The sequence below is a fragment of the Tursiops truncatus genome, chromosome 14, assembly GCF_011762595.2.
Source record: "Tursiops truncatus isolate mTurTru1 chromosome 14, mTurTru1.mat.Y, whole genome shotgun sequence".
NCBI classification, from domain to species: domain Eukaryota; kingdom Metazoa; phylum Chordata; class Mammalia; order Artiodactyla; family Delphinidae; genus Tursiops; species Tursiops truncatus.
Window position 1 is genome coordinate 3,987,330 of NC_047047.1, and position 121,896 is coordinate 4,109,225.

The 121,896-nt window shown below is 41.1% G+C and overlaps 1 protein-coding gene across 2 annotated transcripts; it reads right to left on the reverse strand.

Annotated features, from left to right (window-relative positions):
* Window positions 1-68,009: 68,009 nt before the first annotated feature.
* On the reverse strand, window positions 68,010-118,614 carry TMEM182 (transmembrane protein 182). Of its 2 annotated transcripts, XM_004314269.4 has the most exons (5): window positions 117,626-118,608; window positions 117,289-117,388; window positions 115,536-115,634; window positions 86,765-86,902; window positions 68,010-70,374 (listed from the first exon to the last, which is right to left on the reverse strand). In XM_004314269.4, exons 1-5 carry the CDS (start codon window positions 117,755-117,757, stop codon window positions 70,154-70,156), a joined length of 690 nt encoding a protein of 229 aa, XP_004314317.1. In that variant the 5' UTR covers window positions 117,758-118,608; the 3' UTR covers window positions 68,010-70,153. The 2 variants fall into 2 exon arrangements, with proteins under 2 accessions (XP_004314317.1, XP_073647063.1); XM_073790962.1 differs by lacking the exon at window positions 86,765-86,902 and having other exon boundaries at window positions 117,626-118,614.
* Between the last annotated feature and the right edge of the window lie 3,282 nt (window positions 118,615-121,896).

Genomic DNA, 121,896 nt, shown 5'->3' on the forward strand with positions numbered 1-121,896 from the left:
GGTGAAACAGTGATGACCAGGAAAGAAGGAATCCCACGTAAAGCACCTAGCCTGGTGCCAGGCATGTAGTAAATAAATGTTAGCTTTTATTATTGCGATGGTTTTATTATTATTGCTATTTTTTATTTGTATTTAATAATTATCCCTAAGGTGTTTTAAAGAGAAAGCAGGGGATGGAAGGTGTGGAGAAGAGATACACTTTGCCCTTAGCCAGCGTAGAGTCATTCTCAGGACCCTGGAAAACTGCTGGTAGTATCTGGTGTGCACTTTCCAGACGTTCTGTTCATTTTTCCTTTTATAGATGAGGACACTAAGTCTGAGGGAGGTGAGGACTCTTGGCTAAGTCAACAAAAGTCTTGAATGGGGAGCAAGAATCTGAATCCCTGCCTCCAAAATCCCCACCTCTTTTCCATTACAAAGAGTTTCCAAACTTTTACTAAAGAAACACAAGAAAGCATTGTCCAATCTGTTTTGAGATTTTTTGAAAGTTTGCTTTGTTGTATAGGCAGCATGTTCATGGTTGTAAATTGAAAGGAAAGACAAAGAAAAGGAATAACATGAAATAGCAGGTTTTTATTGCCTATGTCCTATGATGGCACATAAAATTAGGGAACAATATGAAAAAAACGTATATCGCCATAAAAATAATAAGTACACCACTGATGTTTATCATTGTGCCAAAAGATAAAATTAAGGAATATTCCTTCAGAATTCTGAAACTAAACATTTTTAATAATCATTTTTAAATTCTCACTAACATTCAGTCTGTTTATAGCTTTTCATTAGAAAATGGAACTCTGCGTTCCCTGCAATCCTCTTTTAGTATTGCCTGTTGCATGAAAATGGCTAATTTAAACTAACTATTCTTTTTCTAGCCTGTTCATCAATGTGCAATGTCCCAAAAGGGTAAAATAAAAATGACAAATTTATTTACACACAACAGCAGTGGCATCCAAAGTAAAAAGAACAATGCCCAAAGAATGAGAATAAAAATAAACAATGAATTTCAAACGAGCAACCGTAAATCCCAAACAAGAACTTCCGTGAGGAGTCATCAGTATCAGAGTGAAGCATTCTCCCTTCACTTCTCACTGCTGACCAGGGGTGTTTTGCTACAGAGTTTCAAGGCTGCCCATGCATCTGCTGCTCCAATCATCTCTTTCCCCTGCTCTTAGCTAAATATCCTACAGGCACAAGGAACACCTGTAAAATACGAGAATTGTGATGGTCCCATCGCTTTGCACTAAATACCAAAGTGGTGAAATATTTTCAAGCCATCTCTTCTTTATCTGAAAAACAGAGAATGGCAATTGAATTTGGTCTTGGGTGGACTGATAGCAGAGGGAAAAATAACCCTTTATGACATATTCACTTCTTTGTAAGAATTCCCTGATAATATGCACCTCTTTGTTACTACAATATAAAGACCTGTGGCAAGGGAAGGTTTTGGTTTCGGTTGCTGTTTGTTAAAGAGTTTCAAGGGATCAAAGTCCTCCAGTTGAGGGAAAGGAATTTCAGCAGTTGTTCACCTACACAACGTGCTTCTAGAAGCAGGGAGCCCGAGGGCAGAGCTGAAGACAGCTCTCTACGCCTGATTGTAAGTTTTTATTGCTGAGACCACTGAGACTGGACTAAGTTTACTCTAATAATGCTTTCACTTGCCCTTTCTGGTGACCTAAATTTTGTCACCTGAAAAATCATATACTGAGGTCCTTATCTCATAACCTCATAATAAATACAGAATGTGACAGTATTTGGAAACAGTGCCTTTAAACATGTAATTAAGTCTTTGGGGTTGAGCCCTAAATCATTATGACAGGTGTCCTTATAAGAAGAGATTAGGACACAGATGCTCACAGAGTAAGACCACGTGAAGACGCAGCAAGAAGAGGTCTATCCACAAGCCAAGGAGAGAGGTCTCAGAAGAAACCAACCCTGCTGACACCTTGATCTTGGACTTCTGACTTCCAGAACGATGAGAAAATACATTTCGGTTGTTTAAGCCCCCCAGTCTGTGGTACTTTGTTACGGCAGCCCTAGCAATTAATATATCCATCTTTAACAATTCTAATGAAAGAATATTTTCTTAACCAAAATTCCTAAGGCTAACGTTTATCGAGTGCTTACTGTGTGATAAGAGCATCACACTGGTATCTCTATACCTGAGTGTTTGTATCTGTAAAACGGGATATTAATCATAACTGCCAAGCTGTAGTGAGGATTGAATTAAATAAGCTATTTTAACTGCTGGGTTATCATTACCATCCTTACCCCCTCACAGTAGTCCTGCAAGGTATTTGTATCCCCATTTTACAGATGACCACCAAGGGCCAGATCCTACTAATCCAACCAATGGGCAAACTGAAACTCATACTCTCCCAAGTATTTAAATAATTAAGCAACAACTTGGTTAAAGAGGAGAATACTGAGGCCCAGAGGCAGCCAGGGGATTGGGACATGAAGAGGTGAATGACCTGCTCAGGGTCACACATAGCCCAGTAGATGGCTGATGGGTGTTAGATGGAGGGTCTGACTCCAGACCTCACATGTTAACTATTGCAACTCACTGTTCCTTCCTTGCCTGTGCGTGGAATTGTCAACCATGGTGAACCTCAGCCATCAGGAATCAGTGGTGGAATGAAGGACACAACAGTTTACAACATGATGTTTAAAACTTGAACCTGGATTTCTACTCACCTTAATTTAAGCCATTCATATTTTTTAGTAGTGTGCTCATTCTCCACTTTGTACCTATTCACGTATTTATCTGTCGAATGAATAAGTTTGGACTTCTCACTTTAGCTTTATGTATTTCAAAAGTTGTTATCACTGTCGCTAGCTACTCCCATTCAACAGGTGAGTTTTTACACAATGGAATTAGATCACGAGATACACCTTTGCCCCAGGAAAGCCCATCATATTTCCATCTGTGTGAAACTGGAGGAGACTCCTCCTTGATATGCACAGAAAATTTACTGTCTTGTCTCTAACATTCAGTCCCTGCCCCATTCAGAAGTTGAGCCCACCCAGAGAGCTGACCCAAAGAACCTCAAGCAGGGTGCAGGACCCCAGGCTCTGGGTGCTCTGCAAGGCTGTGTACATAGGACCACTCACTGCCACCTGTTCTCACCTCAGGTATCAGCTGAGCCTACAAGCTGCACCCCAGTTCCTGTACTTCCAGCCTATGTCCTGCTGGTTTCTGCCCTTCTGGGATGTGGGAGTATATCTAGAAATACCAGTCTCCTCACTGGTGTATATATATGTATATATTTCATTTTCCAGAACATGTTACTTTAAAATATTGTTCGATTTGGAAGCAGAACTAAAGAACATGCCTCTGATCCTTTTATTACCCAGTCTGAACACTTCCAGGCTTCCTGAGGCAAAGCCACTGGCAGAGAGTAAAGGAAGAGGGATTTGTCAACGTGTCAGGAACTGGCCTGAAGCTTGGTTGGCTCACTAGTGCCCGGAACGATGACACCAAGGCAAAGACTTCATGACAGCAGCCTGGTTTCTCTGGAAGGTCAGACTGACACAAGCGCCAACCCCTCACCTCACACTTGGTTCATGTAAGATGCAAACAACAGAAATGACAAAGGCAGGTGTTAATCTGTTGGGATAAGTGTTCTAAAGATGAAGTGAACTGAGAATCACCATGGTAAGTGGAAAAATTTAAGTATCTATCTGAGTACATCAGGTTACAAATAATTTTTCCATATTCCCCCCTTGAAATTAAAACCAAGTGAACTTGGGTCATGAATCTTTTAGCTAATGAAGTATTTTGCTAGCAGGAGGTTTAGCCAGAAAGGGACAGAAACGTTTTTAAGTTTTTGAAGTAATTCTCTCACCACAAAAGGAAAACACCTTCCCTCTTAAGAAAAATGTTCTAATTGTACCTGTGATCAAATTATAACTGGTTTGCTCTAAATTCAATACAACCTTGGCTGTGTATCAAGTAGTGTAACAGCTTTTCTCCAGGTTTTTTTAACCTCCATAAAATATTAATTTTTTCTTTCCCTTTTAAACATCGTTCCAATCAGCTTGGTTAATGTGATGAGGCGTGTGTGGTCGGGTAACGAGAGCTGTGTTATTACCACCAAATGCTCCGCACGATACAGCACAGTCTTTCAGAAGCAAAAGGCACATTGAAATAAAATCAGACTAAAAGTGTTCTTCTATGTTTACGTCTCACAATAGCAATCACCACCACCATGCAGGGGCGTTTCTTAGCAAGGTCTTACTGGCTGAGGTTAACTGCCCAGAGTACAGCTGAAGGCCACCAATTCTTCCCAGCCACTCATTAATCCCCAGGAAATCTCCTGAACCTTGAGGGTCATTGTTCAGTCCTTTAGAGGTGATTTTCCAAGTATTTTGAGTACTTGTTCTTTCCTGAACACATACAGCCATCCAGATCGTGTTTGCATAAAGAAAGATTCTTTTTTCTTAGAAGTGGATTGAATTCAGCCTCCCCATAAGGGCACCTTAAAGGCCAGTGGCTCAGAGAAAGCCGCTTTAATTGCATTTTGTCTTCTCCCTTTCTCTAAGGGACCAAGAGAATGGAGAAGCTGAGGGAAAGTAGGGGAGGGAAGGAGACTAGGAGAAGGCGGAGGATCCCAGACACCAAATTCCTCCTTGTCCCAGGAATCACCCTGTAAAGGACATAAGAGCCGCGGAGCTTCTGGGGAGTAAGGAGAGGCCTGCCCAGGACACAAGGAGGTCAGCACGAAGGAAGCGGAGAGCCTCGGTCAGAGCCACAGGTTCCCTCCTGCCAGCCACACAGCCAGGGCCGGGGCAGCAAGGGGCACGGGCCAACTAGAGACCAAGGCTCAACTCAACAGGTGGAAGGCAACCTCACCAATTTCCTTCAGCAAATCCGAGGGATTTCTGTCAACCGAGTCCCAAGCATGCATGATTTAATATTGTACACATGTGAATAGTAAAAACTAATTTGTCTATTTATGTCAATAAATAAAATTAGAGGCCAAGGTTCAACTCAGCAGACAACCCTACTGATTTCCTTCTGCAAAACCAAGGGATTTCTATCAACAGAGTCCCATGCACACATGTTTTAATATTGCAAAATTTGAATAGTAAAGGCTAATTTGTCAATTTATGGCAATAAAGAAAATTAAAATTTTTGTCCGCTTTGCCAAGAAAGATTTTATAGTTCACCTCAACATTTAATATCTTCTAGATCAGGTGTCTGATATTAAGAAGTTATATAAGTAACAGAGATTATTTTAAAACCACAAATTAGTTACAATGTTAACTTACTGAGGTGTTCTAAGTACCATGTATGTTTTAAGTATCGTGTGTGTATGTGTGACAAAGAGAGAAGAGGGGAGGACAAAAGAAAGAAAGAGGAAGAGGAGAGGAAAGAATCTTCTTCTGAGTCAAAGTGGCATCGTATATTCTATGTGTGAGTATCCCTTCTTTCAAATCATTTCTCTATCGCTTATTAGTGCCCCATAAGAAAAAAGTGTCAAATGAAAATAAGGATCTTCTGAACAGATATTGTTAAAAATAAGTATATCCCTATTATGACTTAAAACTATTAGGTTCTCTTCTTAGTCATTTAAAATCAGACAAAAGACTGGATCCATAGAAAAGACAGATATTTTGTTTATAAGTTTAAAAAAAAAGTGAAGCCTGTCTCAAAGGACCAATGGCTTTCTAAAGTCATATCGCAGAAAAATCACTACAGATTCTTCCTTTGGATGAGAGAAGAGAGGAAAACTATTTTCATAATCAGACACATACCAAATTGCCCTACATCGACATTCAGGAGATCCCTAGCTCCCTTACAATCTAGTGATGGGTTTCCCACATAAATTTATTTTAAATCAGTCCAGTGCAAGCCAGCAAGCAGTGAAGGGGCATCTGGTCGGCGAAGAGTCCAGCCCCTGTATTTTTACTAGGAGTGTAAAATGAATTGTGACACCCTAACTGCAAAGGGAATGACGGGAGTTGCCTATTCAACCAGAGTAGATCCAAGGGAAATTTCTATTAAATGTTTCCTAATTTGACAACGTCTACACAAGCAGAATTATAGTCTTGGGTAAAGCACATTCCATTATTTCTATATCTTGGGCGTTGACATAAATACATAGGCAAGTCAGTAATTCAGTCAAACAAAAGTAGTGTTGGGTTCAGTCTTTATAAAGATTTGGTAACTGGCATGAATTTAATCATAAAATACCTCAAACCAAGCCTGGAGCCAAGAACGCAGGTTGAAGGAGGTGTTCCTGCACCGTCTGACTCTAGGACTTCTAATTCAGAAAGAAGCAAACAGATTAGCTCAATTGCACTTCCTTGGCCCAAAAAGACTCCGAATCCCCAAGTGTGAGAAGGAGAAATGCCTTCCGTGGCTGACTTCAGTCTCGCTCACAGCCGCCCTGTCCCTGAAGGCTACCCGGTGACTAAATGCAGCAGGGTCTGTTGAAACCTGCAAAGTTGTGATTAAAAACAGTTGGACCAGGACTTCCACAATAACTGTTTGGGTGGGTAGGTACAGTTAATTATTATGTTTTTCTTCACCCTTTCAGAATTCATAAACTCTGCCTCAAGGTCAAGGCATGATTTTTCTGTACTTTTAACAGGTCATTTATTCTTAAAATGTTTTGGGATTTTTTTTTTTAGAGAGAGAGTGAAATAGCTATGTAACTCTAGGGAAAAACCAACAACTCAATTTGAAGCGATGGTAAATGGGGAAAAAAATGTTTGTTTTTCTTAAATATTTCATTCATTTTTCACCCTGGGATTTTTTTAAAGCTGCATGCTTGGGATTATTATTATATGCCAGGTATCTTGCTAAGAACTTTCAAACATTATCTTTAGTTGTCACAATAACCATATGAAGAAGATATTTCATTACCATTCTCATTTTACATACTGGAAGTTAGAAAATTTCAAAACCTCTGCAGGAGTCATGCAACTAGCTAGACACAGAGCTGACATGTGAATTCAGGTCTGTCTTGACTCCAGATCTCTTAATCCTAATTACTGTGTAATTTTGCAACTGAATCATGTTTCTGAGGTAGATTGACTCAGATAACAAAATGAGATTTGCGTTGCCTTCCCTGCTATCATGTTCAAAGGATGATATTTTAAATCAACACTAAATTAGATATTTATTTTCTTGTCATTTTCTTTGCTTTTGCTAAGAGCCTCATGAAATAAAAAGTTTCTTTTCAAAAGACAATGACGATTTCTTTCCCAATTCTATTTCACCTTAAGGGAATCTTGTATAATTAAGGAAGACATTGGTTACCCCCCATTTTCACCCAAGAAAAGCTTTTCTAAACCACTAGAGCTTAGTAGTGACAAGTTGATATTATGATGGCTGTCTATCAACCCTAGTGTAGTACTAACACTTTTAACCAGAAAATTCACATTATCAATGTAGAAACGCCATATTATAAATTCAACCCTTTTGGTCCCCTTGGAAATGTCCAACTGTTTACATCTTTGTAAATGGATCGTTCACATTGTACCAATAGCATCACCTTCCTGCTTCCAGCTCACACACACACACACCCTGATCTCATTCTTAGAGGGAGAAATAATGAATAGGGTATTTGAATAAGCAGCTAATTAAATGCACTTAGCCTACATTGCTATCAGCTTTCTATTCAGCTTAATGTATATTCCTTTACCTATGTAATCAAGGACTATACCCCACGTTGTCAACACCTCAGCCCAAATGATCAAAGCAGCTCCTGGATAATAAAGAAACAATATGCAAACAAAGTGTATCTGTATCCTTATGAATTTATGCATGGCTCGAATTTCTTAGATATTCTTTCTATGAATTTCTGATTCAGTCATCATTCTACCTCCACCCAAAAAAGAGTGAAACATCCTTGAATAGTTTCTTATGCCAGTTTATGCTATTTACTCACAATCTAAACATTTATTTAATAAGCGTTTCATGTAATTTTTAAAAGAATCTTCATGAGAAAAGGTAACAAAGCAGCATACATAGAAGAAAGAAAATGTGTTCTATTTTAAAAGAGTATATTTTGAAAGTTCAAATTTATCCATTAAAATGCCCTTTTCAGCCATCTGAATGTTTCTTTCACAGGGAAACAGAAGAAAATCCCAACTTGTTTTACAAATATATTTCACATTAATTACCAGATCACTATCAGTCTGGAAAGAATTGTTGTTTTACCAAGTTTCAATAAGTATGAAATGATCCTTGAGGAATGAATGTACAATAAAAATCAAATCGGAGTTGCCTTGTTTCCCAAACGCAAACTTGTTAATCTGTGGCCCGTTTATATACCACAATTCTGAAGGGGAGAATCAGGTCATGAATGGATGTGGCTGAGAAACGGAGGTTGAAGAAAAGGGATATGACATTTCTCAACCAAGCTCAAAGTATTATGAAAATACATAATGCAATGTGACGCCCTTCCTCATAAAACAGTGACCAGTACAATTTTAATAAATATACCAGTGTCAGCGGTTAAAGGCCAGGAAAGATAGTCACGGGGAAATTATTTTCTTGGGTAAGTAACACATTGCAGATTTATATTTATGTATTTTCACTAGAGTTGATAATGGGTGAAGGTCTATGTACATTGCAAACATTCAGGGTATAAAATCTTTTTAACCAGATGCACTGTGTGCCAAGGAAATAGAACAGTGAAAATAAAAATCAGGAAAAGGTGCTGATTTTGAAAAAGTTTAAAAATGTGTTAGATTTCTTTTATTTTATACCAGTGTACTAACATGCTAACTAAAAATTGAAACTATCAATGTAAAAATGCTATAGTATAACAAAATCACCCCTTGCCATTTTAATGTGATCCAATATCTCTCTTGGCAACACAGCCTTTAAAAAGTGCCAAGATTTATTGCTTTGGGAAAATATAATAGACTATAAATCAAGTTACGATAACAACTATGAAAACTTCTCTTACTATTTTCCACCTCTGGGCTCACCTCTGCCCAAGGAAACCCTGGAAACCTTTCTATTCAATAGACTGTGTTTCCAAATAGTTATTTATCACACCTTGTGATAAGGTGGCTTAACCATTGCAGTGAAGTGTCTTGATTGGTCTTCACTTATAGTTATGAGGACAAAGGAAACTTTGATTCACTTGGTTGGGATGAAATGTATCACAGCAATATTAGGACCTTTTAATCGTCTCTCCATAAGAAAAGATTAAAATGCCTTAGTTATGCGAGATTAAATGCTCATTCAGTAATTGCAACAGACAGTATGCTTTCAGAGTGGGAGAATTAAATTAAAAGAAAGACAACTCTGGAAAATGTACTAGTGGTAGAATTAGAGAATGTTTCATCAGATCCTGATGTCTCTACAGTAATGAATCTGCCAAAAGATAATAATATTTTAGTGAAAGGTATGATTGGATGTCACATTATTTATTAACTGCTACCCTAAAATATCGCTTTTGTCTTATTATTAAGAATGGTTAGAGGGCAGCCAGGATGCCTGACACAAGGCATTAAAATTGGATTGTGTCCATCACAGACCCTGGAGGCGTGAGCTCCACGCTCCGTGGTGGAACTCACTAGCACGGCCCACAGACTGGAAAGGTCTCAGTCAAGTCCCCAAGCTCAGCCAGTCATTCACCTGGTCCTTTCCAATGGCCTAAACAAGAGCTGGTCTTTAATTTCTAAACTTGCTTTTCAAAAATTTTCAAATAGATGCACATGCTGGAGAAGACTGTTGGAGACCAGGAAGATTAAGGTTATAAAAGTTGGTGGGAAAATGTCTCCAAAGCCATCTCTGGAGGTTACTGGCATTCTCCTGGGAAGCAAACTTTCACGGACAGCTTCATTTAACTCCTGAAATTCTCAAAGAGTGTGTGTCATAAAGACCATGATGGTGAAACAGACACCACTAAAGAGCAAAAGAATATAGACTACTTCAAGCAAAGCAGGCCTGGGGGCTAAGGAAGCAACAGGCAATCGGTAGCTACCTTGAATTTCCAAGGGCCTGCAATTAACCCCCTGAACGGGAATATTAATCTAAAGCCTAAACAGTGCTGACAAACTGACAGGCATTTATCTGGTTATCCAAGAAAGAAGAATAAGGAGCAGGGTGGGATGTGGGGAGGAGCGAAAGGAGGAAAGAAAGGAAAAACAGAGAACAGAAAGACAACTAACCACCCCAGGATTCCCTTTCATGAAATACAGGGTAGGTGAAAAACCCGAGGGGACTGCCTTAAAGTGTGATGCCTCTTCCTCCAAGTCTCAGGCAAGGACCATGTTAGTATGTTAGTACAAGGGAGAGAGGTCCTTATGTCCTGGGAAAATGACACAGAGTCTCAGCACATTTCTGTTTGTAGTCTTTATGGATCATAGAATCGTAGAATAAAAGGGATATTAAGGAACCCCAGGCTTGTTGGGGCTTACAATTAAGGAAGGGACCTTACTTGTAATTCTCAAGGTTGGTCCATCCGGAGGCAGAACCAGAGCTACGGTTATTGGTCATCTGCGTCCAGCAGACACAGACCTGTACCAGCACAGTCCTAGCCCCGCCATGCACAGCACGACCCTGGGCACTGGTCTGCGTGTTCCTTTATGCAAGTGTTCACTCAGGGTTTTGTTACTTTTCATGCAAGGACCCTGGATGCAGCTCCAGTCCTCTTGGGTCAATATTCAATACTGTATTTGTTAACAGTATCTCATCATTTTGGTTTTATTTTCATTCCTACTGATCACAACTTAAAAGATTGCCCCATAGCTCTAGTCTCTAAATCCCTGCATATACAAAATGCCTAATTTCATTAAATAGAACTTTATTTAGTCAGAGTGTGTTGATAGGATATCACTGCAATATCCAACATAGTGAAAAATTTAGTAAATTAACTGGTTACATGATGTAAAACTAACCAAAATGGAGTCAACCTCTTTCCCCTTTACATCCACACGATGACTTGTATTTTTATTGAGCTGCTTGATTTAGTTGTTTTAGACACATTCTCAGTCCATATTAGGGATTCCCAATATTTTCTACATCAAGACGCAATTTGCTACATTATCCATGTAATGAAATATATCCAACTTTATAATTTACCCACATATCACATCTTTTCAAAGAGTTTCTCTACCAAAGTGCCTCTATTAAGAAAGAGTTTAAGAGTTTCTCCAGCAATCTTTTTTTCTAAAAGGGCAGCAATTATAGTGCTACAAAAGTTAATAGCAATAGGAATAAAAACAGCTACACTCAGTAACAGAATTTGCAGGGCCCAGCACAAAATGAAAATGTGGAGCCCTGATCTAAAATCAGAAAACAAGCTTGTCTTTTCTTCCGTAGTCTCTCTGTTGAGCTGTCGTGGTATTTTTTGATTGGTATTTAATGTAGTGATCCTTCTGGCACCATGATAATTGCCAGGTGAGCGCGGACAACTTCCTGCATCCTGGAGCTTCCCAGGAAGGCAGGTGACAAGCTGTGGACCCACACTTCATAGTTGCCACCCCCCGAGTTAACTTGCAAAACATAAATACAAAGATAAAATTTTTAAAAATTCGAGGCGATGATCACAGAGCATCAAACCCCTTCTCATCATCAGGCTCTGGGTGACTACAGTGAAGCAGCCTTGAATGAGTAACAACCTTCCTCATTTAAAGACATGAGTGTCATTGCAGTCAGTCTATTTTTGGATAAATGTATAATATTAAATACTTTTGAAATATTGAAAGTAGTAGGAACCTGTATTTCACATTTCCTCATTGTTCTAGAGCAGCACTGTTCAACAGTACAACGAATAACAAGAGGCTATTTTGAGTCCTTGAAATGTGGCTTGATCTGAATTAAGATGTGCCATAAATATAGAATACACACAGACTGTTTAAAAAAAAAAAAAAAAAGAATAAAAATAGAGTTACCATGTGATCCAGCAATCCCACTCCTTGGCATACGTCCAGAGAGATACACGTACCCCAGTGTTCATTTCATCACTATTTATAATAGCCAAGACATGGAAACAACCTAAGTGTCCATCGACAGATGAATAGATGAAGACGTGGCACATATATACAATGGAATATTACTCAGCCATAAAAAAAGAATGAAATAATGCCATTTGCAGCAACATGGATGGACCTAGAGATTATCACACTAAGTGAAGTCAGAGAGAGAAAGACAGATATCATAAGATCATAATATCACTTATATGTGGAATCTAAAAAATAACACAAATGAACCTATTTACAAAACAGAAATAGACTCACAGAGAAAGCAAACTTATGAGATTGGTTCAAGATGGCCAAGTAGGGCTTCTCTGGTGGCGCAGTGGTTGAGAGTCTGCCTGCCGATGCAGGGGACATGGGTTCGTGCCCCGGTCCGGGAAGATCCCACATGCCACGGAGCGGCTAGGCCCGTGAGCCACAACTACTGAGCCTGCGCGTCTGGAGCCTGTGCTCTGCAACAGGAGAGGCCACAACAGTGAGAGGCCCACGCATTGCAATGAAGAGTGACCCCCACTCGCCACAACTAGAGAAAGCCCTTGCACAGAAACGAAGACCCAACACAGCCAAAAATAAATAAATAAATAAATAAAAATTTTTAAAAAAAGAAACAAGAAAAATCTCAAATAAACAATCTAAACTTACACCTAAAGGAACTAGAGAAAGAAGAATAAACAAAACCCAGTTAGTAGAAGGAAAGAAATCATAAAGATCAGAGCAGAAATAAATGAAATAGAAACAAAGAAAACACTGGCAAAGATCAATAAAACTAAAAGCTGGTTCTTTGAGAAGATAAACAAAATTGATAAACCTTTAGCCAGACTCATCAAGAAAAAGAGGAAGAAGACTCAAATCAATAAAATTAGAAATGGAAAAGGAGAAGTTACAATGGACAACTCAGAAATACAAAGCATCATAAGAGACTACTACAAGCAACTGTATGCCAATAAAATGGACAACCTGGTAGAAATGGAAAAATTCTTAGAAAGGTATAACCTTCCAAGACTGAACCAGGAAAAATAGAAGATATGAACAGACCAATCACAAGTAATGAAATTGAAACTGCGATTAAAAATCTTCCAACAAACAAAAGTCCAGGACCAGATGGCTTCACAGGTGAATTCTATCAAGAATTTAGAGAAGAGCTAACACCCATCCTTCTCAAACTCTTCCAAAAAATTGCAGAGGAAGGAACACTCCCAAACTCATTCTAGGAGGCCACCATCAGCCTGATACCAAAACCAGACAGAGATATTACAAAAAAAGAAAATTATAGACCAATATCACTGATGAATATAGATGCAAAAATCCTCAACAAAATACTACCAAACAGAATCCAACAACACATTAAAAGGATCACACACCATGATCAAGTGGGATTTATCCCAGGGATGCAAGGATTCTTCAATATATGCAAATCAATAAATGTGATACACCATATTAACAAACTGAAGAATAAAAACCATACAATCATCTCAATAGCTGCAGGAAAAGCTTCTGACAAAATTCAACACCCATTTCTGATAAAAACTCTCCAGAAAGTGGACACAGAGGGAAACTACCTCAATATAATAAAGGCCATACATGACAAAGCCACAGCAAACATCATTCTCAATGGTGAAAAAGTGAAAGAATTTCCTCTGAGATCAGGAACAAGACAAGGATGTCCACTCTCGGCACTATTTTTCAACATAGTTTTGAAAGTCCTAGCCACAGCAATCAGAGAAGAAAGAGAAATAATAGGAATCCAAATCGGAAAAAAAGTAAAACTGTCACTGTTTGCAGATGATGTGATACTATACATAGAGAATCCTAAAGATGCCACCATAAAACTACTAGAGCTAATCAATGAATTTGGTAAAGTTGGAGGATACAATATTAATGCACAGAAATCTCTTGCATTCCTGTGCACTAACAATGAAAGATCAGAAAGAGAAATTAAGGAAACAATCCCATTCACCATTGCAACAAAAAGAATAAAATCCCTAGGAATAAACCTACCTGAGGAGGTCAAAGACATGTACTCAGAAAACTATAAGACACTGATGATAGAAATCAAAGATGACACAAACAGGTGGAAAGTTATACCATGTTCTTGGATTGGAAGAATCAATATTGTGAAAATGACTATACTACCCAAAATAATCTACAGATTCAATGCAATCCCTATCAAATTACCAGTGGCACTTTTTACAGAACTAGAACAAAAAATCTTAAAATTTGTATGGAGATACAAAAGCAGTTTTGAGGGAAAAAAAATGGAGCGGGAGGAATCAGACTCCCCGACTTCAGATTATATTACAAAGCTACAGTAACCAAGACAATATGGTACTGGCACAAATATAGAAATATAGATAAATGGAACAGGATAGAAAGCCCAGAGATAAACCCACACACCTATGGTCAACTAATCTATGACAAAGGGGGCAAGGATATACAATAGAGAAAAGACAGTCTCTTCAATAAGTGGTGCTGGGAAAACTGGACAGGTACATGTAAAAGAATGATATTAGAACACTCCCTAACACCATACACAAAAATAAACTCAAAATGGATTAAAGACTTAAATGTAAGAACGGACACTATAAAACTCTAAGAGGAAAACATAGGCAGAACACTCTTTGACATAAATCACAGCAAGATCTTTTTTGACCCACCTCCTAGAGTAATGGAAATAAAAACAAAAGTAAACAAATGGGACCTAATGAAACTTAAAAGCTTTTGCACAGCAAAGGAAACTATAAACAAAATGAAAAGACAACCCTCAGAATGGGAGAAAATGTTTGCAAATGAATCAATGGACAAAGGATTAATCTCCAAAATATATAAACGAGTCATGCAGCTCAATATTAAAAAAACAAACAACCCAATCAAAAGAGGGGCAGACGACCTAAATAGACATCTCTCCAAAGAAGACATACAGATGGCCAAGAGGCACATGAAAAGCTGCTCAACATCACTAATTATTAGAGAAATGCAAATCAAAACTACAATAAGGTATCACCTCACACCAGTCAGAATGGCCATCACCAGAAAATCTACAAATAACAAATGCTGGAGAGGGTGTGCAGAAAAGGGAACCCTCTTGCACTGTTGGCGGGAATGTAAATTGATATAGCCACTATGGAGAACAGTATGGAGGTTCCTTAAAAAACTAAAAATAGAATTACCATATGACCCAGGAATCCCACTACTGGGCATACACCCAGAGAAAACCATAATTCAAAAAGACACATGCACCCCAATGTTCACTGCAGCTCTATTTACAATAGCCAGGACATGGAAGCAACCTAAGTGTCCATCGACAGATGAATGGATAAGGAAGATGTGGTACATATATACAATAGAATATTACTCAGCCATAAAAAGGAATGAAATTGGGTCACTTGTAGAGACTTGGATGGACCTAGAGACTGTCATACAGAGTGAAGTAAGTCAGAAAGAGAAAAACAAATATCATATATTAATGCATATATGTGGAATCTAGAAAAATGGTGAAGATGAACCAGTTTCCAAGGCAGAAATAGAGACACAGATGTAGAGAACAAACATGGACACCAAGGGGGGAAAGGGGCGGGGGTGATGGGATGAATTGGGAGATCAGGATTGACATATATACACCAATATGTATAAAATAGATAACTAATAAGAACCTGCTGTATAAAAGATTTAAAAAAAAAACAAGGTTACCAAAGGGAAAAGGGAGCAAGGAATAAATTAGGAGCTCAAGATTAACATATACACACTACTATATATAAACAACAAGGTCCTACTGTATAGCATAGGAAACTATATTCAATATCTTATAATAACGTATAATGGAAAACAATCTGAAAAAGAAAAAGTGATTCAGTTATATATATACACACACATTAATGAATCGCCTTTCTGTACACCAGAAACTAACAACAAAAAAAGAAAAGAAATGCAAATATTATTTATCTCATAAATAGTTTTTAAAATATTGAGTACCTGTTGAACTGATCATATTTAGGATATGGGTTAAATAAAATATATTATTAAACTTAATTCCTTCTGGTTCTTTTTACTTTTTTTAAGGTGGTTACTAGAAAATGTAAAATTGCTTATGTGACTCACACCTGTGGCTCACACTATATTTTATTTATTTATTACAGAGCAGACACATCCTGGTGTTATCATTCCCAATACACATCCCCGAGAACAGAATACCTTCTGTGTCCCTCTCATGTCTTCTTTTGATTGTCTAAGATTTTGCTTTTTGTTCTTGAAGGATTCAGTAAACATGTTTTGAAAATAATAGGAAATTGAACAAAAGTCAGGGGATCTGGAGCATGGTTCTCACTATTTTACTGAGATGACCTGGGCTCCTCTTCTGTTAAATACAAAAATGGAATTGAGCCAGATTATCATTGGGTCCCTTCCAGCATTAACTCCCCAGTGTCCTTACTGCATGTGGGAAAGTGCACTTCAGTAACTGGGAAAGTTATGTAAAAATGTTACTAGAAGAATCTCCCCTACACCCCATTCCTCAGGAACGACTTGTTAAAAATTATGAATTAGTATATGAATTAGTATCAGCCCTCCAAATAGCTATTGATTAGAATAAGGGAAATGTGTTCCACAGTGGAGAGATCTGATGACCTAGACCAGAGGTCGAGCTTGGTGGGCATGGTCAATCCTGACTCGGCCTGACGTCCTGAGCATCCTGCATCCTGATGTGGTGGCGTGAGCAGTTCCCAAAAGCAGCCCAGAGGCAAGAAGCATTTTGGCCATGCTGGGTCACTGGTGGGAGCAGCCCATGGGAAGCAGGACTGCCCTGCAGGTGTGAAGTGATGTGTACAAAGCACAGCCGCTGGGCCCCGGCGACCCACGTCAATTTCCTGCCGCAGATCTGAGCATCCAAACAGCACATTCTCATGACTGCCACACTGTGGGCCCCAGGGGTCTTTCCCGATGCTCAGCTAGAGCCATTCCAACCGGGGAACCACCCTTCCCGGAGGTCCACGTTGGAAAGGGTGCTTCTCTCCTTGGCCTCCAGGAACACAGCATCTACTTGCGAGGTCCCAGACACCAAGCCCAGCCAGATTCAGCTTCTTTACTCTGAAACATTGAAAGTTCCCTTGGGCCTCTGTTGAACCCTCCCAAATCTTACTAGCGCTTTGTGACATTTAAAAAAATAAAACTTTATTTTTATGCAGAACAAGAGCTATCCTTTAAAACGTTCAGAACAATGGAAATCCCAAATTAAAAAGGCGGAATTCTGCTCTGTCGGTTGTTCCAGTTCTCTCTGTATTAGTCACAGTTCTCCAGAGAAACAGAACCAACAGAAGCTGTATGTGTGTGTGCATATATACGTATACATAAGTAGACATACATATCATATAGAGAGAAAGGGAGAGAGAGAGAGAGAAATCTGGAGATCTGTTTTGAGGAATTAGCTCACAGGATTGTGGAGATTCAGCTCCAAAATCTGCAGGCTAGGCTGTCAGGCTGAAGACCAGGGAAGAGTTGCAGTTCCAGTCCAAGGGCTGTCAGCTGTCAGAACTTTTTCTTGCTGGGTGGAGGTCGGACTTTGTCCTACTCAGGCCTTCCACTGATTGGAAGAATCCCACCTTCATTACGGAGAGTCATCTGCTTTACTCAAAGTCCACCCATTCAGATGTTAATCTCATCCAAAAACCACCTTCACAGAAACATCCAGTATGTTGGGCTAAATATCTGTCCACGGTAGCCTAGCCAAGTTGACGCATAGAATTAACCCTCACAGTTTCTAAATGGACTCATCACTTAAGACCCAGCTGACTGAATAGCTGGGATAAAAGCTACAACATCACTTTCAGAGAAAAGATAAAAGAAATGAAATAAATCTGCAGATAAAAATGGACTCTTCCAAGGCCCAGATGTGAAGAAGAGAAAGGAGCCAGGGTAGGACCAATCAGGAAGAATGATTTCTTTACATAATAAAATCATTTCATCGTTTCAACTTTTCTCAAATTGAGGCAAGTGAATAACTATACAAAAAACAAAAGACTGTTTAATAAAATATTAAATCAAGCCCATGCCTAATTGTATTACAGGGTGTCATGGTTAATTTTATGTCAACTTACGTATGCTATAGTGCTCAACTGTTGGGTCAAACACCAGTCCAGATGATGCTGCAAAGGTATTTTTAGGTGTGATAAACATTTACATCAGCAGACTCTGAGTAAAGCAGATGACCCTCCATGACGTGGGTGGGCCTCATCCAATCAGTTGGAGGACTTAAGAGAAAAGTCTTAGGTCCTTTGAGAAAGAGAAAATTATGCCTCCAGACTGCCTTCAGACTTGAGATTGCAAACACTGACTTCTGCTAAAATTTCCAGCCCAGAGATGCAAAAGCACTCTGTGAGGAGACAGAAGGCAGGGAAAATAAAAATATGATTATTAATTTTAAAAAATAAATTAAACTTTGCAGCCTGCTGACCTGCCCTGCCAGATTTACCAGCTTCCACAATCACACAAGTCAATTTTTATAAATCTTTCTCTCTCTCTCCCGCTTTGTCACTCTCTCTCTGTCTCTCTCTCTATATATGTATACACACATCCTATTGGTTCTGTTTCTCTGGCGAACCCTGACTAATACAGTGAAGGGGTTTATGGCACCAATGGGCCCAGTATCTAAAATATTTCTCTTCCAAAATAGGTGTGCTGGTCTATAAACAAGCTTTATATCTTATTTTTTAAATGTATATATTAATGCTTATTTATTTTTGTTACAAACTTTAAGACATACTTGTGTTAAATTCACAACTGACCAGCACAAAACTCCAGGAAGAGGAAACTAAGATTGCCCGAGAGCTGTTCACTGACTCCCAGACAGCAAGCACTTTTTGCGTGACTAAAGTTTACCAATTAATCAGAGAGGTTTGTATACTCTCCTAAGCATCGGAAAAGACGTAAGCTCTGTAAATACAACATGGTAGGTGGACAGCATTCCTTAGCTGATAACCAGAGGAGGAGAGACATTTGGTTGGCTTTCACCAACCTCTACTGCCCATGTCTCTTATCCAGCAAGTTTTAAAGAAAGAACTCCAAGAAACAGAATTTACTGACTTCCCCGGCAGCTAATTCCAGAACACACAGCACCCGCCTGCGTGCTAGAAATGATGTTCAGTGGATGACACAAACTACTGAAGTGAGTTCCTCATTCAGTTAATATTATGGTAAAACCAAATATGCACATGAAAAATTATTAAAGATTTGTTTACGTGGGACTCTGATATTTGCCATGAAAATTCCTACAATTAAAATTTGACTGAAAAAAAAAAGACTTTTCCCCCTTTCAAAATCAGTTTCAAGAAACCCTTGATAGAATCAGCTAGTTAATTCTTGGCCTCTTTAACTAACACCACATTTGAAGTCACGTGCCATAAATCAGTTTCAGTTGAGATATTAAAATCAGATTATAATAGAAAAGCCTTGCAAATATTTGCCTCTAAATGAGTTTAAGAATAAATATATATTCAGTAATTCATCCATATTTAGCAGATATTAATAAGACAAAGCATAGCTTTAAATTCACTTATCATTTAATACAAAGGAGGAAATAGGAAAGTGGGTCTGATTAGCTTGTTTATTCTTGGGCTTGGTAATACCTTATTAAAATCTGAAGTTCAAAATTGATATAATCAGTCAAATGTCAGCAGAAATATTTATTCTGTAAATGAAGCTTTAGTTAATAGAACTTTAATTTGAAGTATTTTACATTTTCTTTTCCTCCATAAGGAAACTGGAAAGGGGGTGGGGAAGTCTTGATAGGAATGTGAAATTAACACAGAGGCCTGAATTTCCCTTCCAGATCTGTGCTGACACTAGAGGTCAGCAACCTTCCAGAAATGATATCTCAAATCCTCATTTACTCACTGTAATTTACGAATTTTTTTTGTGACAAGAACCACAGAATTTTAGGTCAGGAAGTGGTCTTACTAATGACCTAATCTGCTGCTTTTTTTAGAGGAAAAGGGAGTGAGGTCTAGTGAGATCCAGAGACTTGGCTGGTCTCACTCTTACACAGACACAGGACTGAACTGAGGATGCTGGGAGCTGGTCAATGACACTTAGCGATGGGGATCTTCATGGCCACCAAGTTACAGAGAAATTAGGCACTACGTCCTATAAATGTGGACTAATAATGTTGGAAGGGACAGGGGAAGGAGAGGAGGAGTTACAGGCTTAGAAAAAACATGGTTCCTGGAGAAAAGACAGGGATGAAAGAGCTAAAATCTGCCAACAGCTTAGGGATGCCAATTTCACAGGTCCCACTACCTCTTCTCTCTTGACCTCCTCTCCACGGGGGTCTGGGGCTTGGACACTTGCTTCATTTCTTTCTAAATTCCAGTGAAAATTCCCATAGAGAAACCTTCTCCAGTGTCTAATTAATCCAGCTCTTTACTGGGTTCATAGCACTCAAAACGACCTCATGATCCACCCTTGGCCTTGGGCCGTCACAGGCCAGCCAGGATCCTTATTCTCATCGTGGCCTTGGGCCAAATAATCATCACCCTCACCACTCCCCCACCCCGCCTTCCTTGTGGTGCAGCGCATAAGAAAGGAACATCAGTTAGAGGAATTGTGGAGAAGTGGCTAAGCCCTGGGCATTGGGAGACCAGACAGTTTTTTGGAATTCTTGCCCTGCCAGTAGCTATGCAGCTTTAGGCAAGTTACTTAGCTTTTTTAAACCTTAGTTTTCTCATGCTTAAAATGGGGATTGTATTAGTACTGGCCTCACAAGTTTTCAAATGTATTAAGTAAAATGTACATATGGGTTTGTTTGTAAGCGAAAGATATTTGACTCGGACTGTCTTATTTAAAAAAATGGGACTAGGGTGGGGAGGGAAAGTCTAGGCATGTTGCTGCCAATCCAGGGTCTGCCCTTCTCACTGCAGCCCTTCCTGAACTCACCACCTCCCTGACTGAGTCCAGGAGAGGAGAGTGTCCATGCCTCAGCATCCCAGGTAATCCCCCCAGGACTCCTGCTATCTCTGCCCTTACTATAGGCTGCTTCTCCAGTCAATAAAGAGGGGAAGAGATGAGACTCCCAACAGGTATAGTTGTGTGCTTGGCACATGGCTAAGACTTCAATGAACGTCACCTGCCCTTATTGTTGTCGTTATGATTGTAAGTCACAGTCGCCTACATCTTCCTCACTCACAGCAACCTGTTTGGTTGTGACTGACGAAGGAATGGAGGTTCACAGAAGTTAAGAAATCTGTCCCCATGATTTGGAGTGTGGACTCATACTGTGTCATTCTCAAGTCTCCCATCACCACTAGGCCCTGCACTCTGGTTAATCAATACATGAGGCACGTCAGGAATGGCTCAAAAGGCTCCTCTGTACTGAGAATGCAACCCTGCAGGAATGGAAATTAGCTATGATACTCAGATTGATGCTGGGTCAGAATAAAGGCAAAATAATTGGTAGATAACTTGTTTAAGATGGAAAGATACTTTTTTTTTTTTCAAATGTCTAGATAGGTTGTCTACAAGATACCAAATACTCAATTCGGATTTTATTGATAAAATCTACCCAATTCCAGTATTTTCAGTACCACAGAGGACCTTAATGCAATGATTTTGAAGAAAAATTAACCTCTGACTCTATTCTAATTCATGTTTGTAAAATGTCTACTTACTTTAGAATGGGAGATGTTCAACTTTAGCCGAGGATACTTTCAAAGCTTTCCAATCCATCAGGTTCAGAAGACATATCACATTAAGGAGACAAAGACCCCACTGCTTTGCTTTACTGAGAGAGGCTCAGATAGCTTTTGTTTTGTTTTGTTTTGTTTTGTTTTGTTTTCCCCCTCTTCCTGACACTGTATCTTTGGAAAATACAGAAGAAAAACTTAAGTCTGTGACTCCTGAAATGGTCAATTAGAAAATCACTTTGAGTGAACATGTAAAACAATCTAAATACTCTAATACCATAATTAAATATTTGGTGATGATGATTTCTTTAAAAAAATTAATTGCTGTCTTAAGTAAATAAATCCAAGTGAGGATGAAATGACTTCTGAATTTGGGAAGTGGATGAACTACACGTAAGAAAACTCAAGTTATGGCCTGCTATCCAAGACGACCCGTTCATAATTCACACTCTTTTTGTATAGAAACTGACCACTGTCTCCCAAGTATCTTTCCATTGTTTTCTGAGACATGCACCAGGCCGTAAGAAGATAAATATGTTCAGATGAGATTGTTAGCCCTACTATGCATTCCTTCCTTTCCACCAAAAATGTACAAACTGACTTCCAGTTTTGGTGAATTGACATAAATTATTCAAAGGTAAAAGCCTTTACAGATCAAAAAAATTTTAAGTGTTTTTGTATATCATAAACTTACCAACATCTATTCTCTCCTTTTTTTCAATAATACTATCATCTGAATTTTCTTGAAAAATTATGTTTCTATAGGAACAATTTATTTGCTTTTGTAGTATTATAAATGAGAAATATAAGAAATCACCATGAAGCAAATCCATGATATCTAACATAAGTGCCATTTTTTATGTAACTCTTCAATCCCATGATTTTTAAGTATTATATTAACATTAGTACCAGGTATTATTTTGCTCTCTAAATCCATGTCTGTACAAGTATGACAGTTATTAATACACACAAGTTTTCTTCTTCAATTCTATTCAACAAAGTATTTTAAGAATGCCTACCTGACAAACAATATGCTAGGTAATTCCATTAGGTTAATGGCAAAGAGAAGTTGTTGAGATTTTTGTTTGTTTGGTTTTGCTTTCAATATTTGTACTACTTTTTTAACAATGTACACATGCAAGTTCTTCATAAGACATTAACATCACAGTGAGAATACTGGGATAAAACCCATTTCGTATTGCTTTGAAGATTGGCGTTTGACCCATTAATGAGACCACGACCTCAGTTTTCAATCTTTATAAAATTTATCGAGCTATTATGCTGAATGCTCAGTTCTATATGAAGCCAGTGAGACCACACAGTGTCATGGTTGGTAAAGTCGACCAAAATAGAGCACTGTGGTCAGTGAGAAAGTTCTCAGGGGTTAGAACAGAAACTGACTTCATGACACATCTTGCTTGGCGTCTAATTCCAACCAGCCAATTAAAAACTCACCTTTGATGTTTCCTGTATTACTCTCGCTGCACTGAACTTTCCTTCTCTGAATTCAAATAACACTTCTTGCTCCATCACTTGTCTTTAAATGTAATGCTACATGGAATTCTTGCTTTTTAATTGTTTCCAGGGTAGAAGGGTGAGACATTGGTCTTCTCCTGCCCTTGGACTGGGATTTACACCACCAGCTCCCCTAGTTCTCTGGCCTTTAAACTTGGACTACAACTACACCACAAGCTTTCGTGCATTTCCAACTTGCAGAAGGCAGATCATAGAACTTCTCAGCATCCAAAATCGCATGAGTCAATTTTTTATAATATATGTTTGTATTTAAATATCTACATATATGGATAGAATATAGATAGATACAGATATAGATATATGTATAGAGGTAGATGTAGACAAAGATATAGATACAGATATTTCTCCTATTGGTGCTATTTCTCTGGCAACCCCTGACTAATGCACACCTCTTCTTTTTTTCCAACTTAATAACAGGGCAAGGTAACAAAGCATGTACTAGTCTGCTTGGGCTGCCATAACAAAATACCACAGACTAGGTGGCTTAAGCAATAGACATTTATTTTCTCACAGTTCCGGAGGCTAAAAGTCTATTATTAAAGTGGCAGCAAATTCTGTTTCTGGTGAGGACTCCCTTCCTGGCCTGCAGATGGCCACCTTCTCACTGTGTCCTCACACGACCTTTCCTCTGTGCATGTGGACAGAGAGAGCTCTGGCCTCTCTTCCTTTTCTGATAAGGACACCAATCCTATTGGATTAGGGTCTCATCCTTATGACCTCACTGAACTTTAATTACCTCCATAAAGGCTTCAAATACCATCATTTTGAGGCTTGGGGTTTCAACACGTGAGTTTTGGAGGTGGAGCACAATGCAGTTCATAACAGTACATGATTGCTTAGTGTGAAGACTACATTTCCCAGCCCCCTTTGAAACTAGGTCACTAAGTTCTCATTAATGAGATGGAAAAGGAAGTGCCATGGGACAGTTTTGGGGAATCTACTTCAAGAAACTGTCCTCTGTTCCTGCTTCTTCATCCCTTCCTCCATCTCACAGCCTGGAAAAAAAGACTACTGAGACAAGGGTCACACCTCAGGAATGGCTGGAAAGGATCTGGGTTCCCGGGGGCCTGAGGAGCAGAGATGCCAGACTGCCCTGAGCTGTCTATGGACTGACTTGGATGAATGTGAGAAATAAATTTCATTGAAGCCATTATTCTTTGAGATTTCCTTTCTGCTTGCAGCCCAATGTTATCCTAATTAATATACAAGATTTACTTAGCTAGAGTGAAGTAGATATGTCGTGTGTGTTTACCAAATGTCTTGGGGAAAATTTGAGTTTGCACTTTAGAGTGGGAAAAAACTTTACAGTTTATCGAACATAGGGGTTTACAAACTAGCTGTCCATTTGCTAAAGCCAACATAGTGTTAAAAATGAATTCTAACTCTTTTAATTGGGGCTTGTATGCCTCTGGTTGCCTCAGGCTCAAGCACCCCGTATCATTTACACCAGGCTTGCTGTCCACATTTCATTTCCTGCCTGGTTTCTTACATATTTGAAATTGCAATGACTGATTTATTCTAATCCAAATTCTTTATTTTACAAATGAGGAAGCAGAGACTAAGAAGAGTAAAGTAACCAGAGATTAAAGAAAAATGAATACTAGTATTTCGGGCTGCTGACTCCCAGCCTGGGCCTCTTTCCATGGTTTGGGCACCAGTAATCCCTTTGAGTCACCTTGGGAAGAAATACGCACTGGGGAGAACATTCTGTCTGCATCCTGCAGCTTCCCTGTGGGCCCAGCTCTTTCCTACCATCTCAGCTCTAGCAGGTGCACCAGCGACAGGACGCCTCACCCTGCAGGTGGACTGCAGAGGGATGGGGAGCCTGAGACGCTACATGTCTCCGTTTGGCACTTCCTGTCAGCATTCAGCTTTTATCACACAGATTGAGAGACCAGTGTATTACATTCTCAACCCTCTGTCATCTCCTATCACATTAATGTGATATCATCTTAGTCTATTAGAGCGCCGTAACAAAAAAGGAGGTGTTAGAGCATGACAGCACCTGTCAGAGTGTTGCAAGTACTTATTTGAAATCTTGGATTACACGGGTGTCATGTGGCGTTAGTGGTGGCAACTTGTCCCCGTAGAGTAAGTTCCTTTATTTGCACTATGTAAATGAAGGCGTCGTTAAAGAAAATGTCCCCTCACGGAGTTAAGGAATCAAAAATTGTCGCATGGAGAGGAGCTAGTGGCCATGAAGGACCATGCTAGGCACTCCTCTGCTTGAGGGCTGGTTGTCTCAGTGCTGAGCAAGCCAGTCACCTTGTTCATGAACTCTCCAACCACACGGGTGGACATCATACTACTTTGATTATTTCCAAATAGGGCTTTCAAAACATCACAGCCTCCTCTCTAATCGAGCTGCACCTGTGTTTCTCATGTCCCCTTGACTGTAGACTCCCTGAAAGAGTAGGAGTCATCTTGCCCTGTTCTTCTCCACCTCAGCATCCAGCACCATGGTTTCCTCATACCAAAAGCACAGTTTTTATTACCTTAAGATCTAGTGCAAACTTTCATTTTTAACAGATGAGGGAACCAGTCAACATACAAGAGATATTCAGTAGAGGCAAATTATTTAGTCACATTCCTTAAAGCTCACGTGTTTTTATTATACAGAGTAACAGTCTCACTCCTGACTTATAAGGATAAAGGCAGACCCTAAATTAAGAATTTAAGATTAGGTCTTCAAATGGGATGTGAAGTTATCCATCTGGAATTTGAAGACTTCAGTTTATAGCCACATATTATTACTAGGTGGCTGAACACGAAACATTTACTTTCTTATTATTGCGACTATGCTCTACGTTGGTGAGGAAAGACTAGGAAGTATCAGCTCTCCCAGGTATTTGGAGAATAATTCTATCGGTGATAATTCTATCGGGTATTTGGAGAATAATTCTATCGGTGATGACCATGGTGGGGATGACAATACGGCAACATGAGCCACAGGAAAGCTTGGGGATGACGATACGGCAACAGGAGCCACAGGAAAGCTCCAGGGCCCAAGCTGCCGTCAAAAAGGAACGAGCCCTCCGGGAAATGACGAGCAGATTTTAATGTTGACATTGTGCCAGCTCCTTTCCTGCGGGCTTCCATTTTCTCTAATGTTGGATGTGAAAGGTTTAGAAGAAGGAACTGTGAAGCCATGTCCATGCTCTGGGGTTCAATGAACGAAACATGGGAGTTTAATAATTTTAAATACATTGACTACAGGCTGATGAAGAAACGGAACACTGAATCTCCTCAGAAGCCCCCGCCCAGCCCTCATCAAAAGTGACCACTGTCCTGACTTGCAGGGAAATCACATCTGTTCTTTCTTTGTACTTGTACAATATGAGCATGCATATTCCTAAATACCATGCCTTAGCTTCACCTGTTTGGGAACTTTCGCTCAACATTATGTTTGTGAGGTTCATCTGTGTTTTTGTGTTCAGCTGTAAATTGGTTAGTTTTCAGTACTGTGTACTATGCTACTATACAGATAAACCCAATGTATTGATCCATTTTATTGATGATGGCAACATTGGGTTTTTTCTGTTTGACATAATTCATAATGCTGTTAAAACATTCTTGTATGTGTAGATAGACAGATATAGATATAGCTATAGCTTTAGATGTACATACACATATAGATATATAGATATTTCTTTGTGCACATATACATGCATTTCAGGGGTATATTCCTAGGTATGTAATTTCTGGGTCAGAAATTTTGATTTTCTTCAATTTTATTAGATAATTATAAATTATTTTCGAAAGTGATTGTACCAAGATTTACCATCATTAGCGGTGTGTAAGAATTAATATTGCTTCTTTTTCTGGAGCACATTATCTGTCTTTTACAATATCAGCCATTCTGGAGGTTATGTTAATGTGGTGTATTTCATTCTGTGTGTGTGTTAGATGTTCCTGATTACAAATGAAATCAAGTGTGTTTTAATACATTTATCAGTCACTTTTGAGGGGTGCTCTGATTGAATTGTTTGTCTTTCTCTTAGACACATAAGAGCTCCTCATATATATATATATATTTAAACATCTTTATTGGAGTATAATTGCTTTACAATGGTGTGTTAGTTTCTGCTTTATAACAAAGTGAATCAGCTATACATATACATATGTCCCCATAACTCTTCCCTCTTGCGTCTCCCTCCCTCCCACCCTCCCTATCCACCCCTCTAGGTGGTCACAAAGCACCGAGCTGATCTACCTGTGCTATGCAGCTGCTTCCCACTAGCTATCTATTTTACATTTGGTAGTGTATATATGTCCATATATATACTACCACTCTCTCACTTTGTCCCAGCTTATCCTTCCCCTTCCCCGTGTCCTCAAGTCCATTCTCTAGTAGGTCTGCGTCCTCATTCCCATCTTGCCCCTAGGTTCTTCATGACCATTTTTTTTTTTTAGATTCCATATATATGTGTTAGCATACGGTATTTGTTTATCTCTTTCTGACTTACTTCACTCTGTATGACAGACTCTAGGTCCATCCACCTCACTACAAATAACTCAATTTTGTTTCTTTTTATGGCTGAGTAATATTCCATTGTATATATGTGCCACATCTTCTTTATCCATTCATCTGTCAATGGACACTTAGGTTGCTTCCATGTCCTGGCTATTGTAAACAGAGCTGCAATGAACATTGCGGTACATGACTCTTTTTGAATTATGGTTTTCTCTGGGTATGTGCCCAGTAGTGGGATTGCTGGGTCGTATGGTAGTTCTATCTTTAGTTTTTTAAGGAACCTCCATACTGTTCTCCATGGTGGCTGTATCAATTTACGTTCCCACCAACAGTGCAAGAGGGTTCCCTTTTCTCCACACCCTCTCCAGCATTTATTGTTTGTAGATTTTTTGATGATGGCCATTCTGACCGGTGTGAGATGATATCTAATTGTAGTTTTGATTTGCATTTCTCTAATGATTAATGATGTTGAGCATTCTTTCATGTGTTTGTTGGCAATCTGTATATCTTTTTTGGAGAAATGTCTATTTTTTATGTGAACTTTTGGGGTTATATGTATGTAGTACAAATATATGCTCCAACTTGGTGACATTTATTTTCATCCCTAATGAATGTCTTTTGAGGAACAGAATTTCTGAAATTTAAAATCATGTCTCTATTCTACTTCATCTGTGTGGTCATCTACCTTTGTGATAATGACACAGTGTCTTACGGTATAATATTTTAAAAGTCTCAGGTCTAGTAAGTTCTGCCACGTTGTTATTCTTTTTTCCAATAACATCTTAGCCATTCTTAGACCTTTGTACTTCACAGCAATTGTAAAATAAAACAATAAAGTTCCACAAAAATAAAAGTTGAATTTTGATTGCAATTGCTTTGAAACTCTAAATCAGTTTGGAAATAATTAGCATATTTATGAAATCAGGCTTTCCAACCTACAAGCTTAATATATCCCTCCATTCATTTAAGTCTTCTTTAATTTCTCTCAGTAAGGTGTTGTAGTTTTTGTGTAGAGTTCTTAAACATTTTTCATTAGATGTATTTTTAGGTACAATTATATTATTGTAAAAGGTATGGTTTTCATTTTAACTTTCTAATATTCTATATTTGGTAAGCAAAAACCTAATTTATTTATGAATTTTTGAATATTGTATACATACTTTGTATATTTACACATTTGTATGCTGTTATACACTGAATGTTTGTGTCCCCCTCCAATTCATATGTTGAAGCCCTAATCCTTGATGTTATGGTATCTGGAAGTGGGGACTTGGGGAGATAATTAGGTGTAGATGAGGTCATGAAGGTGGGACCCCCACAATGGGATTAGTGCCCTTATAAGAAGAATATCTTGCTCTCGCTCTCGCTCTATCTCTCTCTCTCTCCATGCACAAACAGCAAAGAAAGTCTAGGTGAGCACACAGCCACAGGTGCTGAGTATAAGTCAGAAAGAGAACCAAGATCCCAGTTTTCCGGAATTTTGATCTTGAACTCCCCAGCCTCCACAATTTGTTGAAAACAAACGTCTGCTGCAATAGCAGCCTGGACCAAGACATACACTGCTCACCTCTCTTGCTGAACTTGTTAATTATAGTAATTTATCTATAGAGTCTTCTAAATTTCTATATATGGAGTCATAGTTATATCATATCATTGTGCCATATTTATTGATTTCCAATTATTATACTTATTTATTTTTCTCACCCTATCTACTATTTGAGCACATCAAGTAAAAAATTGAATAGAAAGGGTGACAGCAAAGCTCTCATCATTTTCTGATCTCAAAGAGAAAGCTTTCACATTTCACCCTAAAGATGGTGTTTGCTGTAGGCTTTTTATAGATCTTTTTCAAGTTAAGAGAGTTTTATTCTACTGCCAGTTTGCTGAGTTTTTCTAAAATTATGAATGCATGTCAAATTTATTTAAAAATGTCTGCATGTATGTTTTCTCCTTTATCCCGTTAATATGATGAAATACATGGATTGATCTTCAAATGTTAAATCCACTTTACTTTCCTGGAATACACCCAACCTGTCATAATGTATTGTCCTGTCTATAATTGTCAGGATTAGGTTTAATATTATTCTGTTTAGAAGTTTACATCTATTTTCATGAGTAGGAATGACCTGTAACTTTCCTTTCTTATAGTGTTCTTGCCAAATTTTGATATCAAGGTTACACTGGCATCTTAAAACTAGTTGTGGAATATTCTCTCTTTTTTCCTTCATTCTCTATACGAATTTGTGAAATACTGATAATATTTATTCTTTCAATACTTGGTAAAATCCACTTGTAAGTCACTTGGACCTGGAGTTTATTTGTGGGAAGGTTTATAATTACTCTTCAATTTCTTTAAAAGTGAAAGGATCAGTAAGGTTTTACATTCCAGCCTTAGTCATTTTGGTAACTTATGCTTTCCTACAATTTCATAAAAATTTTCAAGCATATTAAAATAAATTTGCTTATGATATTCTGCCATGATATCTTAATGACTATAGGATCTTTACTGAAGCATCCTTTGGCATTCCTGTTGTCGCTAAGCAAATAAATATTGCTTATCTCTGCCATCTATTTTATAGGTGTTATTAAAGTTACAAACCCTTTTCCAATTAATTATTTATTACTACTTCAATTAAGTATTAATTATCCTATTTTTCTTTTTTATATTTTCTGATTTTTCGTCTCCCCCACTTTATTTGAGTTTACTTTGTTATTATTTTATCAAATGTTTGACTTGAATGTTTAGTTTATGTATTTTCTTTCTTTTTTTAATTTAATTTTATTTATTTATTTGTTTATTTATTTATTTTTGGCTGTGTTGGGTCTTCGTTGCTGCACATGGGCTTCCTCTAGTTGCAGCGAGCAGGGGCTACTCTTTGTTGTGGTGCGCAGGCTTTTCATTGCAGTGGCTTCTCTTGTTGCGGAGCATAGGCTCTAGACGCATAGGCTTCAGTAGTTGTGGCACGCAGGCTCTAGAGTGCAGGCTCAGTAGTTGTGGAGCACGGGCTTAGTTGCTCCGTTGCATGTGGGATCTTCCCAGACCAGGGCTTGAACTCGTGCCCCCTACACTGGCAGGAGGATTCTTAACCACTGCACCACCAGGGAAGTCCAGTTCATGTACTTTCAAATCTTCTTTTCTATCATAGGCACTTACTGCTATAAATTTTTAAGTGTGGCTTTAGTTGTATTCCACAAATTTGATATATATAGTAATTTTGTTATTCATTATTTAATTTTAATTGTGATTCTTTTGCTTTGATACATACATAGGTTATTCAGACTTTGTTATTATTTTCTAGCTTAAATGCATTATAGTCAAAAATATATGTTGCTTGATATCAATCTCCTGAAATTCCTGAGGCTAGCTGTGGAAGACTGCGTTATTGCCCAAAACATGTGCTACCCCTTCTTCTGATGCTCCGCTCTGCAGTAGAGTTGTACTCTTACACCCTAACATCAATCTTAAGCCATGAAACTTGCTTTGCCCAACAAAGTCTAAGTGGAAGTGACATGAGATACCTCTGAAATCTCTTTTTCCTCTGCCAAAAAATAGACAGGGTCTCAGATAGAGTCAACTGTGCTATCTTGAGTCATATAATGAAGACATGGAGAAGAACCAGAAGCATTCTTAATGCTATTTGGGGTCATTTGTGACTACAGCATACTCTAGTGTGGTGGGCAGATGTGAGGATAGCTCTCCAGGACCTCTACCTCCTGGAATCCATACGCTTATGTAATCCCTCACGTTGAGAATTAAAGACTTGTTTCCTGGAATAGAATGCAGCAAATGTGATGAGATATCAGTTCTGAGATTGGGTTACAAAAGGACCACGGCTTCCACGGTGGCCACCTTCTCCTGTCCTCTGGTTCTCCCTCTCTCTCTCTTTCTCACACACACATCAGCAGCCGCCACATCATGACAACACCCGGGCAGCCTATGCAGAGACCCATATGGCAAGGACCTGAGGCCTGCCAGCAGCTACATAAGTGAGCTTGGAAGCAGATCTAAGCCAGGCGCATAAGTGAGCTAAGAAGTGGATTCTGTAGCCCCAGTTGAGACTTGGGATGGTTGCAGGCCCAGAAAATATCTTGACTGCAGCCTCATGAGATTCCCTGAGCCAGAACTACCCTGCACAGCCACTCCTAAATCCTTGACCCACAGAAACTATGAAATAATATACGTTTTTTGATTTAAGACACTACGTTTTGGGGTAACATTATGTAGCAATAGCTAAATAATACATATTTTGGTACCTGGAAATGAGGTGTTACCATGAAAAGATACCTTAAAATGTGAGAGTAGCTTTGAACAAGACAGTTGGTGGAAGCTGGAAGGATTTTTAGGAAATGTTAGAGAAGCATAAATTTCCTTGAACAGACTGTTAGTAGCACTCTAGGTTTTGAGGACTCTGAGTGAGGACTTACAAGGAAATGACAAATATATTTTTGGAAACTGGAGGAAGGGGGATCTTGGTTCTATGGTGGGGGAAAGGTTCACAGCATTATCACCTGCAGTAACATGGAAAGTAGAACATATGTCAAATGAACTAAGGAGATTTCCAAGCAAGTTGTTGAAGGTACCAAATGGTTTCTTTTTGCTGCTTATAGTACATGCAAAAGGAGAGACATAAATTGTGGGAAGGACTGTTAATCACAAAGGAGCCAGGACTTGCTGGATTTGAAAGTTCTCAGACCCTCAAGATGACAAATGGTTATTTCCAAAGTTGAGAAACGGCTTCCAAGTAAAGGTCAAATCCAGGGCACTCTCAGCAAAATATGGTCTAGAGAGGAAGCTGAGGGTGGGGATATAAAGTCTTCTGTTAAATCTTCCGAACGATCAAAGCTGATGCTCCAGAGTACTATTCAGTCACACAAAAACGGTCCTTTAAAAAGTAAGGGTTGGGGGGACCTTCAAGATGGTGGAGGAGTAAGACACGGAGATCACCTTCCTCTCCACAGATACATCAGAAATACATCTACACGTGGAACAACTCCTACAGAACACCTACTGAACGCCGGCAGAAGACCTCAGACTTCCCCAAAGGCAAGAAACTCCCCCACGTACTGGGTAGGGCAAAAGAAAAAACAGAGACAAAAGGATAGGGACGGGACGTGCACCAGTGGGAGGGAGCTGTGAAGGAGGAAAGGTTCCCACACACTAGGAAGCCCCTTCGCGGGCGAAGACTGCGGGGGGGGGCGGAGGGGGAAAGCTTCGGCGCCGCGGAGGAGAGCGCAGCCACAGGGGTGCGGAGGGGAAAACAGAGAGATTCCCGCACAGAAGATCAGGGCCGATCGGCACTCACCAGCCCGAGAGGCTTGTCTGCTCACCCGCCGGGGTGGGCGGGGCTGGGAGCTGAGGCTCGGGCTTCGGTCGGAGCGCAGGGAGAGGACTGGGGTTGGCGGTGTGAACACAGCCTGCAGGGGGTTAGTGCATCATGGCTAGCTGGGAGGGAGCCCAGGAAAAAGTCTGGACCTGCCGGAGAGGCAAGAGACCATTGTTTCGGGGTGCGCGAGGAGAGGGGATTCAGAGCACCGCCTAAATGAGCTCCAGAGACGGGCCTGAGCCGTGGCTATCAGCGCAGACACCAGAGACGGGCAGGAAACACTAATGCTGTTGCTGCCGCCACCAAGAATCCTGTGTGCGAGCACAGCTCACTGTCCACACCCCACCCCCCGCATCCCCCCGGGAACCTGTGCAGCCCGCCACTGCCAGGGTCCTGGGATCCAGGGACAACTTCCCTAGGAGAACACATGGCGCGCCTCAGGCTGGTGCAACGTCATGCTGGCCTCTGCCACTGCAGGCTCGCCCCGCATTCCAAAAACTACCATACCCCTCCCTTCCCCCGGCCCGAATGAGCCAGAGCCCCCTAATCAGCAGCTGCTTTAACCCCGTCCTGTCTGGGCGGGAACAGATGCCTGGGGGTGACTTACACACAGAGATGGGGCCAAGACCCAAGCTGAACCCCAGGAGCTGTGCGAACCAAGAAGAGAAAGGGAAATTAAAATTAAAACTTGAATTATCATACGATCCAGCAATTCCACTTATGAGTATACACCCCCCAAAATTGAAAGCAAGGTCTCAAAGAGATATCTGTATACCCATGTTCATAGCAATGAATTGGGAGATTAGCATGGACATATATACACTACCAAACGTAAAATAGATAGCTCGTGGGAAGCAGCCACATAGCACAGGGAGATCAACTCAGTGCTTTGTGACCACCTAGAGGGGTAGGATAGGGAGGGTGGGAGAGAGATGCAAGAGGGAGCGGATATGGGGATATATATATATATAAAAAAAAAAGTAAGTGTGTACTTCACAGATCCTCTCAATTGAACAAGAGGACCTCTGAAAAGCTTAAGTTCTCACTAGAAAGGGATCCGGAGATATGGCTTTGTTTAATGGAGTGAACCACAACGTGAACCACAAAGAGATTCTAAGGAGGCCCACAAAGTTTCTGAGAGAATTTTGTTAGGAGAAATATGATCAACCTGGAATGAAATAATCAGAATCAGTACACAATGAAAAGAGCCATTTGGACCCCCCCAGATTCTATTGGCGGGAGGCAGGTCAAGAAAACTACTCAGTTGCAAACAAGTGCTACATTTCATGAAAAAGACGGATGACTTTGAGGAATCAAGAGTCATGGAGACTTTTTTCCAGGCCTTCAGACCTAATCAACAAACTTCCAATATTTTTCCCAACAAGATTTCAAAATTGCTATGGACCAATGACTTCTTTTTTTGGCCCCCGATTTTCCCATTTTGAACAAGAATGTCTCAATTATCCCATATCTGTCCCACCATTGTATGTATATGTGGGGGCATATAAATTCTCTTCTTAGTTTTACAGATTTACAGATAGAAATGTGCTCTCCATCAGAGTTGTACTTAAGAACTATACCTGAGGCACCTCATCCATACCTGGACCTGATTGAAATAATGCCATTCAGAACTTTGAGCTGAGTTTAGAATGGGATGAAACTTTTGTGGGCCTTGAGAGGGTGTGGATGTATTTTGTTGGTTAGAGGGGAAGGACTCATAGGAGGCCAGAGGGAAGACTGTGTTGGAAAACCTGTAGGATTCCAATTAAACATTTATTAAAACTTCACTGTATGCCTCTTACCCTCTTTTCTAATTTTTCTAATATGTTTTCTGTCTGTGCTTCGATTTGAATGCTTTCTTGTGAGTTATCATCCAATTCATTCCTTCTCTCTTTAGCTGTGTCTAATCTAGTCATAAAACTCTCCACTAAATTTTCCATTTCAGTTATTATATTTTTAAATTCCAGAATGTCCATCTGTCACTGATATCTCCAATATCCTGACCCCTGATCTGGCTTTCTTTCTTTGGTTTTATGTCAGGCTGTCTTACATCAATCAGATCTCAATCAGATAAGTTTCAATCAGCTAAATTAGTCAGATTTGTACCGTTTTCTAGGTATTATATTTGCAAAATTACATGTAGAAATAAGTCTAGGCCTTCACAGATATCTGATGTTTGCTTGGCCAGCTACGTGGGGACACTCATACTCCAAGATTCACTCCAATTTTAGTGACTGAGGTGCCGTCCTCACAGAGCTAGTTCTCCTCAGTTGTAGCACTTAGGAGCTCCAGCCCTAAGCTGAGGTGTTTCATCCTGTTTTAACAGGTCCTAGATAACAATCCTTGCTGTCTTAGGCCCTAGATATTGTCAAAAGCAATGTCCAGTCTCTCCCTCTCTCAGCTTCTCCCTTATCAACCATTAGTTATCTTTTGGAGAAAAGATGGTCAAAAACCAGCATCAGTTGTTTGGACCTCTGCCCTCCCTTTAATCTCAAACCACAATACAGTTGATTAGGTCATTACTAAAACATTACTAGGAGGCTCGCTGGATCATACAGAGGCAACGGGCCAGAACTAACATTTGTGAACAACTTCTAAGTGCCATATGTTTACTATATGACAACCCATTTAAGCATCACTTTAAGAAGGTCATTCTTTTGTCCCTATTTTTACATACATAACCCCAAGATTCATAGTGATGAATGACTTGCCTAGGATTACAGTCAGAAAATGGCAGAAACAGAATTTATATACCAAGTTTACCTGACTTCAAAGACCCTTTCCTAGACCCTTCGACCAGTTCACAGGGAGAGAAGGACAGAAAGAAAGTTGAGAGCAAACATCCAGAGACCTGTACAGCAATTTGGCATGGCCATGACCTCCAGCTGTGTGACCAGGGTCTCCTCTGCTTGGACGGGGTTTGGCTGTATCTGGGAGCGGCTGAGCTCAGACTCTGAATCACATGTGACAGGGCACGTGTCAGCCTGGCACAGCAGGACTCGGTAGGACAGGAGCCCATGAACCAATGGAAAATTTTTAAAAGTGTCTTTCACAGCAAATAATTTGAGAAGCACTGATCATTGACTAGTGTCCATTTATGTGCTACTCTGGGTTGGTTCCCTTGCTTTCCCCTGACGGGAGTCATCCTAGCAACACCTGAATCTTGGACTGGTCACTCATGCTGGGAGCCTCTGGACCTAGGAGCCTGTGCATGGTGCCAGCTGCCACGCCTGCCCTCTGGCAGGCTTATGTCCATGGAGGCTGGATGTTCCAGTGGCCACCTGGTCAGGAAAATGACACGACCCAGAAGTGGGGGGAACGTCCTGGGGCAGCATTATTCAGTTGTTGATGAAAGACTAGAGAGAGTTGGTAGATAAATTCCCCTCCTTGCTCTCTCCAGGCAATGAGCTGGCTTGTTACAATGTGAGGGCCGCCTGCAACGCAGCAGCACACACCTCATATGGGTCTTCCCTCCTTCCCTGCTTCCTGTTTTTCGTCTCCCTCATACCAGCTTCCCAGGGACCCTACACCCCGGTAAACTATTAGCATATAAGCTTTAGCCTCAGGTTCTGTTTCTAGAGAACCTAGGCCAGGACATATATTATGTAAAATGAACTTGTGAAATGCTTTTCTAATGCGTTAGACCAGTGGTTCTCAAAGCATGGGCCCCAGAGCAGCATCATTTGTGAAATTGCTAGAAATGTAAACTCTCAGGTCCCACTTCAGAGCAAATAGGTCAGAAACCCTGGGAATGGGACCCAGCAATCTGTTTTAACAAGGCTTACAGATGATTCTCCTGCATGCAAGTCTGAGAACCACTGCTTTAAGCTGAATTAGAACTGGAAAAGCTGCTTCCTTTTCCAAGTGTAACTGTATGCTAGAACCTCAGCTCAAGGATGGACCCTTTCTTCAGTGATATTCATGATGTTCACCTGACACTATTATAATGGTATATAATCTCATAGCTAAAATATAACATTTCTGCCAAGTACCAGATCAACTGAAAAAAGAAATGCTGCATATCAAATTTGTCATGATTTCTATATTTTAACCCCCATTTTCCTTTATTTTGGTTCTTCATAACTTAGACCAACACAGAGAAAACTAAACCTGGGACCATACTGCTGTGTAATTTATTTATTTTACCCCTCATTGCATCCTTCCTGCTTGCTCTTCCTTCTAAGATAGCTATCTAAAATTATAACTTTGTTTTAAATAAAGCATATTAAAACTAATTTTTAGACTTTCGCAACTCTTCAGGCAATCCACAGGACACTCTCTGGGATGCTGAGGACATCCAGATTTGGAAACCCCACTCTGATCAGAACCCTGGGTGCAAGTTAGAATCACCTGGGAAGCTTTTAAAATATACTCATGCATTGCCCCCACCCCACAAAGAAACTGATTTAGTTGGTGTAGGGGTGGGACTAGGTTCTGTCTATTTCAATAGCCCCGAGATACTATTCTAACGTGTAGCTAGGGTTGAGAAACACTTTGAGGCCAACTTTAGCTCACAGAGTGCTTGCTTTTTGCTCTTCGACCCTGTAAGCCCTGGGGCAAACACACTATTTCATGTGTTTCTGCCTTTCAAAGGAAATTTAAAGAGCAACCACCACTACCAATACCTCACAACCATCAGGAAAAGTTCTAGTAAAATTATGTTCTGGAAGTTGAAGTCAAAGGACAAATCAGAGTCCATTTAAAATTACTCTCAAACTGCACCTCCAACAGATACAGGGTTTTAGGTTTCATTAAAAATTTTTTGGTTTGCAATTTTCTTATGGAATTGTTATTGCCTCTTGTATTCCCTGCCCCACGCTGTAGTCAGAGCAAACTTGGTCTCCCACAATCCCAGCTCAAAGACTGCAGCCTGGAGCTCTCCAAGGTAGATGGAGACTCCCCCCGAGGTAACCCAGAACGTGAACTCTCCAGCTCCATACAGCTCCAGGGGGCTGGGGGCCAGCTTCCAGCAAGGCTTCGAAACCACAGGCACTCCTGAGCCAGCACCCCAGAGTCTATACCGCAGCCTTACTCTGTGAGTTGGTTTGCGTGGAAATGTTGTGTTTGATTCTCACCTTCTATTATTCCCTTCGTGAAAATCCCATTATCTCTAACAGCTGTGTGTCAAGAAAAGACATGAATTTTGTGTAACAACAGAAGGATACCAAACTTGTTTTTCTAGGTAGCCTCAGGCAAAACCGTTTTAGCTTGCTTTCTTCACTTATTATATAAAGACTTAAACTTTGTGTAGAAAGAAGGGAGTTGCATCAGGGTGGGAAACTTTTGAAAAAAGGAATTCAATCTCTACAGCACAGAAGAAAGTTTATAGATATTTTTAAAATAAAATACAGCCTGGATGAAAAAAGGTACAAATTTGCCACTAAAGTATTATTTGCAATTTACCATTTCTAGATAAATTCATAAAGTGAAAGAAAACCAGGAAGGTGACATACACTGCTTGTGTAAGCCTTGAAATTGATTTCAGAAGCATCAGTGTTCACTACAAAAGAACTTCACAGTTTAATTAGGATGGCTCAAATCCAGCGTCTATATTTAGGATAAGCTGGAAATTACAGTGTAGAAATGAGAATCATCCAGCAACAGTCTAAATGGGGGGGGGGGGAGGAATCTATAGAAAAAATACCACAGCTTTTCTCAGCTAACCATAAAATTTCTTAACTTTTGTTTTTCAGTGGATACAAATAGAATAATCTCTAAGGATTTTACCAATTCAAGCTGAGGAATGCATTTTTACTAAAATTCCTAAATATGAAATTTTAAATCTGCACCTATACATATTACCTAAATTATTTTTAATACCTGTATGATCTGCTTAAACACAGATCAATTTGGCAATTAATTTATAACATATCAAAGGAATCTCATTAAAATTCTGAATGTATATAAACATATTTTATACCGCTAATATTTTGGCTTCTTTTTGTAAGTGGTTGGCAGCGTTCTCATGGCACTCTATCATTAATTCCTTAAATATTCCTGTTTTCTTCTCATCATTGGTATATCATCAAATAAATCAGTTCAAACCCAAGATGTTACAGAAAGAACCATATGATTAGTTTTTTTTAAATTCAGGAAATGTTTTAAATAATCTTGTACAAGTTATATTGGCTTAACATCCCATAATTTATTAGAGTAGCACATGATTATTTATGACCATAATTATGGTTTTTGGATGTCGAACAAGGGTGTTTTTCTTCTTCCTCTTTCTCTTCTTTACAGTGACCTGGGTCTGGGTTTATATACACTTGTCAGTAATTTCCCTAAAAGCAGTTTAAATGCTCTAAATAATACACTCAAAATCGTTAAGAAAATAAATCGCTTTAGCGAGCTGACCTCGGCAGCTCTGATGCATGATGACTGTGCAGCCAGAAAGTCGCAGAGAGAAATCAGAGTCTCAGGAGCAGAGTCTGAAATTCTTTCAGATTAAAGTTACTTGCCTTGGCTGAAGGTTTAATTTTAAATTACAAGGAAGGAAATACTCTAGGTAAAACAGCTCTTAGCCAATTGTAACTAACAAATCAATTGTGGATATCCGGTGCAGAGGCTGAGTGTGCATTAGTCACTTATTAGTGAATTACTTTCTCCTCATTTGTTAATTTTGCCATAGTTCAAGCACTACCCTGCTGTGTCACCCAAACGTCAGGCCTCTCATTCAGCATGATCATTCAAATTTTTTTTGAATTTTATTTATTTTTTATACAGCAGGTTTTTATTAGTTGTCTATTTTACACACATCAGTGTATACATGTCAATCCCAATCTCCCAATTCATCCCACTACCACCACTCCCCGCCACTTTCCCCCCTTGGTGTCCATATGTTTGTTCTCTCATCTGTGTCTCTATTTCTGCCCTGCAAATTTTAAAATGTTCCAGAATTCACCCAACTCCCACTCTGAAGACCCAATGTAATAAAGTTGAGTTTGCTTGCTTGTGTGTTAATATAAGTTGACAGCAACTACTTAACAGGTACACAAATTAACTCATTTAATGTCACTTACGGATAGGGGTTCACACTCTACGGACGAATAAACCGAGGTTAAGTATATGTCAGTAATCTGGTGCCAGAGCCTTAATGTAGAACCCCTTCCAGGTCAACACTGTCATTCCCTGTGCTGTGCCTGTTTCTGTTCCAGGTCTCTGATGAAGCAATTTTGGAAAGATGTACTTGATCCACCCAGGAGGTGTCTGACATGAGGATGAAAAAATGAGCACTTCTTGTTTCCCTGAAGCTGTCTAGTAACTGAAGGTGAAACCGACAAAGTTGATTGTTCTCTTTTTGGGAAAACGCTGGAGTTGGGTTAGGGGATCATGACGAATAAACACCGTGGGCTGCCTCTATTTTCTATCAAATTAGCTAAACACCCTTGATGCCTCATTGCTTATTTTAACTCAAATTAAAAACCTTCAGTCTCCAACCAAAAAACTTTCTTCCACTTTCAAACGAACTAAAATCTGGAGGAGAGCCAGTGATTTCTACGACAAGGCAGGCAAACCAAGCCGGGCAGATCTTGTCAGCCACACTCATTATAGGCACAGGCATTGAGCGAACCCCAAGGAGAGGGGCTTTGGACAAGATGGGCTGCCATTCAGCCTGAAGCCATTCATTTTGCTTGTGCGTGCTCTACTGTGGCTGGCAGGCACCCGGAAAAGGCAGGGAATCAAGGCAGAGGCGGGGCAAGGTCGCTTCCAATGTGGAGGCGCACCCAAGAAGGAGATGTTGTGCCTAACACTGCCACCAGGTGGTCGTTCCTGGGAGAGACATTTAAATAAAACAAAAACCGCGGAGCTTTTCCTGCTAATGATCAGAATCTAACCAAGTCTCAGATCTATCATCAGTTCACAGCCAAATGGAGGATTCAATCAGCCAAATGCAGAACCCTGAGTCTTCAGGACAAATAACCCACTTTTTCTTCAACACATTAATGGCAGGAAGAAAAAAAGAAGGAAAGGGAGCTAGAGGCAGGGAGGGGAGGGAAGCTACCTTAAAGGGCACTTAGATACACCAATGAAATGCACTGGGTATGTACATCTCATTCGGATCCCGAGTCAAGCACATCAACTGTAACAAGCCATTTTTGAGCCAACTGGGGACAACTGGATATAGGCTGGGTGTCAGGTGATATTATAGAATCATGACTACTTTTGCTGATAATACTATTGAGGTTTATTTGTAAAAGAAGGGCACTTTAACTAATATAGTATCCACTGGTGAAATAATATAGTATGGAGGATTTGTTTTAAAATAGATCAAAAAAAGAGCAGGGCTGGGGGTAGATGAGAGGAGGCTGGGAGACTGTTGATACCTGTGGAATCCAGGGAATGAACACATGGGGTTATTATACTGTTCTTTATACTTGCATGTTTGAAAATACCTTCAATAACAATTTGTTTCAAAAACCTGCTAATTTACAGGGGAAATTATTGATAATTCTGAGTTAAATATGTGTGTATATCTATGTACATATATCTTTTTAATCTGTCCTGTGGCTAATTCTCTTCACACACACAGGTACAGATAGTTGCCACCTCAGTTACTCTTCCATGACACATGTGCTGTTGTCAACACTGTACATCAGATCCTACAAAGGAAAGTTGGCTTTTGAAACAACTTTGATTAAGCAAAGCAGCCACAATTCCTCTGTAAAGGTCTAAACATCTTAGGAGTCCATTTTGTCTTCTCCAGTTAAAGGCTTTTCTCAGTAAGACACGTTAAACTCTGTAAGGTATATGTTTCCCTGTTCATTCAGTTCTATGACGTGGAAGGTTAGAAAACAAGCATATGAGATGTCCATTTCTCTTTTTAAAAAACTCACTCCTTGAACACATCTTAATATAGTCCTCCAGGACTTGGGGGAAAAAACCTAACCTACTTTGATAATAATATTAACAGTATCTGAACTCAAAGTCAAATTAACATTTTGTATTCAAATTCCCTTTCGTAGTCAACTTCCTTGTTGTTGAACACTCACAATAAGGCCCCACTGAATCCTCCAGGAAGTACAACTCAGAGCACACTCATGAAACTGGGCGCCAGTCAGCTTGGATTCTTCTGGTTTGCATTTCATAAGAACAAGAACTACAACATAGAGCAACCATTGGTTTACAAAAGGTTAGAGTTATGAAGGAGGAGGAAAGTTTTCCAAACAGGTAAAGATAACGAAGATAGTTTTTACACTGAATTTTTTTTTTTTTTTTTTTGTGGTACGCAGGCCTCTCACTGTCGTGGCCTCTCCCGTTGCGGAGCACAGGCTCCAGACGCGCAGGCTCAGCGGCCATGGCTCACGGGCCCAGTCGCTCCGCGGCATCTGGGATCCTCCTGGACCGGGGCACGAACCCGCGTCCCCTGCATCGGCAGGTGGACTCTCAACCACTGCGCCACCAGGGAAGCCCTACACTGAATTTTTAAAAATTTCACTTAAAAATAGCTATAAAAATATTTCTCACCAAAAACACTTAGTTTTGGTGGTTTTCATTTTTGTTTTTTTGCTTGGGGATAGCGGGGTGGGATATCAGAAAACATACCAATACGACCAGGGCAATAGTAACCCTCCTTGTTAATAATGCATCTTATGTTTCTGAATCAAGAAGATCACTTCAGGTGATTAAAAGATGCCAAAAAGTCATTGGATATATTTCAACCTTCCCCAAATTGCCATTTCCATCGATTCAAGAGAGAGGATTTGTTTTGCTTCACAGCTTCCACAGAAGTCTCCGTCTCTGATCATAAACTTACCGGAGAGGCTTGAGCACTCCCTTGGTAACTGGTCTCCTGTGTGTGCGTGAAGCTGATCTGGCATCACCCAGAGGGCAGGGCTCTGCTCCGCAGCCTGGGCTCAGGTCCCAGCTCTGCCCTTCACCATGGTGCTGAGCGCGGCAAGTTATTTCATCTCTCGGTTTCCCCAGTTTTAAACTGGGCGTACATCACACCGTTGACGTAAGGATCCAGGCAAGTCGACACCATCAGAGAGCTCAGGGGAGAATAACGGGGCAGAGCACCCACCCAGCTCCCCGAGGGGCCCGGCCCACGTGCACGCACTCCTGGGGTCCTGAGCTTCTGCCTGCCTCCCGGCGGGGGCTCATGATTCTAGGCTCCGCACCTCCTGTTCCCTCTGCCTAGACATCCTCTCCCTGCCCTGCCCCCCCGACCCGTGCCAACTCCTGCATCTCCTTCGGGTTTCGCCTTCAACGTCAACCCTCCCAGAAGCGTTTCTTCACTCCAGTTAACCTCTGCTTCTGAGAAGGTGAAGTCCCCTGACCATCTCCTTATGATTCCTGGGCTTTCGATATTTATTGGTGGTTTCACAACTAAACACCACTCCCGCCAGGCTAAGTTCCAGCAGAGAAGGATTGCCTGTCTGCTCACTGCTCCTCCTGTGTGCTTGGCACATGGTAGGTCCAGACTAAACATGCATGACAGGAATGTGCAGTCCATGCAGAACACACAGGATTTTACAGAAATCTGCCCAAGGGACAGCCAACCCATCCTGTGGGAAGGTGCTGGGGAGGCGGGGGCAGGGGTTAGAGGGGCTTCCAAGAGGAAGTGGTTCTTCTAAATTAGATACGCACAGAGATGCAGAAAGACAAGGAAAACGGTAGCTGCAGTTGATGTTCACAACGTGTCCAGCACTATTCTAAGCCCTCATCACATACAAATTCTAATTCTCACCGCCCTCCCGCAGAATTAGGAGTTATGATTATTCCCACTTTACAGATGAGACAATTGAGATATGGGGAAGTTAAATGAATGTTCAAGGTCATGTAGCTAGTGGGCAATAGAGCCTCTCATGGACAAGCTGGGCGCTGCCCTCCTGACCACTGCCCTGCTGCCCAGCCTGGCTCCGCTAACGGTGCCTGCATCCACGTAGACACCTGTATGCAGCTATGCCTAAAGCCAGAGCCATACATAACAAGGCAGGCATGGGGAGAAAAAGTTCTTTTCTCCTAAACTGTATCGTTGTCAGTGTTTATCATTTTTTGGGTTTTTTTGGTATTTTTTTTCAACCGGTAGAACGAGGCTACAGGTTAATAGGTGCTCAATAAATAACTGTTAAATGATCAAGTAGAAGGCTTTTACCTAATATTGCTAAATTGAATCCTGAAATATAACTGCAAGGTTTCTATGATTACTAGGAAAGAGTTAACTAGGAAGAGTACCTACAGGAGTATTCATTATTCTTATAAGAATTCTTGTTATTCTTATAAGAATACTTATTATAAGAATAGGAGCTGTGCAACTTTGGACAAGTTACTTAACTTCTCTGTGCCTTAGTTTCTGCCACTGCAAAATGGGATTAATAAGAGTCCCTGCCTTGTGTGGTTGTTGTGAGGATTAAGTGGGAACATCCACTGAATATGTATAACCCCGCACAGCATCACTGAGTTATGCACCTGGTACACTAATACTGCTTTGCTAGGACCAGTACACCAGCAGCTCCCAGGGACCTGGAACCCTGACTGGCAGGTGGAACAGGAAGAGCATCGGCTGACAGCCCTCAGGCTTTCCCAGGGAGCACAGTCTCCGAGTGTCACCCTCCAAAGCCACACCTTCTCTGCTCCCAGAACTCAGATAGCCTTCCACCCTTAGCTCCAGCCACTGCTATTTTCCTCCTTGGGGAAGAGCTGTTACTTTCCATCAAGTCACCAGGAGGCAGTTGTAGCCTAGAGCAACTTTAGGGTCTCGGAAGAAGAGAAACAAGGTCACTCACAGCAGCAATATGAAGGGTGTACATGTCAGGGTGGAGAGCCCTTTAACCTTGGGTGACTGGACCTTAAGTCAATGCTGGTGGAGTGGGGGACCCCGATTCCCATCAGCCTCTGCAGCCTCCCATCCCCAGCCCTGTCCAGCCTTGCCCTGCAGGACCAGAGCAGAGCCTCAGCCTGAGATGTCAGCAGGCCAGGCGGGCCCATGCAGAGGGCAGCCCCAAGGAAGAAAAGACCTTTGGCCCCAGGCAGTGGCCTGCCTTCAGCCTGGAGGGACTGGCTCAAGTCCCAGTCAGAAGGGCCTGGGAAGCAAATCAAGCCTCCTGCCTGGATGCAATTAGCTACGGACAGGCTCTGGGAATATGTATGCAAATGTACCATAATGCAACCTTAGTTACTTTCCAAAGCCATAACTTCGTTTTTTAAAAAAACCTCATGCAGGGATAGAAATATCAGAGACAAGTGGCCTCTGCTGACCACTGGGTCACCATAGAGGTTCCTGGTCACAAAGCCCTATCCATTAATCACCCTGACAGGAGCAATTACGGAGCAGACGTGCTACAAAGGGACTGTTGCATTTCCCTGCTGCATGTGAACTGATGAGGGAATGGATAATTGGAAGCATTTTTGGAAAAACAAATACTATTATCCCCAGCTCTCTTTCATTATAAGTTTAAACAGGTATACATTTCCTCCATTAATTCAATAAATATTTATAAGACATGATATGGTACAGGAGGAACATTTAAACAATAAGCATTAGGAATAAAAGTAGCATAGAAGCATGTAAGCATTAAAGAGAAAAACATTTTAAAACAAATTCAAGATTTGTTCCCTGCTTCCAAGTGGCTTGCAACTAATTGGGAAGATGCATCATTTACAAGTGAAAAGATAAATGGCAATCTACACCCAGGTGTGATGCATGTTCAGCGAATGGTTTGTACCAGCAGTGGTGTAAGAGCTCAGAGGAATGAGAGACCGTTGACCACTAAAGAAGTTTCAGGAAGGAGCTGGGACAGAAAGGCTTTGAGAGATGAGTTACAGGGAGGAGAGGAAATTCCACATAGAAAAGTGACATTTATAGGAGAACTGTTGGGTTTTAGAGAAGAACTTTCTCAGGGAATTGTGAGAAATAACATGATTGGCACTATATCATGAACAGATTAAATCTCCAATAATGTATCAGATTATATCTGTCATTTCCTAACAAGAGAGATTGACTCTGGGTGACTTAGGAAAAAAAAAAAAAAGACTAGTTATTGGGGGATGTCACGGTAATTGAGGGAATGTTAGGATATCCTGAGGGGCCGACCTAGTGGGCAGAACCCGGCTGAGTCCGGGAGCCGTGCCAGCCAGGGTTCTTAAGGGGAGGGATTGCCATTCACGGGACCCAGTGTCCATGACTTCAGATCCCAGTGTCTCTGCGTTACAGATCTCCTTTCCTTGGCAATAGCATCTTTCCACACCCATTGGATCAGAAGCCTTCCCTCTGCATCAACAGCTGTGGCCAAGGGGCAGTGCCAGTAGCCCTCCTATGTATCAAGACCGTCCCCGGAGAAGGGGAACTGGTTGTGATCCAGGCGACCACGGAGAGGTGTCTATTGTAAGTAAACTCACACCAGGTGCCAGGCACTTTACTACATAGTGATGTCCCCTGACTATGACATTAAGCCCATTCTCTATGAAATGGGAAACCCGAAGGTGCATAGCAGGGAAAGAACAAAATAAAAATATGTCTTTAAGAAGAGCATTCTACGAGTGAGTGCCTTTTGGATTTAAAGGTAGAACTGACTTGAAGTCAGAGGTGTATGTGACCATGGTCCCCAACAAAATCCGGAGTGTATGTCAAAGCCATGTCCTCCTGGGCCCCTACACTCTACAACTCTGAAGACATGGATCCGGGGGGGTTGGAATTGTTGTCTGGGGAGACCTCCCCAGCTACTCAAGAGCCACTGAGATAGGAAACCAGACTAGTAATCCTGCCAACAAGCAATGCGAAAAAGCAGCAGACAAAGGAGATGGTGCAGCCTTTGAAAACGATATTGCCGGTTCAGGGACCTGTTTGGAAATGGAGGACCGTGATTAAGGACAAGTTGAGGTGATCCCAACAGTTCAAGGCCAGGGAAAGGGGACAGCACCAGCAAATGGAATAAAGAGAGCAGAAAGGACACTGGACCATACAGATAATGATTTTGCATTTGTGTCCAAGCAGGACGTCTGAGCAGAGACGGTCAGTAGGCATTGGAACCCAGATGAGAAAAGCAGGTTATCTTCCTAGAGGTTATAATTTGTACATGGGTAATAATGTATGAACAGAATCTATTCAAAATGAAATTAAAATATTAAGATAATAATGAAATCTAAAGAGTATTTCAGTGATGCATCTGGATTCAGATTTAACTAACCATAAGAGGTGCTTTCATGAATATTATTTTATTTAACCTTCGCAATTACCCTGTCATGGAACTGAGCTTGAAAGCTCTAAATTATGTAAATTGTCCAAAGTAACACACACATGGGGTGGAGAAGCAAGAATCTGAACCGAGAGCTTTAGATTCCTGAGTTCTTTCTATAACATCTTACCCCTCCTCATTAAGAAACAAACAAAACACCTCTCCAGACAGCCAGCAAATGGGAGAAACACTTATATGGTTACTGACACTGTGAACTGTAGATATCTACCTTGTTAATGTCCGTATGGACGATTGTGTTTCTTAAAACTTGAAAAGCCAGGTGAACTAAAGAGATCAAAGACAACAGTCACTGCAGATTCTCAGCCTCGGAGTCAGCGGAGGGAGTGTTTCTGATTCCTCCGTGTCATTGCTACGTAGCCTGGGTACAATTTTGGTTCAAGGTCTTTGATTTGCGGCTCAGCTAGCTAACACGCAGCTCCTTTTCTTCTCCCTATTTTAATAATTCCACAGTGACACCTGCTGGGAAGAAAGCACTGCTCAGCCCCGTCCTCACTGGGGGATCCTGGGCAGGGACGGTGGGGGGCGGCAGGTTCTCCCCTGCCTTCCTACAGCAGCTGCTGCTTCTCATCGGGTGAGTGCGGAGCTCTTCAGGATGATTCCTACCCAGATTCTGGGGCCCTCTGAGCTGGGTGAGTTCCAGCCAGGTCCCAAAGCAGCAAAATCCCCAGGGACTGGCAAGTGAAGGGGACAAGCCTACATCTCGTTGTCACTGTGTGACTGGCCCAGCTTCCTCTCCTGCCTCTGCATGTAGCCATCAGTCCCCTCCATCACACCCCAGCCATGATACCATCCGTGGGTCTCTGTGATGCTGTACTTAATAACAAAGTAAAACTGAAAAAAAGTCCCCTGCCGTAACTGAGAAGAAGACTTCCGCGGAGAGTGCCAAAATGTTTTAGAAATAAACGGCAGACAACAGAGTCATTGCATATTTCACTAGGCAGGATAGTAATTTATGTGATGTATTTTTAACTGTGAGAAGTGATGGGGGAAACCACTTAAATATAATGTGAGTTGAAGATTTGTCAGTTACGTAGTTCATGCAATGGCAGATCTGGAAAATGTTATAAGAATGGAGGGATTACCAACAAAGAATGCCTACAATTGCAGCTCTTATTTGAGTTCCGACTCCCCCTATCGCTGGGAATTTGCTCCTTTCTGGGAATATTTTGCTTTCTGTGGAAGAAGCTGGAATTTTACATTGTCTGTCAAATGTTCTTTTTTTAATCATCTCTCTCCATTTTTGCTTTTATCCCTCAGGTCTCTATTTTAGCCTCTCTATGATGTTGAGTTGGCCAGACACGAACTCTGTGGCCCCCTATTCTCTGTGCCCGAAGAGCAGTTTCCCGACCCAGGAAGACGCCTGTATCCACTGTGGTTCCTGCCCCGTCTTAGGTGGACAGGCCCTGTGGAGCACAGTGGAGCGTTCGCCAGATCTGTGTCCCCCCATAGAAGACTTAGGTTGGAGTAAGTAGTCTTGAATTTGTCCCTGGAATATGTGCTGTGTATACTGAGGCCACAACAATCAGGAAAAACCAGCCTCGTAAGCCGCAGTGACTTCATGCTGAGACCCACACCTCCCCCAGTTGTTACCCAAGGATAGAAGCCTCTTATCTCAGGCTGCCCTTTTCTTCCCCTCCCCCCGCCACCCTAATCCCCGCCACCCTTTGAGATGTGCTCAAGAGCCTTTTGGAAAATTCCCCGGGTTTCCAAGGGAAAATTTTCTTTATAGATGAAGCAAGCCCTCTAGTGGCGATTTTGCAAGTTACAACCTCTATTTTACGATTTGTGAGGAGGTGGGTTCAGTTTCTTCTTTCTTCTAATGACACACTCAGAGCTGGTTCTCACTAGGAATTGATGTGACTTCCATTCCTTGTTACTTTTTTTCCCCAGAAGAATTCTACACTCCTTTCCCCAGTTTGCAGCATCCCTGAGAAACTTTCCTTCTGTCCATTGTAATCTGTGCAACTCATTCTTACCCATCAGTCTGGGATTCTCCGTCCCCGTGCCCTTCTCTGCTGTAGAATTGCTGGCCTCCTGACTTCACAAGCCACATGCTGAGAATGACACCACACTGGCAGTGCGTAAGCAAACACTTTTCTCTGAACAGTTTGGCCACGAGCTACAGCTGCAGTGCATTTGAGTTTCAAGGTGTTTCAATATTGACCCCCAAAGTCACACCATCTGCCATGTCAGTCATATCTAACACCTACACTTGTGCTGTTCTAGTCTCAAAAAAAACCGGAAAAGGCACATTTCGACTATCTAGGATAGGGTGCTGGGTATGACGTGAAGCCGCTAAAAGCAAATAAATCTGAAATCAGTGCTAACTCAGATGGGTCCTGCGGCTTTCGGAAATTGCTCTCCCTCCTTCTAAAGCATTTAAATCAACAGACTAAATCCACAGAGCCTCTTAAGAGGACAGCTTTGATGTCCTTTTCGGGATCCTGACCAATCAGAAAATGGCAGGTCGCTTGTATTTAGCACCCATTGTTTACGCCATGTAAAACAAACATAAGTACAAAGGCAAAAAGAAAACTCCTGGTGACCAAAGTGCTTGTGGTCAAATGAAGAAGAGAGCAAAATAAACAGGTGGAAGTCAACCGGGAAGCTGAGCCCATCAGAAATATTAAACACAAGCACGATCGCTGCGGGTTACTCCATGCTCTACAGAGTGGTCCCAACGAGAAGGCCTGCGGTTCCCTCGGATGGAATCCAGGACTTGGTTCACGCACCTTGTAAGAGACAAGCCATCCCTGACTTCTCTCCTTCACTTCTCACATCCAAGATGTATCTGAATCCACCCCCTCGCTGCCCCTCCTGTGCCAGAGGCTTGGCTGAGTTCTCAGGGCTCTCTGCCTGAGCAGCTGTGACACCCTCATGGGTTCAAGCGCTCACGGTCATTTCACTCCAGGCCCCAGCATCCGTTCTCCACGGAGCCCCGTTTCTAAAATGCGCCCCGGATTTCATTCCCACTGCAAATGCCATCGGTGACCTCCTTGTCCTTTGCACCAGTGTCCAAAGTGTGCTGAGGATATTGATGCCTCAGGATGTTACTACTGACAAGTGAGAAGGGGCCTCCATGCGGGAAACGACAAAGGTGACTTGTGAATCACCAGGGGGCGCTGGGGAGAGATAGGGACAGTACGTGGTAGTTTCCTCCGGAAAACCTTCCCCAACCACCTGCAGGTAAATGAAGCCCTCCGTCCCCTGCACATCCTAACACGTCATACACACTTACCACATAGTTATGTGCTTTACACCCCGTGAGCACATGAGCCCTTGAGAGGAGGACCATGTCCAGGGTGTTTGCAGTCCACTGTACCCAGTGGTGGAACTAAGAGAAAAAACAGTACGTTTCTGAACCAACAAAGTTAGGTCCTCGGTTCAAACTTGAGCTTTCTGTCGAAAGTGAGGACTGAGCTTCATGGTTTTCTGTTGTGAAATTTAAGACTCACGAAACCTAACCCAAAGTAGGGAAATAGAAATACAACACCATTTATGGGGGTGGAAGTGGATAATTTAGTTCATCAAGGTAAAGGGAATAAGGCTTTGTGAATTTGTAAATGGTCATCTAAAAATATGAATCAGTATTTCTTTTTTTAAATTAATTTTTACTGGAATATAGTTGCTTTACAATGTTGTGTGAGAGTATTTCTTACTAAGGTCACTGTGAAGGCGTTTGTAGCCCATGAACAGAAAACAGGAGAATGCAGCTAAAGCAAGTCCACAGGAGGTGCTAAGGGCCCGTCAGCCCCACCTCTACCGCCTGGTGGAGTGAGGCTCACACCCCTCCCCGACCCCCCTCAGCCCCTGCACCAGCCCATCCCCCGCCTGCTCCAGCTCCACCCCTGTTCTGTGAACCGTGCTGCACGGGGGGTTCAGTGGTCCCATCAGGATGGCATCACAGGGCTCCAGAGTCCCACAGAGCCTGCTCACAGCACCTCCGCACGTAAAGAGTATAACGGCCTGCACTGGCCTCTTTCACCCTGACTCTGCCGTCAGTTTTACACGTTCTCCTCTTTCCAAGAACAGAATCTCCATCCTATTGACAACAGCAAGGCATTCTACAGGAAATCTGTAGAAGTCAGTCAGTTGGTGCTTTTCTAGTATTCTCTAATTCAAGTTAGAAACAAATGATTTTCCTTATTTGAATGAGCAATTCTATGATTCTTGACATTTTTGGAATTACAGCCACCTCAACTGAAAAAAATCCACAAACGTCACCTTCTTATGTCTAACATTTGTTTACAAAATTGAACTGGCTTGGAACTGATGTTCTAAGAATTCTCTATCACGTAGGAAAAAATCAGAAACACCACGGGTACCATAGAGCTGGGAATGGAAACTACCTAAGAAAACAGTTAGCATTGGAGGGAGGTCCCGTAATAACACAGAGGCTCATCTGTGCCTGGTGTTCGTGTGCGGGGCAGAAAGCATATTGCAAGCAGATAGCAAGGCGATGCTAAGTTTATGTTGCAGTCAAGAGAGGTCTTCCGTCTCTCATCTGAGCATTAAATTAAATACATTCAAAATAAGCACTGGGTTTGAGAACCTTGGAATAGCTGTCATATATCAAGATTCATCAGTATCCTGAACTGCACACATTATATCGGAGGCCAGTCTCCACATGACTGATGGCTAAGAAGTTGGGCAGGGCAGACAAAGATCGGTTCTCTTCCTGCCCCTAATCAGCTGTGACTTCCAGGGAGCCCTTCAGAGATCTGGAGTCAAGGTCCTTGTAAAAGGGGCGTGTGGAGGAACTGCACTGTCCAAGATCAGCTGCTGCACATTCCACAGGAGCTCCTCGGCCCACGTGGCTTTGTGCTCGCTGTTTATGGGACCATGGGTAAGTTATGTAGCCTCTCTGAGCTTCTCCTTACTTCTCTGTAAGGGGGAAAGACGAAATCATAGCACTCACTTCTTAGGATTTTTGCAAGGATTAAATGAGATCCTCATTTATCATGCTTGGTCCAGTGTCCGGTACATAGTAAGCCCTCAAGAGCTTCTAGCAAAATGAGATACCACTGCACACATATTAGAATGGCCGCAGTCCAGAGTACTGACAGCACCAAATGCTAGAGAGGATTAGAGCAACAGGAACGCTCATTTATTGCTGGGGGGGTACACAAAGTGGGAGACACTTTGGCTATTTCTACGAAGCTGGATGTTCTCTTAACATACGATTCAGCAGTCACACTCCCTGGTGTTTACCCAAAGGAGTTGAAAACTTATGTCCACACAAAACCTGCACACGAAGGTTTATAACAGCTTTATTCATAATTGCCGAAATCTGCAAGTAGCTAAGATGTCCTTCAGTAGGTGAATAGATTTTTAAAAAAAGAAAAACTGTGGTACACTCACATAATGGAATATTATTTAGTGCTAAAAGGAAATAAGCTATCAAGGCATGAAAAGACATAGAAGAAATGTAAACGGGTATCACTAAGCGAAAGCAGCCAGTGTGAAAAGGCTGCACACTGTACAATTCCAACGATATGACATTCTGGAAAAGGTAAAAGTGTGGTGACAGGAAGAAGACCCGTGATGGCCAGGAGTTAGGGGAGTGAGGGATGAACAGACAGAGCAGAGGATGTTTAGGGCAGTGAAAGGACTCTGGATGATACTATAATGGTGGCTGCATGTCATTATACATTTGTTCAAACCCACAGAACGCACACCAAGAGTGAATTCTAACGTAACCCACCGGTGATAATGACACGTCAGTGTAGGCTCATCAGTTCCAGCAGATGTACTACTCTAGTGAAGGATGCTCATAACGCGGGAGGCTGCTGGGATCAGGGTGCGGGCAGAGGACATACGGGAAATTTCTGTACCTGCTGCTCAATATGGCTATAAACCTAAAGCTGTTCTTAAAAAATTGTCTATTCAAAAGTTTTAGCTGCGGTTATTGTTATATAAAACCCCCTCTAGCTTTAGACTCTGACGTTACATGTAGCCAATATATATTTGTTGAACGAAGTTCACGTTTACCATGCATTTGTGTTACCCTGGCCTCTGGTGGTGAATTGGCAGAGATGTCATAATTCTTACGTCTGCATTGAGCATTTCCATAGCGCTTTTCCCTGATGATGGTTTTTCCTGAGCTGTTACAAATTTTGAGCCTTTCCCACCCCCTACAATTGCTTTGTATGCAGCTGATTACTATTATTATATTTAATTTCCAAAGGAGGAAACATGCACAATGGGTCCTCATCTAGGAGGTGTAATTTGGGCATAAATAACACCTCAGGTGAAACAGGTGAGGCACAATTTGCATCTTGGCATTAAATTAGAAGTAAACCCCAGGAATATTTTATTCCTGAAATAACAATCACCAAGTGGAGAAACAAGAGTGATTAACTAACGTTCCTTGGCTTTCATAATAACTTGGTAATAAATTCAGAGTTGGAGCCACCTGCGTATGTGCTGGACGGCTCTGGACCTGCAGCAGCCCAGCCTCTCCTGCTGGAGTGCACTGAGTGTCCGGGCAGGTCAGTGGACTAAGCATCAGAGAACCTGGGTCCCATCACTGATGCTGCACTGCCACGGCCACAGAACCCTGGCAAGTCCTTGAACTTTTCTCAGCATCGGTTCATCAGTTTTGGGTGGGTTTGGTTTTGTTTTCAATTTATGGAATGAAGATGACACTCTTTCTGATTTTCCTATCTCGCAGGGTTAAGGGGAAAAGAAGATAAATGTGGCACAGGCAGATAAAAAAGACAACTCCTGAGGTGGTAACTGGATCAGTGCTCCTTCCTTTAGGGGGGCTGTTGTGTGTAGTGCTCACCAATGGACTATCCTTCAGCCTCAGAGTTAAGACCAAGGCAAAGGGAGGTCAGGGCTTGACTCACTGATGGCTACACACAGCCACAGCATTACCAGAGATGTGTTCAGACCTATATCCACCATGCTGGCCGCAAATCACAGAGCACTGAAATGAATCTCACAAGCCCAGCCAATGATTCAAAGCACTGAATACTTACTCAAGGCCCATACATGCAGTTTAAACTGTATGTCTTCTAAACTAATAGTTAACACGAGTTTAGCTAAGTTCTTTTGCTAACCCAGGCCCCATTCACAGAAGTGGAATACGTTCTATGTTGCTGACTTAGCAGACCCCACCTTGATTAAGGTGACATCACCAGTAGTGGGACACTGATGCCCTGCATCTCAGGATACGATGCACCAGGAAGGCTACACCATCTCTGTGATATTCTCTCCCAAAAGCCATAGCTCCAACTTGTCAAAACATCACACAATCCCAAAATGAGAGACACCTGACAAGGTAATTGACCGGTACCCTTCAAAAGTGTCAAGGTCGTGAACAACAAGGAAAGACCGAGGGAAGGTCACAGATGGGAGGAGGCTATGGAGACCCTGCAACTAAATGCAGTGTGGCACCTGCACTGGATCCTGGAACAGTGAAGGACATTGGAGGAAAGGCTGGTGAGACGGAAAAGAGTGTGCAGTTTTAGTTAGAGGTATTGTACCAGAGCGAATTTCTTAAGAGTTGTCCTGTGGTTTCTCTGTCTATAGTTGCAACTGCTCTGTAAGTTTACATTTATTTAAAAATAAAAAGTTTTGAAAATAGCTTGGTGCTTGATGTTCCAGTCCCCATGCACAACAATTCCGAAGAGATACTGGGACTGGGATTGCATGTGGTGCAGGATGGGAATGACATCTACCCTGCTTAGATCGATGCAAAGGGTCAAAATGAACATGGTTGTTATTTCTACAAAAAGTATATCCATAATTAGTTTATGGCAGACTGTGGACAAATGATTGAGAATTAGTTTGATAAGTTCCTGCCAGCAACCCTCTTATTCCCTAACCCACCACTCCTCCTCCGACCTCCCACCCGCCTGCAAAAGGGAAGTTCCTCCCTGAAATCACCTGTTCCAATTCTTGTGTCGACCACTGCTAAGGCACCAGCTCTTCTCTCCTTACATTATTCCCATGAAGTATGCTGTTAAGGGCTCAGAATAATAAAGACCGCTGTCATAATTAAGCTCTGGGATGTATTTCAAAGACTCTCAGACGTCAGAGATGTGGAGGACCCAGCAGGTCATCCCAGCCCATCTCCCTGCCAGTGCACAATGGCTGTGTGGAATTTGGCAGGTCTGTCATCAGGCTATAAAAATTCTAAACTATTCAAAAAATTACCACATTGTATAAATTATGATAAAAAGTTTACCTTATTCCTGGATGATTCTTGAAAGTAGAGGGGAAAAAAAGGAAGTCATGAATAGCTTCCTAAAAACAATTACTGTCCTATTTAGAATATATTTTCCAAGGTGAAAATGTGGTTATTTTCCATTCAGTGAGATAGCCTGTGCTTATTGTTATGCAAGAGTTGCCTCTCTGCATCTGATAAATTAAAATTTAGCCCTGACCCCAGCTGTCCCTCAAACGATATTATAAATGCGGTTTGCCATAGTTCCAACTTCTTCTGGCTTATGTTTAAGTGCTGGACTTGAACACAGTTGTATGTGAGGCTGCCATTGGCTCAGAACTCCTAGCGCCAGTGTCAACATTCCCCAGGAATGAATGCTACAACAAAACCCTCTAAGGACCTTCAAAGAGTGATACTTAAGTGTCTGTACCTTATCAAGTTGGGTGTGGCCTTTTCCAATCACAATCGTGAAATGTACACATGGACATATAAATCCAGCAGAAAAGGGCAACAGCAACTATGATAACAAAAGCAGGAAGTATTTTCATTGGATAGAACTTGGAGGAAGATTGAAGAGAATCATTGAAACCTAAGGGTTAATTCCGAAATACATCCTTGGGCTATGTTTCGATGATGTACAAAGTGGAAACCTGGCAGAATAAAGGATGAAGGTGGATGAAGTCCAGTGAAAAATGTGACCACTGTGTCCATCACAACCACTCTTGCATGCTGGGCACGCAGAAACGGGCACAGAAACATGAATTATGTCAATATTTTCCATTTTTCTTGAGTTTTCTCTACTTGGCACATATATTTCACCTTTAAACATATAATATGGAAGAAAATGTAGGTCTGTGTACTATGGGAAAAAAGGAGCATTATAGCAAAAACCACGCCTGGCCTTTCTTTACAAGTACCATGTTAGCTGGGTACATCACGTCTGTCATAAGTCACGGTGGAAACTCACATATGAAGCGTATCCCAAGAACCAGAGTTCTGTGTTTGAAATTCTTCATCACTCTTCTTTTAACATGACTGCATGGAAAATGTATGCAGATGGGCCCCTGTTTATAAACGGTCGGCCAGTTGGTTGAAACTTAGAATGCATTCTCCCAAAGCTCCAGTGTTGTAAACAATAGCCTACTTCCCAGGGTAGCTCACAAAAGCCTCCTTATCAGAGCTGGTATCATGAACTTGCCCACCTCTATACACAGAATGCTTTAAACCTAAGTGCTTCAAGACCTATTCATTCATAGAGCACCAGGGCTTAATGCCAGCAATCCAGCACTTCTGAATCCTGAATCCTGAGTCTACAGGATAAGAATGGTCATTTGTATGGAATGGTTGTCAAAAATCGATTGCTCATGGAATCTGAGGATCATGGTATTAAAAATAATAGGTAAAGTTTCAGATGTTGAAATTAGCAAGAGTAATAAGACATTTATATGACTATAACAATGAATGGGGGCAGATTAGAAACCAAATACTCTGCAGAAGACATAAACCCTGAGATAGAACTGGGTGAATAATCAATCCTCCACTGATACAGACTTCTTGATTCCCTCCACGGTACGTAAGCAACACGAACACACTGCCTGCTCCTCTCGCCCTGTTACTCTTACAGGTAACACGAACTGACCTATCGTGGGGCGACTGCCCCTATATTTTCCTTTCCAGTTTTGGTTTGGCTCTTTGGGTTGCCAAGAATGTGGACTCCCTCAGCTAGTGTAAATGGGGGAGGGGAATATTCGAACAAAACAGATGGTACAAGAAGAGAAAGTCTCACAAAAAGCCAAGAACAGGACACAAAAGGGCCTAGGCTGACTGGATCCTTGAGTTGGAGGCCAGGGGGCACCAACGGCCACAGCAGCAAAAGCTTCCGGACCTCACGACAGCCATCTGGTATTCATGGGGCCCCTCTACACTCTCATGTGGATGACTTCCTGACCCGCTGGCAAAAAGCTTCATGTGCTTTCTAATGTCTCCATCCCCCTAAGCCTTCTGACTGTTCCCATGACGACTGCTGGCTTCTGTCTCTACTACTTCCTTATGATACCGAGCAGAGCCCTGTAGGGCTCCTGGGCACGAAAGCCTTTCTGTGTCCCCCATCCATTTCTTGATTACAGGAAATAGGCTTCATTCAGCCTCCAGGACCTACCCTGAGTTCCAACAAGCAGGTTCAAACAGTTACTAATCAGGGAAGGGAGAGGATGCAGAGACAAGGGAGGAGCAGTCAGGACACAACAGTGCAGCCTTGGGGCAGGGTCCTGGTTCCCCCTCGAGGGATGCACAGAACAATATCTTTGAGCTGTTTTGCAGGTACTGAAACCCCCTCCAGGCGGGAGAAGTTAACTGTCTGCTGCCCACGAGCATGGAGACCCCAGACCTGTTGGAACCAGAAGGTTGATGATGCCGACTCCCGATGACCTCACCACCAGCCAATCAGAAGAGTGTCCATGAGCCAACACGCTATCATGGAACCATTACTATGAAACACCTCACGACCCCTCCAGGTTGGGACACAGAGTTCTGAGGGCATTAGCCCGCTGTGGCCCCCTTTGCCTGGCAAAGCAATAAAGCCATTCTTTTCTACTTCACCCGAAACTCTGTCTCCGAGAATTAATTTGGTGTTGGGGTACAAAGGCTAGATCTGGCTTCACTTACACCTCTGCATATGTCCCCAGTATAAGTTTCTGGGAGAGCAGCAGCTGGGGGAGAAGAGAGAAAGAGGAAGGGGAGAAGGAGAAGAACCCAACTGCCCAACTTTTGTCCCGGGCTACGGTCCTAAGTCACGAGCAGTTGGATAGACTATGGACTGGCTGTCCTGGGGCCAGGAGCCACATCTTGACACAACTACCTGTTCTGGTTTTGTGGCATAAACTAGGGGCCTGGTCCCTAGAAAGTAAAACAGGAGCCAGTTCTGTGACATTATTACTACCTTTTCTTATGAAGTATGTTTCAACAAAGTGCTCCAAGGAAATAGGATATTCTTAATGCAGTCATGCTTGGTGTACGTGAAGAGCAAGCAGGACCTGGTTGCTGAGCAAGCCACCCCTACCTTTAGCTGCACTTAAACTCCTCCTGCTAATTAGTACACATTGAAAGAGAAAGACAGAATCCAGAATATTTGCTAACTTCTGCTCTGTTCCAACTCTTTAAAGAATGACTTTCATTTTCCTAAATGAACATAAATAAGCCACAGAATATTTGTTTAATATAAACATTTATATGCTGCTTCTGTTTCTTCTAAGTCATCAATAAAAGTGACCTTGCTCTGGGCTCGCCTCACCCTGACCACTTCCCTTCACTCACTCAGTCCTTCATTCATCCAGGCGGTGTTTACTCAGTACCTACTGTGAAGACTCCATCACAGAGGGGTTATATCAGCAACACCCCTTAGCTGGGCCATCGCTGGGGAGAGTTAACTACTATGCCGGACGGTAATCTTGCACCAGAACCAGGAGGGATGTCAAAATCATAACCAGGGGCTTCCCTGGTGGCGCAGTGGTTGAGAATCCACCTGCCGATGCAGGGGACACGGGTTCGCACCCTGGTCTGGGAAGATCCCACATGCCGCAGAGCAACTGGACCCGTGAGCCACAACTACTGAGCCTGCGCGTCTGGAGCCTGCGCTCCGCTACGAGAGGCCGCGATAGTGAGAGGCCCGGGCACCGCGATGAAGAGTGGACCCCGCTTGCCAAAACTAGAGAAAGCCCTCGCACAGAAACGAAGACCCAACACAGCCAAAATAAATTAATTAATTAAAAAAAAGAAATCATAACCAGTTTTCCTGATGGCTCTTTTGCAAAGATAACATGTGACAACCTGGGACATGAGCTGGCGACCTTGTTTTCCAAGCTCTTTCAAAGAATGACTCTTTCAATTTCACAGATAGAAAAAATAAGCAATGTCTTTCCTGAGATCACAACCTACATCAGCCATGAGTAGAAGCAGTGTCTTCACTCCCACTTTCCCATAAATGCTAGCAATTCTATTAATTTGTTCCACCAGGGATAACTTTCTATTACGTGTGACCTGAGACATGTTTAATACCCTTTGATCATTCACGGGGCAGGGACTGGATTCCTCCTCTCTGGTTAACAGCTGCACAGAGCTGTATCTTCTAACCAAGTCACATTCTAAAACATTTTTGTTTCTCTAATCCTAAAACCACAGGTCACTGCTATCCATTGTATGTATTGGCCAAATCTGTTTGGAAGTTGCTTGCTTGTCTTTCTTGAACATTCTGTGAAATATAAATATTGTATCATAATGAAGGTGAGGCTTAAATCTCCTCTTCTAAGGCTCAACACTCAACCGCACTTCCAAATCTGGTCTGAGGCTCCTTAGGCTGGGGAAAAACGGTTTCGTTTCAAGAAACAATCTTCCAAGATCAGTGATGTACAAAGTACTTCAGTTCGAAAAGAGAAGAAGAGAGGAAAGCCAAGTAAAAAGCAACTCAGACTGGAGGGCCTTGAAGCTGCGGGGTTTCTGAGTCATTCACAGATGCTGAGTCTACCCTGGACAGGTCATTTCATCCCATTTAGCACTTTTTATTCTTTGTGTTTCGAAGCTCTTAAGCCAGCGGAAGAGGGAGGAAAGCTAACGTATCTGATAATGCAGTCTATCAGACTGACAACCTAACTGAAGTTCCTCTGTGGTGCAAGAGAGGCACGGTTCCAAAAAGAAATAAAGCAAAAGAAAGGAAAAAGAGGATCACAGGAATCACGCCTTCACACTTAATTTCAGAGAAGACCTGAAGTTGATTTCTGTGTAGATCAGTTGTGTACCAGTTGGGACACGGGTGCCCAGCCCTGCATTGCAGTAATATGAGCTGGGCTTTAACTAACTGCCCAGCAGCCACGTGGTGGCTGGCAGCAGGCTGGAGAGCGATCTGGTTCAAAGTGAAGCCACGTAACGAGGGCGCAAGGAGGGCTGGTGTGCAGGGGGCCGTTCTTCATTGCCTTTCTGTGCCTTCCTTTTTATATATACTTAAATGTATTCCCCATTTAAAAGGCACTAATTCAATTTGGATTTTTTTTTTTTTTTGGTTAGCCAACCACATATGGAAACCCGTCCCAGGAACTTCTGAGATAACTTTTCTTTGGCAGTCTATTTTCTATAAAAGGGACCTAATATTACTGTTGTCCCCCTCCCCACAAGTTCTTCTAGCTCTCATCACACTCCTGGGCAATCTTATACACACAGAGTCAGTGGGATGTAAGATGTTCCTAAAATGAGCGCAAGAATGAGGAAAACAGAATTGGTCCTAGAAAAATTATATCCACAATCTTTGAAGAGTAAGGTAAGAAGTCTTGGATCAGAAATTATAGAAACATGGTAATTCAAAACTAGAATAAAATAAAAATGAATAGCAATGATAGAGAGCATGTATTAAGCGATTACTCTGTGGCAGGCACTGTTCTAAACACTTTGCACGACCATTTTTGCTGTCCTTACTTTGTGGACAAGGAGATTGAGGCAGAGGGAAGATATATAGTTGCTCAAAATCACACTGCTAATAGTTGAACTCACATTCCAAGCCTGGCGCTCACTCTCTCTCTCTCTCCAGGGCCTTCTCTCTTAACTGGAAGGCCTTCACCCCTGCTAATTGGTGCTCAGTGGGAAATCTGTTCCGAGCCAACCACAGACTGGACACTGTTCTGGGGGCTTTGCCCAATGATATCGTTTGGAGAAAAGTAAAGAGGCTCAGTGACCCGCCTAAGGGACCCAAGTCCATTGCCTTTCCCTACACATAGCTGGAGGTGCTCTCCAACACTGCGAGCAATGGCCTCCAATAATATGGCAAGGAAGACACTCCTGCAAGGCGGTATCTGCTTTCTAAATAGTGGGCTTTCTGTTTTGCACTCAAGGGGCATAAGCCATTCAAGTGGCTTCAGACTCATAGCAGATCTTAGGTGACTGATGTCACTGAGTGTGCCATAGGGACCTTGACATCTGCACCATCCCATTTAATGCCTGAAGCCCAAAGACTGCAGTAGAGGGAGTAGTCAGTGGAGGATCTAAAAGTAGCTCAATTTGTGGTTTTTCATTCATGCAACTAATCCAAGCTGTAGCCCTAATCATTCATAGAAATCGTTCTGTTTTTACTGAAATATGTTCAAAATATTTTCCCTCCACTATTAGGGAGAAGCCAAGTGGTATCACAGAAAGAGCATGGAGATTCAAACAGCTAGAAAACCATCTCCAATCCTTCCTAGCTGCATGGCCTTGGGCAATTTCCACACACCCCCAGTTTCAGTGCCCTCAACTCCCTATGGGAATGCCACCACCAAACAACGTATGAAAGGCTACTGGTACACAGGAGGTGCTCAAGAATCAGAGTCAGCCCATTGTTGATCTTGTCTGGACTTTCACTCAGTGGAAATCTAGAGTGGAAATCTATTATTCTTGTGATACGATTTGCAACTGTCCACAATTATTTAACTCACAATAACCTAGGGTGGACTTTCCCTATCATTCCTCCATTTTAAAATATGTCCACGTGGAGAACAACAAAGTGACTCAAAAACAGGAGACTCTCCAGAGTCAGAGACTCCAACACAGACCAGGCTGGCCTGTGTCTGAGATGTGCTGGCCTGGCTCATAGTGAAAGAGTGTAGACAATCTTTGAAATATTTAATGACACAAAAATGTTAAAGCTGTCATATTAAGTAAAAATCTAAGTTTACAAAACATTTTTCTGTATGACCCTTTTAGTTACCTATTAGAACCATTTATATATTGCTTGACTCTAGTGGGCGAATTATGGGTGAAATTTCTCTCTTTCTGCTCATTTGTACTTTCTGAATTGTTTAATGAATATGTATTGCTTTTGTAAAGAAAAACAGTTTGGAGAATTAAACAGTATTTTTAATATCTTTTTTCTGTCCTATTGTGTCTGTGAATAGGAAGTAACAGAACTTAGAAACTATTTTTCTGAAAGCTGGGTAGTTGGTGAAATTGTAGGCTTTGGGGTTCACACTTTATGATTGAAACAACAACGTCATGAAACAACCACATTAATGAGAAACATCGTGCTATCATGTGGACAGGCAAAAGTATTAGAAATCATAAACTGTATTGATAACGCTATTGATCAATCAAAAACTACAGTATCTATGAGCATAAGATGTACCCCAGCAGCCTTGAGTTGGTCCACTGATTGTGCTCGTAGTCAGTCAGGCCAAGCAGAGAGAGAGAGGAGTAAAAAAAAAAAAGACAAGAACACAACTCTTCTACATATTCTGTTTTAAAAATAAACTCCTCTAATTTTACTACTGATGAATTAAGAAATATAAGAATTTCTCAGAATCCAAACTGAGCCTCTTTCTGATAGTTTTATTTGATCACCCCTCTTCCATATACTGTACTTTTCCTTTTATCTTAGGGTATTTTTCCAGATCAAAAATACAGATCCAGGGCTCTAGTGCACTATCTGGTGTGTCTTCTGACTGTCCTTAAAGAGAAAGCTGAGTATTCCCACCACACCAGTGAATGGCTTTCTGACAGTCACCGGATTCTTCAAGAAAGGAATAAAACTAATGCCATCAGATGGAAGCAAGAAATCTCCTTCTCAAACACTTGTCTGGAGATGTCAGGGAGTATTGAGCTTTACAGCTTCACTAGCAAGATGGAATCGTCTAGATAGGCAGTAAGATCCTGACGGATCCATACTGAGACACTGAATCTGCTGTCGTTGCTGTTGACTCCCTGGGGTCCTCTGTACATGCTTGGCTGACCAGCAATGAAGAGTATCACATCTGACCTAGACAAGGGACTTGCCAAACTCTCTGTAACCCCAACACCTAATGCTGGAACAAGGACGTGGTAAATGCGCAGCCGGATCTTTGTTTGTTTGTTTTTGTCAAATTTAATGGAATGAGTGCTCTCCACATTCTGGGTGTTTTTAGATATGGACCCCCTCTGAGGGGCGGCAGGTAGCACTGCCCCTCCACACACACTGGCAGCTCCTTGACTCCGGCCACCACGCCTTCCCACATCATCAACTTTCCCTTTGGACGGGATAATTTTCAAAACACACAGACTTGCTCTCATTCTCCCAGGTCTTCAGAATGCTTTCTCTGGTCCTCATACCCTCTTCCACCCAGATCCGTGACTGCTCTCCTTCAAAGACCACCTTCTCTTAGAAGTTGCACAACAAGCTTTCTCTACTTCCTCACCTCTCATTAACTCCTCTTACCAATCAAATCTGGCTTCTGTTCTGACCACCATGCCACGACTTCTGCTGTCCCTGTCACAAACAACCTCCATGCTTCCACAGCCTAAGGTCACCTTTCTTTCCTCGTCTTAGTCATCTTCTCAGCAGTCCCTTCTCAGAACAGTCACCCCTCTGGGCTTCCTCAGTATCACGTTTCCCACCAATCCTTCCATGTCTATTTCTGGCCTCTCTTCAGGCTCAGTCTTTGGCTCAGTCTCTAGATGTTGGGTTCCCAGGGCACAGAGAGTCACTCTCTTTAGCCGTCCTCCCTGGTGGTCTCACCTTTCCCATGGCTTTCAACCTGGTGACTCTCAAATGTAAGCCTCCAGCACAGATTGTTCCTCTGAGCTCCTGATGGCCACATCCAATTATCCACCACCGTCTCAACTTGCACCCTTCACAGGCTTATCAACTATTACAGCATCACAACGAGCAAGGGATTCCTTTCTCCCCCAAGCCTTTGCCTTCCTGTCTTCCCAGTTCCAGTCTCTTCCATCTACTCACTCACTGAAGCTAGAAATCTGAAAGCGATTCTTAATTTGCCCCTATCTCAACCCATAGCCAACCCACCGGCAAGTTTTTTCAGTTTTACCCTTCAGACTATACTCTGGGTTTTACCCCTCAGACTATACTCTGGCTCAAGGGTTCTGAAGCATGGGGCCTTTCCTACTTCTCCAGTTATATCACAAACCCTCCCTTCCATGCCAGCCACACAGCCCACCTTGCTGTTCCTAGAACATGCCAAGCTCTTTTCCACTTGCAGGCCTTTTCTCCCCCTAGTTCCCCTCCCTGAAATCCTTTCACTGCTGCTTTTCACCCAGATGGATGCTTCGTCTTTTATGTATCAGAATACTCAGAATTCTCTTCTTAGAGAGAAATTCCCGGACTATCCAACAGTCATGGTTTTATCTGTCATTACGTCTTGTGTATTTTTCTTTAGAGGATTTATCACAATTTATAAATTCATAGTTATTTTTTGTTCACTTGTTTGTTGTCTATATTTCTTCCTTGAATCCCAGTTTGAAGAGTGACAATTAAATGTCTGCTTTGTTTAGTGATACCCAACATCTAGCACCATTTGTCACGTACAGTGTGTACACAATTATGGGTGTACACACAATTAGTGTGTATCTGTTGAATAAACTAGTAAGTATTTTAGATGAAGAACTCACCAAAATGAGGTGGAATAACTTCCCAAACCAAAAGTTTAAAATCCAGAATCGGAGTGCAGGTCTCCAGATGCAGATTTATCACCTTCCCCACCACACCATCAGCTTCTCCCTAAGGTGAACCAAATAAAGAATCCATGGGGGGCTCCACCAGGCTTAATGTTCTGCAGGGGGACTGAGTGAATGTATCAGCAAGGCATGCTGCTTTATAAAGGAATCCTTTTATCCAGCAAAGTTTATAACTGTTAGACATTCACCAACAGCTATCAATTGCTAGGTATCAGTTGCTAGAAGATGTTCAAGACAGGGTCACTGCCCTTGGGCCTTCACAGTGTAAGAGTGAATATTCCACTGCACATGCATCCCCACATAGGCCCTGGATCCAAGAGAGAGAGGCCATGACGCCACTCACTGAGTCTCCCCGATACCCCTCACCCTCCATGGGGACAGGCATGCAATAGCATGAAGATGACATGTGTCCTCCTGTTCAGCAAACCTTAAGAGCCTGGGAATGCCTGAGACAGATAGCTATGTGGAAATCCACAAACAATGATGTAAATGTAGGCATTTCTTATATATATATATATATATACATGTATACATTATAGATGTAAAAATATTTTTATAAATACACATATATTATGTATATAGGTACACGTGTATTCAGACGTATACCTACTGACAAATATACAGTTTTCTCCAAATCTGTATCCAAATACATATGCATACATACCACATATGTATATACACATAAACACACACACACAGAGATTAATCCAACTTTCTGTTTGACAACCCTCCAGATATTTACACATACCCATAAAAATCTTGAGAAAAAAATGTCTCTTGTATTTTTGGGGGGTGAAGACAATATGCCAGTATTTCTTACAGTGTCTTGCATATCCCACAGCAAAATATGAGGCAACAAGCATTACTCTTTAAGCCGTACTGTACTCTTCTCTAAGCTGCATTGTTTAAATATCTACTTGTTTAGAGAGTCTGCAATAGCAGTGCTGTCTGCACGCACTGGTGAATCTTTTAACAGTGGCAGAGTCTCTTGTTAGAATTAGTGGATAAAGAAGTGCTAAGGAAAGAAAAAAAAAGAGTTGCCATATAAAGGGAGAACCATTAACTCCTGGATTCCCAGAAGAATGGAATATTGAAAGTTTTTATTTTATTGCAGTGAGCCTTCTCCCCCCTAAATCACCTGCACAATGCTCAGGACCAGTGCAGGATGCCAATGGCTCCAACCATACTTACTTCACACAGCCAGGTTAGACTATCGCTGTCACTTGTGTGAACCAGAAAAATCATCACTTCAAGAATTAAAAATCATTCTAATTTACTTACTTATAGATACCTTGTAGCTACTTATAGATACCTGATGTGTAATCAGCCCTCCCCTCTATATCCACCAGTTCCACACCCACAAATTCAACTGTGGATTTAAAATGCTAGAAAAAAATGTCAGGAAGTTCCAAAAAACAAAACGTGAATTTGCCATGCTGGGATCTATTTATATAGCATCTACATTGTATTAGATATTAAAAGTAATCTAGAGATGATTTAAAGTATAGAGGAGGATATACATAGGTTATATGCAAATACAATGCCATTTTATATAAGGGACTGAGCATCCGTGTATTTTGGTATCTGCAGGGGTCCTGGAACCAGTCCCCCATGGATACGGAGGTACTGAGGGAAAACGCACTCTCTCTCTCTCCACACACTCCCTCTCTCCATACACACACACACACACACACACACACACACACACACACACACACACAATCTCACACATATATATATACATATACATGTGCAATAGAATTACTAGCTATACCATATGATTCTTTACAACCAGAGGTGGATCATTTTACAAAGTTCAACCATCCAATTGCCCCTTCAATTTTGCAAGTGAGGGGAAAAAATGACCCTTCGAAAGCCAGAGGGGGCCTCTTGTACTCCTCTGTCATTTCCGACTTGTTCTCTCTAATACTCCCACGTCCACAGCCAGCCCAGGCTGACCGTAACGGTCCTGAGGGTAGAGCTCCTACCACTTGCCTAAGCTGTGGCTAGTTCAGAAGCTCTAAGCTCTAACTTTTTCTTTCTTTCTTTCCTCTTTCCCTGCTAATCAGATTAAATGTTCCTTTGTTTAGTTTACGCTTATTATAATATGTATGATGCTAACTATTTCCCCACCCTCCTTGGTTTTTAACGTATCTAACATACCTTATTCCTAGGGTTTTGTTGGAGTTTCTCTGCCTATATTTGATCGTCACCGAAAAAATGTCTCCATATATTTAACTCCTTCAGACAATCCATACAAATTTAGTTTCTATTTCATCTCTTTTGTATGAGATGCCATTCCTGGTAGAGCCCACCAGGGAAACAACTATGTTACTGTCCCTGAGAAGCTGAATTTTTTAAAAATGTGCTACTCAAATGTACTGATTTCCACTATTCACTTTAACTCTATCCAAACTTATACATGTAACACACACATACACACACACACAAAGTTGATGATAGTTAGATAATTACCAAACACTGACACCTCTTCCATCATATAAATATACTCTTATAAGTGGATTTAATCTTCAAATTCAGTAAATACATTTCATAGATTAGTCATAAAAGCAGCCAGTGACCAGTAAGAGCACACCTAACAGTATTATTTAAAGTCCTACACTCAACCCCAAATGGAACATCTTCATTCATTGTCTCTGGAGGGTTTTTCTAGCCAGCTTCCTGTGCTCCCTGCCACATGACTGAACTACACTCCCTGGGCAAACACAGTGTGGAGAGATCACAGCCTTCACCAAAGTCCAAGCACATAACTCACTGCCCTCTCTCCTCACTCTTTCTAGAAGTGTCACCAAAAAGATATCTTATTTGTTGAACTGAAACTTTATGATGCAAAATCAATCCTCTTAAAAAGATTTTTAACAGTTCATTTGAAAGCTTCTGAAAATAAATCAATACGCCAAATAGAGAAATAAAAGGAAACATATTACCCCAAATGAGATAGAAGGCTGTAACGAGAACATATCTGCTTTTTTAAAGTATATTTTACTCATTGACACAGCAAATACAATTCACCTTCCTTTCTTCCATGGATTGCTGGTGAAATAGGTCAGGAAATGTGTTTGAACTCGTGTGACCGATGCATTACACCTATGAAACACTTCCAAAGTGTTGATCTGTGTGAAAGTGTCATGTACATCAGATATTCAGCCAATTGCCTTAAGATAAATAAACGGTAGTCGCATAAGTATTAGAAAGTAAGAGTAACCATCTGAAAACTACAAATATTCAAACCTTTACTAAAAGCAGCTTGCATGTGAAATTTAAATGATGTATAATACATAGAAAAAGGCTCCATTCCAAAGTTCTACAAAAAGGAATTGTATTTACAGATGACATGAACTAAGCAAATACATCTAGCATCGTCTGGAAAACTTAATAGCATGCCACAACTTAATATCACAGTCAATGTGAATAACAGAACCCATAATTATTTTTGTAATAATCAAGCCAAAAGCAAAGAAATAAACGAAGCAATATAAAAATGAAACAGAAAAAGACAAAGGAAAGGACCAGGAAAACGTTTATGATAAAACTGAAACGGCTTGAGAGACCAGTTAAGGCCCTGAAGTCTTTTTTTTTTTTTTTTTTTAAACACGCAAGCCCTGTCACTAACCCCTAAAATGCCCTGGTGATCTGCAGATACCTCAGATCTTCGCTCTTCCCCCAGAGCGCCCTCTCACTGAAACAAGGTTTAATGGAAAGTACAAGATGTGCAGAGAAGATTCAGGCAATCTCCCCATCATGGGAGCCCGGAGTGAAAGCCACACGCCTCTATCCTACAGCGGCTTCTAGGTGGTCATCCTTTAATGTGCCTCCGAGTCAGGCCCTCGGTATTCAAACAGCTGCGGAGTAAAATGCTGTGCCTGAAACACAGGCCGCACACCACGCAGGGCCTCTGTTCCTTCACTAACAGGGAACTCCTCTGTCAGGAGGCTTCCAAAATGCAAATACGACCTAGGCTTCTCAGATGGATTTGATTTCAATCAAAATTAGTGCCAAACAAAAATCTTTGATATGCAAAATGTCTACTCTAGTAAATAATAAAGAATAATTCCCACAACCATCCCCAAAACGTTATCTTCCAAGAGGTTAAAGGAAATAGCAGATCTGTACATGTTAACATACCTGCTGCAAAGCTGAAGACAGGGAGAGACGACTGTTAAGGGAATCAAATGATCAGAACTATAACCCGTAAGATCTTGGGAAAAGTTCACATTTCACGGTCTTTAATAAAGCAAGGCTGTTATCATCCTCATCTGGAACTATTTCGAAAGTTTATAGCTGAGTGCATATTAAAAGCACATTTCATCAATAAATTTTCACATGCTGAACATATTAGCAATATAATTTTTAAATGAAATCTAAAAATATCGAATAGAATTATGTACAAAGTGAAGGCGCTTGGTTTTTACATGTTTTCAACCATATTACATATACAATTAACCCACTTTAAGTTCATAAAAATCCAATCTTCATTGTATGTGATTTGGTGTACACATTTGCTTCTTTTAAATATAGTTTAAGATTTATGTAAGCATGCACAATTAAGTGAATACGTTACATAACCAAACTTGTTTTTCGTAAGGAAGTGGAATAAGTACGTGTTGTTTTTGTTGTGACCCGTTGTAACTGGTGAGTTCACGCAGCCCCTGCTACGAGAACAACTGCTGTCTATTTTTAAATAATGAATAATCTGCTCACAGGTGTCAGTACATGTGTATGTGGATATTTATGTGTGTGGAGAAGAAATGGAGTAAATTCTCTGACAACATGTGTTTGTTGTTCTTAATTAATCTCCGAAGGACTTTTTTTTTTGGCCATTTGCGCATCATCTTTGGAGAAACATCCGCTCGGGTCCTTTGCCCCTTTTTAAATCTGGTATTTGCTTTGTTGTTGTTGCTGTTACTGTTGTTAAGCTGTAGGAGTTCTTAATATATTCTGGATATTAACCTCTTATCAGATATGGGATTCCAAAGGATTTTTTTAAGAGCAGCAGAAGTGAATGCCAAGGAGGACGCTTAACTCAAATCATGATTTGCCCCTGGTGACTGTTTTCTGCTACTGCCAGGCCTTTGTTACCCGCAAACTCTAACAAGTGCAGTGAAGGGAAGGCCCATGTTACCTGTTCCCTAAAAAACTAGATTCTTGAGAGCACTTAGATAAGATGGAAGCAAGATGGAGTCTGGAGAGATTCTAGGACCCTCTTATTAGAGAAGATCCCAAGTAAAATGGATAATTCACATAGCAGCTAAAAAGTTACATCAACTCATTCTATGCTAGGATCACGGAGACAGAATTTTAAAAAAAAATGCTCTGTTTTAAAATCTCTCAAGAAAATACTGGTGGCAACAGTTTGATTAGTGATGTAACTGAATATGCCGTGCAACTACTAGAAATAGTAATCCAGCTAGCAAAGAAAAAAATATCCCCGCTGGGGCCAGAAAAAATGACCAGCCGTACAGCACAGAAGGGGTGAAATCCAAGCAGTCTTTCATTTTCGTGTTTTTGTAGCTTTCCATGTCAGCCACTGCCTGGACCCAGATGACATACAGCATCACCACCAAGGAAAACAGGATGCCTGAGAAGGACAAAACAAAAGACCTTTAGCCTTTCTGAAGATGTCTGCCCAAGAATGCTACATCAGACCAATCATACGCCTGATGATATAACTATAAAAATGTAATTCTAACTAACTCACCTACTTCGTGTCAGACCTTTTATTGTATGCCTTATAGGCACATCATTGATCTTTAGTTTTCAGAGCACTGTGGTGAGGGCTACAGTTGCAGAAGAAAAATGGCAACAGGTGACATGTATTTACCGAGTGCTTACTGTGTGCCAGGTACTGTATTAGGTGCTTGTGATCCCTGCCTAGCGGAATTTATCTTCTAACATTTATCCATTTTTACTGTATGCCTCGTTTGTGACAAGCACTGTTATACATTATTTCTTTCAACATGTACAATAAACTTGTGAAACAGGTACTATTAACCCACAGTTTTAAGTATATGCAGACTCAGCTGGTAGTTTTCATAGCTGATTTTCAGTTCAGGTCTTTCTGACTTTTGTTATATTATTATAACACAGCTAACTGGTGTGGCAGTTACATGTGGCAATGAAAATAGAAGCCAAGGTAAGTACCAGACAAGAACAGAGATGGAAGCACTGAACTAATGTAAAAGAATATACATGACTCTTTAAGAAACATTCTGTGGAATATAAAACCTCAGGTTTGAGATCAAGAGGCTTATTAAACAAAAGAAAGGAGGGAAGGAGGGAGGGAGGGATGGAAAATGCTTAACCACTAACTAGAAGGCAAGATAATTTATCAACCATTTCAATGTAACTGCAATCTACCTATTCAAAAATATTGTTGGAATTATAAGGGTAGAGAAGTACCACGGTGTTGGACCCTTGACCTTAACAAGCAATATGACAGAAGGGCTTTATGAATGCTAAAATTTGAGAATACTACTAAGCATATGCTTTTCCATGTGACTGTTATTGTAGCAACAGAAGGAGGCGATACCACTGCACTGAGCTGCAGATTCAGAAGAGCCTGCTAAGCTGATCCACTAGTGAGTGAGGTCCCCGCACACAAATTTGCCCCAAAGCAACATATGCTTAAGGACACTTGCAATTTGTCCAAAAGTTCAATCCAAACTCGTCAAGGATCTACTGTACTCTCTGAATTAACTAACTGAACCATCAGGTATAAAATCTCCATATCCTAATTGATATTCTGTCTAGAAGGCAAACACCACCCTGTGATCAGAAGCAGAGGCTGGGGAACGTGGGCAGGAGGGAGTTGCTTTTACAAACCTAGCCATCAATCACTCTTCTGGGGTTAACTGTGCTCCTACAGCATTTAGGATGTCCTCTCCCTCTTGCGTCATCAATTTCATAAAGAATCTTGACAAGTAAACACGGAAGAAGGGCCCATACGTATGTTGAAGTATGTCAGCATCAGAGCTGAAACTTTCTCCTAATCATGATACAAACTACAAAGCTGTGAAGAATCAATTGTAGATGCTTCACTAATAAGAACCATCCTTCACTCTGTTGTCTGTAATGTAAATGCAAATACCGGAGCACAGAATAGAGCAATTTAACCACTGAACGACAACTGCATCACAGAAACATAGTAAAGCCATAGCCCGCGAGCAAACTCCTCACAGAGCCGAGCCGTGCCTCAGATTTTGACAACAATATGGTGAGGCCATGTGTTGTCTAGCAACTCTGAGCATTTCAAAACATTTTTTCAGAAAATATACAGACAGTATGCTCTGCTAATGTAAAGGTTTGGCTTGGTTATTTGCATACCATTTGCCTTATGCCAACACATTGCGAACCTTTTCTATTATTTGTTGATATGTTTTATTTTTAAATTAATTAATTTATTTTTAGTTTTGGCTGTGTTGGGTCTTCGTTTCTGTGAGAGGGCTTTCTCTAGTTGTGGCAAGCGGGGGACCGCTCTTCATTGTGGTGCGCAGGCCTCTTACTATCACGGCCTCTCTCGTTGCGGAGCACAGGCTCCAGACGCGCAGGCTCAGTAGTTGTGGCTCACGGGCCTAGTTGCTCCACGGCATGTGGGATCTTCCCAGACCACAGCTCGAACCCGTGTCCCCTGCATTGGCAGACAGATTCTCAACCACTGCGCCACCAGGGAAGCCTCCTGTTCTTTTTAATCTTCCTTACATCATGTGAATCTCTTGTGCTTTCAGGTATTTTCATTTTTAAAAATTTAGTTTGTGAAAAACCAGTAGATTTCTACACCTTTTCTTCAAAAATTGTAAAACCCATTACTGAATTTAGAGTATTTTTTGAAAGTATTGCAGGACATCATGTAGATGATTCTTAATAAGGAAGAATTAACTTATATTTAATTATTGCTGTTACTTGAAGAGCAATTACAGCCTGAAAGCAATGAATAATAGTTGTTTCTATCACTACAACTTTTTAACTTGTTCACTAGTTGGAGATATAGTCCATTTAATTCCTATCAGATCAGCCTATGATTATACCCATGGAGTAAAACAGTTACTTCCCTACTTTCCCTACCCGTTAAATTGCCAGCGTTTTATATGTATACATGTGTGTTTGTGTGTGTGTGTGTGTGTGTGTGTGTGTGTGTGTGTGTAGGTAAAGACTGACAGATTAACAGAAGGAAAATGAACTAACAAACATGGAGAAACTACACCAAAGGCCAATGGTTCAGCTACTACGGCAGCAAAAATGGATGATGGGGGCCTGCATGAAGTAAGGGGCTAAGAGTCAGGAGACTGGTACTTATAGCTAGACCATTCAAATACATACATATATTGAGGTTAATTGGAGTCAAGTTCTTCACTGCCTGAAAAGGGAGTTACAAATTTGAAAAGGGGGAAAGCTAGAATGAACTTTATGGTGTTTTTTTTAGAATTGAATATATCAGTGTGAATTTATGGCTTTAGATAGATAAATGAATGAATATAGAAGTAAAAGTATATGTTTGTTTTAAAATATACCTCTGTGCGTGTATGTACCTAGATGTATTTTCTGGCTCTGCTTCCTGAGAGGGTCTGGGAGCAACAAATCCCCAGTAGCATGGAGGACACCAAGTGTCCAGACCTTGGCTTCTAAATACCAGGAATTAGGACATCTCTAAGGAATAGTTGAGTCCAGGCTGGGACAGGAAGTACCCCACGAATCTGGAACATCATGTTATACCAAAAAAGTACAGATGTGCTCAGAGAATAATGTGGGCATTTCAGAAGCCAGATCATGGGGCTTCTGCTAGCCAATTCTGAGAACATTTGATTATCAAACAAATAGTGATAGAGGCCCATTACATCTCATCAAATGAAACAGGAATACATGAGCCCACACAGACATAAATGAGCGAGTGAATAAATAAGTGGGGAGAAGGGAATGCCTTTCATTCAGAATGCTAACTTATAAATGTAGAAGGAATAGCTGAATTAGAAACCACCATTTGGCAATCATTTAAGTCATAATTAATTCAGGCAAGAAGCAAAAACAGATACTAAAACTAGTGGATGAAATTTAGATGAGAAATAAATATTTACACAGGCTCAAAGTCTTTTCCCACAAAACACATATTAGTCATAAAGAAAAAATAGTAACTTCACATTAAAGAAACCTGGCAAATCTTACCTTACTCAAGTGATCAAAGTTAATATCACCAAGGACATGACAAACTGATGTCACTCACCACCTCATGAGATTCAATGAGAACACAGCATCACTGCTATGATACTGCAGCGAAAAAATGAAGAGCCTAAATCCAATCATGAGGAAGCATCTGACAAATCAATTCAGGAACATTCTAGAAAATCACAGGCCTGTACTCTTCAAAAGAGCCAAGCTCATGAAGGTCAAGGAAGGATTTATTCTGGTTTGATGGATACTCACATGACACATCTAAATGCAAAGCATGTTCCAGGACTGGATTCTTTTGCTATTAAAGACATTATTGGGAAAATTAGCAAAATTTGAATGGAGTCTCTGGGTGAAGGAACTTACAATTTCTGTGTAAGTCTGAAAATATTTCAAAACAAGAAACAAAATGAATTACTCAGAAAAAAAAAACGTGTGGGGGAAGTCTGTGGCTGCGTGTGTTGGAGAGTGTATATGTTGCGGTGGGAGGAGAGTATGCGTGTGTTTCTTTCACACACCCAGAAAGACACATCTCCTTTCTGTGGAATATCGTGACTATTAATGAAAAGTAGTATTATTGATTTGGTCCACCTACCAAGTGAAGAGTCTCCTCTGGGGCAATACCAATACTATGGAAAAATCTTCATGTTTTTCCCTTGATATCTTAAGACCTTCATTCATAAAAACATAAGCAGTAACTGTCTTGAGTGACAAGTGAGTTACATTTCAAACCCACTTGCCATGGTGATTTTAGCAGGAATAGAAAATATTGCTAATATTCAGGTAGTAATTTGTTTTAAATGAAGTTATATTTAAATTAGGTCACACATTTTAAAAGCATAATTTATTTCCTACTGAATTTTATAAATTTATATCTTTTGAAGTCCAACAAAAATTCATAAAATTGCTCAATGGAGGCATAATCAAAATATGGTCCCAAAGCCCACGGAGAGTTGTGATCACAATGAAACAATGGACGAATAATGGCCACATCAAGAACATGCTGGGTCTCTTTTATTGGCAGTGTGGGGAAGAGCCGTTCAAGCTTATGATTTTTGCACAGTTTCTCTCACAAATGTCATACATTCAATTTGGAAAACATTTTTTGAAACAAAGATCACATAAAATTTAGTCACAAATTAGGGACGCAATTGCTAATGATAAAAAACATGGAAATAAAACCAAAAGGATTTCCCCAACGCCAAGTCACAGACTGAGAAATAAAACTGCACGTCTTCAATATTCCAGATACAAGAACAGAAAAGAAAGCATACTAGAAAGATCATTTATTTATTTATTTATTTATTTATTGGCCGCTGCCACAGGGCCTGCGGGATCCTTAGTGCCCAGACCAGGGATGGAGCCCATGCCGCCTGCACTGGAAGCGTGGAGTCTTAACTACTGGACAGCCAGGGAAATCTAGGGATTTCCCTAGAAAGATCTTTTATACTGTATTATAAAAACTGGATTTTAAAATGCATTCCTAGGGAAAAGCTAGCCACAGAAATGAAAACTTTCTTCTTCAAAAGACAGGCAAATGCCAAACCCCTATATTCTTGCCTAGAAGTACATATACCTATATTTAAAAAAAAAAAAAAAGCCTTTTGGAGTTACTGAAAAACAATAAACTTGATCTTTAGCTGCTTAGATGTAACTGAATTGCCTTTGAAATGTACTTAAACAGATTGAATTATGGACAGTTATTGGTTACTTGGGGAAGAATCATAAATTCCAGATGATTCACTGGCCTCTTTGCCTCCACACATATTCAGTGGAAACTCATTTTGGCTTTCAGTGGCCATAGGAAAGGCTGCGGAATTCCACAGTCAAAAAAAAATGCTTCATGAAGGAAGTTATAGTGAATACTAAATTAGAATCAGGATAACTCATCTTTTCTCTGTTCAGAGGACATACACACTGGGGAGACAGGGCAATTTTCAGCAAGGGCATCTATATAGAACTAGAAAGTAAGCTTCGTAACATTTTAGGGATGATAACACCAGCTTACTCATCGTGTCTATTTTCAGAGGATGGAAATGAGGTCTGCAGTAGTTAATTGTCTACCGAGATCAAAAGTTTAGCCTGTGGCATAACTCAAACTGAAACCCTGATAGCAGGTGTGACACATTAGGTTGAAGACATTCCAAAATATCCTACAATATGGAAACTATTCCAAGGAGGCAGCAGGAGACTAGGTTACTTCTCCAGGTGGAGCTGCCTGGAAGGCAGGGCAAGAGTTCATCCTAAGTATAGAAGTAAAGAAAAAAAATCTGGAGTGTGGGTAAGAATGCTAAGGACAGCAGCATTCATGGAATGGTAAGCCTAGATCTGACGTGCTCAGAAGAAAGAACAAAAAGGACACTTGATAAGCTATGTATTTACTATCATTTTCTAAAAGGAATCATAGCAATTCATGAAGAAATATATAAAAAATGCAGTCTGCAGATCTGCATAGGAACACTGAAGGACATAACTGACAACATCCCCACAAGGAGTTTTTGAGGAAGAGACACCAACAGTCTTCACACAAACATTTCTTACATTAGCCCGTACTAATGTCTGAAGGTATAATGTTAAGCTCCAATGGTCTGAAGGTTTTTCTAATGGGTAAAAAGCATTCCATGTATTTATTGTTTACTGTTTCTCATTATTTCTCAGCCTTTTAATTGAGGTATAAGTTAAATAGAGCAAAATGTATGGATTTTAAGTGTATAGTTTGATGAGTTTTGGTAAATCTAAACATCAGTGTAGCCACAACCCGTTAAAAATAGAACGTATGCATCGCTGTCCCTCCAGAGAGGGTCTTCATGCACCACCCACCCACCGAAAGCATCTATCACTATAGCGTAGTGTTGCCCTTAGAACTTGATAGAAATGACATCATAGCAGCGTGCCATCTTTTGTCTCTGGCTGTTTTTTCCCAACATAATGACTGAGAATCCATCCATGTTGTTGCTTGTGTTAGCAGTTTACTCCTTATGGCTGAGCGGGATTCCACCGTATGAACCTACCAATTCATCCCGTGGTATCCACTCATCTATTGGCGAACATTTGGACTCTTTCTAGGTTTTGGCTATTATGAATTAAGCTCCTATGAAAATAACATGGAGTTTTGCAAGGATGAATAGCATTTCCTTAGGCAAATGGTTTTGAAAAAAAATTGGCAAAAAAACCACCTTTTTACAAAACATGATCTTCTTCCCAAGAGAGAAAATGGCGCCGGGCTTACCGATGTTCCAGCGGTGACCTAGAGCGCAGCTGCCCAGACTCCCCCCACACCCCGAGCAGGCCCACGAAGCCCTACCGAGGGCACAGTTGTTTTTCTGACATTCTCCTCCTCAAACATCAATTTTTCCAACAAAACTTTCGACAGTCATGCGCTAGTGCTCACGAAGAGGCTAAGCTCTCCAGGTGCCTAAAGCACAGGGCTTTTCTGTAACCGGTTGTTTTCAATCCCCTAATTTTTTAAAACTTTCATGATGTATTATTTGAAACATATAAAATACGACATAAAAATGAATGTTATGAAGTTTCATTATAAAATGAACCCCTGTGAAGTGGTCCCCAACCTAGGAACCAGACTACCATCCATGAACTGGTTTTTTCTGGGACTCCTTTGGAAAGAGAGTTGCTCCTCAGATATTTAAAGAGAATCTCTGGGCTCTAAGTCAGTGGATAAAATTTAGATATCTCCCTTGAGAACTGGCAAGGGATTTGACCTTTGGGGATGGAATCATGTGCCCCCTCACGATATGGATGACGTTGGGGTCCATTAGGATTATCTGATTTGAGCCCAACTCTCATACAAGACTTTGGATAATATCTGAAAATTGTCATGTGTAGGGCCACTACCTTTATGTATGTATTTTAAAAGCATGGAGCGTTGACTTATCAAATGTAAACATTTTAAAAATTCCACAATATATGAAAATGAATCTTGACATGTGTTAACTTTTAATATGCTAGGAATCTTAAAAATTGCAGTGTTTGAGGCGTTTCTCAACTTCTAAGAAGCCCTATATGTCATTCCAGAGGAGGAAACACGAGCATTAGTGCAGGCTGAATCTACTCTCACAGGTCCATCCAAAGTCTAAATGTATACCTGTTTTTTTTTCTAATCATTATATAATGGGGAAAGGAAAATTTACCAATTCTACATTTTCTAAAGAGTAATACTTGTTATTATATTGTAATATACTTCCAAAGCAGTCTTGCATATAGTACATATTTCATTCATTAAAAAATTAGCTTTTCTGATAAAATAAACTAGAAGTTCTTAAAAATAATTTAAATTGTATTTGTGTAACAGCTTGTTCTTCTTTAAATTAATACACATTGCCTTCTCTTATAATTCAATTATGCTCGCTTTTACATATCATATTTCAGAAATTATAAAACTACCAATGCACAATGGTCAACCGTCAACATTCTTTGCTTATCTCCACTCTTCATTTTCTGACTCACTTTCCACTGATTTTTCCCCAATTTTCTGAGATGGCCTGAATAACTTAAACAGTTATAACTTCACGACTATACATTTTCATTACATCTATCTGATTTCCAAATATTCATTGCTGCCCTCACCTCCTCATACTACTTCCCAAATACATGAGTTGCTTCTTCCCTTTCATTTTCTGGCCTCATGTTTTATTTAGTCAACCAAACCTACGTAATATCTATCATATATCAGATTTTTCAAGTATTTATTACTTTCTTAGATTGGTATAATAATTTTAGGCATTAAACATCCTATATATTCAATACTCTGCACTCTCTTGAGAAACAATTATTGACAGAGAATGATCATGAGGTTATATCCATCCCTACAAATAGTTAGGGGCTTAATCTGAAAAGCAGTTTCATTTAATGCCAAGGAAGTGTCTACTGATGGTAACTGAGTTTCAGGAAGTATTTAGTGGTTGAAGACCACAGGTGTGGAATCTGTCTGCCCTGCTTTTAGGTTTACTGTCCAGAAAACTTTAAACTTTACCAGCTGAGTACCACTGAGCAAGTTTTTCACTTCTCTTTGTCTCCGTTTCTTCATTGGTAAAACAGAGATAATTCAAGTGCCCACCGCAGAGAGCAGTCACGAGGAATTAACGGAGGTGAAGTACTCAGCAAGATGCGTGGAACAGGGCTAGCGCATAACGAGCACTGGCTACTTTCACTGTTAGGCTTTGGCATGAGCTCTTGCTACGGCTAGAAATGTTGTTCTCTGAAATCTTCTAAAGCGTCAGAGCTTCTCATGTGACTAGGCTATTTCAGGGCTGGCCAAGAGGCAAGAGAATAAACTTGCCACGGGGCCTTCCCGTTCTGAAGGAAAGGTCGCTTCACATGTGTCTGCCAGTGTCTCGCTGGAATTCTCCACCAGGTGGCACACGCCACCTCACAGCCCCACTAGGGCACGTTCTGGAAAGAACATCAGGTGAACCCAAACTGGGGCTTATTCATATTAAGGACGTTTTCTTTTTCCACTGCCCAGTCAAGCAAACCTCCCGCCCTTCCTCGACAGCCCCTGCGTTACAGGAAGCAAAAATTCTTCCTAGGACAAACCCAGCCTATGTTGATCTGATCATTCAGATGAATCTGTACTCCGTGTGCTTCTCTTCTACACGAGAAAGTATAGAGAAAGAAAAGGCCTCAGAAAATGCATAACATAATCTAGTAAAGGAAACAAAGAGCAAAGTGACAGTTTGGGGGAAGGGTGAGGAATGAAACAGAATATTTGCAAACAAACTAAATGCCTTAACAGTACTGGGTAAATAGTAGATGTTAATGATACACGTACTTTGGAAAAGGAGAATGAAGCAGATGGAAGCTCATTCTGCCCTTCCACCACGGCAAATTAATTCCAAACCAGAGATCCTATAAATAGGCCAGAAAGTCTGGTCACCTAACACGTCTGAAGACTCCCTTTCAGGGTGGAGATTAATTATCCCCCGTAGTAATATGTCATGTGAGTGAAAGCATTCATTTGCCAGGCCTGTTGCTCTAGCTCTCAGAAAAACAGCTCAGGGCTTCCCTGGTGGCTCAGTGGTTAAGAATCCGCCTGCCAATGCAGGGGACACGGGCTCAAGCCCTGGTCCGGGAAGATCCCATGTGCCGCGGAGCAACTAAGCCCGTGCACCACAACTACTGAGCCTGTGCTCTAGAGCCCATGAGCCACAACTACTGAGCCCACGTACCACAACTACTGAAGCCCGAGTGCCTAGAGCCCGTGCTCCGCAACAAGAGAAGCCAGTGCAATGTGAAGCCCATGCACTGCAATGAAGAGTAGCCCCCGCTCGCCGCAACTAGAGAAAGCCCGTGCGCAGCAACGAAGACCCAACGCAGCCAAAAATAAATAAATAAAATTTTTTAAAAAAGAAAAGAAAAACAGCTCAGATACATTGTTAAAGGGGGTGGGGAGCATTTAGTCAAGTCTTCAGAAAAGTTCCACCAAAGCTATTACTGAGCGAGCCTCTCACACCTCGACTCATCTGGGTAGGATTCAACCAGGAACCAGACTGTCTCCAGCAAGGACGGTGTAACAAGCTCAGGCTAGGGTGGGGACTCACAGGAACGAGCCAGCTGTGGCTCTCCTCTCTCCCCTCGCACTCCCCCTCCTTCCCACAGCCTTCATCTGGTTGAGACACTGGAAACTCACGGGACTGGGTGTGACGTGTCCCTTTTGAATTCTTCCTCTGGGAACTTGTGTCCTCACTTTAGTGCCACATACAGGCAGACCGTGTTTTATCGCATTTTGCTTTATTGCGCTTCTCAGATGCTGCACTTTTTAATAAACTGAAGGTTTGTGGCAACCCTGCTTTCAAGCAAGTCTGTTGGTGTCATTTCCCAACAGCATTTGTTCATTTCATGTCTCTGTGTCACACTTTGGTAATCCTCACACTATTTCAACCTTTTTCATTACTATATTTGTTAGGGTGATCTGGAATCAGTAATCTTTGATGTTACTATTACAAAAAGATTACAACTTGCTGAAGACTCAGATGATGGTTAGCACTGTTTAACAATGAAGTCTTTTTTAATTAGGGTCCGTACATTTTTTAGACATAACGCTATTGCACACTAATCAATTACAGCATAGTGGGTCTGGAAGCAAACGCACAGTATCTCCAAGGTGTACCTGTGCTTACCATATTGGTTCCTATTCAAAACCAAGTCTGGACAAGTCTGATTCTAACAGCCTGTTACACATATTTCAACCAATAAGCAACATGGAGAGAAATAAATGCTCAAAGAACTATCTGAGAAAGAAAATAAGGCTTTAAAGTATTTTTGTAAATAAAAGCTCTTCTAAGCGCTTTCCTATTTAATATTAACCAAGGTTGACTTGTTCTAGCACTTGACATCTATAAAAAATGTCAGATCAAGGACATTAAAATTCCACATGATAATAGTATCAGTATCCAACACAATAATTTTTGTTGGATACTGATACTATCCAAATAAAGTCCCAAATATGACAACTGAAGGCAGAAAGCAAGTGTACAAAGCAGGTAGTTTTAGAAACATAAGAGTGACTGGGTCTTCTGTTCCTACTTGGAAAGCAGATCTGTATACCCAAACCTTTGGCCTGAGCAAAAGGGAAATCCGAGCAGCCCTTCTGCAGTTCATGAAAATCAGAGACACTAATTCTACGACAAAAGTACATCTGGCTGATATCAGTAATACACAGTTTTTATTAATCACTATTTCTTTCCCCCACCCACCTCCAACAAACCAGAGCTCTGAATAAAATGCCGAAGTCCTGGACTGTGGTGAAATACTCAGTTCCGCACTGGGAAGTGATGCTTTTGATTTTCCCCTGAGAGCCTACTTCTTGCGTGCTAAGAAAGACGGAAGCTTTAGCAAAGCTGGCAAGCACTCACTGGCCCTCCTGGCCCGTTCCCCTCACACAGGAGGCCCCCTTTGCCTCTCGGGGATCAGCAGCTGTTTACAGGCTGATTGTTCAGCATACAGACATGGGGACAGCAGGTGTAAGCGGGGAGATGAGTGTGCTTCCCGTAAGTTTAGAATGCCTGCCTCTAGGCTGTCAGCAGCTCTCCCCTAATCCCTTCCTGCTTTGGGGCTGTTTCCTCCACATACTCTTCTCCTGCCCTGACTGCCGCCGTGTTCTGCTTTGTCTGGAGGGAGACGTGAGGAGCAAGACACGACCCTCAGTGCCTCCTGTGAGCCACGTGTTCAGTAGCAGCCGAAGGAAAATGAGCGTCTGAAACAAGTCCCTTGGCTTTTGTGAGCTATTTTTTCTAGGATGAAGGCAAAAAAGTCTCTTGTATTATGCATCCATCGCATCTATCTTATCTCAGGTAGAAATGAGTCATGTTTACCATGAGCTATACAAACTCCACGGATCTTTTTTAAAGAAACAAAAAAACAAACCGCAAACCCAGTTTACTTCTGAGTCAGTTTTGCCCTCTACATGTAAGAATGTTATATCCCCTTCGTATCCCCTTACCTTCCCTATAGTGTGTTTTGAAGGGGGTTCATATCCCTACACTCTTAGAAAGCACTGTCCTCCAGACCAGAGGGGAGCAGGTTGGAGCCCCATAAGGACGTGCTCAGGCTGTCTGTCCCACCTGGCAGAGGGTTTATACAACTCACCCCGGCTCACACCGCTCACATTCCTGGTGACCAACGGCAGCTTGGTTGGGGAGACAGCTGGTGAAACAGCTGTCTGGGCAAGAAACATACCCTGTGGTCACAGAATGGGGCAGGAGTCAGGCCACAACTTTACCTCCATCAACCTTCCAAAGGACTAATTACACAGCAAAGGTGTCCTTTCCTTCGGCTAACACACCCTGGGCCTGGAGCGTGGGCTTCCATGTTCCTCCGACTTACAAGACATCTGTGTAGTCTCCCCAACGTGAGACTCTAACAAGGAATTTAGCCAAGATCCAGAAGCTTCCCAGGCCCCTCTACTCAGGTGAGACTCTGTCTAGCTCTCCATCCAGCAGAAAAATGTAACCCCAGGTTGTCATTCAGGTAAAGGGGATTTCAATTATGGAAGAAGAATCTTTCTACCCTGATATGCTGGTAAAATACTAACATCTAGCTTTTTTATGTCTTTTCACCCAATATCAGTGTCCCAGAACATCCAGACCCCGTCCTCATTCTCACTTGTGTACGCAGGGATCTTACTCCCATGTAGCAATTCCTGTATGGATGTCGCTTTGCCCAGGCATTAGGAATATGCAGCTGTACAGTAATCTTCTCCACATAATTCAAATGTTTTGTAATGTCACGCCTCCTTGCATCTTTCCTAACACATCCAATATCACAGGGTTAGGAGAAAACACGAGTCGGCCCTTTGCATCTGAGTACTCCTGGAGTCCACGTTGAAAGAAAATTCAGCAACTGTTTAGGCATTGGGATGAGACTCACTGAAACACACGCGGGTGTCATAACGTCCTGACAATTACCGTGTGCTTGGTCCAGAACCGACCTCCCGTGGGGGACACATGGCCCGAGCTGAGGAGGCATCTGCCCAAGTGCAGGGAGTGGCAACATATGGCCTTCAGACCTTTGAGCCACTGACAGAACAAGACGAAAAACACGGACCCCACCCCTTGCTCACACGGACAGCTGTGACATCAGCATGCCACGGCCATGTGTGGAATGCCCCAAAATAGTCTTCTTGCTGATGCCAAAGAGTCTTTCTGTGTGCACACACCCAGCAATGGCCACTTGGAATTTGGTTCTGCCCTCTGTTAAGGCCATCTGTCCAAATAAAGAGAGAGTGTCCAGCCTTGTTTGTGGCACTGATAAAGTAGTCACAGAAACTGTGGGCCCAGGCTGCACCTGTTCCCAGCTGCCGGCTGAGCACAGAGTGCTGGCAAAGGAAGACCGTGAGGCAGGGAATGACAAGGCAAGCCCTAAAAGGGGGAGATTTTGGAATACTAGTTCCATGGAAAGAGAGGTCTTCGCTTTGAAAACATAACATCTAACCAAAGAAAGCATGACAAATTCAATCCAGTCTAACTCAGTGAAAGACTACACGCACAGTTCCATGTTAAACGTAGTACAGAAAACTCTTGGCTGCCTGCCCCAAAAACCTAGTGTTTAGCACATATTTTCCTAGTGTCCATACAGAATAGTATGTAAGTTTCCATCTCCACATCTGAAAGGATTAGCTGCCTATTAACAAATCTGGGGATGTTAATAATAGACAATTGGAAGGTTTTGAAAATTCTTCTGTCAATAACACTCAGATCTGAGGATGATTTATTTGCCCCATAACTGCTTTAAAAGATGTGTCTCGTGGTAGAAATTGCTACCTGACAGTAAATTTTAGTTATTCCTGAGAACACCACTTTTACTGCCCAAACTGATAAAAAATAAACAGTAATTTTTTAATCTCATCCAACAGGATATCTCTCTGTTCTTGGGAAATAAACAGTCCTATAAAAACAATAAAGAATAGTGCCATGAAGGAAATTAAAAGTCAGATTTAAAAAGAAGTATCCTCGTAATCGTCTGGTTGAGTGGCTTTCAGGATGGGCTCCCAGAACACGGTGGACCCCTCCCAAGGCGTTTCTGCATAAAGACCTGAGCCGAGAGGACTTCAGACCCACACCCACTGCAGCCAAAGAGTCACTGGAAAAAGGGAATCCAGTGGTCAGAGGCACATGGGTGCAAGTCAGACGCTTAATCTCCCTTCAGAGTCCTCAGCCAAAATAATTATGTAGATCTGCTACTTTCTCAAAACAAGTATAAAATGGAAAAAATGACCAACAATTTTTTTCAAAAGCACTACACACACACACACACACACACACACATACAGAAACACACAATTCTCTAATAAGACCAAACTCAGGATCAGAGCATTTCTGAGTTTAAAACAATTATGTTGCCCATAATGTTAGTACTAAATTACTGCTAGTACATATTCCCTTTATTGACAAAGATTTTAAAAGATTAAAAAGCAAAGAAGAAGAAGAAACTAATATTTACACATTTTAGTAGAGTGCTATTGTTTCTGGGAAGACCATTCAAAAATATACACCTTAACTAGACCTTTGGATAAACCGAGAGTAGAATGTGATTTGGGGGAGAAGAAATATTTGGTGAAGAAGATGCTCAGTTTTAAGGCATATAAGGGGTTTGGTCTTATGGAATTATGAAGTAAAGAAGAGAGATTATCAATTACGAGATCTAAGTGAAAGAAGCCAGACACAAAAGGCCATGTATTGTGTGACTCCATATACATGAAATGTCCAGAACAGGAAACCCACAGAGACAGAAAGCAGGTCTGTGGCTCTCAGGACTGGGAGGCGTGCAGGAGCAGAGCATGAGGTTTCTTTGTGGCGTGATAAAAATATTCTGGAATCAGACAGTGGTAATCCTTGCCCAACTCTGGGAATATATCAAAAAACACTGCATTATATACTTTCAAATGGTAAATTTTGTAGTATGTGAATTATATCTCAATTGTTAAAGTTATTTCTTTAATTATGAGCTCAAATGGCTAAATCTGGGTCCTTGAAAACTCAGTGAAGAAAAGAGTTTTAAATAAAAGACAAAAATAAAGACAGAATAAGTTAAATAGAGGGCCCTGGTTCCCACAGTGTTATTGTTTTGTGGGGGTTTTTTTTTGTTTTTTTTGTTTGTTTTTTTGCTGTACGCGGGCTTCTCACTGCTGTGGCCTCTCCCGTTGCGGAGCAACAGCCTCCGGACGCGCAGGCTCAGCGGCCATGGCTCACGGGCCCAGCCGCTCTGCGGCATGTGGGATCTTCCCGCACCGGGGCACGAACCCGTGTCCCCTGCATTGGCAGGCGGACTCTCAACCACTGCGCCACCAGGGAAGCCCTGTTTTGTGTTTTTAAGCTCTCTGAGCAGAGCATTTATGTGATTATTCTTTTATTCCCTCTGCAAAAAAATTAAGCGCAATATTATGCAAAAATAGTGTTTAAAGGAACTATTTGTTAATTGATTATTGATTACATGATTTTGGGCAACAGCATGAGCCATCTTTGCAGTGATTAGAAAGACAGTAGAGCTCCCCACTCTGTCCCTTTCCTTCACGGTCACTACAATCCCAGGTGAGACAACTGGTCCCTTTTATGGGATGCTGCAATAGACCCAACTCAGGTACAGTTTGGTCTTAGTCGTAGTGTAGTTTGTCTAAATTCCCAGAACGTTTATGTTACAAAAATCCTTGTGCTTATGTTTTCAGGTTAGTGCTCTGGCTTTTATTTCCTAATTAAATTTAAAAGTCTTAAAATTCACAAGACTCACCTATTCAATTATTTTTCTATTTGTACTATGATCCTTTTAGCAGGAATTAGACTAGTTAGAAAGCTGACTAAAAAAGATACAGGTTTTACAAAGAAGAGAAGGTGTTTAGATAATGCACATGAAGCACAATTAAAATGGAAGGATGACGATATAGAAAAAGATGCTTTGTACCTACAATAAACAAATCATGAGGGTTTGTAATATCATAATGGGGCTATCTTCTTAAGAGCACACAAAAAGCTTCACCTACGCCCAGATGTTACAGAGAGACGTGTTATAACCCCCTTTTACAGGTAGAAAATTAACAGGATAAGAGAGATTAAAGGGCTCTTACAGCAGAGCTTTCCTGTCTACTGTCTTCATTCATATAATGTGGATACAATGAGCAAATGGAAAATGGGAAGTCCCTGGAAAAGCGTGTGACATATAGGTAGCACTCAGGAAATATTGTACATGAATATTAACATATTATTACTACTAGAAGCCTCACCCCTGAAACTAGAAGTGGAAAATATGAAGATATGGGGGAAAACCACAGCTGGAAATCATACCCTTCACAATGGACGTACCTGCGGCGATGTAGGAGCCTCCCCCGGCTTTATAGAGAAGATGGCTGGCGAAGGGGGCTGCGCAGATGATCAAAAAGCTCGCAGTCACCACAGAAACTACCCCAAGAAGCATCAGGACCGCCCAGAAGCCACGGTAAACTGCAGACCCCGGAGAAAAGGACAAGAGAAAGGCACACTTAGATTGTGAACGCAGCAGACTGTCACACAGTAAGTTTCTCTCTGCAGTTTTCTAATTTCAGCCCCAGCACTGCTGGACGGAATCCCAGGCTGTGGTCCTGAGTTCTCTTTAAAAGGAAGCCTCACCAGACGACTTTGGACTCAATGATGCCGAACTTCTATCAACAAGCACTTGGTATTTACACCACATATGTGCTTAATATACTCTGGGAGCTCATTTTTCTAACCAGATTATCCATGTTAGAAGTGGGAACACCTAACGTTCTATAAAGACTCCTCTTGAGAAAGTTCCCAGATAGGTCACACATAGGTGTTCACACCAAAAGGACAAGGACATAAAAAGGCATTCATATTCACAAATGCTGCCTCTTAATTACTGCCAAGATAGTGTTTATACCACAGTGATCCCTTAGAAGCTGGTAATGGTCCCCCCAATCTCCTAACAAAAAAGTACACTTCTATTTAGATTGTGACTCTACTGGAAAATAGTCTTAAGGTAATAAAAACGACAAGCAAAGCGGAAAAAAAAAAGGGTTTGTACAGACTGAGATTTAAGATCAGATATATTTAAGGCTTACTGCTTTCTATTAATATTTGTTCCTAGAAAGATTTAAAATGAGAAGCTATAGCGGTCTCTTAGTCAAGGACCAGTAAGTCTGAATTAATGGATGCAGCTGGTGATAAATAAATTGTGGATTTAGTGACATACAGTGATCAAATAAAGAAGAATTCTAATGTGCATTTTTGAGTGGGATAATTACCGATCTCTTAAACAAATTCATCATTTCCCAAAGGCTCAAACACAAAAATAAATTCCTACGTGTGTAAATGAGGGAAAGCTCACTGAAACACATTCATGAAATTACAGTTTTTTACAAAAATACAGAAACTTTATAAGAAAGCAAAGAACGATTTTTCTCAACAAGCCACCTGGCAGAGGAAGAAATATATCAATCAACTGGAATCTTTAAGAGAAAAGAGAATGGGAGGATGGAAAATCGAGGAGAGGAACCACCGCAGTTAAATGAGAAAAGAAGGCTTACATTTCCGCGTGAATAACTCGGTTTTGAAGACAGAAACAAAAGGCAGGCTTCCACCTCACAGGCCAATGCCATCCATCTGGCAGTGGCTGCCAGGCTTGCTGGTGAGGAAGTATGCTGTGGCTGTACTCAGGCTCCTCAAGGCACAGGGCAGTAAAGCACTGATCAGCTCTCAGTGCGGGAAGTGAGAGTGAAAGGCTTTGAGCCAAACGTCGGCCATCCCTGTCCTCCCAGAGTTTGCTAGATAACTGGTGAGCCTCACATGTTACACTTTCGTTCACTTCATTTATTGCACTATCACGCGGTCGTGCTGTGGCAAGTGCTGGGGTATAAACATTCGTAAGAGGTGGTCCGGGGAAAAGGAGCCCTTCTATCACCTCTCCAATCACCCTCTGATCACCCTCCAATCACAACTAAGACTAGACAAAATGGCAAACAACAGGAGTTTGGAAAGTAAACAACAGCAAGTGGATTAAGGAGGGAAGTAAAACCTTAATGAAAGATCAACTCAGCTGCAAGGGGTTTTCTGGGTTTTTTCTATTTTTTTCATCCAGGATTTGGCCTCAAGGCAAGCCAAATTGGGAACTGTGTAAAAAGGTTCAAAGAGCACAATATCCCTAGAGAAGGCCGTCATGCTGGCTAGAGAAGCAGGAGAGGGGCTCTGCAAGCCAGAGTATGGGGAGAACTCATGTTTTTATTCTCCTCGCCCTGCTTCACAGCCAGCTTCAAACATAGATCTGCACTGCCACCCCCATGGGGGAGTGGACGTTTAACATCCCAAAGATGATCCAACTCTTAGGATAGAAGAATCAGAAAAAGAAACCCAATTGCTCAAAGAGTGGGGGAATCACCTTTTCTCTTGCTGGTCTGCACTGGTGCCGCTGCAGGGAACTCTGCCACAGCACAGGAGACCAAAACTCTGAAGGAACCCCATCTTTCTACCCAGAGAAACTGGGAAAAAGGGGCCGTGGAAGCCAGAGGGTGTACACGGCAGAAAATCCCACAGATGAGAGAGGGCTGGACAAGAGAATCTCCAGTTCTGTGTTTGAATCTGTACAAGTATTGGGCTCACTCTCCACGTTGCACACATGCAGAAAACACCCAGAGACGTATAGCAAAGGCTCTGAGAACTGAATTACAGTATAAAAACCACCCAAGTACCAGAGCAAGCCCGGAGCAGTGATGCCCCAGGCAGACCCAAATAGCATAGAGAACCGAATTGACAATGCAGCTACCATCACAGAGGAAAAGGACAGAACCATGCCAGCCAGTTGCCTATTCAAACAACAAATCAGTATTCTCCAGAGGATTTTAACAATATGCGGAGACTGACAACAAAATATTCAAAATGTCCAGGATACAATCCAAAATTTCTTGATATACCAACAACCATGAAAATCTGACCAATTCTCAAAGGACCAAGCGATCAGTAGATGCCAACACAAACACCATCCAGACATGTGAGTTAGCAGGCAGACTTTGAAGTAGCTTTTAGAACCAGCTTCTATGAACTAAGGTGAACACTCCTGAAATGAACAGAAAGATAGAAATTCTCAAAATAGAAGTAGTATCTATAAAAAAGAGAACTAGGCTGAACTTTTAGAGTTGAAAAATACAATATGTGAAATAAAAACTCCCTTACATGGGCTCACTAGCAGAACAGGGAGGAGAGAGGAAAGAGCAACAAACTTGAAGAGAGAACAGTAAGAATTATCTAGTCCGAACCACAGAAGGAAAAGAGACTGAAAAGAAAAATGACTAGAATCTCAGGTACTTGTGGGACAATATCAGAAGATCTCACATTTGTGTCACTGGAGTCCCTAAAGCAGAGGGAAAAGATATTGGTGCAGAGAGAACATTTATAGAAATAATGCCTTCAAACTTCTTAAACTGGGTGAAAGACAAATTTACAGATACAAGAAACTCAGCAACCTCCAAAGAGGGCACACTCAAAGAAATCAGCCTAGACACGTAATAAGAAAATTACTGAAAACCACAGGCAACGTCTTGAAAGCAGCTGGGGGTGTGGCGGTGGAGATGACCCATTAGATGGACGGGAACAGTAATTCCACGGATGGCAAGTCTCTCATCAGAAGTGACTGAGGCCACTGCCCAAGTCAGAGTGGACATTGTGAGCTGTGGGCATGTTGTCACAATCACCGCAAAGTAGAGGAAAAGGGTTGCTGGCAAAGATGCTGACTTGGGTGGTCCCCTTTCATGACCACAGGGTGTACCTTCGATCAGAGGGGCTGCTCGAGGACTGAGGGCGTGCTGGGGACAGAGCAGCCCTGTGTGAGTAGAGGGCAGAGGAGGTCTGACAGCTTCCACTTTCAGGTTGGGGACCCTGAGTAAGTACACAACAGTAAAAGTCATGGCAAAGAAACAAACAGAAAAAGAAATGACTGAGGCCAGAAGACAGTTAAACAGTATCTTAAAAGTGCCCCAGAAAAAGACCTGTCAACCTAAAATTCTGCCTCCAGTGAAAATATCTTTGAGGGATGAAGGGAAAAGAAAGCCATTTCTCAAGGAGGAAAATATAGACTTTGTCATCAGTAGACCTGCTCTACAAAGAAATCCTAAAGAAATTTCTTTAGGCTGAAGGGAAATGACACCAGGGTTTCTTTGAAATTTCAGAAGTGAAGGAAGAAAAACAGAAAAGGTGGATATCTGTGTAAATATAGTAGATTATTTTTCTCATCTTAATTTCTTTAAAATATATTTGACTGTTGAAAGTTATATATATATATATATTGCATAATACAGTAAAGAAATGTAGGTTTCAGAATCAGAGTGATCTGAGTATGCACTCTTACCTGCAATGTAACCTTGGACCACTTACTAAACTTATGAACCTGTAAAATAGGAATGCTTTCTGAACCTTCACTTCTGTAAAATAAGAATGTTTGTGTCCATCCTTTAGAGTTCTTGGAAGAATTACTAACAGTGTATTTGAAGTGTGTGGCATATCACAAGAGACCAATGAATGCCACTTATTTTGTGGCTGCTTTTATTGCATGTTAAAATTTCATTAGCATGACACAGCAGAGGGTATTATGGTCAGTAATAGGAAAGTGGATTACTTCCCCCAGAGAGCCTTGCACAGTGTTTCTTATGTATCATTGACATTAGGAAATCCCTTTAGATTACAGTACAGGTTGTGTTTGCCAATACACACAGTTCCACAGAGCTTTCACACTATCTTCCATGGGAAGTTTCCCTGTCCACTAAGAAGGCACTGGCCACGTTTCATACCACACGGCTCTACTCTTAATTACCCCAAATACAAACAAACGGGGTCAGATACCTGACACAAAGACCGAAACATGGTGGCCTCTGACCCATGCAGAGATGAGCTGAGCTAATCAGTGTGACCCCTTGAGAACGGGAACACTGCAAAAGGGAGAGGATTCACAGCAGAGTTGAAGCTACAAGGAAGCACTGGCAGCTGATCCAGAAGAGCTGTGGTGAGCCACAGCCATAGCCAAGCAAGAGGGCAGGAATTATGACTCAGGCCATAGGGAGGGCAGAAAAAGCAGAGGAGCCTCTCCACAGAGAGAAGCGGGGGGACTGCCAGAAAGAGAAAACACCAGGTGAGGGTGAGAGAGAAAGACAGCCAGATGGAAATGGGGGATAAGTGCTCCCCAGAACTGCTGTTCCTGAGACCTGCTGCTTCCTGCCCTTGGCCTGCCCTAGCAGAGCAGCCTGACTTTTGGTTCTGAGTCCCCAGTGAAAGGCAGGAGCAACAGATCTGTACTTAAAGGAGGGGGCACCTGGCTGCCTGGAGAGTCGTGACCATACAGACATAGCTTCCAAGTGAAATTCCTTCCTGCAGTCACCACAGGCTTCATCTTCTGCCTGTGCTTCAACATTCCAAAGTGCGCAACTTTAAGCCTATTTCAAAATTTCTTGGAATTTCCTGTTTCTTAGCTAATTATATTACCTAGTTTGCATATGTGGCACACTTTGATTCCAGAATTGAAATGTTCAGTTGTAACGAAGAATCAGCTCCTGGAACTGGGTAGTTCTTTCACTGTCTGAAGTAAAACTGAGGCAATCAGAGAATTTTCAAAATAAAATGAATGTTTTGAGATATTACTAACTGGGTGACTCTGAGAGACCACAGTTTTCTAACATAAAGCACAATATCCTTCAAATAAGTTTATAGGAAGGATTGAGAACATATATGAAAAGTAGCTGCATGCAGTAAGGAATCAAATGTATTTGCTATTACTATTATTTTTACATGCCTTGTAATAAAATACTCTTGTCAACAATGTGCTTGACACTTAAAAGATATCTATTTATCTCATGGATTTAGGATGGGGACAAGCTTTCAGTTCTAGTATATAGACACTTTAAAAATTTTAAAGGATGTTCTTGTTTGGTTTAAAGGATGTTCTTGTTTGGTTAGTGGTTTATACTGTTTAAGACTCCTAGATCTTGAATGTATCTCTGAGAATACTTAATTTGTTTCCTTGTTCTTAATATGGGCCCATAAAAACTGCAAAGCTTTGTCTTTGAAAGCTTTGGACTGTACCAGGTGAAAACATCTCTAAAAATCCAATTCGACCATTTAATACAATTTAAAGCTCAACTTAAACAATACTGAATTTCTATTAATTCCTTAGAACATGAAGCAAGATTTACAGTGTAAACAGATTTACATGTAATCTATATCATCCCAATTTGGATTAATTAAAGAAAGCTTCATCTGAATCTGTGAAAGGCCAAAATTAACTACTGTTTTCAAAGAAATGAAGTTCTGTCAATTCTAGATAAATTGGTGAACTGACCTAACAAAGTGATCCTTGGTCGGGTGTCGTAATGAGGAAGATGATGAATAATTAGTCTAACAACAGACGTTATAGAAATGGTTCTCCTGAAGTACTCAGTTTATTTTCCTAAATCAATTAAACTTTTACCTTTACAGTATTATCCTGTTGTTTTTATGAGAGAAAAGAGACATCAAATCATCAGAGACTGTCTAGTTTGTTAACTAAGAGTGTATATGAATGCAAAACTATATTCATGATGTCTCAGTTCATTCATAAAAAATTGCATAACATAAAGAGTCTTAACTGTACTGCAAATTCAAATTTCAGATTCAAACAAATACTAAACGATCTCATGTCCCAGAAAGTACCCAAAAGGCCTAATTCCAAGTGACACACCTAGGAAGTGTAGGGAGACATCTGTTAAGAATCCTTCAGGTAGGAAACATACAAATCACCCCAAACGACAGAACAGTGAAGACCATGAAATAAAGTGGACTTTTAATTATACACATCAATATGTGTGCGTGTGTGTGCGTGTGCGCATGTATGTGTAACTGTGCGTGTGTGTGCGTGTGCGCATGTATGTGTAACTGTGCGTGTGTGTGCGTGTGCGCATGTATGTGTAACTGTGCGTGTGTGTGCGTGTGCGCATGTATGTGTAACTGTGCGTGTGTGTGCGTGTGCGCATGTATGTGTAACTGTGCGTGTGTGTGCGCGCATGTATATGTAACTGTGCGTGTGTGTGCGTGTGCTTGTGCAGATTACCACAGACAGGAAGTCAATGGCAGAAGCGGCACCTGTTCCACATTCCATGTAAGGGGTTAAAAAAATAAAACCCTACAGTACTTCTTTTCCACTAAAAATGTAATAAACACGTACAGAAACCTCATTAGTTTAGACGATGGGCAAAAGCAACCTGAAGTTTTAACTGTGGATTTATTTTAGAATAAGTCCCATTCCAAGTCATTCACATCCATCCAATATTCCAAACTGATGTCTCACAAGGGACCTCTGAGCAGGGCCCTGCCAAGTTTGCCTGGTAAACGGGCACGCTGCTGTAACCAGAAGCCACTTAATTTGGCAAACGTATTTGGACAGCTCTTCAGGTGCCAGGCACCAAAAGCCGCTAGAGCAAGACAGAACCCTTGCCCTCACGAGTTCAGTCCGGTGAGGGAAAAGCAGTTAGCACTGTGTGCTAAGTGCCCTAGCCGAGGGGTGCACAGAATATCACGAAGCCAGATGACTCCTGCACAGAGAGGCCACTGTTTCAGGGCTGGATGGTAGTAAGAGAAGGCCTACCGTACTGGGTATAGTTGAACTGGGTCTTGACGTTTGCCGAGGATTTCAGTAGGCAGAAGGCAGGAGGAAGGTGACGGGGGAAGGGAAAGCAGCTTCCCTAAGCTGCCACCCAGGTGGATGAGGGGAACGACAATGAGGAACCACATGCCACTCGAGGGCTGACGCTTTATCATACTGGTCCTAGGAAGCCCCTGAAGTCAGTGATCCGAGCTGGTGGCCACATGTGTATGAGAGTATCATTCCTGTAACTGGATAGAGAATGAACTGGCAGGAAAAAGACAGAACAGGGAAAACAAGTTATGTAGTTATCACAGTCCCCGAGTGGGGACTAATGCCGGGCAGTTGGGGGAGAGGTGAAACGAGCTTCAGTGATTCTGTTGTTACAGGTAGTAAGAAACCAGCAAGATAAAGGCTGTCTTCATGGATTTCATTTATATATCAAAACAGTTTGTTCTGTTGAGATACTAAGAAATCTCGTCTTGATTTTGTAACATTTCAACTTACACGACAAACCCTCTTTCATACAGAGCATAGGGGGAAAGTCAATCCAAATGATCACAATTCCAAATTCGTAGTGTTTTGATAAATTATTTTGTTGGGTATATAAAAATGTAAATATTGTATTTGCAGTTTAAAGATAAACTTAAGTGTTATTCATTTTTCAAAACTTGCTATCTTGCCTCAGACACCTCACAAAGCTAGTTCAGAGAGCTAATCCTGTATTCCGACACATCCTCAAGCACACACGGCGCGAAGTGCTGTAAAACGGTCTAAATGAAGCCAAAACAAAACACATCACCCCCTCCACCATCCTCGGCAGCAAACGAGAGCCCCCAGCATATGTCGCCGTAGCTTCAGGCAAGACGCTTCTGCTACACAGGCCAGCAGGCCTGTCCTGCATCTCCACGTACTACTTGTCTTGGCGATGTCGGGCGGGTCTAAAAATACAGCAATGCCCGCACCAGAGCAGAAGGGCAGGCTGTACAGAGCGGCCGTGTCGGAGCTCCACAGGCCGGGACGTGCCAAGCCAAGCCACATGCTCTGCTCGGGCCACTGATTTTTCAGGACAAAAAGAACACTGAAAGACCTGACAGAGTTTATTGACTTCCCTCTTGTAAACTTGGCAGTGAAGGAAGAGCTGAGAGGGAGAAAGCGTCTCAGGAAGGAGGGGCGGGGCCCTCACCACCCACACTGGCTGTGACCTTGGGAAAGGCCCAGAAATCATTCTCAAGTTTCTCTTCCTGAGAGTCTCGGGGAGGGAGCGGCCGGAAGGGAGGCTTGCCGGGGAGCTGGGCAGAGGGGCGCTGCAGGAATGCAGGTACGAGTGGTGGCAGCACCCTCAAGGTCGCAGTAGGGAGGGAACCCAGGCGCTCGGCAGTGAGGTGAAGGGGACCAGAACAGGCCACCCTCACATATGCCAGTTTGGTATAAGGATTATTTTGAGCTGGGAGCAAATGAGAATCAATGAATGCAGAAGGAAACCTCTTAGGAGTTTTCCTTATCTAACTCGGAGGAGAAACTTCTGAGAAATGAGGACTTCCAGGGGAGTTTTATGGCCACGATAAAGACAGCAAGTCAACACCAACATGGGTCTTTAAACAAAGCTACAAACACAAGCCATATGTTCCATTGCTTTCTCTCCTACACTTTTCCTGGTCACTTTGCCACAGTTTACCACCCGAGCCCAAACCTCTTCTTCCCTTGTCTTGTCGCATCTCCACGTTCATCGTTCTTGGCTAAAAGGTATGTAAGTTCCCAGGCCTATCTGCTTCTTTGGGTCTTCACGTTTCTATGAAGGCCTCCGTATGCACACATGATCATAAACCTCTCCTATGTCAATGTCCATTTTTATCATCTAATTTGCAGGGCCCAGTTACTGAACCTAAGGGGGTAGAGGAAAATGTTTCTTCCTTCCCTGTGGGGGCACTGTGTACAAAGCCACTCAGATCCTCGCACAGGGGGCCAGGTGAGCATCCAGAGTAAAGCCCCAGCTCCAGGGTCTTCCTCTGACCCCTGCTGCCTGAGGGGCCTGGACTGATGGCTCCCCTCCCCGCTCAGCTTCCAGAGCCACCCTGGAGGGTTTTAACATCATACCCAAGCTAGGATTCCAAACCACACCAACTGAGTGAGAATCTCTGAGGGTGAGCACAGCGACCATATTTTTAAAAGCCCCCTAGCAGAGTGGGATGTACAGCCAGGATGAGAACCACTGGACTGCTGAGTCTCTCTGGAGCTGCGAATTTTACTGAGAAGGTGCTGCTCAGCCTTTGCAGGTATTCTCTCCTCCGTCATCACAAAAATCCCTATTTTGTGATTTACAGATGAGGCTCAGAGAGGTTAAGTAAAGTCCCCAAAATGAAACAGCCAGTAAATGACAAGGTCAAGATTTGAACTCAGGGCTATCTGAGCTCAGTCTCAGACACCATTAGCCTCAATGTCTGTGGTGTTTATTTCCAATAAATTGTCACTGATCCATCTAAGGCTTCTAGGCTCAAATCCTCCCACTCTGGCTCCTCGTACCTTATCCTCCAGAAATGCTGAAATTATACGGAAGCTTCCGGTGGGGAAATGCTGTTATCACACCTGTAGGCTTTCATAATACTGCCTCTGTCAGCTAGAATACACAGCTTTCCAACTTGTCCTTTGAGATCCAATCAAACATCCTCCCCGACCCGCCCCAAAAGGACATAGTGGAGTTATGTCCTCATCTCCACCAAAAGGCAGGAGAGAGTAGAATCAGACTCAAGAGCTGGAATATCTCTTACCAGTTGTGTGACCTTGGGTAAGTTACTTAGCTCTCCATGCCTCACTCTCCTTCCCTAAGATGTGATAATAAAGATACCCATCCTAGGGCTTCCCTGGTGGCACAGTGGTTGAGAGTCTGTCTGCCAATGCAGGGGACACGGGTTTGTGCCCCGGTCCGGGAAGATCCCACATGCCGCGGAGTGGCTGGGCCCGTGAGCCATGGCCGCTGAGCCTGAGGGTCCGGAGCCTGTGCTCCGCAACGGGAGAGGTCACAACAGTGAGAGGCCCACATACCGAAAAAAAAAAAAAAAAAGATACCCATCCTATAGTGCCCTTAAGAGGACTGGAAGAGTTACTGTGAGTCAGCCCTGAGCAGTGCCTTGCCTCTGCACTTCATCAGGGTCTTGACACATGTCCGTCACCAGACAGCACTCTGCGTTGTGCTTCTGTCTTTACATTTCCACCTCCACTTCTTGCCTGTGCATTCCTGCAGGGCAAAAACTCAGTCTTGTCCATCTTTCTAACCCCAGGGGAATCTTTATGGCTGGCATGTAATAGATGCTCAATAAAATATGAATAAGTGAATAATCAATAACTTATCACTCAGTCTCCACTGAAATCTCAATGTATACAGTTAAGGTTAGTGAGATATTTAATGGCCATGGGACAGAATGAAGCTAACTCATTCAAAATGGAAATGAATTGATGGTCTTGGCCTATAATCACAATGGCTAGGGATCACTTAAATCCCTACTAGGGAGAAACAGGCACTCGAAAGAGAAGAGTTGAGGAATCAAGTGATGAGATGTTAACACCTGGATACTAAGTAAGAGTACCGAGGACTATGTAACCATCCTTTCCAGGCTGCTGAATACCCAGTACATAGAAATCAAGAATCAAGAACATTGGGAACTTCTGTAAATGTTCCTGCCCAACTCTAAAAATGCCAGAAGAGAGGCAAATTTCCTCATTAACTGATTCCCTCTTAAAAAATCAGATCTATTCCTGAGAAGACTTGCTGTCTTTTACACTGAGCCATGAAAGGACCATTTTTAGGGTCCCTTTATTCATATACTTTTTTTAAACATCGACTATGAACCTATTTACCCAAAGCTTTTGGCAGACAATTGAAAATAATTATAGCAAAGCCTTGCTTACTTGATTGTAAGTTTTCTAGGACTCCTGAGCCTTCATTTTCATATCTTTCAGATGATTTGCCTCCACAAATCTCTAACACCTTAGAAATCACACTTCTCTGAGGAATTTTATGGTCTTTCATTGCAACCATACATCCAGGAATCTTTCTCTAAGGGATGTGGCTCAAAAGTAGTTTCTATATTTCTTTATCAGAAAAGTTAGTTTGAGAATTGCAGAGCACTAAGATGATTTGATATGTCCCCTCTATTTTGATCATAAAACACCAACAAAAGAAGTGATAAACAACTGAATTGAATCCCACTCTTTCATTTACCCATGCTCAAACGTTGATTGAAAAATCTATCTTGTATCAGGTGCTGTGCTAGATAAGTACATACTGGTGATACGCCATGAAAAAAAGTCCAGCATGTGCTATCAAGCAGTCTAACGGGAGAGAAACACACCATCAGATGACTGTCAGCTACACCAAGGGCAAGGGGAGAACTCTATGGTATATCACAGGGGAATAGAGGAAGGGTAGTTGACCCAGTCTTGGCATATTTGCAGAAGGCGTCTTGGAGGAGCTGATTCTCTTTTTTTTTTAATTTTTATTGGAGTACAGTTGATTTACAGTGTTGTGTTAGTTTCTGCTGTACAGCAAAGTGAATCAGTTATACAAACACATGTATCTAATCTTGTTTAGAGTCTTTTCCCATATAGGCCATTACAGAGTACTGAGTAGAGTTCCCTGTGCTCTACAGTAGGTCCTTATTAGTTATCTATTTTATATATAGGAGGGTGTATGTGTCAATTCCAGTCTTTGGAGGAGGTGATTCTTAAACAGGAGAGCAGTAATGCAGGAAATGAAGGCAGAGAGCAGAAAGTATGAACAAGAAAGAAGGCGGGTGTGTGCAAGCAGCCTAGTGTGAAGGCACAGAGGAGGAAAGCTTTGGTGCTGGGGAAGTGGCGAGAGAGAGAAGGTACGAGGCACATCATGACGGTCCTTGTAGAATATGGTCATTTAGCAGGGGAGCATTTTGGCCCACGTTACATGAAACTTTCCCTCCAAACGATATGAAAAATCACTGAACAACTTAAATTAAAATAGGTGTTTTGTCCACATGGAGCTTCAATCTATTAATAATCAAACCATAGGCAAAAGGTTTGCAGTCTGGTTTTGTGAGGCGCGGGGAGGTGTTTTCAGTGCGAAAGAGGGGGGGAAAAGGCAGTAAAACACCTACTCCCTTTTCTTTATTACAGGCATTTATATTTTCTTGATATTTTTTTCTTAGGGGTAAAATACTTAGAGATAAAGGTACCAAAAAATCTAGCGGTACTTCATGGAAACTAGCCTCTCTTGTGAGTAAAATGAAATGGGCAAGAGACCTTATCAAGGAATTGTAATAACAAAAGAAAGGAAGTTAAAAAGTTTCTAGCAACAAAATAAAGGTATAGAGCTGGGAGTAACCATTGGCTGCTGGGGTGAGAGGGTTGTGCAGGCAATAAGCAGTGGCCTGTCCCAGCCAGCAAATGCCTTGGAAAAATACTCAGCCAGCTTAGAATCTGGACCTGCGTACTTTGGGATGTGAACCACACACGCAAGGAGTACTAGCACAGCCGGTGTGAAATGAGCATCCCCTGGGGACAGACAAGACAGCTGAGACATAGCTGCCATCCCTGGCAGGGCGAGCACGCCTCATTTACTCCAGAACAAACATTCACACTTTGCTTATTCACAAACAGAGTCACATTTTCTCCAATGAGCAGGAAACACGATCTCTGCTGTTCAAAGTCAGCATTTACTGAGGACCTAAACCCCTCTTGGGCATCTCTCACTGACTTGGCCTCTTCCAGGGCTCAATCTGAAGGAACGGGGTAGAAATGCCTATCGGCAGCCTTCAGTCTTCACTGACTTGTCCGCTATTTGCTGTGTGTTCTTCAGAAGTGGGTCACTTGTCCAGCCTCCCTGGTTTTCTGCTTGTTCTTGATAAAAAGGTAGGCTATCAGTCTCAGAAGTCACTTCTAACTCTTCTGGTTAGAGTCCCAACAAGTGAATAGTCAATATTTCCCTTTGATAGTGAACTGAACTTCCAAGTCTCCACTCGAAAAGACCAGCCTTCTGAAACTGCACGTTTAAGCAGAAAATCATTGAAAAGATCAAACGTAGCATTCCCATAGCTACTCTACACACAGTCTAGTGGGGGATTTGGTTGTATTTATTTATTTGCAGTGATAAGATACATCTTGGGAAGACTTCACTCTCTAGCTAATCAACATAGCAAGCTGTTGGAGCAAATGCCCTTCATATTGTGTAACAACAGCTGTGGCCCTGGAAACAAGTTAACGCTTCGCTTTCCATACTACGCGTCCCTTCCCTTAACGATACTAAATCAACACTCTGTGGATGTGAATAATTGCCACGGCCACTTGCAGACTTGAAGCAATGAATTTGAGTCCTAGAAAAAGTGCTTTATAAAAATCAATCATATTTTTTAAAAACTATATATAAAAATCACTTTTATTTTATTTCTATAGCCCCAAATTTGCTTGTAAAGAGTAATAAATAGTAAAAGAAAGACTCATATCGAGTCACCATACGAAAACTAAGAAGTAATATAATAGAACTCACCAATTCTCCCCTAATTAATTATAGATTTTGTTTTAAACTATATACTCCTTGTTAGAAAGATGAAACATAATCTCCTTTACAATGTTATCAAGAAGCTGATTATGGAAACAGAGGCAGCTCACTGCAGAGCATGTACTTTGAGTTGAGAAACCCAAATGCTCTAAGTTTCCTTGGCCTTGAAATGGCAGCAATGAACTCTACCTCACAGCACTGTCATCAAGACCCAAGGAGGCAATCTTTGTAAAATAAAAAGTAGGTGGGCTAGCCCAATGACTGCACACAATAGGAGCTTATCATAAGAAATAAAATAAGTCATTTTCTTGTGATATTAATGATTTTTATAAAATAAATAACATTTTTTCTTTTTTTATATATTTGTCAATAGATTAGTGGGTTTCAACACGCAGAAACAAGAAATAAGGATATAAATGAACAACTCTGAAGAAATTAGGATGGTGCCTTTGTGCAATTAATGGTTCCAATTATTCATAAACTCACTGGATCTCATCCCTCATGCCAGCACTGAAATTTATCAAGCAGTACTTATGTTTAAAATATAATTCATATATTATCATTTAAAAGTAAAAGAGAGAAAAAAGAGATTACACAAAATGTGATCTGTCAAAGGGGAAATAGTGGTAGTGAGCCCAAGAAGAAAGAAATCCAGGTTGCAAAACACTAAGTCAAATTGCTGTGGACAGCTTGCTAAATTCAAGGGTCAAATCCCAGTCCACGCCCTACTCTACTTCTTAGCAGCATTTGGCCAAGCTTATCACTCCCTTCTCTGAGAAAAGCTTTCTCTTTCTGGTTTCCAGAACACCATACTCTCCTGGTTTGCTTCCCGCTTCCCTAGCTGCCCATCCTCAGTCTCCTTTGTGGGTCTCTCCTCTTCTTCCTGACCTCTGAACAACAGAGCAGCCTAGGGCTCTGTGCCTGGTCTGACCTCCTTTCTCTCTACACTCACTCTCCAAATGCTCTCATCTTGCCCCATGGTTTAAATGTACCTCCATGCAATGACTGCCAAGTGCACGGTTTCTGCTCAAAAAGCAACCTTTACCTCTAGACTCCGCGATCCAAAAGCCTACATAACATCTCTACTAGGTGTCCTCAACTTAACATGTCTGAAAACTCCAAAGCTTCCTCTTAACAATCAACTCTACCTCAGCTTTCCCCATCTCTAAAAATAACAACTTCATCCCTCCAGTTGCTAAGGACAAAAAGTGTCATCATTAACTCTGCTCTTTCCCTACACCTCACAATGAACCATCAGCAAATCTGGTCAGCTGTTCCTTCAGAATGTAACTAGATAAACTGAGCTTCTGCTTCCAGGAAGATGAAGCAAACATACTTTTTCCCTATTGTTTCTTTTAATCACAACTAAAATCCCTACCGATTATCTATGAAACAAACAGAAGAAGATTCAGAAAGAAGGGAGAGAAGAAGACCAACTAGGAAACTTGGAACCCAGGGAATGATGTGATGGTGAGTTCCCTGGGTTTTGTTTTTGCTCACTCATCCTATACCTAGAGCTAGGGGAGCCAATAACTAGGAAATGGCAATGGACACAGACAACAGCAGGCCCAACCCCCCTGCTAGGGAAATGCCAGAGAAGGGAGGGAGGTGAGACTTTTACCACCACAGGTGGTAATGGTCAGCTCCCATCCTGTGGTGTCAGTGGGGATGGAAAAGCAAGCAACCCAGAAATGCCAACAATCACAGTCAAAAAAATTCCCAACAAAAGCTGTTTGTCCAAAGAACCAGGTAAGGGGCTACCTATTAAAGCAGAAAACTTTTAGAAAATAACCACCTGACACCAAACGCTGCAGAATAAAACGTTGGCCCCAACCCCACTGTGATCGGCAAAGACCAAGAGGGGAACCTAGTCTTTGACTCTTGATAGACTGTGGTAAGGTGCCCTCTCCCAACTCCACACACACACATGGATGTATCAGAGAAAGCTGAATATGGAGTCAGGACTTTGATCTCTGCAGGGTAATAAGGCCACCATTCACAGTGACAGTGGGGACCATGTGGGGAACCTGGACTTTCACCCCTACAAGGTGGATTAGACATCCTTTCCCCCTGGGGTGGTATCAGAGGAGGCTTAGTGGAGATTCAGGACTTTCATCACCACCCAGTGGTAATTAGGTTACCTTTGCATACCTACCATGTCAATGCCAACCATGGTTAAAGTTGTAATGATTCAATCCTGCCCCTCCTGGTCAGGATGGTATCAGTGGAAACATAGTGGGAAGCCAGAACTTTCACTACTGCCCAGCAGTACCAAGAAGAGTTCCCCTTATGTCAACACAGACTAAATGGGGAGCCTGGAAATCCACCCCACCTGATTTTATTGAGGCAATGCCCACCCCTTCTCCTGCAGGAGCAGTATCAAAAAAAGCCAACCAAAACAGAAGATCTAGAGTCTCATAACATAATACATCCTAATTCCTGGTTTTAATTTTAAAAGATGATGAGTCATCCAAGAAGCAGAAAAATCTCAACTTCAATGAAAAAGATCACTCAATAGATGCCAATACAGAATACAGATGTTAGAATTATCTAAGAATGATTTTGAGTGAATCATGATAAAAACGTCTCAAAGAGTAAATACGTACATGCTTGACCCAAATTGAAGAGAAAATAAAAGTTACTGGCAAATAAATAAAAGATATAAAGAAGAAATAAAAGGAAATTTTAGAAATGAAAAATATAGTAGCCCAAAATAAAAACTGAGTGGATGATCTAAACAGTGTAGAGAGAGGAGATATACTCTAAAACACTTTAGATAAATCAAATGGAATGGCCTGGAATGGAATTTTTAAAAATTCAAGTAACCCATAGAAAGACAGGATAAAGAAAACAAAAATGAAAAACAGGCAGAATAAATAGAAAACAAAAATTAAAATGGCAGGGTTGAGGCCCAACATATCAATAATAACATTAAGTATAAATGGTACAATACACTAATTAAAAGTCCACTTTGCCTTAATGTACACGTAGCTAACAACAGAGTATCAAACTACATGAGGCAAAAACTGATAGAACTGAAAGGAGAAAAGGATGAATCCACTATTACAGTGGGAGACTTCAACACCTCTCTATCAGAATGGACAGATCCATCAGGCAGAAAATCAGTAAGGACATAGCTAGACTCAACAACACCATCAACTGGATATACAGTTGCGACTCTGGATGACACAGGTTTGAACTGCATGGGTCCACTAACGTGGAATTTTCTCAAAAAATATATGGTTGCCCCTTTGTAGCCACCCGGCCACATCCATGGATTCGACTAACCTCAGATCATGTATTAGGTTTGCAATCCACAGATGGTTGAATCCACAGACGTGTATCCTGCAGGTGCAGAGTACCAACTGTGGGACTTGAGCATCTATGGATTTTGGTATACCTGGTGGATCCTGGAAACAATCTCCAGCAGATACCCAGGGACAACTGTAATAAATATCTATAGAGTACTTCACCCAACAAAAGCAGAATACACATTTTTTTTTCAAACTCACATGAAATATTCACTAAGATAGACAACATTCTGGGCCATAAAAAATAACGTAACAAACTTAAAAGAATAGAAATCAAACAAAGTCTGCTCTCAGACCACAACAGAATTAAATTAGAAATAAATAACAGAAAGATAACAGATAAATCCCCAAATACGCAGTGATTATACAACACACTTCTAAATAACACATCGATCAAAGAAGAAATCTCAAAAGAAATTTAAAAAATAGTTTCAACTAAATGAAAATGAAAACACAATTTATCAAAATATGTGGGATGCAGGGAAAGCAGTGCTTAGGGGGAAATTTATAGCACTGAATTCCTATATTAGAAGAGAAGAAAGATCTAAAATCTATAATCTAAGTTTCTACCTTAAGAAACTAGAAAAAGCAGAGTAAATTAAATCCAAAATAAGCAGAAGCAAAGAAATAATATGAATTAGAGCAGAAATCAAGAATCTGTAGAAAATCAATAGAGAAAATCAACAAAACCAGAAGATAGTTCTTTGAAAAGATCAATAAAATCAATGTCTCTAGCCAGGCTCTCTAAGGAAAAAACAGAAAGGACACAAACTGCTAACATCAGAAATGAAAGAGATGACATCACAGGCCCTGTAGGCCCTGTAGACATTAAAGAGGTAATAAAGGAATACTGTGAACAGCTCTATGCCCCAAAATCTGACAATGTAGTTGAAATGGACTAATCCCTTGAAAGACACAATCTGCCAAAACTCAAACAAGAAGAAACAGACAATCTGAATAAACATATATACATTACAGAAACTGAATCAGTAATTAATCAACGTCCTAAACAGAAAGCAGTAGGCCCAGATGGGTTTACTGTTAATTTCTATCAAACATTTAAGGAAGAAATTATACCAATTCTCTACAATATCCCAGAGGAAAAGAAGCAGAGGTCATATTTCCTAACTCATCCTATGAGGTCAGTGTTATCCTAATATCAAAACCAGACATTACAAGGAAAGAAAACTACAATCAATATCACTCATGAACATAGATGCAGAAATCATCAACAAAATATTAGCTAATTGATTCCAACAATGTATAAAAAGAATTATACACCATGATCAAGTAGAATTTATCCCAGGTATGCATGGCTGCTTCAACATACAAAAATCAGTTTATATAAACCATCATACCAACAGGCTAAAAACAAAAAATCACATGATCACATATCAGTAGATGTAGAACAAACATTTGACAAAATCCAACACCCATTCAGGATAGAAACTCTCAGTAAACTAAGAATAAAGGGGAAATTCCTCAAGTTGGTAATGCATATTTACAAAAACCCTACAGCTAATACCATTCTTAATGGTGAGAAACTTGAAGTCTTTCCCACTAACATCAGAAATAACACAAGGATGTTGCCTCTCACCACTCCCTTCCAACCACACCGGAAATCTTAATTACGCAATTAGATAAGAAAAAGAAATAAAAGTTATATATATTGAGAAGGAAGAAATAAAGCTGTTTTTGTCTGTAGATGACATGATCATCTAGGAAGAAACTCTGAAAGAATCCATTAAAGACTCGTGGAACTAATGAGTTATTATAACAAGGTTGCAGGACACAAGGGTAATATAGAAAAGGCAATCGATTTCCTCTATACCAGCAATAAACAAGTGGAACTTGAAATTAAAAACAAATGCCATTTACATTAGAGCCCCCTGAAAGAAATATTTAGGTATAAATCTAACAAAATATGTACAAGATTTATATGAGGAAAACTACAAATCTGATAAACAAAATCAAAGAATTAAATAAATGGAGAGATGTTCCATGTCTAGAGTAGCAAGACTTAATATTGTCAAGCTGTCAGTTCTTAACTTGATCTATACATTCAATGCAATTCCAAAAACAATTCCAGCAAGTAATTTTGTAGATATAAACAAACTGATTCTAAAGTTATACGGAGAAGCAAATGACCCAGAATAGCTGATACAATACTGAAGAAAATCAAAGTTGGAGGACTGATACTACCTGGCTTAAAGACTTACCATAAAGCTAGAGTAATCAAGATAGTGTGGTATTGGCAAAAGAGCAGACATATATAGATCAATGGCACAGAATAGAGAGCCCAGAAATAGGCCCACAAAAATATAATCAACTGATATTTGACAAAGGAGCAAAGACAATAAAATGGAGCAAAGAAAATTCTGCTGAAACAAGTGGACATCTGCGTGCAAAGAAAATGAAACTAGATACAACCTTACACTCTTCACAAAAATTAACAAAAAATGGATCATAGCCTTAAAAGTAAACTGTAAAACTATAAAAAATAATGTAGGGAAAACCTTGGGTATGATGATGACGTTTTAGATACAACCCCAGAGGAACAATCCATGAAAGAAATAATTGATAAGCTGGACTTCATTAAAATTAAAAACTTCTGCTCTGCAAGAGACAATGTCAAGAGAATGAAAAGACAAGCTACAGCCTGGAAGAAAATATCTGCAAAAGACACATCTGATAAAACACTGATTCAAAGGATACAAGGAACTATTAAAACTCAACAATAAGAAAACAAACAACTCAATTGTTAAAAAATGGTCCAAAGACCTTACTTAACAGACACCTCACATAATAGAGCTCATATCTCCCCCGCCTCTGCTACCCCAGGCCCCTTAGTTTCCAGCCTCTTTCCATGTTTTACGTTTCTCTGGGCACTTGTCATTTTCCAATGTACTATATAATTGGCTTATTTTATGTTGTTTTGTCTGCCTCCCCTCACTAGAATGGCAGCTCCACAAGGGCAGGGATTTCCAACTGTTTTGTTCACTGCTGTTCCCCAGAACCTAGAACAGGGAATAGCACACAGTATTTATTGAGTAAATTTTAATCAATATTATCACATAAACTGTAGAAAATCTTTGCCAGTACAGATGGTAATATTAAGTATCATGTACTAGGATGATGGGATCATGATAATAATAGTGAGCATTATTTATAAAGCCCCTACTCTTTGCCAGAAACTGTGCCAAATGCTTGATGTGGGCATACACCACACACACACACACACACACACACACACACACACACACACACACACACTCTCAGAGAGCAGGAAGCATTTCACTAGGGAGAAGCTAGGATGAATTGATGTGCCTTGAGGATGACTTATTTTTGGTGTTCTAAATTGGTACAGCATCCTAAGAATAACTGACATTTATTGAATACCAACTAGATGGCAACCACTATGCTAAGCATTTGTAGTATTCTCCTTTCATTTTAACAACCGCATGAGGTTGATACTAAGCTTATCTTCCTTTTGCAGTAAATCTGAGGGGAGACTAGAGACAGGAAGTCATGTTTCGAGATAGTGCACGCAGACCCGCTGACTGAAAGGCCAGCTTGTAACGCCCATAGAACCCTTACCAAGAGCCAGTCCCTGTGCTAAGCACTCTGAACAGCAACTATCCAGTCCCCAAAAGAGGGATCAGGAAACTGGACAGCTTAGCTGGGTGGCAGAGCCCCATTCAACCCAGGGCTGTCAACTCAAAACAAACGTCACCTTCTCTATAAGGCCTCCCCGTCACCCTATTTAATACTGAGGTTCCCTCCACACACACTCCTTCTCCTTTTATTCCTCTCCAAGCACATGACTGGTTTGTTTATCTTCTGCTGCCCACTACAGTGAAAGCCCCATGAGGGTCAGAATTTAGGGCTGACTCTGGAGCACCCAGAACAGTGCCCAACATACAACAGACACTATTTTTTTCATCAAATCTAGTTAATACTGTCTTCTAAAAAAGGGTCTGAAGCAGAAGCAATGCTGTTTAAAGATAATCGAGGCCAAGATGGTCTCCTTGCTCCCTTTTGGTTTAAACATTCAATATAAAAGAAGGCAGAAGGAAACTAACCATTATTTATGTGCTTTGGGGTCCAGAATTGGAGTTGGGCACAGTGTGTGGATAATATAATTCTGAAGAGGAGCTTGGGCCCTGGGTTAGAAGTGTTGGGGATGAATGTCTAGAACGTCCCAGTGGTTCCCATCAGAGGTGATTCTGTGCCCATCCAGATACCCCAGGATATCTGGAGACATTTTTGGTGGTCACACTGAGGGATGCCACCAGCATCTAGTGGGTGGAGGCCAAGGCTCCTGGTGAACACCCTACAACACACAGGACCATCCCTCCCACAACAATCATCTGGCCCCAAATGTCGACATGCTGAGGCTGAGAAACCCTGGTCGAAGCACCAGGAGGTGCCCTATCATTCAAGGGGATTTCTACTTCTGAGTGTGGCTGACAGCTCCACAGATGTTACCAGAAGCTTCTGTCAAGGCTGCAGCCTGTCCTCTGTGAAGGGAAGCAGACCCACACCGTTGTAAATAACCAGTCTTGTTTATAGAAAGCAATTGTCCCCATTATTGGAGGGATTTACATAAACTGCCAACCAATCCTTAGATGCCCGTGACTAAATTGTAGAGAACGCAAAATAGCGCTCTCTGAAAAAGTGATTTTTAATTACAGCTTTGATGCTGGGCCCTGGAACTGAAAAGCCAACTGTACCCTCAGGAGCTGCAGCCTGGGAAGCCTGAGCAAGCTGCCCTGTGGGCAGCACTTTAACCTGAACGCAAAGAGAGCCCACACTGGGGCCACAGATGAAAAGTCAGCAGGAAACCAGGAAGTACAGCCCCCCTGAAATATCACTCTGTGTCTGTGATCATGGCTGCATGATCCCAAATGTCTGAATGAACAGTAGGAAATTAAGTGAATGTTAAGGCATTTCCAAATATCTAGGTACTTGACATTTGTGACCAAAAAAAAAAAAAGACGAATTGTATTTTCCATTAAACTTTGCAGAGTATGCTTTTTTCCTACACAACTAAGGCAGAGCAGAAGTATTTAAAACTATTTGGTGCATTTACAACAATGTCCAGAATCACCATATACGAACACAAAAAAAATTGCAACATAAGATCCAGCTACACTAGCATAATTGATTTGTAAGTAGAGTTGGGACGCGGGGATCCCGACGTGATTAGATTCCTATGACATGCTGATGTGTCTCTGCAATTATTTAAGAATTTACATTAACTGTTGACTCAAATCTCAATTCATTTATCTGCTGCTTAACGCTGTGGTGTATAAGGGCACTCATTTTTACGGTTTATTTCGCCCTGTAGAGTGAAGCGCGGGATGGTTTTGCGAGCACCTGGTGCTCGCTGCAAGGCTGTGCTCTTCTGGTTGCTATTCCAAGTCCCAGTGTTGGCTAATTGCAAAGGTCTCGCTTCCTCACTTCTCGCCCCCCGTGGACACCCAGTGTGAGGTTTCACATTCCTATCATCAAGCTGCTCTGCCCGCCTTTAGGGGGATCGCAGCCTTCTGACGTCTCCTGGGAGAAGAGGAGGAAGCCTGCGGTAGGGCTTGGCTCTCAGGAGGATCAGGTGACAGAACGCACAGGAAAATGGAGGGGAAAGGCATTGCCACGAAGAGAGAGCAGGGCCCTCGGGCTCCACCCAAGGGGATGGGCCATGCACAGAAGTGGGACACAGAGCAGAAGGTCTGGAAGTCTCAGGCCAAACCAGCAGGGCCTGTGGGTGTATATTTCAAAGGAGCTGACTTTATTGGCCTCTTTATGGGTCCTTGGTGGGGAGGGAGCTACCAGGGGCCACCAGAACTTTTTCATTATCAGCATGCTATCCAATTCCTCTTTGCCCCCTTCTCATTCTCATTCACTCTACACCTGCACTGAGGACCACCACGTCTTTCCCAAGACTCACCTGCATAGGCCCCTCTGACGACACACCAGCCTGCCCACTGGCTTGCTTCTCAATACCTCTTTCTGCTTCTCCTTTCTGGACTGTCCTCGCTTCTTTCCTTCTCCTACGTATAACTGGTATTTTACCATCTTCTCTCCTATGACATTTTTTCTTGAAGATTATATCTGATATCAAAAACCATGTCTGCAATTCCTGATCATTATCAGTTGTGCTAGTTAATGTTTTTTAAATTAATCGTCAGTTCTGCACATCAAGCTACTTGTTGAACTATTTCAAACTGGTATTCCACCATCAACCCAAATTTACTGTGTCTAAATCCAAACTAAATCCCCATCCTCCACTTCAAAACATGCCACCTCCTCCTGATTCTCACATTTCTATCCTCCCTACCAAATTTTCTTGAAATAATTCACAGTTCAGTGCTGGTTGGCAAGCAATTTGGTACCTTGGCACAATAACGATAATGCAATTTTATTCCTATCTTTTGATTCACCACCATTCACATTTATGAAAACATAATCCGAAGAACCAAAACAAATTATGACAAACATAACACACATAAAATTATATTTAATGTGGAGGTAGCAACTAGCATTTAACATCTGAGAAACTATTAGGCACAAATATGGAGACATATGTGCTGACGTAAAAACAGAAAAGTGACATACATTTGCATTTATAATGATTGAAACAATGTACAATACGCACGTAAAAAAGACTGGAAAGAAATACACTAAAATAATATTTATTGTCTGGAGGAAAGTGACCATATTACCTTGATTGTATGTTGTTTAAACTGAATTACATCTTGTTCAAAAGGCAATTCCTTCATCGTCCTAGATTCCTCCAGCTTTCTTTTGTTTGGCTACCAAGTTTTACATTTAACTCTTTAAATATCACTGCTATCCATCACTCCCTTTTCATCTTTGCTGCCTCACCCTTGTCCTGCCCTGATAACTTCCAGGCAGGATTACGATGCTGGTCCCCTGAGGAGGCTCCTCTAGGTTGATCCATCAACACTCCCAGCCCTTCTCCCTTCTCCTCCTCTGCCACAGAGGCTAGAAAGTAAACAACTCCACATCCCAGCCCAACAAAGCCATGTGACATGGTTCCAATGAAGAAAGCATTGGTAGAAATCTACTGGAGAATTCTAGGGACATGTTTGCTCTTCTGAACATGGAAGAACATGACAGGGGCTATCCACCTGCCAAGGATGGTGGAAGAAAAGGTTGAAAGGGCCTGGGTCCCTGACAGCATCATTATAGCAGCTGCTTCTGAACTTCTTATTGTGGGAGAAAAATAGCCTGTATGTTTTAGTTGCTGTTTGTTTTCTGCTACTCCAGCTTGATGTGCTGCTGACTAATATCTTGCCTAGCTGCTTTCCTGCTTCTAGTCTTACATCACTCACATCACCCTATAATTTTTATGAGTGAAGGATGAACAGACCAGAAAGGAAAAGTAAATAAATAAATATTGACAATAAAAGTAAAGGACAGCTGACACGTGAAACAATGTTGAAGACCTAAAAAATCACAAAAAGTATGAAAAAAAATTTTTTAAGAGTAACCACAGTCCATTTAGTAAGGTTTAAAAAATTCCTACACACATCATTAGTTACTCAGGGCATCAGTACCAGCACCAGAGTACAGCACAGTTAGTGGAGACTCTCAAGAAATATTAATTCTACAAAAATATTCAGTCTACAGTGGATACAATGGTGAGTCAAACATAAAAGACGTCACAGCAGTGGAGCTTAGAGTTGAATCGGGAAGGAATACATGAACAAAATAATTATGCAAGTAAATGATTAAAATCTGTGCTACAAATTATCAAATTAAAGCATGGTTTTTATAAAGGAGAACCTGGTCTAGTCCAAGTATTAGTGGGGACAGGGGGACCAGGCGCTACACTAAGCTCTGCTGAGATAAATTTGAGTAGGTTACATTCTGTGCCTTTGGGGAGTTGCAATAAATAACTAAGAAGCCCAGTAAACAAACAACTACAGTTAAGTACAAGGAGCACTCCAATGGGTGTGATCAAAGGCTATGGGGACACCGAAAAGAAATGATTGAGTCACTCAAGGATTGAGTTACCCTGAAAATTAATCCACATTCAGTATATCATCACCAAATGTTACCAAATTAATGAACTATGACTGAATTTAAGCATGAAACAAACCAGAAAATCTAAATTCTGACATATCAAAAAGTAATGAAATTGTTTAATGGTCTTTGAAGCACACAGTCCTAGCTCAGAAAATAATTGTGAGAATTAGATCACCCCCTCTAAGCTTGGTCAACCATCCAAATGACTAGATTTGATCCATGATTGTATGCATTTGAGATTAAGACAAAAATAAAGGAAACAATGAATTAGACCAGACTGTATACACAAGTCAGGATCAGACAGCAAGGCAGAAAAAGCCAACATAAGTTTACTTTGTTCTTTTATTGAGATCCAACTAAAAGACTTACACTTAAAAAGATTTAATACTAAGAACTAAAATCAGCCTTTTCATTCACTGTAGTTTATAAGATTATCAATAAACACCCAGAGACTTGGACCTTACATTAGTTCTGCCAGTGATCAGCTGTGTGAAGACAGAATCACATGGTTTCTCTGAGTCTCAGCCTCCTTATCATGAAAAAGAATAATTTCATCAGTAATATCCAATAATTCTAAAATAGACTTTCCAGAAAAACCATCCACCACTGTATCATTTTCACTGATTTCAAATATTGGCTAATTGTAACTGTAAAAAATCAGGAGAATACAAAGACATTTTACCAATAATTTGCCAGGCCACGATACATCAGATTTCACAAACAATAATCTGAATTTTCCTAAGATAAGCTGGCAAATGTATAATGTCTGATAATTAAGAAGCTATGCAGCCAAAGAGTAGTTCTGGAGTCTAGTGAAGTCTATGTGGCCTCATTAACCGGGAAGCACACACTTTCAATCAGGTGGAATCTTTTTGATGAAATCTATGTCCTTCTCTTGGATAAAGGAAACAATAAAATAATCACCCAAATATAATGTCACATATCATTGTACAGTATTATGAAGATAAATGAAACTTGCATATAGTATTTCTGCTGTAGGACATACCTCTTCCCACCTCAGTCATTTTTACTTAGAGTGTTTGATAAAGTTGCTTAAAGTGAATAAGGAGTTACAATATGTGTGCCAAAGAGGAGTTTGACAATTTAAACAAAATGGAATACGGTTTTGTCAGTAGATTCAAAAAATGACACAGTAATTATATGTAATGCCACATAATAATCCGAATGTAATTGCAGTGTAATTTTTCTGACATGCATTTACTATCCTTCTCCATCGTAATTATTATGCACAGATAACGTTACCTTGTTTTTCAAGTTCTCCACTATCTCCTTGAGGTGCAAACTTTTCAAATATGTAGATTCATTTTTAAATATATGGTACTTACAATACCTATCTTATCACAGGACATCAACATATGAGTATCAACAACAGCAATACTAATATTTATGCAAATACCTAATGTTCCAGAAAGAATGACAAGGAAGGGGTACCATTTTCATAATTTTTTGTAATGTAACTTTTTTGTAACTTTTTGTAGTATACGTTAGAATGGTTTGGGACTTCCCTGGTGGCGCAGTGGTTAAGAATCCGCCTGCCAATGCAGGGGACACAGGTTTGAGCCCTGGTCTGGGAAGACCCCACATGCTGTGGAGCAACGAAGCCCGTGCACCACAACTACTGAGCCTGTGCTCTAGAGCCCGCGAGCCACAACTACTGGGCCCACGTGCCACAACTACTGAAACCCACGCACCTAGAGCCTGTGCTCTGCAACAAGAGAAGCCACTGCAATGAGAAGCCCGCGCAGTGCAACAAAGAGCAGCCCCCGCTCGCCGCAACTAGAGAAAGCCCGCGCGCAGCAACGAAGACCCAATGCAGCCATAAATAAATAAATAAATAAATTTTTTTTAAAAAATGGTTTATCCTGCTCTTCCCGTGCCATCTGTTCTCTCGTCAGTGAGAGGGTCCGTGTCATCCACGATGTAAGAGGGTCTGGCTAGTGTGAATGAGGCGCCTCATGAGGTTTTCAATGGGAAAAGCATCTCTGCTGCACATGCTTCAAGGCCGACAGCCACAGACCCTCTGAGCACACGCAAGCCTGGTGGACAAGCACAGCTGCGTCCTCACCCCTTTTCCTATCCGGACCCACACCCGCTCCAGAAAACGTCATGTTAATGCTGTGATATAAGCAGATGCTACATCCTTTGACAAACTCAGAACAAAATTATAATGTGTGGAAATACAAATTTTACATAAAGATGAAAAAATGGATGAATGATGTAAAAATTCATTAAGTTCTGTGATGGTTAATTTTATGTGTCAACTTAGTTAGACTATGGTGCCCAGTTGCTTGATCAAACAGTAGTCTAGATGCTTCTATAAAGGTATTTTTTTAGATGTGATGAGCATTTACTATCAGCAGACTATAAGTAAAGTAGATTATCCTCCAGAATGAGGGGGTCGGCCTCATCCAATCAGCTGAAGGACTTAAGAACAAAGACAGGTTTCCTGAAGAAGAAGGAACTCTCCCCAAGACTGCACCACAGATATTCTACCCGAGTTTCCAGTGTTCAGACTCAAGACCACAACATCAAGTCTTATCTGAATCTCCAGCTGCGGGCTTGCCCCAGATTTCAGACTTGCCAGCCTCCACAATAGCATGAGCCAATTCTTAAAATTTCCCCATCAATCAATCAATCAATCAATCAACCTCAATCTCTCTCTCTGTACACACACACACAAACACACACACACACACACACACACACACACACACACACACACACACACACACACACACACACACACATATAATCCCCTACTGACTGTCCGGAGAATCCTGACTAATACACATTTATTCAGAATGTTAAATATATTTAGTATCTTCTTTGAAAAACATATTTTTTGGCTTTGTTTATGACATTGGTAAATTCTGTGCCAACCCTAGTTTTAAGGTTTGGATAAACAATATTAAAAACTTCATGAAACCAGCTGAGAATAAAGTTGACATATTGAGCTTATGTACTTTCTAAAATTAGATTTGTGTACACAAATATATATTGTGTACTTTCTATAGAAACTTAGTTTATATATTTTCTATAGAAAAAATAGTATGAAAACATGAAAGAATTCAGGTAATCATGACTCCCAGTTAATGACATCAGACTCTACTTCTTCTGTGGGATACCACACACAGCAAAGTTCAGTCATTTTGTAGAAATACAGTAGCATAATCATAATCTTATGTGTAACAACTGCAAAAAAATGTTTTAAAATCAGGGTGTATATTACAATATTTTCCATTGTCAGACCAGTTTTACATCTTAAGGAGCAGTTCTTCTTGATGTACACCACTACTTTTCATATCAGAAAACACACTTTAAAAAAAATTATCTTTATAAGTGGAAAGCAAATTACAATGGCTTTAATTTTAGACCAAAGTTGTATTTTATTAAGATTATAAATGGTGTTTTAAAAACAGCATCTTACTATTTTATATATAACAGACTGATATCAAAAAACATGTTGAAATTAAAAATGTTAAATTATTTTTTAATCGCCCACAGAAATGCTGTGGTGGGCATCTTTCAGAAAGAAAGGCCCCTCTCAGGGGCCTTGAGGAAAGAGGTACTTACTAACTGCAGAGTCATAGGAGGTCGAGTTGTGCTCTCCTCTCATGAAGGGATATGGCGACAGGTAAGCATGCATGCAGTTCTTCAATGGTGGCTGATTGGCTAGGAAGGAGAACAAAACAAAGGCATTTGTTACTGAGAAGCTGAGTGAAGGTTTGTTCCTAACAGAAGAGAAATACAGGATCTGGGGGTACACAAGCAAAATAAAACTATAGGTTAGATCGACAAATTCAGAGAATGATTGAGTGAGGGAGGAAACTTCCTTAAAAACCTCATATGGTAAATACAGCACAGGGGACCTGGAAAGTGGATTCATTTAAAACATCTAGCGCATGACCTAATTCAAGGGAGAGAACGCCCTTAATAGCACCCCAAAATTGAAAGCACCAGATTTCATTCGTTTTCACAACTATATTCTCCAATTCCTAACATAATGCCCAGCACATAGTAGGTATTCCAAAAACAGTCATTTAAAAATCTAATAAATTTCGATTTAACCTTTATTGGTTCTAATTAATAGAAAATTTCTTCTATATTCTATTTTCAGGGAAAAGATGTAAATGATAGACCATACAAGTTAATAATTCAAGTACATTTTTAGCATTTGAAGAAACCACAAGAAAGAACTTTAATGTTGTTTGAAATCTTGAAGATTTCATCATATACCCTCTTAGGAGTAAAATACTCTTCCCTTCTCTAAGTCTTGGCAAACTCTTCCTCTTGCAAAGTCTGACCTACTCCACTTTACCAAAGTCTAAATAATCTTCACTGGCAGATCACAGGCTTATTCTCCTCCCCCAAATGACAATCAGAAACTCTATGAAATATTTCTCTCAAAATGCCATTTCATCATTACTTTGTTCCTTTTACATATGCCATTTACCGTTGACTCGTCTTCTGTGATCTCATATTTGTATGTTATATTCCATGATCTTGACTATTGTTTAAATACCATACTTTGATTTATCACAGGAGTATTTTGATAAGAAGACTGATAATTTCAACCCACAATAAGTCTGAGGGTAATAAACAGTTCTTTCATTGCTGGATGCAATAAGATAAAGGCTAGCTATTTTCAGTGAATTGATTTTCAAAGATTAACACAATATAGAAAAAGCAGTTGAAAGAATGCATCATATTTTTAAGGAGCTATTCTACTTCAAAAAAGAACTTTAAAGTTTCTATGAGAGAATGGAAACATCAAAAGCAAAGCATTTCTGAATATTGCCCACAAACTTGGTTTAAGCCCAAACAGAGCAAGCTTTCATCTGCCACTGCTGATCACTGTTTTGTTATAAAGAAGATTTTTTTAAACTTTGAAGCTATTAATATAAAATAATACATCTTTAATTCTGGATTTTTAAACTTGGGATTTCAAGCCCCCCAAAATAGCCAAAAGAAATAAAAGCATTTATTTGCAACATAGCAATAATAGACACTCGAAAAAAATACTATAGATAATATCTGTTTTGTTTGTTAGGGCTGGTGTATTTTAAACTTGAGCGAGGAAACAGCGGATTATTCAATTCTGCCATAAGTATTCAGACTCCAATTTCATGTTAGAAAATAAAATAATTATTCCTATAGCCATTTCTACTTAATAAAAAGGAATCACTTTATGAACATTTGGAAGATATCCTACTGAGATTCTACAACTAAGAATCCAATCCTATTTTATAAGTGACATGCACCAAATAAGAAACTGTTCATTTTTATTTTAAAGCCAAGGGGGAAAATAAAGCTGAATTCCACTTACTGTACCAGAACTGCCAGATATTGGAATCATTCTCTTCCACAATCCCATTAAACCAACATCTCCAGAAGAATCCTTCATGGTGGAAAGTGACGTTTTCTATCTGTACAGAACGCAAATGAAGTAACTTGCCATCAACACAGGAACATAATCTAAACAGTTACCTCCAGGAAATTTTTTAAGCAATGTATTTTTTCCCAAGTAATGATGATCAGTAGCTTTCTACATATCTCTTCTATGAAGAAAGAGACATTCCACTACCATTTTCGGATTTCAAGAGGATACATAAAGCTATGCTCGTTACTATCGAGTACAACAATATTTTGAAGAAGAAACGCACATTCTGTTCACCTGAACACTTTCCCACTTCAGTCGCAAGAAGCCAATAATCTGATCCAAAAGCCACCAAAAAGAGTAAAACCCCCAAAGCACCAAAGAGAGCCCCAAAGAAGATGGCAATGTTTAGTCTCATTTTCAATTCACTGGCTTCCCTTTAAATAAAATAAGAAAATAAAAAATAGCTAACACCTAGCTCCTCAACCAAAAAGAACAAAGATTTTTGAACAGGCAGAATCTTCTTGAGAAGTGTCTCTTAGCTTCTGTTTCGGTGGCTTCGCACTCGCACCCAGCCGGTGGATTTGTATTGCCTTTGCTCTCCCCTGGAGGGACTCCAGCCCAGCAGCTGAGAATGGCTGACTATTTTAGGATACTGATTGAGGAGCTGTCTCTCTCCCATGGGGATCAAAAAATAACTGACCTTCCCCTGACTGTGGAGGGCAGTATCAGGAGCTGGCCAGAATCATCGTTACTGCTGCTGGGTAATCCATAGAAGTGGAAAGAAGACGGAATGGTATGAGGTCATTGACGGCACTGGCCCAAAGTCTTAAGTGTCTGAACAAGCTTCTCTTAATCCAGAATGACCATTACAAACCCAAAGACACTGAAGACTCTCTTTGAAGATAATATAAACCGCAGCTATAAAGAACCACAAAGACCTCTCTTGGATATAACTGAGGTTGTAATTAATATCTTAATCCTTTTTGGATATTTGTGGGATATAAAATAATTAGTGGGTTGACAGATCTAACGTAACAGCAAGTACAATTCAGGTTTTAACCTATACATTCATAAGTGTATTTAAAAGATCAAGAATGTGGTAACATAAACTACTTAAAGTAGAAAAAAATACTTTTATGTAGCATACACTATGACATAAAAACAGCACTTTATATAGCAGCTCCCAGATCTTGTACAAGTTATTCCAAATAATCATCTCAACAGTGGACTAATGAAAAAAAAGTCTCAAAAATATATTATTTTCTGGATTAGGATGAAAGAATGTGGTCTACTTTTCATTTCCTTCATTTTAAATATTCAACCTCCTCAAAATACGGATCTTACCTGATACCCATACAAGTCACCAAATAGCAATGAATCTATCCTTTCTTCATGTCTATCCTCTATAGCTCACTTCTTTGTTTTTGTTCCATGTCTAAATATGCCTGAGAGCATTTTTTTAAGTATTTGTGTAATGTTTTAAAACTTTCAGTCTCTATAGCTATTGTTTTTTATAATCCCAGTTGTAACACGGGTCACTGCATCTTCTCAAGAGGCATCTGAACTCTACCGACTTCCTTCACCACTTCTGTTTGACATGGGATAGATCCTTAGATAATGAAATTAGCAAGGGCAAAAAGACAACTCGTTAGTAAGGATGTAGGGCCTTGACCAGCTCCAGCTATATGCAATCAGAAGTGCCCAAGAGTCAGGAATGGAATTCTAAGTCATAGAATCTTTTTTTTCTGAATTTTATTTCATTTTTTTATACAGCAGGTTCTTATTAGTTATCTATTTTATACATATTGGTGTATGTATGTCCATCCCAATCTCTCCCAGTTCATCCCACCACCACCACCCCACACACTTTCCCCCCTTGGTGTCCATACGTTTGTTCTCTACATCTGTGTCTCTGTTTCCGCCTTGCAAACCCGTTCATCTGTACCATATTTCTAGATTCCACATATATGTGTTAATATACGATATTTGTTTTTCTCTTTCTGACTTACTTCACTAAGTCATAGAATCAGTGACTGTGAGGGTTAAGTGGAATTTGAGAGTACATCTGTGCTGATCCCTCATCTAGTGTTCAAATCTCCTTTATAAGACTCTGCAGATCAACAAGCCATGCCATTTTCAGCCGTTTCATTTAAGGACATCAATAATGTCCATAGCTCTGCCTTAATTTCTGCCCCAAACTCCTTCCCTAAAGGTTCCAGTCTTAATCGTATTCTGTCCCCCAAGGCTGTACAGCACGTTTAAACTCTGTCGTATGACAGAGCTTTCTGATATTTTGAAGAAGCAATCATTTCGTACCTCCCTCAAACCCCACTCCACCCCTTAATATAGGTCTTCATTTTTCTAAGCTAAACATCCCATTCCTTTAAACATCCCTTAGATTGGAACAACTCCCAATCTCCTTGCTGTTCTGATTCTTTGCTACAATCTGCAAGTACTTGATTGACGTGAGGCATAGCGAAATATTCCGGGTAGAATCTAACAAAGTTAATATCACCACCTTTCTTATTTGGATGCTGTGATGAGCAGAATACTGGGTTCCCAAAGATGTCCATACCCTAATCCTAAATATAATCACGTAATCTGTGAATGTGTTACCTTACATAGCAATATCCTGGATTATCCAGGTTGACCCAATCTAATCACACAAATCCTTAAAAGAAAAGCAGAGACTCTTTCCTGACAGTACTCAGAGAAAGAAATGTGACCACAGAAAAAGGGTTGGAGAGTCGCTGGTTTAAAAATGTGGGAAAGAGACCACACGCCAAGGATTGTGGGCAGCTTCTAGAGGATGGAAGAGGGAATAAAACAGATTCTCTCCAAGAGCCTCCAGGAAGGACTGTTGCCCTACCAACACCTTGACTTTGGGGATTTCTGACCTCTGGAACTGCAGGATAGTAAATCTGAGTTGTTTTTAAGCCACTGACTTTGTGTTAATTTGTTACACTGTTACAGCAGCAATAGGAAACTAACAAAGATGCTGTTCTATAATTAATACAATATAAGATCAAATTAAGGGGGTTTTTGTGGGGGGGGAATGCATCTTCAAGAAGTGCTTACTGAGAACTTGCGAGGGTCCAGGCATTTTATCAGATACGCAGGGCCTGACCTTGAGGAGTTCATGAGCTAGTGAGAAAAAAAGATTCTTCAGAATGAGGTGCCTAAGGTAGTAATAAGCTTCTGGCCACCCCAGTCACAGCCTCCTGCTCAGCCACACCCCCTCCCAAGACGACTGTGGTTGTGGTTTTGCAGCTTTACTGTAGGTGACAATGCTGTTGTTTGCAGAGGAAGAGGAATCCTTTTAGGAAGGTTTTATTTATTTTATTTATATTGTAATGACATGTAAAAATCCATGCATTAATACTAAATCTTTAACACACACACATTCACAAACACACACACAAACAACTGGATTTTTAAAATAAGTAGAAAGAGTGCAGGATCTATTATTGCTACAGTTCATCTCAATTTTGGTTTCGGTCACAAACAAAAAATCGTCTTTCTGGATGAGATCTATCAACTAATATTTTTTCACCATGTTTTGGTGTATCCAAAAAGGTATACGCATCATTATCAAAACGTATATTTATCAAAGCAGCTACTAATGTAACCAATCTAATTGTTTCCAACCATTCGTTCGTGGGCATCCATTTGAGAAAGATATCATAGACTACTTCCGACATCATCAAACTGAACTTCTTTAGCTCAGTTATCCTCAGTGCTTCTCACAGTGCTTGACACACAAGGGGCACTAAGATAAAAAGAAAAATCCATTTGTATTAGGACTCTTGGCTGTGATACAAATACGTAGCTTCCTGAGCTAGCCAACTGGTAATCCATCAAGAAGAAATGGCTCTGATCTGGCCTGCTGTTTGTGAAACTTGGAGAAGTGGATTTTAGCAGGGTCTGTGCTTCCTCTGTAGATAACCTCCCTATCAAACTACCACTGGCATTTTTCACAGAACTAGAACAAAAAATTTCACAATTTGTATGGAAACACAAAAGACTCCGAATAGCCAAAGCAATCTTGAGAACGAAAAACGGAGGTGGAGGAATCAGGATCCCTGACGTCACACTATACTACAAAGCTACAGTAATCAAGACAGTATGGTACTGGCACAAGAACAGAAAGATAGATCAATGGAACAGGATAGAAAGCCCAGAGATAAACCCACGCACATATGGTCACCTTATCTTTGATAAAGGAGGCAGGAATGTACAGTGGAGAAAGGACAGCCTCTTCAATAAGTGGTGCTGGGAAAACTGGACAGGTACATGTAAAAGTATGAGATTAGAACACTCCCTAACACCATACACAAAGATAAGCTCAAAATGGATTAAAGACCTAAATGTAAGGCTAGAAACTATCAAACTCTTAGAGGAAAACATAGGCAGAACACTCTATGACATAAATCACAGCAAGATCCTTTCTGGACCACCTCCTAGAGAAATGGAAATAAAAACAAAAATAAACAAATGGGACCTAATGAAACTTCAAAGCTTTTGCACAGCAAAAGAAACCATAAATAAGATCAA

Bases quoted from the DNA above. Each gene is read 5' to 3' on its own strand.
- TMEM182 (XM_004314269.4), bottom strand. From the start codon at position 117,757: ATGAGACTAAACATTGCCATCTTCTTTGGGGCTCTCTTTGGTGCTTTG. The intron at 117,389-117,625 runs GTGCGTTTCTTC...CGTTCTGTACAG, and splicing joins AGTGTTCAGGTGAACAGAAT to ATAGAAAACGTCACTTTCCA. The intron at 70,375-86,764 runs GTACGTCCATTG...TGTCCTTCTCAG, and splicing joins AGGCTCCTACATCGCCGCAG to GCATCCTGTTTTCCTTGGTG.